This window comes from Lacerta agilis, chromosome 14 (genome assembly GCF_009819535.1).
Source record: "Lacerta agilis isolate rLacAgi1 chromosome 14, rLacAgi1.pri, whole genome shotgun sequence".
In the NCBI taxonomy this organism is placed as follows: Eukaryota; Metazoa; Chordata; class Lepidosauria; order Squamata; family Lacertidae; genus Lacerta; species Lacerta agilis.
The window spans coordinates 3,341,434-3,462,211 of record NC_046325.1 but is presented as its reverse complement, the minus strand read 5'-3'; the positions used below and the strand labels follow the sequence as shown (position 1 = coordinate 3,462,211).

Below are 120,778 nucleotides of genomic sequence, written 5' to 3'. Positions count from 1 at the left end.
TGAATGTTTCACCAAAATTACAACTGCAGCCATATGTATTTTCACTTAAAGTAAATATTGTTGAGTTCTGTGAGACTTGCTTACATGTTTAGGGCCAGGCTGTTGGGATATGTGTGTTTTCTACAAATAAAAACAATTGCTGTTGTTTAGTTGTTTAGTCTGGGACCCAGGTGGCGCTGTGGGTTAAACCACAGAGTCTAGGGCTTGCCGATCAGAAGGTCGGCGGTTCGAATCCCTGCCACGGGGTGAGCTCCCGTTGCTCGGTCCCAGCTCCTGCCCACCTAGCAGTTCGAAAGCACGTCAAAGTGCAAGTACCGGTAGATAAATAGGGACCGCTCCAGCGGGAAGGTAAACGGCGTTTCCGTGCGCTGCTCTGGTTCTCCAGAAGCGGCTTTGTCATGCTGGCCACATGACCCGGAAGTTGTCTGCGGACAAACGCCGGCCTCCCTATAGAGCGAGATGAGCGCCGCAACCCCAGAGTCGGACACGACTGGACCTGGTGCTCAGGGGTCCATTTACCTTTACCTTTACCTAGTTGTTTAGTCGTGTCCAACTCTTCATGACCCCATGGACCAGAGCACACCAGGCACTCCTGTCTTCCACTGCCTCCCGCAGTTTGGTCAGACTCATGTTGGTAGCTTCGAGAACACTGTCCCACCATCTCGTCCTCTGTCGTCCCCTTCTCCTTGTGCTCTCCATCTTTCCCAAGTTCACCAGGGTCTTTTCCAGGGAGTCTTCTCTTCTCATGAGGTGGCCAAAGTCTTGGAGCCTCAGCTTCAGGATCTGTCCTTCCAGTGAGTACTCAGGGCTGATATCCTTCAGAATGGATCGGTTTGGCCTTTTTGCAGTCCATGGGACTCTTGTCAAGAGTCTCCTCAGCACCTTAATTCAAAAGCATCAATTCTCTGGCAATCAGCCTTCTTTATGGTCCAGCTCTAACTTCCATACATCACTACTGGGAAAGCCATAGCTTTAACTATACAGACCTTTGTCGGCAAGGTGATGTCTCTGCTTTTTAAGATGCTGTCTAGGTTTGCCATTGCTTTTCTCCCAAGAAGCAGGCGTCTTTTAATTTCGTGACTGCTGTCACCATCTGCAGTGATCATGGAACCCAAGAAAGTAAAATCTCTCTGCTGCCTCCATTTCTTCCCCTTCTGTTTGCCAGGAGGTGATGGGACCAGTGGCCATACTTGTCATAAAAAATTTTTAATATGCATAAAATGTAGTGTTTGTATGCATTTGCATTTGAAACATTTTACAAACAGAAGTTTTCATTAGGCAGACAGAAGGTTTGACTGCAGCAAAGACACAGAATCCTAGAGTTGGAAGAGACCCCAAGGGCCATCCAGTCCAACCCCCTGCCAAGCAGGAAACACCATCAAAGCATTCCTGACAGACGGCTGTCAAGCCTCCGCTTCAAGACCTCCAAAGAAGGAGACTCCACCACACTCCTTGGCAGCAAATTCCACTGTCCAACAGCTCTTACTGTCAGGAAGTTCTTCCTAATGTTTAGGTGGAATCTTCTTTCTTGTAGTTTGAATCCATTGCTCTGTGTCCGCTTCTCTGGAGCACCAGAAAACAACCTTTCTCTCTCCTCTATATGAGATCCTTTGATATATTTGAACATGGCATCACCCCTTAACCTTCTCTTCTCTAGGCTAAACATACCCAGCTCCCTAAGCCGTTCCACCTTTGATCATTCTGGGCTCATCCCCAAAGCCCAAGCAGCCATCTCACCCAGTGGAGATGAAACCTGGCGACTCAGTTCAGTGTTGCTGAACAAGCAAGTTGTTTAGGTTCATTCTCTGGGACCAGACGCAAGGATAGTTCTTGGACATTATTAAGGGACTTACAAGAAGAATAGACCACATTTCCGGTTGGTTTAAGAGCAATGAGCTGCTTTGTATTTTGCAACATTTATTTTGTAACTTGTTTAAGACTGTTTGAATACGAGAATGGTTGTGCAATATCATGTCTCTTTGGCTATACCGAATACAAAAATTAGGAGGAATTCATGCTAAAAGGCCGGTGAATTTTCATGAGGACTGGCACCCAAAACACGAGTCAAACGGAGGCCCGCTTTTGTCCAAAACATTCTTGTTTATTATGTACAAAAAATATCAATTCCCAGCAACACAAAGACAATTAACAATAAAAAATATGCACACGCACGCACACAACCTTAAGGAGTCGTAGTGCTTTAAATAAGGCCACATTTTAAAATCTGGGAATACCTCCTTTCCTGAAGACCGGCAATATTTTCCCTCCCCTTTTCCCATGCAATTAAAAAGCAAGTATTTAAAATCTATTAAAGCGAGCAAATATCTCAAAGTATAGAAAAGTTTTCGACACACAATTTCGGGGGCGCTTACTGGGAAGTTTTTAGCGGTGGGGGTAAAGTGAAGGGTTGAAATTAACAGGCCCCAAATTAGAATGCCCATTAATATCGGCAATAGGAAATAGGCAAACAGGTTTTTTCCAAAGGGCTCTGAATTGAAGGAGAGTATCCTATCTTTGTAGGTTGGCGTCAAATGTTTTCACCAGAACCCTAGCAAATTTACGGGGTGGTTTGTGTTTGTGTGTGTGTATGTGTGATCGCGGTTATTTGCGCACAAAAAGACTCACCAGTGATTTTCGGAGCAAAGCGAACCTTCACACTTGCCTCCAATGCCGCAGGAAGCAATTAGGGTCTAATCCTGCCACCCTCAATCCCTCAACGCTTCTCACCATGCAGAACAGCCTTCCTAATATAAACCGTTTCTGCTCCCCCCAAAGTGAATGCTCTATATATTTACACACAGTTACAGATATCACTCAGGACTCTCCATTCATTCTCCCCCCCCCAAAAAAAAATATAAATGCTTGGACAACAGATAGATGTAAACACCCCAAGGAGAAACAAGCCATTTTAAAGCTCAATTTGCTGGTGTTAAACGACCCAATACAGAAGCACAGTTAAGTGCTGAATTCCCCAGTCTTCCCAGTTCAGGAGTTGCTTTCAAACAAACTTAAGGGAACCTGGTCCTGTGTTTTAGGTCTGTCGCAACTGTTTGTGTGTGTTGGTGTGTGTGTCCCTGAGTAATCTTTTTTAAAAATTGTATTAATTTGGGAGTCTGCAGGGGTGGTAAGGTGGAGAAGAGAGTTCAATTAACAAATTATCTGTGTGTCTCCCCCCCCCCCCACCGCCGATCCAATAAGTCGGCGTGGAAGTGTTGTTGGGTGTGTTTACATCAGGCATAGGCAAACTCCAGATGTTTTGGGACTACAACTCCCATCATCCCTAGCTAACAGGACCAGTGGTCATGGATGATGGGAGTTGTAGTCCCAAAAAACACCTGGAGGGCCAAGTTTGGGGGCTGCCTGGTTTACACCATCTTAAGTTAATCACTTATGATCATTCCTATCCGTTAGCAAAAGAATTAACACAGGGAAATCGCAAGCTAAAAAATATTTAGTATAAAAAAAGAAAGCTGGTGTGAAATCAGGAAACATTTAAAAACGCCTCTCTCGGATGGGGGGGGGGGGAAAGGAGTTGGTGAGGTCGTCCCGAAGAGTTCAGGGTGGTCCTTCCCTCCCACGCCTCTGGGTTAGGGGCATGGGGGGGGCAGTCCAGTGGTATTCTAGGCGTGGGGAAAGCGTGAAGGAACTGTCAATCAGGAGCGCTAGACATATTCTTTGGAGCTTGGAGGTTTGGAGATGGGTTTCCCCTGAGGGTACTGGCGCCCTCTGTAGGCGGCCCCCCGGGCAGGAGCAGGAGAGGAGACCGCCCCCCAGCAGCAGCAAGGCAGAGCCGGCCCAGCCAATGAAAATGGCGTATCCGAATTCGTACCTGCAAGGTGGAGAAAGGTGAATCATGAAGATGCTCCAGTTGATGCACGCATTTCTAAAGCTCTAGTTACAGGTAGGTAGCTGTGTTGGTCTGCCATAGTCGAAACAAAATAAAAAAAAAATCCTTCCAGTAGCACCTTAGAGACCAACTAAGTTTGTTCTTGGTATGAGCTTTCGTGTGCATGCACACTGAAAGAAAGTATCTGAGTAAGTGTGCATGCACACGAAAGCTCATACCAAGAACAAACTCAGTTGGTCGCTAAGGTGCTACTGGAAAGAATTTTCTATTTTGTTTCGCAAGACGAAGTTTCCTATGGCCGTGACTCGCAAAACGAAAACGTTTTGCGGTGTTTCTCCCCCCGTCAAACCGCGATTCCCCCAACCGTGCTTCGCAAGACGAAATTTCCGCTATACGACAACACTCGCGGAACGAATTAATTTCGTCTTGCGAGGCACCACTGTATAGTGGTTCCTTGGTTCACACAAACACCTTGGTACTCAAACAACTTGGAACCCAAACGCTGCAAACCCGGAAGTAAGTGTTCCGGTATGCGAACGTTTTCCGGAAGCCGAATGTGCTCCGTTTTGAGTGCTACCACACTGAGGTCTGTCTGTTTTGCTATTTATTTTTGCATTTTGTTTTTCGGCTTTTTTTTTTTGTTTTTTCTTGCGACTGTGCGCAACCCAGTTCGGCTACCGATTGATTGAGCAGCACATCTTGTTTGTTGCTTTCATTTTATGGATCAGTGTGGATCTCGTTAGATAGTAAAATCCATGTTAAACTGCGGTTTTAGGGGTCGTTATTAGAAGTCTGGAACGGATTGATCCATTTTGCATTACTTTCTATAGGAAAGCGTGCCTTGGTTTTGGAACGGACTTCCGGAACGGATTAAATTTGAGAACCAAGGTACCACTGTAGGACCAAAAGACAAGCCTTGCAGGGGTCACGCCAGTGGCTCCATCTAGACCCGCACCCTGTTCTCACGGAGGCCAAGCAGATGCCCAAAAGGGGAACCAGGATCTGAGCATAAGAGCCCTCTCTCCCCCTCCTGTGGCTCCCAGAAGCATTGACTGCCCCCAGAGCGCAGCTATCCCGGAAACCCAGCCAGATGGGCGGGGTAGAATAAATTATTATTATTATTATTATTATTATTAGCCACCGATAGAACCTCTCCTCCTCCACGAATTTGCCCAACCCTCATTTAAAACCATCCAAGTTGGTGGCCGCCGTCGCCGCCTACTGTGGCAGGGAGTTCCACAGCTTAACTCGGAGCGAAGGAGGGCTTTCTTTCATCGGCACCGAAGATTCCCACATTCAGCTTCATTCGTTACCCCTACAAGTTCCAGCGTTACGGGGGAGGGTTGGGGGAGCTTCTCCCTGCAACACTTTCTTCCAGCAACATCTGGATCTGGCCAACGTCCCATCAGCCTGGATAGCTTAGCTGGTTAGAGCACAGAGCTGACAATGCCAGTTCTACGATTCTACTAGAAACCACTGGGGGTGGGATTGCTTTTTGTGCCTGAATCCTGCTTGCCTGTTTTCCACTGGGGCATCTGGTTGGCCACAGTGAGAAAAGGATGCTGGACCAGGGTGGATAAAAATTAAAAAATTAAAAAAACAACCCGTTTTGTTTTTTTTAATTTAAATCGGATTTTTAAAATAAAATGCTTTTGGAGGGAAAAAACCTTTCTAAAGAGACTTTTCTATTTAAGTCACATTATAGTCCAAAGGCTATTCATCAGGGAATAAGGATTTGTTGGAAGTTTTTTCATGTGTGCTAAAACTCAGTCTAAGTTTCTTTTTGGGGGGTGGGGGGGGGTGGAATCGTTTAACCACATCGGTTAACAAACACGGATACATATGCGACAATGCTATTGTTTCAGTAAAATAAAAACTGATTAAATTGCCATTAAGGAAATGATCCGTTTCTCTCCTTCCGATAAAGTACAGCAGAAAAGTTGTCCAAATATAAACAATAACTTTCAAAATCATCTATGTATTTCTGATAGCATAACCAAATCGGTAATTACAGACATAACTGTAAAAGCTACTCGTGAGAATTCATTATTCCAAAAATGAAACCTCCACCTGGTTGTAAATACTAAGAGGATGCCAGCAAGGCTGAACCTTTGTGTAAAAATAAATGATTTAAATCAAGTCTTACTGACTAGTGATCTAAATTGTGATTTAAATAGATTTGATTTAATTCAAACCCACCCTGTGCTGGACTATTTAGCACAGGGATGGGGGGTGGGCTGGGTTTCAATGAGGCGAAGAAATCGGAGAAGCCCAGATCTTGTGGGGTTTGGGGGCCTACAAGCACCGGATGAGGCAGCCCTTGCGTTCATTCCTCTCTCTCTCTCCCCCACCCCACCCTGCTTCAACCAGAAAACTCACTTTGCATTTGTCGCCACCATAGTGCTGTAGAAATCCGTCACAGTCTGGTGGCCGATCCACGAGCAAGCAACGAGTGCACAGCCCTGGGGGAAAGAGGGAGAAGGAAGGGCGGGGGGGGGGGAAGAGAAAAAAAATAGTTTATATAACAGCTTCTTTCTCCTCCGTGGTGTTCAAGGAACAGCCTGGAAAACTCACAGTCCCATGCTCAACTTCGACATGCTACTTAATAAATAATAATAATATAATATAATAATAATATAATAATAATAATAATAATAATAATAATAATTTATTTATACCCCACGCATCTGGCTGGGTTTCCTCAGCCACTCTGGGCAGCTTCCAACAGAATGTTAAAATACAACAATCTATTAAACATTAAAAGCTTCCCTAAACAGGGCTGCCTTCAGGTGTCTTCTAAAAGTCAGGTAGTTGTTTTTCTCTTTGACATCTGGTGGGAGGGCGCTAAAAAGGAAGCCGTTTCAGTTCGAAACCCGTCATCTGTTATGGATGCTTTAAGTAGAGATTCCTGCATCGCGGGGGGGGGGGGGTTGGACTAGATGACCCTCGGGTCCCTTCCCACTCTACAATTCTACGATCCCTTTGCTAGTTCAATTCATAAAGAACATGAGAAGAGACTTGCTAGATCAGGCCACTTGCCCATCTAGTCCGCATCCTGTTCTCACAGTGGCCAACCAGATGACTATTATGGAAAACCCACAAGCAGGATTCGAACGCAAGAGCCCTCTCCCCTCCTGCGGTTTCCAGAAACCAGCATCACTTTCCTCTGACTGTGCAGGTAGGGCACATCCTGGCTAGTTGCCATCGATCACCCTTTCCTCCTCCATGAATTTGCCCAATCCTCTTTTAAATCCATCCAAGTTGGGGGCTGTCCCTGCCTCCTGTGGCAGGGAGTTCCACGGTTTAATTACGACTTTATAGACTCTTTGAGCCCTTTAGGCTCAAAGATCGTAATTGTTTGCGGGGGGGGGGGGCTCAGGTGTGTGTATGTCTTCTTATGCCCCATTCATATCACTCAGTTGTTGTGTTCAGTCATTTAGTTGTGTCCGACTCTTTGTGACCCCACGGATAAGAGCACACCAGGCACTCCTGTCTTCCACTGCCTCCCGCAGTTTGGCCAAACTCATGCCAGTCGCTTCGAGAACACTGTCCAACCACCTCATCCTCGTCGTCCCCTTCTCCTTGTGCCCTCCATCTTTCCCAACATCAGGGTCTTTTCTAGGGAGTCTTCTCTTCTCCGAGGTGGCCAAAGTCTTGGAGCCTCAGCTTCAGGATCTGTCCTTCCAGTGAGCACTCAGGGCTGATTTCTTTAAGAATGGATAAGTTTGATCTTTTTGCAGTCCATGGGACTCTCAAGAGTCTCCTCCAGCACCATAATTCAAAAGCATCATTCTTCGGCGATCAGCCTTCTTTATGGTCCAGCTCTCACTTCCATACATCACTACTGGGAAAACTATACGGACCTTTGTTGGCAAGGTGGTGTCTCTGCTTTTTAAGATGCTGTCTGGGTTTGTCACCACACAGTAGAAGCCAATAAGTGTGCATGCACACGAAAGCTCATACCAAGAACAAACTTAGTTGGTCTCTAAGGTGCTACTGGAAGGATTTTTTAATTTTTTATTTTGTTTCCACTTTAAACAGTCGTGGCTTCCCCCAAAAGAATCCAGGGATGTTAAGGGTGCTGAGATTTGCCTTGTAGAGCTACAGTTCCCAGAGTCTGGCCACTTTGGGAACTGTTCTAGTCTGCCTTGGCCAGACTCCATGTGGAGTCCTGTGTCCAGTTCTGGACTCCCCATTTTAAGGAGGAGGTTGACAAGCTGGAACATGTGCAGAGAGGGCAACCAACATGATCAAGGGTCTGGAAACCAAGCCTTATAAGGAACGGTGAAGGGAGTTGGGCAAGAGATAAGATAGCCATCTTCAAATATCTGAAGGTTGCTTCCTGTTGCTCCAGGGGGTAGGAACGGGCGGCGCCATGGTCTAAACCACAGAGCCTCTTGGGCTTGTCGATCGGAGGTCGGCGGTTCGAATCCCTGCGACGGGCGAGCTCCCGCTGCTCTGTCCCAGCTCCTGCCAACCTAGCAGCTCAAAAGCACGCCAGTGCGATAAATAGGAAGGTAAACGGTGTTTCCCAGCGCTCTGGTTTCCGTCACGGGGTCCCATTGCACCAGAAGCGGTTTAGTCATGTTGGCCGCATGACTCAGAAAGCTGTGCAGACAGACGCCAGCTCCCTCAGCCTGAAAGCAAGACGAGCGCCGCAACCCCATAGTCGCCTTTGACTGGACTTAACCATCCAGGAGTCCTTTGAGATTCCTTAGCTGTGATCCCTGCATTGCATGGACTTGGACTAAATAGTAATAATTGTTGCTGTTGTTGTTATTTATTTGTACCCCACCCATCCAGCTGGGTTTCCCCAGCTGCTCTGGGCAGCTCCCAACAATATTAAAAAAATGATAAAACATCAAGCTTCCCTAAACAGAGCTGCCTTCAGATTCTTCTAAAAGTGAAGATATTATTTATTTCCTTGACATCTGATGGGAGGGCGCCACCACCGAGAAGGCCCTCTGCCTAGTTGCCTGTCACCTCACGTCTCACAGGGAGGGAACCGCCAGAAGGCCCTCGGAGCTGGACCTCCGTGTCGGGCTGGATGATGGGGGTGGAGACGCTCCTTCAGGTATACTGGGCCTTTGAGGCCGTTTAGGGCTTTCAAGGTCAGCACCAACACTTTGAATTGTGCTCAGAAACGTACTGGGAGCCAATGTAGGTTTTTCAGGACCGGTGTTACGTGGTGTCGGAGGCCGCTCCCAGTCCCCAGTCTAGCTGCCGCATTCTGGATTAATTGCAGTTTCCAGGTCACTTTCAAAGGTAGCCCCACGTAGAGCGCAGGGCAGTAGCCCAAGCGGGAGATAACAGAGCATGCACCACTCTGGCCAGACAAGGCTTCTTCCCATTGCGCAATTCTACGAAAAAGATCACCAGCGACTAGGCCAGCTAAACCTAACACCCCTTTCAGCATTTTCCGTCAGCTGCCTAATCCTGAACAGCTCTTCCTAGAAAGGACCGTAGCCTCTTCTGAACAGGTTCATTCCTATCAGAAATTAGAAATCAGCCGGGCTCCAGGTGTGTTTTGCGACCGGCGTGGCTCCAATTGCAACCGCATGGAGATCTCTGGGCGCCAGGTTGGGACAGACATCTTGGCCTGGCTGGCCCCTCCAGCTTTCTTAAGCAGTTGAGCTGTTCTTTTATTTACTCATTTTGTTTATATCCCACCTTTTTCTCCAAGGAGCACATGGTTCACACACACACACACACTCAGTTAATCCCCACAACAACCCTGCGAGGTAGGTGAAGAGGCTGTACGACTCCAAGGTCACCCAGTGGAGATTTGGACCCTGATCTCTCACTACTACACCCCACTGCCTTCCTAGAGTCCTTCTGCTATGGGAAAGCTGTATCAATTAACTAGGTAAATAAACACATTTGCAGAAAGCAAAATACCGCTTAGAGAAAAATATGAAACATTTCCTCTGAAGCTTGCATCTGTTTTATTCCAGGTGGTTTTATTTGATGTTTTAATGTGTTGAAAACCACCTTGAGATGATTTCTTAAAATATAAAGCGGTGTAAGAATGAAATTAATAGTTATAATGATACATTTCATTTTAGAGAGGGGAAAGGTGTCTAGACATTCCACTGTGGTGCCCCTGGCGCAGGTTCAAGGTGCCATTGGGCGATTAGCTTATATATCTGAGTTTCTAACACTGATTCCTATCGCACCGCTTGCTGCAGACTCCTCTGGGATGGGCACGGTATTCTCCCCTGTATGACAACATCGCTACTTCTGCAAAGCCAAAACAAACAGCCTCTCCCCATTCCACAGATCCAATTTGCAGCCTCCCTTCAATAGATGCTTTCCCTGAGGGAACGGCAAGAGCGCTTGCAGAGCTCAACCCTCCTTTTCACCAGGCCAACTGATGCTTTCCCTGAAGCTACCTGAAGCTACCTTGGAAGGTGGGATGCGGGTGGCACTGTGGGTTAAACCACAGAGCCTAGGGCTTGCCGATCAGAAGGTCGGCGGTTCGAATCCCTGCGACGGGGTGAGCTCCCGTTGCTCGGTCCCAGCTCCTGCAAACCTAGCAGTTCAAAAGCACGTCAAAGTGCAAGTAGATAAATAGGTACCTCTCCGGCGGGAAGGTAAACGGCGTTTCCGTGCGCTGCTCTGGTTCGCCAGGAGCGGCTTAGTCATGCTGGCCACATGAGCCGGAAGCTGTACTCCGGCTCCCTCAGCCAGTAACGCAAGATGAGCGCCGCAACCCCAGAGTCGGACATGACTGGACCTAATGGTCAGGGGTCCCTTTACCTTTACCTATGTATTGACTGACAAGATTTATGTGCTGCTTGGTTGTCGTGAAACGGTCAGGGGTCCCTTTACCTTGGAAGTGACCTGAAAACTACCACTAATCCAGAATGCAGCGGCTAGATTGGAGACTGGGAGCGGCCGCCGAGACCACATAACACCGGTCTTGAAAGACCTACATTGGCTCCCAGTACGTTTCCGAGCACAATTCAAAGTGTTGGTGCTGACCTTGAAAGCCCTAAACGGCCTCAAAGGCCCAGTATACCTGAAGGAGCATCTCCACCCCCATCGCTCGGCCCGGACACTGAGGTCCAGCTCCGAGGGCCTTCTGGCGGTACCCTCACTGCGAGGAGCGAGTTGCAGAAAACCAGGCAGAGGGCCTTCTCGGTGGTGGCACCCGCCCTGTGGAACTCCCTCCCACCAGAAGTCAAGGAAATAAACAACTACCTGACTTTTAGAACACATCTGAAGGCAGCCCTGTTTAGGGAAGTTTTTAATGTTTTATCGTGTTTTTAATATTCTGTTGGAAGCCATCTAGAGTGGCTGGAGAAGCCTAGCCAGATGGGCGGAGTATTATTATTATTATTATTAATAATAATAATAATAATATAACAACAGCAGCAGCAGCAGCAGCAGCAGCTTTGGGGTCAATTCCCTGATGGTACCTCCAAGCAGGCAACGAGTATGAAACCCTGTAGAGCTGCCGCCACTCGGCATGGACATGACTGAGCAGGATGGGACAAGTGAAGAATATCTGATTATCAACCAGATTAAGTTGCTGAGGCAGTGCAGCATCGTGTTTAGACGCAGTCATGGCCAAATTCGGCCCTTCAGCTGTTTTGGGACTACAACTCCCATCATCCCTAGCTAGCAGGACCAGTGGTCAGGGATGATGGGAATTGTAGTCCCAAAACATCTGGAGGGCCAGGTTTGGGGGTAGCCTGCCCTAGAGACAGTATCTCGTATAGCCCCAGAACTCGTGGACATGGCATGAAGACGGACGCTGGAAAATTCAGGACAGATAAAAAAGTCCTTCACGCAGCGCAGGGTTAAACTATGGAACTCCCTGCCACAGGAGGCAGTGACAGCCACCAACCTGGATGGATTTAAAAGAGGACTGATAAAACTAATAAAAGAATTAATCAATTAAAACCACAAAGCTGGTGTGGAGCTCAGGTCATGGCTTCCTCTGCCGACGCCATCTTCCCAGCCAAACTGAAGGTAGTTAGATCTCTGGCCTGCTATTCGAGTGACCTGATAAACCCTACGCTAAGAAGGGCCCGATGATTTCATCCCATCCCCACAGCATTATTACAGGGTGTTATTTTCCATTATTCCTCTGGCTCTTCGACTCTGCCCACGCAACAAGGGAAAGATAGAGGGCCTTATTCATTTTTTTTCTTCTACTGCCCAATATATGTCTCAGGCTTTCCCTTTTAATCCCACCGATCGCCGCCCGGGACGATGACCGCATGAAATACTTACTGGTGGATGCCAAACCACTGAGATAACGTGGGGTGGCCATCTACATATTACAGGCCCTGAAACTCAGGGCCACCTTTTTTGGCTAACTTTTTTGGCTAACTTACCTCAGCCCTTTTTTGGCTAACTTACCTCAGCCCTAGTCCTACGTAACTTTTTTGGCTAACTTACCTCAGCCCTTTTTTGGCTAACTTACCTCAGCCCTTTTTTGGCTAACTTACCTCAGCCCTTTTTTGGCTAACTTACCTCAGCCCTAGTCCTACGTAACTTTTTGGCTAACTTACCTCAGCCCTTTTTTGGCTAACTTACCTCAGCCCTAGTCCTACGTAACTTTTTGGCTAACTTACCTCAGCCCTTTTTGGCTAACTTACCTCAGCCCTAGTCCTACGTAACTTTTTTGGCTAACTTACCTCAGCCCTAGTCCTACGTAACTTTTTTGGCTAACTTACCTCAGCCCTTTTTTGGCTAACTTACCTCAGCCCTAGTCCTACGTAACTTTTTGGCTAACTTACCTCAGCCCTAGTCCTACGTAACTCCCTGACGTAGACACAGTCGCATTGCCCTGTTACTGCTCTTTACCTCACCTGTACCACTCAGCATGATTTTACACTCAATGTTCTAGCTGCATTCGCAGGTATTCTATGTATAATCGCGACAGGTCGCTTGCCTGGTCTCTCGCAATGTGCTCTGGCCATATGGCTAATGCAGCGGTGGCGAACCTATGGCACGCAGAGCCCTCACTGCTGGCACGTGCGCCATTGGTTCACCTGTGCTGTTGTTTCCCCCTCCCCATTTGTTCTCCCACTCCCCCCCCCCACGCTACAGGTTGCGTCTGCTGTTGAAACCCAGAATCTTTTTTTTTTTCTTCTGCTGGCCGCCAGAGATTGTGTTATGCGATTGGTCTGTTTTTCAATTTTCTGCGTCAGTGGCTGTTTCTGATTGGGCATAGCAGCGTTCTTTTTTAACCTTTATTGTGCTGGGGGGGGGGGGTTGGGGCGCTTTGGCAGACGATATCAGTGCTGCGTGTTATTTCCAGTGAAGGTATTATTTGTCATTTATTTCTGTTCTCTCTCCCCCCCCCCCAAAAAAGCTCAGCAGCTTTGGGGCATCCCCCCCAAAAAGCAAAGCAACTTTTGTGTGACCCCCCCCCCAAAAAAAACCTCAACAACTTTGGGAAGCCTCCCCCCCCCAAAAAAAAAACCTCAATGAAAAGCTCAACAACTCTGGGCACTTCGCGATAAATAAGTGGGTTTCGGTTTGCAGTTTGGGCACTCGGTCTCTAAAAGGTTCGCCGCCACTGGGCTAACGCAATAAATAAACTGAATTGAATAAAAGAGGACTGGACAAATTATGAACGGAGGACAGGGCTATTGGTGGCTCGTAGTCACAGATGCTTCTGAATCCCAGTTCTAAACGGCAGGAAGGGAGAGGGGGCTCTTGCGCTCGGATACTGCTTGTGGGGTTTCCCCCCTTGGGGCTGGCTGAGAAGGGACCCCCCCCCCTTCGTACTGATCCAGCGGCCACTGTTGTTCTAGGCCCACAGAGCAGAAAAACGGGCTTTTCCTTGGATGACCCACCTGCAACCATGAAGATGATGCCTCCCGTCATGGCAATGCGAGCCTTCGTCACCTTGTCTTCGCTCCCGCAATTGGTGCATTTCATGCCCATGGTGCCAATGCCCATGCCAATCACCCCCAGTACAAGGGAGACCACCATCAGCGCCCGGGTGGCTTGGCGAGAGGCTGCAGAGATAAAACGGGGAGATTCAGAAAACGAAAAGGCAAGACTTCTCTGCAATAGAATCCTAGAGTTGGAAGAGACCCCAAGGGCCATCCAGTCCAACCCCCTGCCAAGCAGGAAACACCATCAAGCATTCCTGACAGACGGCTGTCAAGCCTCCGCTTAAAGACCTCCAAAGAAGGAGACTCCACCACACTCCTTGGCAGCAAATCCACTGTCCAACAGCTCTCACTGTCAGGAAGTTCTTCCTAATGTTTAGGTGGAATCTTCTTTCTTGTAGTTTGAATCCATTGCCCCGTGTCCGCTTCTCTGGAGCAGCAGAAAACAACCTTTCTCCCTCCTCTAGATGACATCCTTTGATATATTTGAACATGGCTATCATATCACCCCTTAACCTTCTCTTCTCCAGGCTAAACATACCCAGCTCCCTAAGCCGTTCCTCATAAGGCATCGTTTCCAGGCCTTGGACCATTTTGGTTGCCCTCCTCTGGACACGTTCCAGCTTGTCAGTCTCCTTCTTGAACTGTGGTGCCCAGAACTGGACACAGTATTCCAGGTGAGGTCTGACCAGAGCGGAATACAGTGGTACTATTACTTCCCTTGATCTAACTATACTCCTATTGATGCAGCCCAGAATTGCATTGGCTTTTTTAGCTGCTGCATCACACTGTTGACTCATGTCAGTTTATGGTCTACCAAGACTCCTAGATCCTTTTCACATGTACTGCTCTCAAGCCAATAAGGCTACAATTAACCGTTTCCCTGAAGTCTGGCAAAGGATTTCAAGTTCATTCCCCCCCCCCCCGCCCCCATCCAGGGTCCATTTGCTTGCTTTTTAAAGGTACCGATTTAATTTGCAGCAAACACTTTCATTTTTCTCTTTTAAGCACCGGCGCACAAATATTTCACTATTAAAAAGGAAAAAAAACTGGGTTGTATCGCAAACGTTTGCCGTTTTCAAAATAGAGACATTTAGGGATGTGCGACTCACTGGGCTCTGTCGATTTCTGGAGCGAAAAAACTTAGCTGGAGACAGTATTAGAACAAATAGGTTAAAAACCACAAATTCATTCTGGTTCTTAATACCGCAATCTTCACTGGCAGACTTACCAATTATTAAATGTGTTAACACGGATAGAACTTAAGGATATTGCAGCTGTTGTATAAGGAATCGTTATTACGATTGGAATGTAATGGGATTAAATAAGGGTTTGGGAGCTGAATTAAAGTAAATTATCAAACCTTCAATTCTAGCACGCGGGGGGGGCACTTAAATTATGCAACTGGGTATTTGACTGATTTATATTGAAATTGATAGTATAATATGGTATTGATACAATGAGGCGTATATTGGATTATTGTTACTGAAAACTAATAAAAACTATTTTTTAAAAACCTACAAATTTAAAAGGTGTGGCTCATTTGTTTCAGGGCTGGAATGGCACCAGTAGTGAGGGCAAGAGGAATCACCCCAAATATTCCCACTCGACTGCTTTAATCTGCGGAACCGGAACTGTCACTGGCGCAACACAATCCACACTTGCAAGTAATCAATCTTTAAGTGTGGCAGCACCTGCCCTCGAACTCGGGTCCTGCTTTCGGGCTTCCCACAGGCATCTGGTTGGCCGCTGTGGGAACTGGATGAGGCCCTTGGCAGAGTTCTTCGGATGTCCTTAAGCCCCACTGAACATCCATCGGAGAGGATAAATTGCAGCCCGGCCCTTTTCCTGCTACCGGTTTGAATATTTGAAACCGGAGAGTTTACTCACGGCCTGTACCTTCCCCAGGTGAATACCAGCCGTGCAAGTTTCAAGAAGTTAAACAAAGCAACGAAACGCCTTTGCGGCGATTTAAAGGCATGACTCCGGTCTGTGAGTCACCGTGGGTCACTTTCCTGCTTCCTGTCCCAGTGCCAGGAAGCTGTCTGAATACCTCCCAGGGTCAGTGGCGTCTAATCTTGCCCCTTTCTGAAATTTATTTCTCAGTGTGTGGTTTTCTTTTTTGCAAATCTGCCAAAGAATAAAATAAGACTGCGATGAAGGGGTTTTTCTCGGGACGGCGGAGGCCGTGTCCCGTTGGTGAAGTGGTGGCGGCACTCGGCCTTCTTCTGTCGGGAAATGTTGGGGGGGGCAGTGGCGTAGCATGGGCTGCCGGTGCCCGGGGCAAGCCACCGTGCAGGAAACAGACGGAGCACATATGCACATTCGGCGCAGGAGGTCGCAGCCGCAGAGATAAGAAAAGAAGAGACATTCCACCGTCTGGAGAGAGGTCACTTCCTGGTTCGTGCCATGGAGAAGCCATTTTCAACAGAGCCCAGCGACGGAAGCAAGCAAATGTATCGAGGTAGCACTGGGCGTCGAAATTTTGCTCTGCTGAGAATTTGCCCCCCCATGCTACGCCTGCTCAGGGAGACAAGAAATGGGGGTCAAGGAGGGTCAGTTGGGGGAGTGAGAAATGTCTGTGTTTTTCATCGGAGGAATGTTGGAAGCTCTGCAGACACAACCCTGGCCCGGGAAGGCGCTTCCAGCCTTCAATTTTGCCCTGAATCCCATGAAAGACGTTATTCTTTGCTAAACCCATTGACTGGCGCCTGACTGGGGGCGTAGAGGATTCTGAGGTTGACAGTGCAGGGTTCCTAGGGGTCACAAACCCTCTATTGCGGTTAAACTCTACAGTGCTGGAGGGAGGGGGGCAGAGTGACCAGGACCACCCTTCCACAAACCTGGTGCCCCCCAACCAGGGGCGTAGCAAGGTAAATTGGTACCCAGGGGCAAAAAAAAAATTGTCACCCACCCCCAGAGGCGTAGGAAGGTCAGGTGGTACCCAGTGCGGAAAATTTCTTGTCACCCCCCCCATTGATTTCCCCCCCCTTGCAAAAATGGTTTTACGTTATTTCATATTTTATCAAAGGAATAATAACAAGTAATAATAATAATAATAATAACTTTTATTTATATCCCGCCCTCCCCGGCCGAAGTCGGGCTCAGGGTGGCTAACGTCAGATACATAACATTGGTATAAAAAAAACAATAATTAAATTACCTCCTAAAAACACCTCAAAATCAAATTAAAGTCTAATTAGACGGCTTTCCACAGGGTTAGGGTTGGGAACAGTAAGTGCTCCACTGAAATGAAATTTCAGCCTTCACGGCATAGGAAAACAGCCAAGTGAACAGCTATTTTGGTGGAGGAGGGTCAAGATATTAACCGATATGCATGAAATTTCATATATAGCTATATCATCCCTAGTATGGTAAGATAAGACCTTTGGAGCAGGCATTTAAAAAAAAGTTTTTTATGAACTGCCCTAGTAGGGCAGTAATTGTTCCTTGATAATTTGTCACCCCTCCATTATGGAACATGGGGCGGACCGCCCCCTACGCCCTGCCGCTTCGGATTGCAGCCGCTGGGGGGCACCAGGATCTGGAGCCAGGCCCCGATTTTAGTTCCCGCCTTTGGCATCCTGCCAAGGAACAACCTGGCCAGATTTTAAAAAAAGAGAGAAATGGATTCAAAGTCTAAGAGAGCCATTTGCTAGCAGGATCTATAAAGCCACACCTTGTTTAACGCTTCACGGATTCAGCAAGCGAGCTTCCATGAAGTAGGAGTCGCAGCAGGACTCCTGGGTTCACGGAGAGAGCCCAGAGGAGGAATCGAGGGCCTCCGCCTGCCACCACACGACGCCCAGCCACCCGACCAAAAAACCCCTGCCCCGTTTTGTGGCTCAGTGGGGCGATGGCATCTAAAGGGAAGAAGGGGAGAGTCTCAACCGGCTCCTCTCCCCGCCCCGCCAAAAATATATATAAATCTATCAGGTGATTTGAGGCAGATCACACAATCACTGCAATGTCGCTACTGGCAGTGCTAAAGGTGCCTATCTGCACTTGTAAGGACCCAGTCTTTTAGTGTGGCGTGGCAGTAAACTTTGGAACTCCCTGCCTATTGATATCAGAAAGGTGCCTATGCTGTTCGCTTTTCGGCGCCTGCTAAAAACAGGCCTCAGGTGTTTAGAAAGTTGGTGTGAGTTTTAATCTGTTTTTAGCCTGTTGTTGTTTCGTAAGCCTTAAATTAGTGCTCTTAATTCTAATTACTGATATTTTAAATCTTTTTTGTAAACTGCGTTGTTGTTTTTACAGTCAATCAGTGTATAAATTTTGTGAAATGAGATAAAGCAAGCAAAAAACATGGTTATAATTCTTTCCATCCTGAAGTAAACCATAAGTCGGCATTAACTCAATTGAATCCCTTCTAATATTTGAAACTGTTTGTGTCTGAATAGGTTAGCAAGGCTTCCCCAACCTGGCGCTCTCCAGCTCTTTTGGACTACAACTCCCATCAGCCCCAGCCGGCTGGGGCTGATGGGAGTTGTAGTCCAAAAGGGCTGGAGTGTGACAGGCTGTGAATTACCGACAATGGAGGAATGGCAGACAAATTAATGGACTATGCAGAAATAGATGACAGAAAGAATTCAAAACCGGCGGGACCAGGAATTCCTGAAGGATTGGACTAAGTTTGAGAAATATTTGAAAGACAATTGTAAACAACAAATCACGCTAATAGGCTTGCAAGAAGTTTTGTAAGGTTAAATTTAGGAAATACTATGAAATATATTGGATGGTAATAATTGTTGTGATAAAATAATAGTGAAGTTGGAAATACAATAAGAAATGATAAAAATTGAAAATCCTGAGAAGCGGTTGAGGGAAGTCAAAAATATGTCTAAGAGATGAATAAGAATGGATGTTTAAAAGATGTATGTAAAATTCAATAAAAAAATATTTTAAGAAAAAAGGTTGTGGCAGGTGAGGGGATGCTGCTGCCACGAATTTGGAGACATTTGCATCTGCTTAAATTCCCTACAGAAATTGTATTTACCAATGATGAGCTGTCTGGGACTGAATCCTCAAGCTGTGCGAATAATAATCAGAGTTAACAATATTTATATACAGCCTGATTATTACTATTATTTTTTTAAAAAAAACCACAACCACCTCTAAGCGGTTTACAAAGATCATAAATGCAACATGAAAATTCTCGATGAGAAACAGGTTGTTTAAAAGCATTCCAAAGGTGGTTTAAACAAACACTAGCTCAAAAGAAAGCAAGAAAGAAATCTAACAGTTGCGACTTTGGCACGTTTGGACTGGCTTGCCTCAAGCAAAGCATATTTCAATGAGGCACTAAAAAGAGGAGAGCAAAGGTTGTCCGCCTGATGGCAACCTCTCCATGAAAATGCTGGGAGGGGTCACCCGGAGTTTTGCAGGATATTGTTAGAAATATTCTGCAGACACACAGCTCTGCTTCTCCTTTGCATCTGCAGGTGTGGGAGTGGATGTGCTGGACTGATGTCTTGCCTCAGTAATGGACTGGAGGAGAGCCAATAAACTGAAGCTCCATCCAGACTGAGGTACTATAAGGGGGCCGTTTAGTCTAACATCTGTTGTCTATACAAAATTAAAAAATCCTTCCAGTAGCACCTTAGAGACCAACTAAGTTTGTTCTTGGTATGAGCTTTCGCGTGCATGGAAGGAATTTTTTTATTTTATTTTGTTTTGACTATGGCAGACCAACACGGCTACCTACCTGTATTCTGTTGTCTATGCTCTGCTCACCTTTAGGTTAAAAGGTAAAGGTAAAGGGATCCCTGACCGTTAGGTCCAGTCGTGTCGGACTCTGGGGTTGTGGCACTCATCTTGCTTTACAGGCCGAGGGAGCTGGCGTCCAGCTTCCGGGTCATGTGGCCAGCATGACTAAGCCGCTTCTGGCGAACCAGAGCAGCACACAGAAACACCGTTTACCTTCCTGCCAGAGCGGTACCTATTTATCTAATTGCACTTTGATGTGCTTTCGAACTGCTAGGTGGGCAGGAGCAGGGACCGAGCAACGGGAGCTCACCCTGTTGTGGGGATTCGAACCGCCAACCTTCCTGATCGGCAAGCCCTAGCTGTGGTTTAGACCACAGCACCACCCACGTCCCACCTTTAGGTTACATGACTGTAATGGGTTACACATAGGGCTGCCTCTGTATTAGGTCTGGAAACATCAGCTGCTGCAGGATTCAGTACACGTCAAACAAAATATGTGGTTTACCTTACTCGATGTCCATGTAATTTATTATACATAGGTTCCACCTCATACCAAGAACAAACTTAGTTGGTCTCTAAGGTGCTACTGGAAGGAATTTTTTAATTTCATTTCTTTTGACTACGGCAGACCAACACGGCTACCTACCTGTAATTGGGGAACATCGTTCCCGCATACGAAATGCCATTATGGAGGCACCTTTGGTCAAACATTTTATTTTCCATAAACGTTTGGACACAGATTTATTATTTACGGCATTATGGGCAAATCCAAAGAAATTCGGGATTAGGCAAGATTTTGAACGGCGGCTACGTGAAAACCCGTTTCGTTTTTCCGTTCAAATCAATTCATCCGGGGGGACTAAATTCTGAAGTTGGCTTTGCCTATCTAGCAAGCACTGATCCTTAGCGTAAATCTTACTTACACATTCTGTTGAAAAATATCAGGTATGTGCCTTTTTATATATAAATATTGTTTTGTATACTCTGCTTTATTATACAATGTGTATGCAGGTAAGCGCAGTTTGCTTAAAATTCATCGGTTGTATGCCTTGTATCTTATTTCCAGCTGATGAAGACTATTACAAACTTAGTTTCATTCTGGAGACACTGTCCTTTTGAGGCTTATGAAACTTCTTCCATTGAAACTTTTGAAAGACTATTGAGAGACTTTACTTTTGAAACTTTTCAGACGTATTCTGTTGTAAACTTTTGAAAGCTATTGCGAGACTGTCCTTAAACACAGTATTTAAACACCCTGTGAAACTGGCCAAAATATACCATGGTCAAAGTAACAAATGCTGGAAATGTAAACAAGCGAAGGAACCTTCTTCCATATGTGGTGGACGTGCCCTAAGTGAAAGACTTCTGGAAAAGATATATACGAAATGAAAAAAGTGTTGAAAACCACATTTACGAAGAAACCAGAGGCCTTTTTCCGGGGCATCCTAGGCCAGGACATTGTTCAAAACGATAGAAATTTGTTTTGTGGTGCCACAACAGCAGCTAGAGTTTTGATAGCTAAGAACTGGAAGACAGAACAATTACTAATGATAGAAGAATGGCAGATGAAAATGATGGGATATAGAGCTTGCAGAAATGACCGGGAAAATCCGCGAACAGAGGGACGATGCAGTGGAAGAAAATGGGGAAAATTTAAACTGTATTTAAAATGAGCATTATATGATTGAAAATTAGATATATTCTGAGGATAAGATGGCTGTAGAATTGAAATTAGTTGATTTTGAGATAAGATTATAAGGTTAGGATAAGAGATAGATTGTAGTAATTTGAAAATGTTTATAAGTTAGAGATAGAAGATACTAATGGATAAGTTTTGTAAGAAATTACATAGACTTATAAGATTTCGGAGTTACGAAAAAGGTATTTACAAGGGACGCAGGAGGAAGACAAGTGAAGATTGAGGAATATCTAGTTTGTTAAAAGAATAGTAAGTAGTTGTTTTTTGTTGTTTTTGATGTTGTTATTGTTGTTATGTTCTTTTCGTTTTGGTTTGTGAAATTTTTTAATAAATATATATTTTAAAAAAATTTAAGACATCTGTTTTGAACACCACGAGCTTGCCGGTCCTCGCTACCACTCTGTTATATTGTACATTTGAACTTTATTGGCTTATTTCCTACAATTTGAATGGTATCATTGTTTTCTATTATCTATTCTCCACTAACTATTAGCCTACGTTTTGCGTTTGTATTGTGTGATTGGGGCAGGATTCAGAGCAAGATGGTTTTGAGACTGTAACGCCAATCCTGGCCCAACTGCACTGACTGCCTATTCGTTTCTGGGACCAACGCAAAGTGCTGTTTTGATGTATAAAGCCAACCAAACACAATAACAGCTGAGGACCACCTCTCCCCATATGAATCAACCCAGATTTCCCTCTGAAGCCCTCCCTCGTGTACCCACCCCCTCCATCATAATAATATTTTTTTAAAAAAACATATTATTTATACCCCACCCATCTGGCTGGGTTTCCCCAGAAACTCTGGGAGGCTCCCAACAGTATATTAAACATGATTAAACGTCAAACATTCAAAACTTCCCTAAACAGGGCTGGTTTCAGATGTCTTGAAAAGACAGATAGTTGTTTATTTCCTTGACATCTGGTGGAAGGGAGTTCCACAGGGAGGGTGCCACCACCGAGAAGGCCTGGTTCCCTGTAAACTCACTTCTCGCAGGGAGGGAGCTGCCAGAAGGCCCTCGGAGCTGGACCTCAGTGTCCGGGCTGAATGATGGGGTGGAAACGCCCCTTCATGGGAGATCTGGAGGTGGCAACACAAGAATGGGCCTTTTCGCTGGTGGCCCCCTGCTTAAGGAACTGCCTCCCTTTTTAAGCTTTACACTTAAAATATTCTAAGTCGCTCTGAGTTGCCGCGTCAAAAAAAGGAAAGTAAAGGAAAACGGCCCATCGGTTTAGTTTAGAAAAATAACAGGCAGGGAGTTCCAAAGTTTAGGGGCTGCTGCACGAAAAGGCCACCAGATTCCTTCTGACCGAGAGACGAGTGTTATGTGCCACCCGTCACAGCGATGGTTTTCAACTGCACTGCCATTTCAGTCCTTCTCTAGGGGAAATGGAGGCAGTGGAAGAGAGAGAGAGAGAACAGGAAGACTTGGAGAACTTGAGTGTTTTGGAAACCGACTTGCCCTTTCATGGCAAAGTTGATACAGGGATTGATCGGAATCCAGCTCTGCTTCGCCGCACCCTTTCCCTTTCATCTCTCCTGCCTCCCTCCCCGCCGGACGAGGGAGGTGACATCACCCCTCCCTCAGGACAGGTGCGCACGCAGACCTGTCCAGGTGCCACGGACGACGACGACACACACCAGCCAACCAGCAGGCAAAACAAAGGGTTTCATTGAAACCAGCGCAGGTGGACAGAGTTCAGGGAAAGGGGTGGGGTGGGTAGGCAGGAGCTAGCGGCTGAAGCAGGCTTTCTACGGGGAGGGGGGAAGGTTAGGCCTGGAACCAGGAACACTGGCTGTTGTTGCTTCGCTGGGGGAGCCCCTTCAGCCTCCCCCCAAAAAGCCGAGCAGAGTTTCTTGCTCTTGGTCCCCTTCTTCTGAATCCCATGCTGGGAACCACAGGAGGGGAGAACGCTTTTGAGCTCGGATCTTGCTTGTGGGATGCCCAATTGGGGTGGGCGTGCTTGGCCACTGGGAGAACAGGATGGGCCCCCTTTGGCCTGATCCAGCTATAGGGCACCCCTAAAGTAGATACCGCCCTGCAGCCTCTAAATCCCATTTCCTCAACTTTTTCTGCCTAACTGCACACCCAAGTTGTTAAGAGACCCCATAATCCTCTTCGCCTTTCCCCGCCGATCAACTGGGAAAGCTTTTTCTCCCAGATCTAGTTCTCAAGGCTTCCTTTCTGGAAAGTCTGGCGGTTCCAAGTCCTCTGCCTTACGCAAAGGGGTCTGTGAAATGGGCACAAAAAACCAGCGGCCTCCCCCGGGACGGAGACTCAGCCAGTTACAAAACAGATTTCCAGATCCCTGCCGCCACCACTTCTTCCCGTGACCCCTGCGGTTGCGTGAGCAAAGCAAGTTTGTTTTCTCAAACAATGAAGGACGATAAGATTATCAGGCACCCTTGGCGCTGAGGTCTGGGTTTTATAAACAGAGGCCGGCGCGACTCCGGTAGAAGCCAAAGCAGATCGCCCTGGTTGTGGAACCCACTGCACCCCAAATCCCAGAGATGATGTCATAAACCACACCCAAAACCTGCGCCTTCCAGGTGCTTGGGGCTACAACTCCCAAACACCACTTTTTCGGGAGTGGGGGTGGGGCACAGATGTGAACTGTAGTCCAAAACTTCCCGGGTCAAATGGGCTTCAAATCTAGAATCCTGGTTTCTAGAGCCTTCCTCTAAACTAACCAGGTCAGCTTTCCTTCTTATACATAAGAAGAGTCCAGTCTGGAAGGTGGCAACACGAGAACGGGGCCTTTTCTATGGTGGCTCCCCGTTTTATGGGATGCTCTCCCCAGGGAGGGCCACCTAGCGCATCCTTTAAGCACCAGGCGAAAACGTTCCCCTTCAACCAGGCCTTGGGCTGATTGGCATCCGATGCACTTTTAAATGTGTTTTTCATTGGGTTGTCTTCATTCTGGTTTCTATTATGTATTTTGCGTTTTCTTTATATTGCAATGTTATGTCACGAAGCGCCTTGAGATCTAAGACTATAAGGCGGCATACAAATTTAATAAATAATATTTAGAAGAAGAGGAAGAAGAGCTGTGCTGGATTTTTGGCCCATGATGACGGGAAACCCTCAGGAGCAAGAGCCCTCTCCTCATTGGCTATTGGGAGCTGGAATCCTGAAATATCTGGAAGGTCACAGGTCCCTCAGCCTTGCCCTAAAGATCCCAGGTGCCTCCAACGCCTGCTTTCCTCACCATCCTGGAAGGTATGTTAGGCCTGGCGTCGCTGGTCCTACGCGCGAAGACCCAAAACCACTGGCTTTCCTACTGCGGCGCACGTAATCGGCGTTCGAAATTAGCCAGGCGCATTTTGCACCAAGCTACGGGCCAAGTGAAGATGCCCCGGGCGCCATCCTGACGTCTCCACCATCCGGGGATCTGGACTGTTTCTACACACTAGCAACATATCCTCCTCTGTCATGTTTTATCTGCACAATCAGCCGCATTGATAAATACGACTTTCGAGCCTTCCGACCCCAAAGCGGCAACTGGGCGTTCTGTTTTGGCGACTGCAACCCTGGTTTAAGAAACCATTTGGGGCCTAGCTTGTGCGCTGTGGTCTAAACCGCTGAGCCTCTTGGGCTTGCCGATCGGAAGGTCGGCGGTTCGAATCCCCGCAATGACGGGGTGAGCTCCCGTCGCTCGGTCCCTGCTCCTGCCAACCTAGCAGTTCGAAAGCACGTCAAAGTGCAAGTAGATAAATAGGTACCGCTCCGGCGGGAAGGTAAATGGCGTTTCCGTGCTGCCCTGGTTCGCCAGAAGCGGCTTAGTCATGCTGGCCACATGACCCGGAAAAACTGTCTGCGGCTCCCTCGGGCTGTAAAGCGAGATGAGCGCCGCAACCCCAGAGTCGTCCGCGACTGGACTTAACGGTCAGGGGTCCCTTTACCTAAGTTTCTAACACTGCAGGTAATGAGATGTTTCAGGTGCCCGGCTTCAGATATCTGCCAAGGTACCCCCTGGCTCCCTCTTCAAAAGCGAAAAGGAGGCCGCACCCTGCTCCTCTCAGTCAACTGGTAGAGCAGGGGTCAGCAACCTTTTTCAGCCATGGGCCGGTCCCCGTCCCTCAGACCATGTGGTGGGCCAGACTATATTTTGGAAAAAAATAATGAACAAATTCCTATGCCCCACAAATACCCAGAGATGCATTTTAAATAAAGGACACATTCTACTCATGTAAAACACGCAGATTCCTGGACCGTCCGCGGGCTGCATTTAGAAGGCGATTGGGCCGGATCCAGCCCACGGGCCTCAGGTTGCCTACCCCTGTGGTAGAGCATGAGACTCTTAACCTTGGGGTCGTGGGTTCTAGCCCCACGTTGGGCGAAAGATTCTTGCGCGGCAGGGGGGTGGACTGGATGACCCTGGTGGTCCCTTCTGACTCTACAAGTCTATAATTCCATGCCAATCTTTGAACAATAACGGAAACAATGGTTTCACCCAAGAGGACCGGGTGCCGGTAACCATGAATTCTGAATGCGAGCACTCCTAAAAGCAGTGGCACCCTCCAGATGTTCTGGACCACGACTCCCATGAGCCTCAGCTAGCGCGTTCTGGGGCTGATGGGAGGGCGGACGTGCTGACAGGGGCTGATGGGAGTTGCGGTCTCCAGGGTAAACCGGTATGAAAGAGGCTCCCCCCAAGAACAGACAGGAACGAGATGGGGTGGGTGTGATGTGATGTGTGGGAGGGCCAGCTCCAGCAGGCAGGAGGGAACCGGGGCCAGAGTGCAATCTCGACTCCGATACGGAAGCCATTTTGAGCCGGGAAATGTTCAGCCCTGAATCACACGGAGCTGTTGACTTCCAGGGAGATTCAAAGCGCAAGGCGTCTCTCGCCAGAATCGTTTCCCAACCAGATCCCAAGGGAGAGGAGGAGGAAGAAGACCATGAAAGCCAGCAGGCGGGAGCCATTCCCCCTCCAAAATCTCTCTTTAAAAGGGAAAATAAAATCACCCTGTGTCCATACACTATAGCTTTAAAACACAACCTTTCCCTCAAAGAATTCTGGGAACTGTAGTTTTCCCCTCGCAGGGTTATAATTCTCAGCGGCCCCTGAAACCACAGGGCCCAGAATCGTTTGAGGGGCAGAAATGAGATTCAAATACGCTTTATTTAAAAGTATTGTGGTTCAAATTTGCCCCTTGTTTATAGAATATTTCATCGCCGCCGTCAGCATTTCCTCCTTCTAAACTCCCTGCTCTGCTTCTCGGCTATAGTCACAGTTTATGCCAGATTCAGAATCTCTGCGTATATTCATTATATCATAAAATTGTAGGGTTGGAAAGGACTCCCGGCGGTCATCTAGCCCAACCCCCTGCAATCTCAGCTAAAGCACCCGTGACAGATGGCCATTCATCCTCGTGAATGGAATATCTATTATATTCTACTACGTCCTCAGAAATCTGGACATAAAAACCCTCGCTCTGACTTCTATAGGGCGTTCGGCACAGAAGGAAAGCCTCTCCCTCCCAACCTGTTTTAAAATTGTAAGCGCCTCGAGGGCAGAGACCTCTCTGGTTTTCCCTATCAAACTCCGAAAGGCAGCCATAGATACTGACCATAAAATAAATTTCCCCTTTCCTGCTCCACCTCTCTTTTTTTTACTTGTGGCGGTTCGCTCCACCTGCACAGGTCCCCCAGACGTTTAACGGTCCGTTGATACCTGCACTCACCACTTTATTAACCGCTGCCACCAACCAGTTTGTCTGGTATTTACTTCACTCAGTTCAGTCAAGGAGAATATTGGAACAAAACTGTTTTATTTGAAGTTTAGTACATAAGCATGTGGTTTCTGAATAAACAGTACTTTCTTGGTTGTGTTCTTGTTAACAACAGTGCCCAACAAATTCTCCCACCCCTGCTCCTACTCCTTCCCTTGCCACCCTTCTACCAGGCTCTCAATACCCACAACAAGCCCCCTAGCTAAAGACCAACGACAAGCCTCAAGGCTAAAGAACCAAAGACCCAACGAACCCCAGACCAAAAGAACTAAGAACCAACCAACCTTCCCCGGGAGGGGTTTATATAGCCAACATAACTCCGCCCCCTCAAGGTTCTTACTGGTTATTTCCTTTTAACACCTTCTATGCCAATCCGAAGTGTGGGTGAACGCCACATACCTCCCCCCTTTAGAAAGTTTGATTCAGGAGGGTTCACTTTGCCAAGTGACCTCCTGATCAACTGTCAGTTGCTACACATAAACATACCTCATTATTCATGGATGTCCACCCCCCAAACAACTATATACAATTTTACTACGGTTATTTTCAGTAGTTCACTCTTCTTCTTCCATTTCCGGTCTCCTGGATAGGGCATCGGCAACGATGTTAAGGGAACTTTCACACTCCTTAGTGTCCTTAAACGCTGTAAGAAGAATCTTTCTCTGGCACCAGTCTTTTCTCTGCCGTATGACACAGTCCACCTCCGATCCCTGCACTCGATGCATCTGTTACGATTGTGGATTCCAAGCTGTGTAAAATCCTTGTTTCTCAGGGTCAAAAGCTCTCTTGGACCAACTTCTCCCTCCTTCAGGATCTCTGTTAAGGGTTCAAGCTCGAGGCCTTGTACACACATCTCCATGTCCTCAACAGCTGCATACGAACTGGTTGTCTGGCTTTTAAATGTACTGGGAACTGTTTTCATAAGTTTATGGATAGCTTCTTTTCTTTAGTCAGCTTGCTGAAGCTTTCTATACAAGCGTGATCACTCAATGAAAGTAGGCTAAAAAGCTCTGATTGCTTATTGCTCATAGCAATCTCCCTTGCTGTCAGTCCATCTTTGGTCTGTATTGATTTATCAGTTCCCACTTTGAGCAATTTGAAGACTACTTTTTATGCCTTTGCTGTGGTGGCCACATTAACGCTGTGTAACCACGTCTATCTTGGACATTTATTTGTGTTGCATAAGCAGCAGGGTTCTTATCTTCCCACCACACAATCTCTAGTGTAGGAAACACTTTCACTTTCATAGAAAGTTGATGGGACACCATGCCAGCTATAACTTCCAGGACGTTTTTCTTTCTATATTTCCAATTGCTGAATGGTTTATCATAAATATGACTAGTTGTTCTAACTGATCTCACAGATAGGTCACTGATCACATTGCAGGTATACCCTCCTTTACCAATTTCACGGGCTTTTTTAACAACATGACTACTATAGTCTAGATTGGGTTGAAGGTTTAGTGACTTGACTGACTTTGATGCATTCAGTTGGACACTACGGATTTCATCGTCCATCCTGAATGTCAGGTATTTTGTGCTATTAATCCCCATGGGTGCACTAAAACACTGCTGTGTGCGTTTTGCAGGATCTTGCCCCTATATTCAGTCGGAACCACCAATGTGGTTGTATCTCACCACCACCCCTTGCTGGAGTGATAAGGACTTCTTTATATAATGAGCCTTGGTCCAACCTAAATCGTTCTGGACTCTCAGGAGTTAAGGTTTTATTTACCTCTGCCGCCTCAAAATAGGGTTTTAATTCTAAATCCACCTTTTGTTTTTCCATAAAGCTTGAGGCTTGACTATTAGTCAGGGAAAATAAAGAAGTGTCTCTTGTTTCCATAAACACCCTTCCCCCCAGCTGCTCTCCTTCCTTAGTTGTTACAGCAACTGTATCATTTTGTTCAGGCCTGGGCAACAATAACTTCCCTTGTGCTCTGGTGACTATAAAAGCACTTCGCACATGTTCTACTAAATCCCAACCAATAAGAATTGCGGTGGAAATCTCTTCAGAGATCGCTACTTCCCACTGCCCTGACCAACTCAGATATCCAATATCAACTTTTGCCATCGGTAGTACCTCAGGAGGTTTGAAAATTCCCTTTATTCTTATAGTCTTCCCGGGAATGATGGCCTCCGATTTTACTATATCGGGGTGAAGGATTGTGATTTGTGAGCCCATATCCTTCAGCCCACGGTATTTTTTCCCCTCTACCCAAATGTTTTCCCCAGCACTTTGTAATAAGTGTCCATCATGTTGGATTGTATTACAATGTAGCACCTTGGCCTCAGCTACCTCCTTAGGCCCCTGCTCAACTGTATTCCAGTTGGTTGCCATGACAACCGAGTCAGTTGGGCCCTGCTCTACAGCCTGGACACAAAATGTCTTCTTTGTAGTTGTGGGACTTTTTATTTTCTCTTTTCCTTGCCAACATTCATCCCTCCGATGTCCCTTTTTCCCACATTTCCCACAAAAGATTTCAGGAGGATCTGTCTTGTTGGGTTCATTAACTTTTCCCTCAGCACTCCCTGATTGTAGGGATGTCTTTTCATTGGGCCCCTTCTCTGAGGAGTAATTTCCCTTAGTGGAGTCTGAGGTAAATTTTCCTCGATTTTGTTCAGTTTTATTTTTATTGTTCTCCCAATTCCTCCCCCCATATATGGGTCCATCATACACATAGTCTCGGATTTCATTAATTTCATCTCCTAACCGTGGAGCTACTGCAATGCTTGTGGGGTATCTATCTTTATATTCTGGGAAACGTGTTAACTCTATTTTCACAAGTGTTTGCCCATTGGTGTTGTTACTATTATTCCTATTTTCCAAACTCGCTAATTCCAACCATCTCATCTCTAACTGAAATTGCATTTCTTTTTCCCTCATTCGCTCCTCTTTTCTGCTTCTAATTTTTTCCTTTCCTGCTCAGCTTTTAATTTTTCTTTTTCCTGCTCAGCTTTTAATTTAATTTCCATCTCTCTCAATTTATATTCCTGCTCTAGTTTCCACTTTTCAAAACTCTCAGAGATTTTAGGACTCTCTCCCGCAGGTGTGGTTTCAATAGAGCCTGGTTCCCCTTGCAGGTCCCCATTTTCCTCTTCAGCACTTTCTATAGGTGATTCCCTCACCGGGTTCTTAGTCTTTTTGGGTGGCATTTTCTTAAAAATAGGAGTTCAAACAGTCTATTAAAGAAAAGAACGTTTTTCTCTGTCTGTTTTCTGGGCTAGGTTCTCCAAGACTATGGTCTCAAAGTCACGCCTAAGGTTCTTTCTCTAACCTATTCCAGCGTACTTTGCCCCGACCACAACTTAAACCTTTCTGCCAGAATAATTTTTGAGATCACCAGTTCTTAATTCTTTCTCAGCCTCACGGTGATCAAGAGTCTCCACAATTACACCCTAGGACGGGATAATATCCTTTCTAGATTTATCCTCTCCCCCTTCCAGGTGTATTGCTCCTCTCTTTCCAGTCACTGGACTTTTTGATCCCACCGCTGAGCCACCACTTGTGGCGGTTCGCTCCACCTGCACAGGTCCCCCAGACGTTTAACGGTCCGTTGATACCTGCACTCACCACTTTATTAATTAACCGCTGCCACCAACCAGTTTGTCTGGTATTTACTTCACTCAGTTCAGTCAAGGAGAATATTGGAACAAAACTGTTTTATTTGAAGTTTAGTACATAAGCATGTGGTTTCTGAATAAACAGTACTTTCTTGGTTGTGTTCTTGTTAACAACAGTGCCCAACAAATTCTCCCACCCCTGCTCCTACTCCTTCCCTTGCCACCCTTCTACCAGGCTCTCAATACCCACAACAAGCCCCCTAGCTAAAGACCAACGACAAGCCTCAAGGCTAAAGAACCAAAGACCCAACGAACCCCAGACCAAAAGAACTAAGAACCAACCAACCTTCCCCGGGAGGGGTTTATATAGCCAACATAACTCCGCCCCCTCAAGGTTCTTACTGGTTATTTCCTTTTAACACCTTCTATGCCAATCCGAAGTGTGGGTGAACGCCACAGATACTGACCATAAAATAAATTTCCCCTTTCCTGCTCCACCTCTCTTTTTTTATTTTTAAAAACAAGGTCAAAGAGATCTGGGAGGGCCCCCGAAGCGGCAGGTGGTGACAAGAGAACTGGCCTTTGTCATTCTTCACCCGAAGGTGTGGCGTGAGAGAGAGAAAAAAGCCCAGAAAAGTGACCCAACCAGTCCAGGTGGTTTCAGGAAGCGAATTTCGGCAGAAAAGGAGGAAATACGTGAAGGGGAGAGTTTTGCGGTGGGTGGGTTTTTGAAGAAGAAGAGGGAAAGCAACCGATTTGCAAAAAGAGGGCACACAGAAAAAGGAGAAAAGGAAGAAAACTATTTAGCGTTGGTGTTTTCTAACACACAATTTTTAAAAATAAATAAATCACAAGACGTGGAGATCTCCACCCTCTTTCTGTTTGGAGAAGGAGGGGTGGTGCGATCATTGTGGCCCAGTTGTCTAAACAAGAGATTCAACAACTTCTTCCCCCTCTCGCTAGCTTCCTTTTTTCCATGTCCGCCCATAAACTGCATTTAATCCCAGTTTAAGACGATTCATAGTCCCACGGGGCTTAGCGGGGCTGTAAGATCAGGTAAGGCTGAAAATCCATCCCTTCCCAGCTGGGAAAGACACACCAATTACTAATTTAGGGATTCCAAGATATAAACCGGAGGATTTGGCTGGAAGTGGTGGAAACGAAAACGTATGGGGGGGGGTCCAAAATTGGCCTTGTGGGTGTTCCTTGCTTTTTCTAATCTTTACTACACGTTGCACAAAAAAGGGGTGGTAAAGTTTTGGGGTCTTAAGGACCCTATTTAGTGGCCATATATAAAAGGCTTAATTTGAATCCAGAGCCTGGGCCCCAAGACCATTTTGAATGTGAAAGGAGAAATCAGTTCCTGCTTGTCAAACACAACTAATCGACAAGGATTATAGAAAGGGCTTTTCAGAGGATGAGGCGCCCACTGAGCAAATAATTTCCTAAAAGCCTGTAAAAGCCACACAAACATCCGAATTGAAGGGAGGAATTTAAAACAGTATGCTTTTCTCGCTGTCTTCTGTCTCCCTCCTTGGGGGTTGGGGGGCTGTTTCTTTTGCTCTCGCCAACCCCCTCACCCCAAATCTTCCTTTCGCAACAACAACTAAACGGAAAGACAAGCAGAAAGGTCTGCATTTCTGGCTGGCGTGGAGAAAATTTCTGGCTATGGAGGGGGGAAAGGGTCCGAAGGAACAGAGAACATTTGCAAATGTGGGCAGGGACCCCCAAAGGGGCAAAGGAGATGCTTGGGGGGGGGTTGTGGCTGGAGGGAGGGTCACAACCCACGCTCCAAATCTCTAAAGAAAAGGAGCGAGGGGAGTTTCCAGACAAGGCCAAAATTATTTCTCTGTGTGTGTTTCTCGAGGGGAGCGTTGGTTCCTGGCCTGTGTGTGCAGGTTGGGGCTCCCTGTTCCCTGAAGTGTGGGATGGAGAAGACGACAGTTTGAGTTAATCAGTAGCCAAGGGGGCAAAAGGGCAGTGAAGAATCCGGCAGGTAAAATGCACTTTTTTTTGCAGTTAGAAAATGGACGCCTCTTGCTCCCAATCTCTTCCCCCTCCAAGCACCGAATTAAAACTTCTCAAGCTGCAAACTGCCCTGAGATCTTGCGACGATATTAAAATAAAACACCCTTCAAGGTTTGGGGAGTGGCCACAAAATGTAATTTTGTGGAGAGCTATTCTATTGCCCCAAAGACTTTCTTCCTCCACCTGGGTCACCCCAACTTGACCCCCCCTTGCCCCACCCTCCTTCCTGCCCTTCAAAACCCCACTGCAAACTGCCCCCTCCTTTTCTGCCCAAGGCCAAACCGCCCCACGCCTGACCCACAACGGCGCCCTGCCCGCTAATCTCACAACCTTGCGCTTTCCTTGTTGTTAAGAAAACCCACATTCCCTAAAAACGTATCCCTTCCCATCAACTGCTCCTTGGCCCCCCCAGCTACCCCCTCCCAAAAAACCCCCATCTCCCCATAGCTGGATTTACAAACTCCGCTTTTCATTGGTGTGACACCCCCCAAAAACCCACTCCCTTCCTGACACTCCAGCCCAAGAAAAAACACCACCTGGGTCTCCTCTCTCCTCCCCAGTCTCAGCCCCCAATTTCCTTTTGCTAACCCGACTACTTGTAAGCAAGTCGTTTTTCATCGTGGTTTTTCGTTTTAACGCCGCAAGACCCTCTCCCCGGGACCTCAGGGATACAGAAATAACGAAACCAGCGTTGCGCAATGATTAGAGCGCCGGATCTGGGTTCGAATCCCGAGCACTAGCATGAAGCGGGGGCGAAGACCTGGTGGGTGGCGGGGCGGGGGGGGGGACGATGACCGGGGAGCGGGCACCTCCCTCTCTCAGCCTCATCTCCTTCACAGGGCGGCTGTTAGGGGGATTGCAATGGGGAGGAAGAACCGCGCGCACCGCCCGCCTGGCGCGCCTTGGAAAGAAAGGCGCATCAGGAAACAAGGGAGAATAATTATCTCCTCCTTTACTATTTAATAAATACATTTATCCCCCCCCCCTCCTGAACAAGGTCCTGATCTGAAGTGGAGGGCAGGACCCTCAGCTTCTCCCTTTCCAAAACCCCACCCCTCTCCCCAACAAAAAACAAAATGTAATCCGCCTGCTACTCACAGTCGAGGCTGAGGATGGAGTCGTAGTCTTGCATTGCATTTGGCCCGTGCTCTGGTAGACGCACTCCATCCAGAGGCCCCTGTAGAAGGGCTTGCGCGGTGATGATGTCATCCGGAGAACGAGGACATTTGCCACTGGGGCATGCAGGTGGCCGCCAGCGCGGCGATCCAGCCCAGCAGCGACAACGCGAAGCCCAGAAGCTGCAAGCCCGAGTTGGCCATGGCGCAGGTGGGAGAGAGACGGAGAGAGTAGGAAGCCCGAGGGAGGAATCCGGATCCGGCGGGAGGGAGAGCGAGCGAACAAACAAGCGGCCAGGAGCGTACCTGCGCGCCAGGTGAGCGCACCTGCATTTATGCCCTAGAGCCGCCACCTTCCCCTCCCCCTTCCTCCGGGTGGGGGAGGGGCGCGTGACATCAGGGGAGGGGAGGGGTGTCCGCAGAAACCGACACCCAAGGCCACCCTCGCCCTTTTCCTGGAGAGAGAGGGGGGGGGGGAACGACGACTTTTTCCTTCCTGTAAAAAAAATAGTTTTTGTTGTCTTGTTGTGCAAACAAACAAAAGTACATATGGCGTCACCACTTTCAATTCATAGTCATTTTCGCGATTCGTTTGCATTCAGTCTCTTTCTCTCTCACTTGGCTGAGTTTCGGCGCAGGCAGGAATCCGTCAGGTAAAGTCACCAATGCAGTTCCCCCCCCACACACACACCTCTAAATATACATTCGGATGTGCACCCTGCCCTGAGGAAGATCAGTTCTGAGAGCAACATGCAAAGTGCTCACTATTATGACTTTCTGAGTTGCAGCGCAGGTAGAAATCCAGCAGGTGAAGCCGCATCCTTGCCAGCAGCAGAATCACTCGCAGATACAGTTCTCATCCATCCATGCGATTTTATTTATTCTTAAATGCTTACAGAGGTTCATCGGTCAAAAAGGTCCGTCTTATGAGGATTCTGGCCGTAGTGAGAACTTCTTTGGCCCTGAAAAACAGAAGACACGACCTCTCGCTGTGGGGTAGAAGAAAGGCAGTGTGGGGTAGTGGTTAGTGGGTCAGACTTGGACCTGGGAGACTCCATGGAAGCTCCATGTAGACCCCTCCTCAGAACTGTTTTTCCGCAATGACAATTTTCAAGGTAACAGGAAGTTGACTGAAAAAAAATCATTTTCAGGGGGTTCGTGGACCCCCAGAAGCCCATCCCTTAGCTTAGACCCACTTAGGGGTCAACAGACCCAAACATCAAGGATGGGTGAACAGGAAATCAATAGAGGTAGGTAGCCGTGTTGGTCTGCCATAGTCAAAACAAAATAAAAAATTCCTTCCAGTAGCACCTTAGAGACCAGCTAAGTTTGTTCTTGGTATGAGCTTTGGTGTGCATGCACACTTCTTCAGGAAATCAATAGTATTGTAATAATAATAATAATAATAATAATAATAATAATAATAATAATAATAATTTATTTGTACCCCGCCCATCTGGCTGGGTCTCCCTATTGTAGAATAGGATGATAATTACAGAGTGTTAAAATGTGATTTTGAATCTTGAAACCAATAAAGCATTAATATATGTATAAGATACTGGTAAGCTTTGCCCTCAATCACCCTTGGACACCCGGTCTTAACAAGGGAACTTGCAACGCCCGGTAATAATAATAATAATTTATTATTTGTACCCTGCCCATCTGACTGGGTGTATAATGAGAACAGAGTGTGCATCTGAGCATGCACAGAGCGTGTTTCTCTGCAGGTGCTGCTGGCTTCTTTACACTGGTGGTTTTTTATTTTTTTAAAAAAAACAGTTGGTTGTGTTTGTGCTTTCACGAGAGCCGCGTAGGAAAGCACTTTGGACAAACTGGCGATGAGGCAGTGAGTCACGTTTATAGGGACACTCTTGTCAGCTCATGACGACGGAGACCGGATTTGAAACCAGCCTTTCAACTGGTCACACCGACTTACTTTAAAAGAAAAACCATGCATTGCGGGGCTGAGTCAGTTGTTGCGAAAGCAGGTTCTCTAAAGTTACTGGATATTTTGATGATACCCAGGAAGCTGAACTGTCAAAAGAACTGGTCTTGTATAGGATCCCGGCAGCTCAGATAATAATTGCAACTCAATGGGAAACAATCCAAAATAATACACTGGACGTTTGGTACCACTCGCTCCAGAAATGAGCTGTAAGGGAGAATATTAGGCATAATTTGAGATTTCAGCTAGAGCCTCCAGACGCTTTTTGCATGATTTGTCAATCTTTTATTACGGAACCGTCGTTTGCGAGACAAGCCTGGGGAAATCTGGAACGAGACCTGACAATCAGATAACGCTGACATTCTTTATTTGGACTTCAACTGTATTTTAGTTTTGCTTTCCACCTTTTAATTTTGTCTGTGGCCATGACAGTTCTCTCTTTTCACAGAATCATAGAATTGGGAGGGACCCCAGGAGGTCATCCAGCCCAACCCCCCTGCAATGCCGGAATCACGACAGATGGACAACATATATATATATATGTTATAAAATGAAATGAAAAATATTTATCCAAACAAACAAACCCAAAAGCAGGTTCTGTGTGTTAACTGGCGGCGACAGGCCCTCTTCGTATGCTCAGAGTTACTCTCACTTAGCGGTGCCTCACTGTAGCCGCCACAGGAACCCTCTCCAATAAAAAAAGTGTTTGAGTTTTCAGGCGCACAGGTCCGCCAGAATCACACCCAAGTTTCCATGCGCTTTCTGCCAGGTTATCCTGGTGCCGTTATTGTCGCCCATAAATCTTTGCCTCTCAGCGATGCACACAGAGAGCACCTGCTGGTCCCTTGCCCAGTCTTGCCCGTATATGGGCAAACGTTCCTGCCGCTCCCTGCGTTGCGGGCCAGGAGCAAAAGAGACTCTGGAAAGCGTCGTCGTCTCTGCTAAGAGGCACACCCTCTCTGACTCCCTCCTTGCTTCTAGATAGCCAAAGTCACTTTATGGCTGAATTTATGCCCAAGGCGAAACTGGTAGCAGGTCACGCCAAGCTGATGTTTCAACTGAGAAGCAGGCGGCGAAATGGTGTAAACCAGGAAACGCGACCCAGTCAGAGGGCTGGGGTACAACCACTGCCGGATTTACGTATAAGCTAAACAAGCTATAGCTGAGGGCCCCACTCTCTTGGGGGCCCCCAAAAAAAATTAAGGGGAAAAAACCTGGATGTACATTTCCAAAATATATTCCCAAAAGACTGGAGTAAATTTATATGATATTTGAAAGATCATTGTAAGCAATTAACATCACTAGCAGGGTTGGCTGTAAGACTTGCAATGAGAAATTTTCTACCTTTCTGAATTTACAGTCATACCTCTGGTTGTGTTTGCTGAGGGTTGCGTTCGCTACGGGTTGTGAACACACCGAACCCAGAAGTACCGGAACAGGTTACTTCTGGGTTTATGCACAGAAGCACTAAATTGCGCTTTGTGCATGCACAGAAGTGCCGAATCGCGCCGCGCACATGAGCAGATATAGCGCTTCAGGTTGCGCTCTTTTCATGTTGTGAACGGGCCTCCGGAACGGATCCCGTTTGCAACCAGAGGTAACACTGTATTTAAATTTTGAGTCATTTTGTAATGAGTGCAATTAGAATCGGAAAGGGAGGAGACTCTTGAGGGTCCCACGGACTGCAGGAAGATCAAACCTATCCATTCTGAAGGAAATCTGCCCTGAGTGCTCACTGGAAGGACAGACCCTGAAGCTGAGGCTCCAGTACTTTGGCCACCTCATGAGAAGAGAAGACCCCCTGGAAAAGACCCTGATGTTGGGAAAGATGGAGGGCACAAGGAGAAGGGGACGACAGAGGACGAGATGGTTGGACAGTGTTCTTGAAGCTAACATGAGTTTGGCCAAACTGCGAGAGGCAGTGAAGGATAGGCGTGCCTGGCGTGCTCTGGTCCATGGGGTCACGAAGAGTCGGACACGACTGAACGACTGAACAACAACAACAACACTTCCATACATTACTACTGGGAAAACCATAGCTTTAACTATTCGGACCTTTGTCAGGAAGGTGATGTCTCTGCTTTTTAAGATGCTGTCTAGGTTTGTCATTGCTTTCCTTCCAAGAAGCAGGCGTCTTTTACTTTCGTGACTGCTGTCGCCATCTGCAGTGATCATGGAACCCAAGAAAGTGAAAGATATAAAGGTTAATTTTGAAAGCCGTGAGGCCGGAGGGAAGGAAGTCGATAGGCTCTAGATCAGGCCTCCTCAACCTCGGCCCGCCATGTGTTTTGGGACTACAACTCCCATGATCCCTAGCTAGCAGGACCAGTGGTCAGGGATGCTGGGAATTGTAGTCTCAAAACATCGGGAGGGGCCGAGGTTGAGGAAGCCTGCTCTAGAGAGCCAGGGAGGTAAAGTGGATAATGATGATGTGAATGTATATAATTAAATGGAAAATAAATAAAAATTGTATATATATATATAAAAGAAAGAAAGAAAGAAAGAAAGAAAAGTTCTTCCTGATGTTGAGTTAGAATCTCCTTTCTTGCAAGTTCTTAGCAGCAAACTCCATTTCATTTCCTGTGATGCTGCTGTTGACTTGATGTAATTTAACATGCAAAACTGAACATGCTCAATGTATTGTTTTTCTTAATCTGGTTTGGCAAACGGCTTCCTATTGGACTTGCTCTCTCTAGCATAACAGGGATGTAGGGACGCTGCAATGCATGGAATAGTGACGTAGGGGCGAGGAGAGGGAAATGTTAAGTTTATTTACCTAAATGCACCTATTCCGCCGAAGGCTTGAATACTGCCTTTTCTTAGCACTCAAAACCACATTTTACACGTGCCATTACGCCGCCAGGTCGCTCAGGCAGCGATAAATGCACCCGCTGGTGTGAGTTTGGGGAAGGATTCCAACCCGGGATTTCCAGGCGACCCACTCACCTGCGCCCAAGGCGCCGCTTTCACAAGGGCGGGGCAGCATCGAAGAAAACCCGGCCTGGATCTCGGCCAGAATCCCGGCGACATATTCAGCCAGAAAAGGTGCGATTCTCCAACAAGGCCAGTAGATGGCGCCCTTGCCGCAGCCAAGCGCTGGGCAGGAGACGCCCCCTGTCGGAGGTTTCACAATATTTTTGGCAATATTTGCAACCAGAGGGGGCGCTGCTGTATTTGTGGATGGCGAACCTGATAGGATCGGGCGCACTTCAACAAGCTGAGAGTGAAAGCATTTTAATGACCCAGTGCCGGATTTACATATTAGCTAAACAAACTATAGCTTAGGGACCCACTCTCTTGGGGGCCCCAAAAAAATTAAAGGGAAAAAACAACTATGTACATTTCCAAAATATAAGATAAAAAACAAATAAAATAAAACCTACATTGTTTTGTGTTGTGTAGGCTCCTATGATGTAAGTCATGGCCCCCGCCTGCTAGCCAGCTCCCTAAAATATCACTGGCTTGCTCCTTTCTATATATAGGGTGCCTACATTCTGCTATTTGTAATTATTAGAAGTTTGCATCATATATTTACACCTATTATAATTTCATGTTATAGCAAGTTTCCCGAGACTAGATTATGAGTCCTTGTAAATTGTGTTTCTAAAGGAACTTTTGTTATCGCCAAATGCCAATGTGTTTGCATTATTAAGTTTGCTATGAATAAAAAATCATTTTAAGTTACAGCTTAATACTTGTTGCTGTTGTTCAGTCGTTCAGTCGTGTCTGACTCTTCGTGACCCCATGGACCAGAGCACGCCAGGCACGCCTATCCTTCACTGCCTCTCGCAGTTTGGTCAAAATACTTATTGGCTTAATACTTATTTCACTATTATACTTCTTCTTAATTGTAGTTACTATCAAACTTATCCATCCTTAAAGAAATCAGCCCTGAGTGCTCACTGGAAGGACAGATCCTGAAGTTGAGGCTCCAGTACTTTGGCCACCTCATGAGAAGGGAAGACTCCCTGGAAAAGACCCTGATGAACTTGGGAAAGATGGAGGGCACAAGGAGAAGGGGATGACAGAGGATGAGATGGTTGGACAGTGTTCTCGAAATGACTGGCATGAGTTTGGCCAAACTGTGGGAGGCAGTGGAGGATAGGGGTGCCTGGCGTGCTCTGGGCCATGGGGTCACGAAGAGTCGGACACGACTGAACGACTGAACAACAACAACAAATGAATATGCTTCTTAATTGTATTTCAGTTCAACAATTACTTTGATAAAATGCATATTTTGTTATGTGCAAATGGCTTTAGATACCTAAGAGGTCCATAAATTGCCATACAGCATATATTCAACACAAAAAAAACAGTGACAATTTGTTGTTGGCAAAGGACAGCTGGACATTGTGTTGTTCAGTCGTTCAGTCGTGTCCGACTCTTCGTGACCCCATAGACCAGAGCACGCCAGGCACGCCTATCCTTCACTGCCTCCCGCAGTTTGGCCAAACTCATGTTAGTAGCTACAAGAACACTGTCCAACCATCTCATCCTCCGCCGTCCCCTCCTCCTTGTGCCCTCCATCTTTCCCAACATCAGGGTCTTTTCCAGGGAGTCTTCTGTTCTCATGAGGTGGCCAAAGTCTTGGAGCCTCGGCTTCAGGATCTGTCCTTCCAGTGAGCACTCAGGGCTGATTTCTTTAAGGATGGATAAGTTTGATCTTTTTGCAGTCCATGGGACTCTCAAGAGTCTCCTCCAGCACCATAATTCAAAAGCATCAATTCTTTGGCCCCATTACCTTCAGCAGCTCAGGGCTTCATCAAACCCAAATCCGGCCCTATAATGACCCCATAAGTACCATCCTTATAGGGTTTTTTTGCCAGCCGTATTGAATGAGGCTTCCAGGATCTCAGCAGCAGAAGCCCGTAGGTGCCTACTGAAAAACATAGAATTGTAGAGTCTTGTAGAGTCCACTAGGACTTGGTGCACTTTGAAAGTGAGCAGAAATCGGATGCAGGCGTCCGGGGCGTGTGTATATTTTGAGACAAGGGATCTGGAGTTGAGGCACACGAGACAGAGACTCTCTTGCACATGGGACGCACATGTGTTGTTGTAGCCCAGCCCTTTGCGATGGTGCCACCCCCCTTCCTCTGAAGCTGGAGGATAGCAGAGGCACCTGTTCCAGCTACATCCAAGGATGGGAGCTGGTGGATTACGACTTCAGGGTCATTCAAGGATTCCCGAAGTAGCAAAACAGAGCAATTGGAAATAAAATTAAGAATGGGTTCAAAATGTTACGGCCGGGCATTTTTTTTTTCTTTTCTTTTGACAACATCCGGAGCCCGTAGCTCAGCTGCAGAGCGTCTGCTTGGCGTGCAGAAGGCGGCAAATTTGACCCCCCACGACGACTCCAAATAGGGCTGGGAGAGATTCCTGCTCCGAAATCCTGGGCTGCCCCTGCCAGTCAGTGTAGACAGAACTGAGCTGGAAGAAGAACCCCGATGCTCTGACTTTGCACAAGGCCTACAGGATTGTGATTATCGTTAAAAGGTAAATAAACTCAAATTAAAATGATATTTAAAAAGCCAAATCTGCTAAAATGCAGACGATAGAATTGAAACAGCGTATAATAAAACCTCTTCCTTTTCGCCTTCTGCGAACCTTACCCTAATCCACAAGAGCAGACCAACTGAATTACTGAAATTGATTGCGTCCTTCCAGTCCAGGGTTGTACTCTTTCCCAAAGGTTGCAGGATGAATCCTAGTTACAGGTAGGTAGCCGTATTGGTCTGCCATAGTCGAAACAAAATTTAAAAAAATTTCCTCCTGTTTAGGGAAGCTTTTAATGTTTAATTATTGTATTTTAACATTCTGTTGGAAGCCGCCCAGAGTGGCTGGGGAAACCCAGCCAGATGGGCAGGGTATAAATAATATATTTTATTATTATTATTATTATTATTATTATTATTATTACACCTTAGAGACCAAAAAAACCAAGCTATGGTTTTCCAGTAGTAATGTACGGAAGTGAGAGCTGGACCATCAAGAAGGCTGATCGCCGAAGAATTGATGCTTTTGAATTCTGGTGCTGGAGGAGACTCTTGAGAGTCCCATGGACTGCAAGAAGACCAAACCTATCCATTCTGAAGGAAATCAGCCCTGAGTGCTCACTGGAAGGACAGACCCGGACGCTGAGGCTCCAAGACTTTGGCCACCTCATGAGAAGAGAAGACTCCCTAGAAAAGACCCTGATGTTGGGAAAGATGGAGGGCACAAGGAGAAGGGGACGACAGAGGATGAGATGGTTGGACAGTGTTCTCGAAGCTACCAACATGAGTTTGGCCAAACTGCGAGAGGCAGTGAAGGATAGGCGTGCCTGGCGTGCTCTGGTCCATGGGGTCACGAAGAGTCGGACACAACTGAACGACTGAACAACAACAAAGAGACCAATTAAATTTGTTATTGGTACAGTATGAGCTTTCGTGTACATGCACACTTCTTCAGATAAAATAGAAAATTCTTTCCAGTAGCACCTTAGAGACCAACTGAGTTTGTTCTTGGTGTGAGCTTTCGTGTGCATGTATCTGAAGAAGTGTGCATGCACACGAAAGCTCATACCAAGAACAAACTCAGTTGGTCTCTAAGGTGCTACTGGAAAGAATTTTCTATTTTGTTTCGACTATGGCAGACCAATACGACTACCCACCTGTAACTGGAACTTCTTCAGATATCTGAAGAAGTGTGCATGCACACGAAAGCTCATACCAGTAACAAACTTAGTTGGTCTCTTTTTTTATTTTGTTTCGAGTTTGAAGCCTGCCGTCTTGGCGGCTCAGACCGCCCGCCCACCTGCCCATGCCGCCCTGCGGGAAAGACTTCCCAAAGGGGTTGTGCCAATCACGAGGGCCACCGTGTTCCCAGAGAAAGGTAAGCGGCCGGCTGACCCTTCAGACACAGAGGCCACGAGATCCCACATGCCTCCAGCCGAGTTCTTGACATTTGACGGCTCTGATGGATGATCGCGGTCTAAAAATACAGGCTCTGGGCACCGGTGCAACCTCGTGCGGCCAGTATCACTCCCCTCCCTCTGGCACAAGAGGCCCTTTTGCTGCCTGCTACTCCTCTGAACCAGCCTGCAGCCATTCATTCTGTCTCCCAAATCATAGAATGGTTGGGAGGGACACCTGAGGGTCATCTAGCCCAACCCCTGCAATGCAGGAATCTTTTGCCCAATATGGTGCTCAAACCCAGAACCCTGAGATTCCATGTTCTACCAACTGAGCTCTGTGATGAACATCTCATCGTTTTATTAAAGGGAAAAGGGACCCCTGACCATTAGGTCCAGTTGTGTCCGACTCTGGGGTTGCAGCGCTCATCTCGCTTTACTGGCCGAAGGAGCCGGCGTACAGCTTCTGGGTCATGTGGCCAGCATGACTAAGCCGCTTCTGGTGAACCAGAGCAGCGCATGGAAACGCCGTTTACCTTCCCGCTGGAGCGGTACCTATTTATCTACTTGCTTTCGAACTGCTAGGTTGGCAGGAGCAGGGACCGAGCAACAGGAGCTCACCCCGTTGCGGGGATTCGAACCGCCAACCTTCTGATCGGCAAGCCTAGGCTCTGTGGTTTAACCCGCAGCGCCACCCGCGTCCTGCGTTTTATCATCCGTCTATTAAATCTGTCCCTCGCTTTACCTCGCCCAAGGAAACCAAAGCGACTTACAGGTGAAAATTGAAAAATTAGAATATCGTGGAAAAGTCCATTTATGTATGGAATTTTTTTATTAGCTACTGGAGTTTAATATATGAGATAGACTCAAGACATGCAAAGCAAGATATGTCAAGCCTTCGCTTGTTATAATTGTGATGATTATGGCGTACAGCTGATGAAAACCCCAAAGTTGAAATTGTTAATTTGGGGTTCTCATCAGCGGTATGCCATAATCATCACAATTATAACAAATAAAGGCTTGATGTATCTCACTTTGCATGTGAGTCTATCTCATATATTAGTTTCACCTTTTAAGTTGAATTACTGAAAGAAATGAACTTTTCCACGATATTCTAATTTTTCGAGTTTAACCTGTACAGTGGTAGAATCAAACAATTGCTCTTTTTTTTTTGCTGCTGGTTTTCCTCCCCACCTTGCAAAAATAAACCTGTTTGAATAAAAACTTAAGAAGGTAGGAAGAGCTTGCTGGATCAAGTGAGCCCATCTGGTCCAGCATCCTTTCTCACACTGGCTAGCCCAGATGCCAAGGGAAACCTGCAAGCAGGATTCGAACACAAGACAAGAGCCCTCTCCCCATCCTCTGCCTCCAAGTGGGAAGGCAGAGCATAGTAGACATCCCACAGTCCTCTCCTTCCACGAATTTGCCCAACCCACTTTTTTTAAATAAGAATTTATTAAGTTTTGAAAATAAACACAAAATACAAATAAACACTACAAAATTACCAAAAAAACCCAAAATGCAAATACCAAAAATGCAAAAAGAAACAAAATTAGAATTTTCAACAAAAACACAAACACTTATTTAATTATCCTTATAATTACCTAACATTATTAGAGGACCTCCTCACACCCTCTCTTTCTACATTCATTGCTAATCCTCTTTAGTAATTTCATAACATCGTGTAATCATCATTCTCATCTGATCTTAATCCTTATAAACAAAATACGAATATCAATTCTTATCTCCTAACTTAAACTAACTAATTTCACAACTGTAACCTTGTATGTCCTGTGATTTCATCCTCAAATAATCTTTTCATGCTGTTTCAAATAGTCTTTAAATTTCTTCCAATCCTCCTGCACCGCTTCTTCCCTCTGGTCTCGGAGTTTCCCGGTCAGTTCTGCGAGTTCCACATATTCCATCATCTTCATCTGCCAATCTTCCACTGTTGGTAATTCTTCAGTTTTCCAGTTTTTAGCTAATAGAATCCTAGCAGCTGTTGTGGCATACATAAAAAATGTTCTGTCCTTGTTGGGGATTTCATAGTTGGTCATGCCCAGCAGAAAGGCCTCTGGTTTTTTTTTACTAAATGTGTTCTTCAACACCTTTTTAAGTTCATTATATATCTTCTCCAGAAGTCCTTTAACCTTTGTTGCCCAAACCACTTTTAAAGCTGTTGGGATTAGTGTCCCGTCCCCCCACTGGCTCCTGGGGAGGGAGTTCCACGGTTTAACTCGTGAAGAAAGTACCTGCCCTGATCTTCCAAGCACCAGGAAGATTCAAAACCAGGGCCTGGGGGGGAATGTCAAGGAGACTGTGCCTCTGAGCACATGCAGAGATCCAGCAGCTTCTGGATTCAAGGCCTGGGGCAGGGGCAGCCGTCACGGTGTCCTCCTGCAGCCGCTATCAGCCTCAGCCAGCCTAGCCTATAGTCAGGGATAATGGGAATTGTAGTTCTTGAGGCCTGGCGGGCACCTTGTTGGCTAAGCCTGACCAGGGGAGCCGAATTTTATGTTCTGGTTTTACCCATTTCTCGCCAGCAGAGGGAGCTCACATCCCAAGGGACCCGGTGACCTTGGGAGGCAGATCTTTTCAGAATCGTAAAATTGGAGGAGACCTAAAGGGTCATCCAGTCCAACCCCGTCTTACCGGCCACGGGAGAAAAGCTATCCCTGTCCGGAGGTTAGCTGGGTATTGTCCCCAGCTGGAATCACGGTTTGGCCTTGCATACCTCACACATTTGAACCCATCCCTTGACTAGAGAATCAGCTGGGCGCAATGGGAACTGTAGTCCAAGGCAGTTAGAGGGCACCCCGTTGGGGAAGGTTGGTGCGCAAGTTTTTAACTGGGGAAAGGTGTCCTTTCCCAGCTCTACCAGGAGATGCCGAGGGACTAGAACTCGGCTCTTCAGCACTCAAAGCAGGTGTCCTGTTGGTTTTTTGTATTTACTTCATTATATATATGCTCTCCCCAGGGAAGTTCGCCTGGCGCCTTCATTACACACCTTTAGGCGCCAGGGAAAAAACGTTCCTTTCTAACCAGGACTTTGGTTGATCTGATTTACACCCTATGCCCTTTAAAAATGTTTTTTTTTTTTTGCGGGGGGGGGAGCTATTGGGTTGTTGTTTTTATTTTTATTATGTATTTTGTGGTTTATATCTTGATTTTATTCTGTGAACCGCCCTGAGACCTCCCAGGTATAGGGCGGTTTACAAATTCTAATAATAATAATAATAATAATAATAATGTATGCTGCTTGGTTGCAGGAAACTTCGACGGAGTTTACAAAAAGACTAAAACCGTTCTAATTATTAATTTAAAAACCTGAGCGTTCAGGAAATTTAAACCCGCAATAAACTGAAAACACGTCAGCGTTCCACGTACCTAGGCAGGGTTGTCTCAACAAAAGTGTTTTTATTATTACGTATTTTATTCATTTCTTACATTTCTGTGACACCTTTATCTGTCATTTTGCCTTCACGACAACCCTGTGAGGCAGGTTAGGCTAAGAGATTTGACTCCGAGGCCACCCAGCGAGCTTCCTGGCTGAGCGGGGAAGATTCGAACCCTGCTCTTCCCAGGTCCCAGTTCGAAACTCTAACCATTGCTCCACACTGCCTCTTTCCATGTATGGGGTAAGGCAATCTCGCAGGTAAGACTTGTCCCAAGGTAATAAGTGCTTTGTATGCTAATAGTAACACCTCGAACCTGGACAGGTAACAAATCGGAACCCAGTGCTGATCTCTGAGCAAAGGTGCTCTATGCCGACAGGGTCAGCAATAATAATATGATCATAATTATTATTTATACCCTTCCCATCTGGGGGGTTCTACAGCACTCTGGGCGGCTTCCCAAAGAATATTAAAATGCAATGTCTATTAAACATTAAAAAGCTTCCCGAAACAGAGCTGCCTTCAGATGTCTTCTAAAAGTCTGGTAGTTGTTTTTCTCTGGACATCTGGTGGCAGGGAGTTCCACAGGGCGGGCGCCACCACGAGAAGGCCCTCTGCCTGGTTCCCTGTACTTGGCTTCTCGCAAGGAGGGAACACCAGAAGGCCCTCGGAGCTGGAACTCAGTGTCTGGGCACAACGATGGGGGGTGGAGACTCCTTCGGGTATCCTGGCCTTTGAGGCGTTTAGGGCTTTCAGGTCAGCACCAACCCTTTGAATTGTGCTCGCAATCGTGCTGCAGCTTCTGTGCTAACTTCCGGATCGGGTGCCAGAGAAGCCCCACACAAAGGCCGCACTGCAGTAGTCCAGTCTCGAGGGCCCATTGCATGGACTGGCAGCTGTGCCAGAGGCGAAGTTGCCCAAAAGTCCTAGAAGTGACCTAGGAAAATTTTCACAAACGCCACATTTAATTTCAGGACGTTGAGCAAAAGATTCCTCGTCACAAGGGGGGCTGGAACTGAACGCTGTCCCGTGGTCCCTCCCCGTTTCTACAATCCCGTAAGGAGATCCTTCGCTAAAAGGGTATCCATTTCAAATCCCTTTGGGAATCCCAGAGGTGGTGGATAGCTGCCCATATACACAGAGGTTCGGGTCCAAGAGAATGCCAGCGTGGCTGAACAGTAGAGTTAAGCCCATTTCCCTCCCCCTCCCTGGCAGAGAAACTCCCCTTTCCCCATCCTGGCTCCCAATCTCCCCCTCTTGAAACCCACGCACAATCCAGCGCCCACTTTCCCCTCCTATGCGCTGGGGAAGCTTGCCAGAACCCGGGAGCTGTAGGTTGGTGGACTATTTTCGGAGAAGTTGAGCCGGGTGCCCAGCAGTGTGTGACTGGAGGTCTGCTGGGGGGGGGGAGCGTCCCTGGGGAGGGGAGGGGTGTCTGAAGGGCACCTAGGCTACTCGAAAGGCCACACAAGGGAACAGCTGACACGAGACTTGGGGGGAGGCAGGGGAAAACCCTCCCCCCCCCCCCCCCGCAACTTTCTCTTCTGGCTTTGAATTCAAATATCAGGTGCTTCTCACCCAGGAGAGGAGAGAGAGAGAGGCCTGAGGATTGTTGTGATGTCAAAAAAACCCCAGGCAGTAATATCTTTACGAGCTCCGGCAAAATGTCCCAAAGGGGCAGAGAAGAAGGAGGTTTTGCGCATCTTAAGTGTGAGTTTAAGCTAAACAAGATATAGCTTAGGACTCTGGGGCCCCCAAAAAAATTAAAGGAAAAAAACAACCTGATGTACATTCAAAATTTAAGATAAAAAACAAATAAAATGAAAACTAGCATACAGCAACAGTGTTTGTGTTGTGTAGGCTCCTAGGATGTAAGTCATTGGGCCCCACCTGATAGCCTGCTCCCTAAAATATCACGGGTTTGATCCTTTCTATATATAGGGTGCCTACATTCTGCATGGACTGGTGCACGGCAACATGCGCAAATGGCTTTTAGGTACTATGAGGTCCATAAATTACCATACAGCGTATTCAACGCAAAAAAAAAAACAGCGACATTTGTTGTTGACAAAGGACAGCTGGACATCTAAAGGGCCCCATACTCAGAGCTCAGGGCCTCATCAGACTAAATCCGGCCCTGATTGGCAGGGGGCTGGGCTAGATGCCTTTGGGAGCCCTTCCGCCTCCGCAGTTCTGCGGCAAAGGCGGAGAGGAAGAGGTAGGAAGAGAAGGAAGGAAAAATGGGGGGGTCCTCAGGGGGTTTGATTTTCCGTGCCACCCCCCACCTCCCCAAAAAAGTCTGAAGTTTGTAGCACTTCAGGAGTTGCAAGCAAAACAGCTTGCGAGTCTTGTTATCAACAGAGATGGAGGTTAATTTTTGGTTAATTTTAGGTGGTGCATTAGGTCAGTTGAGGGAATGGGCTGTTGCCTAGTGGGTAAGGTAAAGGTAAAGGGACATGCCCATTAGGTCCAGTCGCGGACGACTCGGGTTGCGGCGCTCATCTCGCATTACTGCAGGGAGCCAGCGTACAGCTTCCGAGTGTTATAAAAATCTGAACTGGGTCCGTCTCCAGAAGGGAGTCCATAACCCCGGGAAGGTGCTATAATTTAAGAGCCCCTTCTCGACAACGCAGCACAAAGACAAATGCCGAGTCTCCCAAAGCAAGGCCATGTTTTTAGAAACTGCTGCAGCAGGGTGTTTTGCAAGCAAAAAGACCTTGAACAATGGAGCGCACGCTCCTTATAGACTTTTGAAATTGCCCCCCCCTCCAGCTCAGACCACCCCTTCCATACATCATACATACATCAGAATTACATCACAAATTGGGAGGGTCAGAGGAGGTAACTTTGGGAATTTCCCAAACCTGTGCCATCTCTCCTTGACCCTTCCCAGACAACCATTTCTGCAAAACAAAGTTTCCTCCCTGGCCGGTAGACTACTGGCTGTTCCTTTGTGATGGGAAATGGCCCACCCTCGGCAGAGACTTCTCACCCCCCTCCCTGCAGATGAAAACACTTGGCCAGCTAGGAGTCAAATGGAGTGAGGCCTGTCTTTCGTGCTGTTTTCAGACATGTGGCCTGATTTGTTTTTGGTACATTAATAACAATTATTATTATATAAATAAAATACCTTAAAATTATGAAAACAGGTCATGTGGCCAGCATGACTAAGCCGCTTCTGGCGAACCAGAGCAGCGCATGGAAACGCCGTTTACCTTCCCGCTGGAGTGGTACCTATTTATCTACTTGCACTTTGACGTGCTTTCGAACTGCTAGGTTGGCAGGAGCAGGGACCGAGCAACGGGAGCTCACCCCGTCATCGCGGGGATTTGAACTGCCGACCTTCTGATTGGCAAGCCCTAGGCTCTGTGGTTTAACCCACAGCGCCACCCCACGTCCCTTGCCTAGTGGGTAGGGGGCAACTAATACCTCCCCCGCCCTCCTTGGGCATGCCTTGGTCAACAAGCAGATGTCTGGGACTACAACTCCCATCAGCCATAGCCCACCTCCCCTTTCGCAGCCCAGCCAACCTCGCAGAGGGACCAGAGCTGAGCTTCACCTTTTTGTGTTGAATATAATATGCTATATGGTAATTTATGGACCTAATAGGCATCTAAAGCCATTTGCACATAACAAAGTATTGTCAAATTTTGTCAAAGTAATTGTTGAACTGATATACTGTACAATTAAGAAGAAGTATATTATTAGTCGAAACAAAATAGAAAATTCTTTCAGTAGCATGCACACGAAAGCTCATACCAAGAACAAACACAGTTGGTCTCTAAGGTGCTACTGAAAAGAATTTTCTATTTTGTTTCGACTATGGCAGACCAACACGGCTACCCACCTGTAACTTATATTATTAGTGAAAAAATTATTAAGCTCCAACTTAAAATGATTTTTTTAATTCAAAACAAACTTCATAATGCAAACACAGGTTTTATTTGTTTTTTATCTTATATTTTGGAAATGTACTTCCAGGTTTTTCCCCCCTTTAATTTTTTTGGGGGCCCCAGGAGAGCAGGGCCTCTAAGCTATAGCTTGTTTAGCTTATACGTAAATCCGGGCAGCACACACCACGCTGCCTCTAAAAATATTTTTAAAAAGGGATCGGAGACAGAAGACGCAAAGCGCTTTCCTGGGAGCGACTCTTCCACCGAGGAGCAGGCAAATAAATTGTTTCTCCCCGGAGAAAAGCACTTGCCCCTTAGAACCGGGGAGCCAAGAGGACATCTAGTCCAACCCCCTGCAAAGACGGTGGGCTTCCTTTGCGCCCATTTTACGGAGAGGGACCACCGAGGCGCGTCCCTCGACCTCCCCCCCTTTCGCGACCCCGTCCGGGGAGCCAGCCAGGGTTTGCCCGCCCTGCCGGGCCTGATGCCGGCCGAGCCCGCCAGCCAATGGGAGCGGGGGGGGGCGGGCGGGGCGGGGGGCGTGCTGTTTGCTTTGCCCCTGCCCAGCCCAGCCCAGCCCTGGCCAAACTGCGGACCTGCCAGCCGGCCGGGAGCTCTTTCCACGAGGGTCTCTCTCGCCCAGTCCTCCTTCCTCGCGGCTTTCTCCTTCCCCTCTTCTCTACATCTCTCTCCTCCTCACCCCGATTTCCTTGCTCTTTGAAGACCCTCAACTTTCTTTCTTTCTTTCTTTCTTTCTTTCTTTCTTTCTCTCTCTCTCTCCTCTCTCTCTCTCTCTCTCTGCCCGCCTCTCCTCTCCTTCCCTCTTTCCCTTCTTTGGAATTATTCCTCTAGCTCACAATTTCACCTTTCCTCTGCTTCCTTCACACTCCCTCTCTCCCCCCCCCCCTGTTCATTCTTTCTTTCCTTCCCTCCACCCGTCTGTCCTTCACTCCCTCTCCCCCCCTTGTTCATTCTTTCTTCTTCCCTCCACCCGTTTGTCCTTCACTCTCCTCTCTTTCCACCCGTTCTTCATTCTTTCTTCCTTCCCTTCATCTGTCTCTTATTCCATCAACCCCCCCCCTCTTTTTTAACCTGTTTCTCGCTGACTCTTGTCACCTGTTCCTCCCTCTCTCTCTCCACCTGTTTTTCCCCTTCTCTCTCTCTCTCTCCCTCCCTCCTTTCACCTGTTCCCCTCTTCCCTACTCCCCTCCCTTCAGGACATTTCTGGACTCCCCTTGGTTTTTGTTTTCAATTATTAGTATTATTATCATCATCATAATCATTCCCACACCTTCAATCCCCGCCTTGACCTTGACTTTGGATTTAAAATCATTTCCCCAAAAGAAGAAGGGCGAGCCTTTAGCGAAAGAGAAGACGGCTCTCTGCGTCATCTCAAGCAGGATTTTGAACTCGCCACAGCCCCAGGCGCCGGAGAGATGCCAGCTGGTTTCCAGCAGATGCGGAGAGAGGACGAGGACGAGGTAAATGTTGGGGTGGGGTGGGGTGGGGGGCTGGAGGAAGAGAAGACAGGTCTGTACAGGGGTGGGGAGGGGTGCTGCGCGGGTGCTGAGACCCAAAGCTCAAGGAGACCATAGATTTTGGAGCCCATTTTGGGTGTGTCCTTGCTTCTTCTGGGGTTCCTCAGAATATTCCGTTGCCAGCAAACATATCTTTAAATGCCCCCGAGTTGTGACTTGAAATTAAGACTTGGGTTTCATGTCAGATCATGCAGCAACTATTTATACCCCTTCAGTTCAGGGTGTCCCTGTGACTGTGAAACGAGGGTCATGTTTACTCAGAGGTTAAGCCGCGCTGCCTTCCAGCGGGGCGTCTCCCCAAGTCGCTTTTCACCCAATTGCGGCTCTCAGACGCTTCCAGAATAGGTGCTGACTGCATTCTGTTGCAGGGGGGTTTGGAATGGATGACCCTCAGGGTCCCTTTCCGACGCCACAGCTCTATAATTCTATAATTGTAGGGCGAGTGGTCCCTCACACAAGCAAGTTCTTTGCAGTGCCTGGGTTAATTTACCGATATGTCTGTTTAGCTTCCCCTGTTCTGCTTTTGCCCACCCAACGACCCCCCCCTGCAAGGCGGGCCTCTAAGCTGGGAAGAGAGACATTCTTAGTTTCCAACCAGAGAGGAGGCAGCAACGAAATTCGGCCCTCATTTCCCGTCTAGGGATTTTTGAGCTTCTATATCCTTCCCCTCTCCCTGCGCCTGAGAATATTGCCTCTGAGCATCTGCAAGTGCCTTTCGAGCCAAGCCTTGTTCTCCGCAGAATAACCACGCCCGGCAGAGGCAGAAGAATGACAGAGCTTGTGGGTTCCCGGGATGGGTGAGCCCCATGGGAGGGAGGGCGGAACATGGGCCTCTTCTTGCAAAGGATCCAATGCATTTTTCATGTTTTCAAAATGGAGGGTTTCTAGATCTCATGGAATTTCAGGAATCAAGCCACCGGGCCATGTTTACTAGCAAAGTTTTTAATGCTCAGTGAAGAAACTGGATTATCTTCTTTGAGGCGCACCCATTGTGACCCATTGTGGCCTGGAAGGAATTTTTAAAAAATATCTTAGAGTCGTAAGGGACCCAAGGGTCATCTAGTCCAACCCCCTGCAACGCAGGAATCCCGGGAATGCTTCCTTTTGTTTGGGGACAGTCTCTGTGCTCGGATGCCAGGTTGCAAGGAGCTGTGTCCGGCCCAGCTCCTTTGGAGATGATTCCCTGAGTGGATTTCATTTTGCATGCTCGGGGTCTGAGTGCGAATAGCGCCCGTTCGTCACTACAGGCCGGATCCCTTGATTGCGAGGAGGGAGCGCAGGAAGCTGCCTTAGACTGCTCCAGGCCATTGGTCTGCCTTCCCCCGGAGGATTTCCGCCTGTCAGAGTCCTGCCACCTAGGAGCATTTAAGCAGAGATGCCCAGGATCGAACCTGGGACTTTCAGAGCAGGACCTGCGAGCAGCACTCTGATTCCTTGCAAAAGGCGTTGAGAGGGATTATTTAGCTGCAATTCCCACATTGCAGGGGGCTAGACTGGATGTCCTTTGGGGAGCCCCTTCCAACTCCACACCTTCTGTGATTCTTCTGCTGTCTCTGAGGATACAGCCATCGTGGCTCCAAGGCATTCGTAACCTTACCTTCTTTTAATGCTATCCAAGTCGATGCCATCGCTACATCTCACGGGAGCGAATGCCACAGCTGAGCTATGCGCTGCATGTAGCTTGGCTCGCTTACTCGAGTAACGCAGGGAAACAAAAAAGCTGATGTGTACTGAGTTGGATCCCGGGTCCATCTATCTCAGTATTGCCTGCGCTGACTGGCAGCAATTCTCCAGGGTTTGGGGCAGGGGGATAATGGCGGGTGCTCTGTCACTGAGCTGTAGTCAGACCCGCTGAAAATAAAGCAAGATTCTAGTCCTCATATTTCTGAGTGAAAGGCTGAAGGTCGATAGGAACGCAGGAAAATGATATTCCATTCCCTTTTGCCCTTGAAAGCCCTGCGGCTCCCTCTCTGCCCTATGTTATCTCACCTATTCCCCCAGCTCTGCAGGAATCTTTTTGCCCAGCGTGGGATTCGAACCCACGACCCCGAGATTCAGAGTCTACCAACTGAGCTGTTTTCGTCTATCGTTCCTTAGACTTTTCAAAAGTTTTTGTCGTTCCACCCCCCCCCCCCGGGCTAAGTTTATCGTTTTGCCTTTTTCTCGTAAGCCATTCTGACCATCAAGGGTTGTATACATTTTAATAAATGCATGCATCCGTGTGGGCAAACGATGCATTATTTGCATAATTAAAACCGTTCCCAAACCGCTGGATTTCTGCAGCGTTCTCCCCCCCCCCCCGCTTGCCCAATTATGCCGCTCTGTTGAGAGAAACGCCATCAAGCAACCGTGGCAATTATAATCCCTAAACCAACCTGAGTAGCTAGTTAGGAATTTTAATGACTGTGGGTGTCCTTATGGGGAGGAAGCGTGACTGAACCCATCCCATACGTTACATTTTCTGCTGCAATTCTTAGATCAAGCCGCAACACAACCCTCAGCTCGCCTCCATTACTAACTTGCAAAAACTGACCTTCAAACGACCCTGTGGAGTAGGCTGCTCCTGCGCCCACTTTGCAGATAGAAGGACTGAGGCTCAGAGAGAGAGAGAGAGAGAGAGAGAAAGAGACTTGCCCTGAGTTGCACAGGCTCAACCCTCTTTTCCCCTTCTAGGCCAGGTGCCTTTGGTGTGCAGGGCTAGAGACCAAAACAGGCAGGAGAACGAATATTACCTTTATACAGTTTTCTGAATTCTATCCACCATCCAGGAACCATGATCAGACCTCAAGGGCACATCTCAGCTGCAAGTCGATTAATAATAATAATTTTTATTGTATCCCGCCCTCCCTGGCCAAAATCTGACCTTCAAACGACCCTTTGTAGGCCGCTCTTACGCCCACTTTGCAGATAGAAGGACTGAGGCTCAGAGACAGAGAGAGAGACAGAGAGAGAGAGACTTGCCCTAAGTTGCACAGGCTCAGAGCAGCTAACAACAGGTAGAAATCGCACAGTGTACATAAAATCGCACAGTCAATTAATTAAAATGCATTCTAATAATAATATCGGTAAATACTGGGGGGTGTCAACCAGAGAATATAAGCAGGGTCAGGGGTTCAGCTTGGAGAGCGGGGAGCTGGTTTTGGAAATGGTTAAAATTGGATTGATTTGGCTATGATTTGGAATAACTTGGAAAATCAATAGAAGTACTGTAATTGGCAAAAAAAAACTTAGCCGCCTTTTCTGCCTTGTTGCTAGATGACCTTGGGGGACCCCTTGCAAGCCTACAGTTCTATAATTCTGTGACCCCCAGCATGGAGAAAAAACATTAAAGGAAGTTAGGGCTTGGGAGAGATGTTTGCGGGAGAGTGCGTAGCCTTGGGACAGTCTTGAGGGCCGGTTAGAAAGTTTTGGAGGGCCGCCGTTGAGGTTTTCCGTCCCTGCTCTCGACGTTGATGCAGCAGCAAACAGTGCCCCATATCTACCTTTCTTTCTGTTCTGTTGCGTGTGCAAAGTGGAGCTACCTTCTGCGACATCACGGAAAGCACACGCATGTAGCAAGCGTGACTTGCAGCAAGCGCAAAACCCACAGGGGTGGTTGGAGATGCATTGCTAAATTCATGTTACGTGGCCGTGCGATGGGCGCATCGCATCCGGCGATTGGCACTCTGCTACCTAGCAGGGGGGGAAGGATCGCACCTGCGTCACCTCTGTCACCTCGCACCGATCTTTTACCGCGTGTGTGTCCCGCTGAGTTGATCAGAGCACAAAGAAATCCTGCAATATTTAGCCTTGCCGTATTGCATCCTGGAATATTTTAGTGTGCGGCTCAAGGTCCTGCTTATAAACATTATTTTTATTTATTAAATCGCAGAAAGGTTTGCAATATAAAAACACAAAAAACGCTTAACAAAGTAACAAACCGAAACAATACATCCACATCCACACCGGTTGGTTTAAATGTCCATAGATTGAATTAGCCAAAGGCCTAGGAGAAGAGGAACATTTTGGCCTGTATATTGAAGGCACCAGGCAAACTTCCCTGGGGAGAGCATCCCGCAGACCGGGGAGCCACTGCACACAAGGCCCTGTTCTTGCGCCGCCACCCTCTGGACTCTCATGGAGGAGGCACACGAAGGAGGTCCTCGGGAGACGATTGCAGGGTCCCGGTTGTTTCAAATGGGGGTGAGGCGGGTCCTGAGTCGTTTAAGGCTTGATAGGTCAAAAGCAGCCCTTTGAATTGGGCCCAGAAATTAATTGGAAGCCAGCGCAATCGGGCCAGGATTGGCGTTATAGGCTCAAGCCATCCTAGGCCAGTGAGAAACCTGGCTGCTGAATTCTGCACCAGGTGATGTTTTCCAAACCATCTTCAGAGGCAACCCTATGTATAACACATTGCAGTAATGAAATACACTCGGAGTCAAGTGTGGATTTCATGCCCTTTATTCAGCTCATAGTAGCGAGGAATGGAAGTTTCCCCCAAAAGTCTGCTTTATATACATTATTTACACAATGGGCCCCACGTGATTGGCTAATTCCGGGATACTCCTGTATGCCAATCAGGTTGCGGATTCACTTCCGCCTGGAGCTGGATTGGGTGGCTCCTGCGGACCAATCAGACTGCTGCATTCTGGATCCTATTGTTCTAGGACCAATCAGACTGCTGCATTCTGGATCCTATTGTTCTAGGACCAATCAGACTGCTGCGTTCTGGATCCTATTGTTCTAGGACCAATCAGACGGCTGCATTCTGGATCCTATTCTAGGGCCAATCAGACTGCTGCATTCTGGATCCTATTGTTCTAGGGCCAATCAGACTGCTGTATTCTGGATCCTATTGTTCTAGGACCAATCAGACTGCTGCATTCTGGATCCTATTGTTCTAGGACCAATCAGACTGCTGCATTCTGGATCCTATTGTTCTAGGGCCAATCAGACTGCTGCATTCTGGATCCTATTGTTCTAGGACCAATCAGACTGCTGCATTCTGGATCCTATTGTTCTAGGACCAATCAGACTGCTGCGTTCTGGATCCTATTGTTCTAGGACCAATCAGACTGCTGCATTCTGGATCCTATTGTTCTAGGACCAATCAGACTGCTGCGTTCTGGATCCTATTGTTCTAGGACCAATCAGACGGCTGCATTCTGGATCCTATTCTAGGGCCAATCAGACTGCTGCATTCTGGATCCTATTGTTCTAGGGCCAATCAGACTGCTGTATTCTGGATCCTATTGTTCTAGGACCAATCAGACTGCTGCATTCTGGATCCTATTGTTCTAGGACCAATCAGACTGCTGCATTCTGGATCCTATTGTTCTAGGGCCAATCAGACTGCTGCATTCTGGATCCTATTGTTCTAGGACCAATCAGACTGCTGCATTCTGGATCCTATTGTTCTAGGACCAATCAGACTGCTGCATTCTGGATCCTATTGTTCCAGGACCAATCAGACTCCTGCATTCTGGATCCTATTGTTCTAGGGCCAATCAGACTGCTGCATTCTGGATCCTATTGTTCTAGGGCCAATCAGACTGCTGCATTTTGGATCCTATTCAACTCAGTACATAACAAGTAATCTAACCTAAAGGATACCAGAGCGTAGACAACAGAAGTTAGACTAACCCAGTCCAGATAGGGGTGCAGCTGTGTGCTTGTGAAACATGGGCCACGTATAAACTCCTCAAAAGATTCCATCAGTGAACATTTTTACACATCACTTGGGGAAGACAGGCGAACTAATGCCAGGGTACTGGAAGAAGCAAAGATCCCCAGTGTCGAAGCAATGATTCTTCAACGTCAACTTCGTTGGACTGGTCATGTTGTGCGGATGCCTGATAATGATCGTCTTCCAAAGCGACTACTCTATTCCGAACTTCAAGATGGAAAGCATAATGCTGGTGGTCAACAAAAGAGGCTTAAAGATTGTCTCAAGGCAATAAATAAAAAAAAAAGTAGTATAATCACCGACAACTGGGAAACACTGGTCTGCGAGCTTTGAAGACACTCGAACTCAGGACGCAAGGGAGAAACGTGCTAAGAGGAAGGCACGCTTGGCAAACCCTCACCGTGATTTGACTCCCGCCCGGAAACCAATGTCCCCACTGTGGATGGACGTGTGGATCCAGAATTGGCCTCCACAGTCACCTACGGACTCATTGTTAAAACTGTGTTTATGGAAGACAATCTTACTCGGCTACAAGTGATCTCCGAAGGAGAAGGAGAAGGAGGAGCTGTCGTGGACACTACAGAAGTCCCCCAATTTGCGTACTTGCTCCTTCAGAAGGTGTATAACCCTCCTCAAGAGCAGGCCAACTCGCAGCAATACAGGCTTAGGCCCTTATGTTTACAGTCATACCTCTGGTTTAGTTCGTCACGGGTTACGAATGCGCCAAACCCGGAAGTACTAGAACGGGTTACTTCCAGATTTTGGCGCATGCACAGAAACACTAAATTGCACTTTGCGCATGTGCAGAAGGGCTGCATCGCACCGCGCACATGCGCAGATACAGCGCTTCAGGTTGCGCTCTTTTCATGTTGCGAACGGGCCTCCGGAATGGATCCCGTTCCCAACCAGAGGTGCCACTGCATTTTGGATTTTCCTTTCGGCTGGGAGAGCATCCATTTCTCAGATGAGACTCCACCAGGCTAAAGAGTCTCTCATCCGGAAGCTTTGGTCCCTAAACCTGCTCTTGTAGGGCGATGCTGAGCTTTACTTGCTGGTGAGAGACGTTCGTCCACTCTGCACATGCTCAGAGGAACCATCTCTTAAATAAATAAAAAGCTCATTTCTTGCATTTATACCCCGCCTTTTTTTCTCCAAGGAGCGCAAAGTGGTTTGCATGTTTCTCCTCCCGCTCCTCATTTAAACCCCACAACAACCCTGCGAGGTAGGATAGCCTGAGTAAAGGCAGTGACTGGCCCAAGGCCAGTGAATTTTAATAATAATAATAATAATAATAATAATAATAATAATAATAATAATAATAATAATAATAATAATAAATTTATTATTGGCTCAGGGGACTTGAACCCTGGTCTCTCCCAGGAGACTCAGGCCAAAAAGTAGACCTGAGTTAGGCATGTCCATTAATTTCAATTAATGGTTCCCTCGGTGCTCCATACAGCACAGAATTCACCATAATTAAACACAATTAAACATGACAAGAAAATATTGGGTTGTGACTGCTGGCAAATTGTAGACACAATCACTTCTCTTTCTTTCTTTCTTTCTCTCTCTCTTTTCTTAAAAAACCTTAATTTTATTTTACTTAATAATACAGTATGCACGAACATACAACACAAAGCATTAGGTTCAAAATCAAAACCGTATTATTGTTATTATTTCCCTTTAATTCTATACACAGAGATTCTATTAAATCCTCAATGAATCACTTTACATAGACAAGGATATAAATATTTTACAACCTTTCATAAGATCGGCATAAATATAATCAAACATTTGCCACGAAAAGGTGTAAAATAATTACAGATTAAGCTTTTAGCAAATAATTCCAGATTATCCTTGCTCTCATTTTTGGTGGTGGTGGTTGTTTTTTTTAAAATAAAATCATTTTATAACATATATAGAACATTATATACATATAACAAAAGACGGAAATTAAAAGCTGGAAAACCAAACTATTAAATAGGCAGAGTACAGTCGCACCTGGGTTAAGATAACAAAACCCAAGTGAAGAATATCCGATTATCAGTGAGATTAAGTTGCTGAGGCAGTGCAGCATAGTGGTTAGAAGCAGTGATGGTCGAACTCGGCCCTCCAGCTGTTTTGGGACTACAACTCCCATCATCCCTAGCTAACCGGACCAGTGGTCAGGGATGATGGGAATTGTGGTCCCAGAACATCTGGCGGGCCGAGTTTGGCCATCGCTGGTAGAGTGTCTACCTAGAACCTGGATGAGACCTGGGTTCAAATCACCCTGATCCAGCCATGAAGCTCACTGGGTGACCTTGGGCCCAGTCAGCCTGCCCTACCTCGCAGGGTTGTTGTGGGGGTTAAATGAAGAAGCGCCAGAAGAGAGCCCCATTCAAGACTCTGAGCTCCTTGGAGAAAAAGTCAAGATAGAAATGCAATCATTGATGATAGCAATATAATATAACTGACGGCCTCTTTTCGAAATCCCTGTGGCTTTTTTCTTCCTGTCTTAGTTTAGCTGGCAGTGCCATCCATCCCTAGCTTTGCCTACTCGGAAGCAAGCCCCTTTGAATTCCAAGGGGGCTTGCTCTCAGGGTAAGGGGGGGGGGCCTTACTCTGCAAGTCAATACTGCTGCAAGCTGAGCTTTAGCAGCAGCGATTGCCAACAGACTGGAGACCCTCCAAGTGCCCCTATTTTCCCGGGACAGTCCCGGATCGACAGAAGCAGGGCCGGATTCGGGTGTGATGCGGCCCTGAGCTACTGAAGGTAACGGGGCCCTTGATATGTCCAGCTGTGCTGTGTCGACAACAAATTGTCACTGTTTTTTGTGTTGAATATATGCTGTATGGTCATTTATGGACCTCATTTGCACATAACAAAATATGCATCTTATCAAAGTAATTGTTGAACTGAAATACAATTAGGAAGGAACATATTGATAGTAAAATACAATTAAGAAGGAGTATATTAATAGTGAAATAGTATTAAGCTGTAACTTTAAAAAATGTTGCCGCTGCCTTTTGCGTTGAATATATGCTATATGGCAGGGGTCAGCCAACATTTTCAGCAGGGGGCCGGACCACTGTCCCTCAGACCTTGTGGGGGGCCGGACTATATTTTGGGGTGGGGGGAGAACGAATCCCTATGCCCCACAAATAACCCAGAGATACATTTTAAATAAAAGGACACATTCTACTCATGTAAAAACGCAATCCGCGGGCCGGATTGAGAAGGCGATTGGGCCAGATCCGGCCCCAGGGCCTTAGTTTGCCTACCCATGCTATAGGATAATTTATAGACCTACTAGGTCCATACACAACACAAAACACTGTTGTTGCTGTATGTAGGTTTTATTTTATTTGGTTTTTTATCTTATATTTTGGAAATGTACATCCAGTTTTGTTTTTTTAATTTCCTTTAAATCTTTTTGGGGGGCCCCCAAGAGAGTGGGGCACTAAGCTAGAGCTTGTTTAGCTTACATGTAAATCCGGCACTGGAAAGAAACCACCCCGGTTTCTGATTTGATCCGGCAATGTCCTGCTTGCCCTTTCGGGTGTCCTACCGAGAAACGTTGTGGCTTGCTTTTTAATTAATTTATTTTTAAAAAAGAAAGCCGTTCTTCCAGGCCTGGAGGCAGGAACGAACCTCGGCTGCTGGAGAGAGGGGAGGAGGAAAAAAAAAACCATATTTGGCTTCTTCCATCCAGATCAGGCCTGTCTCCCATTACGCTGAGTAATGGAGGCAGGGCGCATGTCTCTGCGTCTTTTTAAAAAAAAATTAAATTACACTTCCCTCCCTCTGCAGCCGAACAGGTGCTGGGTGCCAGGCCAGCCGCTGATTGACAGGGCTCAGGGGTTGTCAAGACACCGGCAGAAGCCCACCCACCCACCCCCTTTCCATTTTGGGAAGGATGGAGGGGGCAGCGAGAAGCCATGGGTAGCTTTCAAAGCAGATCCGGTTTCCCAACCTGAACTTCAGAGCCAAAGATGCTGCTGTCATTTTGGGGGGGGGGTTGGGGGAAAGAAAATGGGGGGGGGCCACACACACACACACAAGGACGTTGGGGGGGGTCCCTGCGTCCGCGAGTAACTGGACTCTCTCCCACACGGTGGCATTTCGTCACCTGCCACTCAGATGCATCTCGTGCCCCCCAGCCCCCCCCCCCCAAAACAAGAGGATGAAATCCTATCCGGCTCTTGGAAGCTTTCCCATCTCGACAGCAGACGAAACCTTGCTTTCCCCAGAGACTTGGGAGAGGGATTGAATGTTGAGGACGGGTGGGGGACGGCGAGGCCAAATAAAGAGGAGGTATTAAAAGGGGGGAGGATTGAGGGCCGGGCTCCTTTCTGGGGGGGGGTGTCTCCAGAGAAAGGCGGGTAGACGGAAATTCTTACTGCGTATTTCTGTTCCCGGAGGGCAGTCCTGGGATGGCATGGATCCTTCTCTCACACAGGTAGGTAGGGTCCAATTCTAATAATAATAATAATAATAATAATAATAATAATAATAATAATAATAATAATAATAAATAGAGAGCCAGTGTGGTGTAGTGGTTAAGAGTGGTAGACTCGTAATCTGGGGAACCGGGTTCGTGTCTCCCCTCCTCCACATGCAGCTGCTGGGTGACCTTGGGCTAGTCACACTTCTCTGAAGTCTCTCAGCCCCACTCACCTCACAGAGTGTTTCTAGTGGGGGAGGAAGGGAAAGGAGAATGTTAGCCGCTTGGAGACTCCTTCGGGTAGTGATAAAGCGGGATATCAAATCCAAACTCTAATAATAATAATAATAATAATAATAATAATAATAATAATAATAATTTGAATCCTCCCACCCTTTGGAACTCCCTGCTGATTGACATCCATCAGTGCCTTCGCTTGATTCTTTTTGAAGCCCCCCCCCTGTAAACGTCCTTGTTTAGACAAGCCTACCCAGGCTAATAATAATAATAATAATAATAATAATAATAATAATAATAATAATAATTTTATTATTTGTACCCCGCCCATCTGCCTGGGCTTCCCCAGCCACCCTGGGCAGCTTCCAACAAATGTTAAAATACATTTAAAAGTATAGAAAGTTGGTTTTAATCTTCCTTCTTCTTCTTCTTCTTCTTCTTCTTCTTCTTCTTCTTCTTCTTCTTCTTCCGCCCTTCATCCGTAGATCCGTTCACAACTTTTCAGTACATTTCAAAGCATCGTAAACGCCCCCCCCCCCCCAATTTCCCCGTTTTATCTTTCCATATACCACTTGGAGGTTTTTTCCGTTTTAACGATTGGGCGGTGCCTAATTTTTAGGAAATAAACACGCACTCAGTTTCCCCCACCCACCCACCCCAAATATTCCACCGTGACCTTGAATGACCCCGGGTAACTTCATAAGGAGAGCCTGCCTGCCTGATCAGGCCAAAGGCCTTTTGCATTCCTAGAAGACTTGTAGAGACCTCAGGGACCCCCAGCGGTCATCTAGCCCAACCCCCACCCTCCGATGCAGGAATATGCAGGTGTCTCTTATGGGGATCGAACCGGCAACCTTGGGGTTATCTGCAACTGAGCTACACTGTCAGTGGCTTTCCTCAGCGAGAGCTAAATGGAGCCCCCATGTCCGGACGCAGTCTACCTTTGAACCCTGGCAACTGAGGAGGAGGGTAAATGGCAGGGGGTGTTTTTGGCCACACCTGGGCTGGCACAGCCGGACACCGGATGATGGAGCAGGTGGGCCTTTTGTCCAGAAACACCAGGGCTCTCTGTTTTTCTCTCTCCTCTTTAATGTTCATTTATTATCTTTGCGCCGGCCGGACCTAAACCGGCTCCTGAAATGGGGATTTGTGAGCAAACCGACCGTGTGCCGAGTTTCCTCCTCCTTTGAAGCTCTCGAAAAAAGTTTTGATCTCACAATGGACCTGGCGGCGCTTATTTATAGCATTCTCAGAAGCCAGGCGGGGTTAGATCCGTCCGCAGAGGAGGGGAAGTGGCACGCCACCCTTTAGACGCGGCCGCATGTTCATGCACGTACGCGTTGCAGCGTCCTTTGCCAAGCGGGCGCCCTCCCGGCGCCTTGAGCTACGACTCCCAAGACACCTGGAGGGCGCCGCGTTGGAGACGGCCTCCCCTCATGCCAAGACTTCTAGAGGCCGGCAGGAGAATTGTTGTTGTGAACTGGGGAAGGAAAAAGAAATTCATGGTGTCTCTTCTACATTTCCCCCAAAGCCAGAATAAAAGGGGGGGGGGGCAGCCATTGAATTAGATGTGCATAAGGCGTGGGGAATGATGGTTTTAAAATATGTTATATTCCACTTTCTTGCATTCAAACAAACATCCAAGATGACTAAGTAAAAAGGAATTATCGAAGATAATAAAGGCAGTTGGAGCCTCTGCCAGACATCTCCTTACCTTCTCAGTAATAGGTACAGGGGATCGAGCCCCTACGCTGCCCTGCTCTTCCTCGCTCCCTTGTGCCACTGCAACATCCTTTGTCGCAGCCGCTCAAACAAATGCAGGGAACTCTGCACGCGCTCAGAGGCCCCCCGCCACCCTTTGTTCGCAGGAGCCAATTGTCGTTCGGCAAAATTTAATATGCTGCTAGGTTGCCAAAAAATATAAATAAATAAAAAAGACCCTTTAAGGTTTGCTGGAAATGACTTGAGCATTGTTGCCAGTTAACCCTTGCCGTCCCTCCTCCTCCCTTTTCTTGGGGTCAAGAAGCCCTCTGAGTGTTTACATTTCTGAAGCTTCCTGGCTCCAGCGCCATCCCCTAATATGGTCCTCTCTTGTGCTGGTGTCTGTCAGGACGCCCTCCCCTGGGTGCCTTGGGTGGGAGGCCCGTCCCAGATTGCAGGGAAACAGATGCACTAATAAAAAAACACACACACACACACATACACACACGCCACTAACCTTAGTCACAGTGCTGTCTCTCTCCTCTCCAGCAGAGCACAAACCCTCAGGGCCTCGAGACAGCCATCCTTAAAGCCCGCCTTTCCTCCTCCAGCTCACCACCGGCTTCCAGAAAAAACGAAAACCCACAATTTCCCCCCTCAAAAGGAGCTCCCAGTAGCACCCCTCTCCACTCTGACCCACACAAACCGGCAGCGTTCGCCTTAAAACTCAAGCGGCAGGCAGAAATCCAACAGGTGAAGCGCCCCAACAAAGCTCCACGTGTTGGATTTCCCCCCTTCAAAAGGAGCTCCCAGCCCCTCTCCACTCTGACCCACAAGCCAGCAGCAATCGCCTTAAAACTCAAGGCGCAGGCAGAAATCCAACAGGTGAAGCGCCCCAGCAAAGCTCCACGTGTTGGATTCCCCCCTTCAAAAGGAGCTCCTAGCACCCCTCTCCACTCTGACCCACAAGCCGGCAGCATTCGCCTTAAAACTCAAGCGGCAGGCAGAAATCCAACAGGTGAAGCGCCCCAACAAAGCTCCACGTGTTGGATTTCCCCCCTTCAAAAGGAGCTCCCAGCCCCTCTCCACTCTGACCCACAAGCCAGCAGCAATCGCCTTAAAACTCAAGGCGCAGGCAGAAATCCAACAGGTGAAGCGCCCCAACAAAGCTCCACGTGTTGGATTTCCCCCCTTCAAAAGGAGCTCCCAGCCCCTCTCCACTCTGACCCACAAGCCAGCAGCGTTCGCCTTAAAACTCAAGCGGCAGGCAGAAATCCAACAGGTGAAGCGCCCCAACAAAGCTCCACGTGTTGGATTCCCCCCTCAAAAGGAGCTCCTAGCACCCCTCTCCACTCTGACCCACAAGTCGGCAGCGTTCGCCTTCAAACTCAAGCGGCAGGCAGAAATCCAACAGGTGAAGCGCCCCAACAAAGCTCCACGTGTTGGATTTCTGCCTGCCTGCTCGGGGGGGGGGGGGAGGAAACACGAGGAAGCGTGCCAGGAAATAATAACTTTGCAAGGGAGCTTTGCTTCGCCCGCTAGGCCGCACAGCCTGCTGCAGGCTGCAGGGTTCCCCCCCCCCACCTCACCTCCTTCCTGGCCGTCTGGCTGCCCCTCCCTGCCGCCCAGTGCTATGGAAACGGGCCTCGCCCCGAATACCAGACCCAGAGGAAGAGGGAGGGGACAGGCCTCCAGCAACTGCAGCAGCGAGGAGGAGGAGGCGTGAGTCACTTGGAGGACAGCCTCTGGTAGCCGGCTCAGGATGGTCCCCCGGAGGAAGGTATGTGTGGCATCCCCTTTGCAGCCCCCCTCCCAGCCCCAAATGCTCCTTCCAGACCCCAGTGAGGAGGCTGCTGCTAGCCACAAGGTTCGAGGTAGCCAGTGCCGCCCAAACCAGTCGCCGGAAGAAGCCACCAGAGGGGAGAGTGGCTCTCGAACTCGGATCCTGCTTGCGGGCTCCCCAATAGGCATCTATCCGGTTGGCCCCTGAGAGGGAGAGGATGCTGGGCTAGCAGAACCACCGGCCTGATTCTGATGGTCTTAAGGCAGCTGCCTCGTGCCGTCTGTTTTGTGCCGGAATGAGCAACCCCTGCCATCTCTAACCGAAAAGGCAGCCAGCTCTGGGGTGGAGGACAGCATTGATGATGCGGGCAGAGTCTGAAGAGGGGTGTGCGCCTGGTGATCGTATGGGGCTGTGGCGGCGGCAGCAGGGATCCTTGGTTTACGAGGGGCAAGGCAGGCAGGGGCATGTGGAAGGCATTCCGCCGGAGGCCGAAAACTCAGATGTTTCAGGAGGGCAGAACCGCATTTTCAGTGTGGCAGAGAAGGAGAGCGCAAGATAATCCTTTGCCAGGGAGCTGGTGGCAAAACTCGCGAGGAAATGGGCACAGAGGAGAAACCCACAAGGGGCACGAGAGCAGAGGCGAGCCCTCTAGCTTTGGACGGGCATCGCTGAGTCCTCGCACGCCTAAATAGCCTCGGCGTGAGTGTGGTGCAAAGGCGGCAGGCGGGCACCTTTCTGCGCCTCTCCCCGGCGGAGAAATAACTTTTGCCCTTGAGGCTGTGCGCCCTGGCGTGCCATCCCGGGGTTACGTGCGGTACATGGGGTTACAGGAAGCTCTCGTCCGCCGGCGCGTCACTGAAGAGCTCTGTGTTACAACACGCTTGCTGTCTGTCTGCCGGCAGGCGGGCCTTCGATGGTGCAATATGTGGGAGACGAAATGCCCCCCAGGTCCGGGGTCCTGTTCTCCCGGTGGCCGACCTGATGCCCGGGGGAAATGAGCGCAACGGTGGCTTTCTCCTCGCTTCTGAATCCCAGCAAGGGAGGAACATAGCCACTGTGGCTGTTCGCCATTGATCTTCCAGTTTGGAACCAGTATGAAATTGGGTGCCTTCCACGTTTCCGAGACCATTTCAGCGTGGCTGCACCTGAACTTTGGAACTCCCCGCCTATTGATGTCAGGAAGGCACCCTTCAACTTTACATTTTCCCTGCTTTTCCTTTTATTGTTAGTTTAACTTTTCGGAACGTCTTCAATGGCTGGTTGTTAATCCTGATAAATTTGCTGCGTTTTCCTTTCGGAAAGAACGTCAATAAATAAATTGGCCTGATCCCTCTTCTCCAAGACGAAATTAAAAATTGAAAAATTCCTTCCAGTAGCACCTTAGAGACCAACTAAAGTTTGTTCTTGGTTAGTTGGTGTCTAAGGTGCTACTGGAAGGGTTTTTTTAATTTTTAATTTTGTTTTGACTATGGCAGACCAACACGGCTCCCTACCTGTAACTGGAACTCTTTTCCGAGGCCATTGAAACGGGTGGCCATCGCCGTCTTGCACAAGGGCAAATCCTGTGCTTGAACTGTGCGGCGGCTGAAGGACAATTTCCTTTGCTGCGAGGTCCTGCGGCAAAAGTTTTTCCACAAGGCCAAAAACAGTCGAGTGTGTGTGTGTGTGTGTGTGTCCCTCTTTCCGGTACACCCCCCCCTCCACAGATGTGATCCTTGGGGGCTGTTCTCCGAGGTGATGGGTCACTTGGCTGAGCTTGTCGCTGTTGGTGAGGGGAGACGATGATCGTAGATAATATAATCACTGATGTCAAATATTGACATTTCTCCTGCCAACCCTCGCTGGGCAAGGCTGGCCTCGCCCTAGTTCCTGGGAACTGGGAAGAGATGGCAATTTGCAACATCCTTGGTTTCCAAAGCTCATTTCCTCTCTCCTTTTGGTGCCACACACTGGAGGGGCTGCAGCTGCCGTGTCACAGGAAATAAGGAATTATTTGTTCTCTCTTCAACAAGGCCAGTAATAAGTAGGTTAAAAATCCAGGATGCCTGGGAACGGAAAAATGAGTTGGTTTGGTGTCTCAGGTGGAAAATTCAAACATCTACCCCCAATGCACATTTGAATAGCATCATGATTGCTATTATTCCTTACATAATCATTATGTGTAAGGTAAAGGTAAAGGGACCCCTGACCGTTAGGTCCAGTCGCGGACAACTCTGGGGTTGCGGCGCTCATCTCGCCCTGTTTAGGGAAGTTTTTAATCTGTGATATTTTAAATACATTTAAATATTTTAAATGTATTTTAATATTTGATGGAAGCCACCCAGAGTGGCTGGGGAGACCCAGCCAGATGGGCGGGGTATAAATATTAAATTATTATTATTATTATTATTATTATTATTATTATTATTATTATTATTACTACTACTACTACTACTACTACTACAGGCCGAGGGAGCCGGCGTTTGTCCGCAGACAGTTTTTCCGGGTCATGAGGAAGGGCTTAGGGAGCTGGGTATGTTTAGCCTGGAGAAGAGAAGGTGAAGGGGTGATATGATAGCCATGTTCAAATATATCAAAGGATGTCATCTAGAGGAGGGAGAAAGGTTGTTTTCTGCTGCTCCAGAGAAGCGGACACGAGGCAATGGATTCAAACTACAAGAAAGAAGATTCCACCTAAACACTAGGAAGAACTTCCTGACAGTGAGAGCTGTTCGGCAGTGGGATTTGCTGCCAAGGAGTGTGGTGGAGTCTCCTTCTTTGGAGGTCTTTAAACGGAGGCTTGACAGCCATCTGTCAGGAATGCTTTGATGGTGTTTCCTGCTTGGCAGGGGGTTGGACTGGATGGCCCTTGGGGTCTCTTCCAACTCTAGGATTCTATGATTCTATGCGGGCAGCATGCCAAGCCGCTTCTGGCGAAACCAGAGCAGTGCACGGAAATGCCGTTTACCTTCCCGCCGGAGCAGTACCTATTTATCTACTTGCGCTTTGACATGCTTTCAAACTGCTAGGTGGGCAGGAGCAGGGACCGAGCAACGGGAGCTCACCCCATCGCGGGGAATCGAACCGCCGACCTTCTGATCAGCAAGCCCTAGGCTCTGTGGTTTAACTCACAGCGCCACCTGCGTCCCTCAATCATTATATGTACGTCCACTGAATTCAATATGTTTTGTTATGTCCTTTACGTTTTGTTGAAAGCTGCCCAGAGTGGCTGTGGGTAACCCAGTCAGATGGGCAGGGTACAATATTATTATTATTATTATTATTATTATTATTATTATTATTACTACTATTATTACCTCCAATACACATGTGTCTCAAGGCAATCTGCAAAATGCAATAAGAACAGTTCGAAAGCAGCACTGAACATGACATCAGATAAGTTTCGAGGCATGTGGACTAGGGTTTACTCCCTAGGCGTGGAGTTCCATAGATTAACTATGTGTTACATAAAAGAAGCGCTTTCTTTTCTCTGCCCTAAATCTGCCAACATTCAGCTTCACTGGTGTGCTAATATTATGAGAGAGGAAAACCTTTCTCTATCCATCCCGCCGTCCCCGGGCATTGCATAATTTTATAATTTTCTGTAGGGAAATATAATAATTTTATAATTTCCTATCACCTCTTCCTCACCTTTTCTCTTAAGCTAAAAAGTCCCTGGCGCTTGAAACCCTTTCTGCCGAGGGGGTACCGCTCCATCCCCTCGATCATTTTGGTACTCCTTTCCCCGAACCTTTTCCAGCTTGGCTTTACCGTTTCCGAGGTTGAGGGCAATCAGACAGAGGTTTCTCGTTCTGGTTTAACTAGTCCCGAGAGAAGAAGAGCTCCATTTTTCTCTCGGTTTGAAGGTGACCTCTCACCTTCAGGTCCAGAGAGCGAGAGAAAGGTGAGAAGTATCTGTCTCTAAACAACAAAGAGATGGAGGGAGAATTGAGAATTCATCATAAAGGTACAACGGTCCCTTGGTTCTCAAACTTAATCAGTTCCGGAAGTCCGTTCCAAAACCAAAGCGTTCCAAAACCAAGGCGCGCTTTCCGATAGAAAGTAACGCAAAACGGATCGGTTCCAGACTTTAAAAAACAACCCCTAAAACAGCCATCTAACATGAATTTTACTACAAAATAAAATAAAAAAATTCCTTCCAGTAGCACCTTAGAGACCAACTAAGTTTGTTCTTGGTATGAGCTTTCGTGTGCATGCACACTTCTTCATGCACACAAAAGCTCAAGAACAAACTTAGTTGGTCTCTAAGACGCTACTGGAAGGAATTTTTATTTTATTTTGTTTTGACTATGGCAGACCAACACGGCTACCTACCTGCAAATGAATTTTACTATCTAACGAGACCATGGATCCATAAAACGAAAGCAATAATCAATGTTCCATGCTATAAAATAAATGACAGTATCGTCAATGATAACAATTAAAATTACATTATTATTTTTTTACCTGCACTGATGATAGTCATTGTTTGGATGGGGGGGGGGGCTTTATCCATTTCCGCAGTCGTGCAATCGATCAATCCATCAGTATCTGTACTGGGTTCCACACGGTCACAAAAAAACTAATTAACAGAAAAAGCCTCGAAAACGCAAAATAAATAGCAAGAACAAAAGCGCCAAACTCAATCCGTTCCGGAAGTCCGCTTGACTTCCGAAATATTCGGAAACCAAGGCGCGGCTTCTGATTGGTGCAGGCGCCCCGGAAAAAATAGCCGACAGCCGCATCAGATGTTCGGCTTCCGAAAAAACGCTTGAAATCCGGAACACTTACAGTTGAAACTTGAAAAATTAGAATATCGTGGAAAAGTCCATTTACGCAAGCAATTGTTTTCATTAGCTACTGGAGTTTAATATATGAGATACGACTCATGGCATGCAAAGGGAGATATGTCAAGCCTTTGCTTGTTATAATTGTGATGATTATGGCGTCCAGCTGATGAAATTGTGAATTTGGGGTTCTCATCAGCTGTACACCATAATCATCCCAATTATAACAAATAAAGGCTTGACATATCTCGCTTTGCATGCCATGAGTCTATCTCATATATTAATTTCACCTTTTAAGTTGAATTACTGAAAGAAATGAACCTTTCCACGATATTCTAATTTTTTGAGTTTCACCTGTACATCCGGGTTTTCGGCGTTTGGGAACCAAGATACCAACGTATAGGGATAACCTGGGACTACGGAGTTCCTTAACTCCATCTCTGTGAACTGTCTTCTGCACACAAAGTTTCCAACACGGGTGGTGGGTGCTTTTTGAGTGCAGATTTGGGGTGCCACGGAGAGCGGGGCTAAGCAGCTCTGGGTGGCAGCCGGGATCCAGCTGCGATCTGAGAAAAGGGATCCATCGCCCATGCTATTTTTTCTCTCCCTGTGTTTTCCCAGGAAGGAGAGGAAGATGCTGGCAGTGGGATAACCTTCACCTTAATCTTGTCCGTCTTCACGGCCGTGTTGGGGTCCCTGCAGTTTGGATACAACATCGGAGTCATCAACGCACCGCAAGAGGTTTGTGGGGTTTGTGTGTGTGTTCCCCTGGAAAGAGAGAAGGTCAGACCCCAAGGCTGGCTGGGGAGAAAAGAGAGGGGTCGTCCCAAACATCTGAGGGGGGTGGGGGCACCAGGTTGGGGAAGACTGGAAGATAATTTTGTTTTTTTTAAGTACAGTATATTATTGGGTATGAAAGGACAGCAAATTACAGAGCGAATCAATACTGTGTTGCTATTATTATTAATTTCTAGGAACTGTACAAATATATTTTTTAAAAATCAAAGCTGCCCCATTTTGTGTGTCTCGGCATCCCAACAATTCGGAAGCCGAACGCCGAAATCCAGAAGTAACTGTTCCGGTTTTCGAATGATTTTCGGAAGCCGAACATGCTACACAGCTTCTGTTTTCAGTTTCCCTATTGTATTGAGGCTTCCGCTTTCGGTTTTCGGACGTTCGGAAGTCAAACGTTTGAAAACCGATAACGTTTGAAAACCGAGGCTTCCGAATGTTTTTAAATGCCTGTTTCGGCCTGCCTTTTTATCGACAATTTTAATTTGTAATTTTTGTAAGCAACTTAGGTTGTGGGTTTTTTTGTACAATCGAGCGGTATATGGATTATGAAAAAATGAACGATTTTTTTCTGAAATGAAATGAAAAAACACAATTCGGAACAGAAGGCAAGGCCCTCTACAGAGTCAGACCAGTAGTCCACCAAACCCAGTATTGTCCACACCAGCCTCTCTCAACCTTGGGGACCCCAGGTATTGATGGACTACAACTCCCATCATCCACTGACCCTGCTAGCTAAGGGATGATGGAGTTGTAGTTCAGCGACGCCTAGGGACCCGAGGCTGAGAAAGGCAGCTCCACACTGACTGGCCCGCGTCTCTCCAGTGTTTCAGAAAAGGGGGCGTTCCCAACTCTAAATCCCAAGGATCTAAACCCGAGATGTTCTGCATGCCAAGCAGCTGCTCTGTCCACGAACTATTATAGTAATCACTGCACATTATTGATATGGTTTGCTTTGCTCTGATAAACTTAATAAATGAAAAGCCAGGCCCTGCCTCATACTCGCAATTTAAGATACATCAGGGTATTTTAAACGCATCTTCCTTTTTTGAAAAACAAATTGTGGAACTGTTCTTATGATAATAATTTATATACTGGCAAAGTTAGCATGTTTGATTAGAGAAAACTCATCTCTGACATTTGTTGAGGATTGGAATTTTCTCTCTTTTTGCACGAGAGAGAAAATGAAACCTGTGATATCGGGGTTTGAAGATTGAAAAAATACTGGTTTATAGAAGATAGAATGGTTGAAGGAATGAAGTTGCAGGACAGAGAGCAGAAAGTATTTTACTCTGTCTTTCTGTAGTTTTTCCTTCCTTTCCCTTCTCTCTCCCCTTTCTCTTTAGGAATCTCCTTTTCTTGTTTTTTCCCCATCTTCCTTTAGACTAAGTGGCTATCTTACCTTAGTACAGGCACGTCCAACAGGTAGATTGTGATCTACCGGTAGATCACTGGACGTCTGTGGTAGATCACTGGTAGATCACTGGCTCCCCCCAAAGAAGCTCAAAGACTAAAAAAATGCTCACCCCCCCAGAAAACAGGGCTTTCCTCCCGCCTCAGAAAATCTCAACAACTTTGACCTGAACCCCTTAAATGGGGCTTTCTCCTCCCTAAAAAAAGCTTAACAACTTTGACCAGAAAGGGATAGTTCACTGCCCTTTTTAACTCTGTGAGTAGATCGCAGTCTCTTCCAGAGTTGGCCACACCTGCCTTAGTATACCGGTATTATACAAGGATACTTTTTGTAATGGGTGGATATTTTTGTCTATCTATGAATGATAAATAAATAAGTTGTTACTAATATCAACGGTAATTAAAAAGAAGGAAGATTCTCTTCCGCCCTCCGTCCGGAGACCGCAGATCGGTTTGCGATATAAGAGGGGCTTCTCCCTACTGACCCTGTTTCCTTCCCGCTTCGCTCAGATCATCGAACAAAACTACAATGCTACCTGGCTACATCGCAACGGGGAGCACATCGACCCCAACACCCTCAAAACGCTCTGGTCCCTGTCGGTCGCCATCTTTTCCATCGGCGGCATGATCTCTTCCTTCATGGTGGGCGTTGTCTCGGAATGGCTCGGCAGGTAAGCCCGCGCTGTGCAAAGTAGAGGGGTCCTATGAGCATGCGCAGAGAGCCTCATCCCCGGGCAAACTACAACCAGGGCGGATTTGATTTAAATCGCAATTTAAATCCCTAGTCAGTAAGACTCGATTTAAATCACTAATCGGTTAAGACTGGTTTAATCATTTTTTTTACAGAAAGTTTCAACCTTGCTGGCATCCTCTTAATATTTATGAACCAGATGCAGCTGCAGCCATGCCTGTGGGTATTGCGCTCGCTGCAGGTCACGCTCCCTAAATGCGTGTGCTTTCTGTGATGTCACGGAATGTAGTTATGCTTTGCACACGCAGCAGGACGACGGACAATTGCTCCAGGGCCCCGAGTGATGCTCTGCACAAGAGAACGTGCAGAGTTCTGCAGATGCAGAGTGGATCTGATTTAAATCAATCAATTTAAATCATGATTTTAAATCACAAGTCAGTGATTTACTTATTTTTTTAAACAGAAAGGCTCATTCTTGCGGGTATAATCTTAATATTTACCAACCAGATGAAGGTTTCGTTTTTGGAATAATAATCTTCAGAGTAGTTTTTACAGTTATATCAAAAATTACAGATGTAGTTATCCTATTAGAAATACATTGACAGATAATGATGAAATTATGGTGAGGTTTAATAAGTGAACTGTTTCTATTTGCAGTTACAGGTAGGTAGCCGTGTTGGTCTGCCATAGTCAAAACGAAATAAAAAAATAAAAATTCCTTCCAGTAGCACCTTAGAGACCAACTAAGTTTGTTCTTGGTATGAGCTTTGGTGTGAAGTGTGCATGCACACAAAAGCTCATACCAAGAACAAACTTAGTTCGTCTCTAAGGTGCTACTGGAAGGAATTTTTTATTTTTTATTTTGTTTTGTTTAGATTTGAACAACTTTTCTGCTGTACTTTACTGGAAGGAGAAAAATAATCATTTCCTTAATAACAATTTAAACAATTTATTTCACTGAAACAATAACATTATAGCATAGGTATCCATGTTTGTTAACTGATGTGGTTAAACAATTAAAAAAAAAACTTAGACTGAGTTTTAGCACACACGAAAACTTAAAACAAATCCTTATTTCCTGATGAATAGCCTTTGGACTCTAATGTAACTTAAATAGAAAACTATCTTGAGAAAGTTTTTTCCTCCGAAAGCTTTTTATTTTAAACAATCCAATTGTAAAATTTTAAAAATCTGATTTTTTTTTAAAAAAAACAACAACATTGATTTTTGTCTACCCTGACTACAACCAATCACTCCAAATTTATCAAGGATTGGGCAGATTGCTAATATTTCACCCCCATAGTGTTTGTGAGCGTGTAATAACCGTATGACTGGCAGTAATTCAACAGGTGGAGCTCCGGTTGTCAATGCTTGCCTAAGTTGGAAGAGACGGCACCTGTTGAGTTGCTGTCTGCTATAGAGCAACACAGGTGCCAGCCAGAAAATAAGAAGGAAGTAGTCCTAATAGTGATTGCAAGGTCACCTTACCATAAATGCACGCTTGTCCGCTTTGATACTGCAGAAATGGCACTCTTACAGGTGCCACATAATATTTGTTCTGTTCTTGCAAGAAATCAGGTATTTTAGTGTCGCAGCGCCCAGACTTTGGAACTCCCTGCCTCTTGATGCCAGTCAACACCTTTGCTGTACCCTTCGCTGGCACCTGCTTAAAACCTTTTCGCTTAGATAAACCTTTCCAGAAATGTACGCTGAAGTGTTTTGATCACTTTTTGTCTTACTGTTGTAAACTGTATTTCCCCCCCTTAATTGATCATTTTAATTTGTAAACCTGCTTTGATGTTTCAGGACAACCCAGCGGTATATAAAATTTGCCAGAAAATAACCAGCAAATAGCTAAGAAGTCTTCTCAGAAAAATGGGATTTATGTACTGCTGCATTATCCTAAAACCTCTAAGCGGTTGACAATAATACGAAAATTTTATTTAATTTTTTTTTCCGGTAGCCTTAATACTTCTTGTAACCTGCTTAGAGGTTTCACGACAACCAAGCAGCACGTAAATCTTGTCAGTCAATACATAGGTAAAGGTAAAGGGACCCCTGACTGTTAGGTCCAGTCACGGACGACTCTGGGGTTGCTACGCTCATCTCAGCTTTAGTGGCCGAGGGAGCCGGCGTACAGCTTCTGGGTCATATGGCCAGCATGACTAAGCCGCTTCTGGCGAACCAGAGTAGCGCACGGAAACGCCGTTTACCTTCCCGCCGGAGCGGGTACCTATTTATCTACTTGCACTTTTGACATGCTTTCGAACTGGTAGGTGGGCAGGAGCAGGGACCGAGCAACGGGAGCTCACCCCGTGGCAGGGATTCGAACCGCCGGCCTTCTGATCGGCAAGCCCTAGGCTCTGTGGTTTAACCCACAGCGCCACCCACGTCCCTCAGTCAATAGATAAATAGGAATTATTATCAGAAAACGCATTTGTATTCCGATTGGCCTCTATAAATATGAAAGCTATAAATAAAAACGGTGAAAACCGTTTAAATGATAAATTTAAACAACGGCAGGCTGAAGAGAGATTAAAACAGACCAACGTTGACGTGTCCAGATTGGCTTGCCTGAACAAAAAAAAGCTTTCAGCAAGCGGGTTAAGACCTGTATAAACTTAACTTGATTTTTACGCTCCTGCATGTTCTGCCCCTCAGAGACTATTTGCAAGCCGCAACTTGGACCCGGGATTTTAATCCCTCGTTTCTTGCAGCGAACGGGTAATCGTTTTCTCTACAGCAGAGGAGCCTCGCCTGCTGTGCGTGGGCCGGATCCAGCCTCGCCTGCTGTGGCGTAGGGCCGGATCCCAGCCCGGCACGCTGTTGGGAAAAAGACTTGCCAGCCTTCGCGCTTTATCTCAACGATCGGAATGTTGGGGAGGGATGTCTAAAGGGCAAGATTATCTCCCCGGCACTGATATACGGAGATAAAATATTGCTCGGTGGATCTTTAGAGATCCTCTCTAGGCAGCGGACTTGAGGATCGGGGGGGTGGGGGGCAGATAAAAGAAAGCCCTTCTTCACACAGCGCAGAATTAACCCGTGGAACTCCCAGCCCAGGAGGCAGCGATGGCCACCAATTTGGATGCCTTTAAAAGAGGACTGGGCAAATTCATGGAAGAGGGGGAGGGATCTCGATATCTACTAGGCAATATGGCTGAGCTCCAACTCAATGGTGTAACGTTGGAAAATGTCATCACTTCTCCTACCTGGGCAGTTTGTTAGGATATTGGTACAGACCGATCCGCAAAGGCAGCAGCGAGCCTGGTAGGCTTGTGTTTTTCCCATGAGAAAGACGGCTGTTTTGTCTGCTTTCTCAACCATGTGATGTTACTGTACATCTTTACTTCCACTTTCAGTTCTGGCTCAAGAGATGCTAGATGCGTTATGCACAGCTCTGACTTACTGAGTTAGCAAGCAGAGACATGCTCTGCGTCTACCTACAATAAAACAGTTTAGCCTTAATGGCTTTTGTGTGTTGTTCTTCACGCTAGGGAACAATCGCATATCCATTGATGCCCAATTCCAGCATCACCTGAGCTCTGCGAGTGAGGCTTTCTCCGATTGAAGGGCAGAGGTTGAGGACGGGACTTTCGGTGGGAAACCAAAATGCTTGTTTACAAACTATTGTACTACTAACCTTGCTGTCTACTTGTGAAACATGGACCACTTATAAACGCCATCTCCAATCTCCAAAGATTCCTTTTTTTAAAAAATACGAATTATTAATTTTTAAAAAATGAAAATTAAACATACAAAATAAACAAACACTACCACAAACTACAATACAACCAAAATACAACACAAAATACAAAAAACAAGACCTAACAAACAAACACTCATTCATCTATACTTATCTTATTTATATCCTTATTTTGGGACTTCCTCACGTCCTCTCTTCTGCGTTCATTTCAAATATACTATAGTAACTTTATAACATTTTTTTAAATTCTTCTTTCTCATCTATTCTCAATCCTTATCTATCATCATTTATCTATAATCTTATTCCTAACAAAAATAAACCTAACACAATTCTAACTTCTTATATCCTATTTTAGCCTAACTTTTTATTACTGTCGCCTATAATGTCCACTGATTTCAATTTCAGATATCTAACTTTTCACGTTGTTTCAAGTATTCTTAAATTTCTTCCACTCTTCTTGCACTTCTCCTCCCTCTGGTCTCGGAGTTTCGCGGTCAGCTCTGCGAGTTCCATATACTCAATCAACTTCATCTGCCATATACTCAATCAACTTCATCTTCGACTGTTGGTAGCTCTTCAGTTTTCCATCTTTTAGCAATTAAAATCCTAACGGCTGTTGTGGCATACATAAAAAATATTCTGTCTTGTTGGGAATTTCCTGGTTGATCATGCCTAGCAGAAAGGCCTCTGGTTTCTTAGTAAATGTGTTTTTCAACACTTTTTAAAGTTCATTATAAATTTTCTCCCAGAAGTCCTTTACTTTTGGGCAAATCCACCACATATGATAGAAGGTACCTTCTACTTGTTTACACTTCCAACATTCATTACTCATACCATGATACATCTTAGCTAACTTTACTGGGATTAATACCATCTATAAATCATTTTCATCATGTTTTCCTTCAACACATTGCATGCTGTAAACTTAGTACCTTCCCTCCAAAGTCTCTCCCAATCCTCCAACATTATGTTATGTCCCACATCTTTAGCCCAATCAATCATTACTGATTTAACCATTTCATCTTTTGTATGCCACTCTAGCAACAAATTGTACATTCTGGAAAGATTCTTAGCACTCGGTTCAATTAGCTCTGACTAAATTGGATTTCTCTGACTGAAAGCCTTGTTTCTTATCTAACAACTTCTCCAAAGATTCCATCAACGGAGTCTCCAAAAATTTTTACACATCATTTGGGAAGACAGGCGAACTAATGCCAGGGTACTGGAAGAAGCAAAGATCCCCAGTGTCGAAGCAATGTTTCTTCAACATCAACTTCGTTGGACTGGTCATGTTGTGCGGATGCCTGATGATCGTTCTTCCAAAGCAGCTACTCTATTCCAAACTTAAACATGGAAAGCGTAATATTGGTGGTCAACAAAAGAGGTTGAAAGATTCTCAAGGCAAATCTAAAAAAAAAAAAATGTGGTATAAACACCGACAACTGGGAAACACTGGCCTGCGAGCGCTGCAGTTGGAGAACAGCCTTGACCAAAGGTGTTGTGGGCTTTGAAGACACTCGAACTCAGGACAAAAGGGAGAAACGTGCTAAGAGGAAGGCAGAATGGCAAACCCTCACCGTTATCAACTCCCGCCCGGAAACCAATGTCCCCACTGTGGAAGGACGTGTGGATCCAGAATTGGCCTCCACAGTGACTTACGGACTCATTGTTAAAACCGTGTTTATGGAAGACAATCTTACTTGGCTACGAGGGATCGCCAGAGAAGAAAAAGCTCTGCCTCCACAAGATGCCTCTGACAGTGGTGACGGAACATAGCCGTTGTAGCCTCCGTGAATTTGCCCAATTCTCTTTTAAACCCACCCAGGTTGGCAGCCATTGCTGCCTCCTGTGGCAAGGAGTTCTGCAAGTTAACGCCACGCTCTGTGAAGAAGACTTTCTTTTATCTGAATCTTCCAACGTCCAGCTTTGTTGAATCCCAGATGGCTTCCTGGGTCTCCCTGATTTTCGTCATCTCCTCCTTCATGCCTTCATAGTTTTTCTTACAGTCCTTACAGTCCTCCACATGTTTTTTCAAAGTTTCTTCCTGCTTGTTTAATCTAGATGTCATAGTTTGGGATTCCTTCTCCATTTCCTTATTCTTCCCGGATAGTTCTGTAAATTGCTTGTTCAGGTCTACTATCGCTTTCGAATTCTGCTCTATCATTTTTAAATTCTGTTCAATCCTATTCCCCATTTTGTCCATTTTATCATTCAGAGAGTCCATTTTCTCATTTATCTCTGTTTTCATTCCTAAAATCAATTCTCTAATGTCCATAGACTCTATTTCCACATTTGAGGTTCGTCTATTAGAGCTTGTTGATGTTCCATTAGCTTGACCTTTGAATTTTCTATTTTCCATTGTGGCTATCTTCTTAACTAAAGCTATGTTCTTCCACACAAAAAATGAAAAAGAAAATTTTTAATTAATTTATTTTTGAGACAGATCTGTTACTTAAATAAGGGGGGGGAAGGATTGATCTTCACTTAGCCAGCCATTATGATTTTACTGTCTTCTCTTTACAATAGATTCACTCCTGGAAAGGTGCTTTATGTTTAAAGCAAAGTCTCAGCTCTTGCTTTTCACAAATGTTCCACTGGGTGTCGCTAGTTGCTTTATATTTAAGGCAGAGACTCAGTTCTTGCTTTTCACAAGTATTCCACTGGGTGTCGCCTTGGTGCTTTATGTTTAAGACCGAGTCTCAGCTCTTGCTTTTCACAAATGTTCCACTGGGTGTCGCCTTGGTGCTTTATGTTTAAGACCGAGTCTCAGTTCTTGCTTTTCACAAATATTCCACTAGGTACTTTATGTTTAAGGCAAAGTCTCAGTTCTTGCTTTTCACAAGTATTCCACTGGGTGTTGCCTAAGTGCTTTATATTTAAGGCAAAGTCTCAGTTCTTACTTTCACAAATATTCCACTGGGTATTGCCTAGGTGTTTTATATTAAGACAAAAACTCAGTTCTTACTTTTCACAAATATTCCACTGGATGTTGCCTAGATGTTTATGTTTAAGGCAAAGACTCAGTTCTTGCTTTTCACAAATATTCCACTGGGTGTTGCCTAGGTACTTTATGTTTAAGGCAAATCTCAGTTCTTGCTTTTCAGAAATATTCCACTGGTTCTTGCTTTTCAGAAATATTCCACTGGGTATTACCTAGGTGCTTTATGTTTAAGGCAAAGACTCAGTTCTTGCTTTTCACAAATATTCCACTAGGTCCTTTATGTTTAAGGCAAAATCTCAGTTCTTGCTTTTCACAAGTATTCCACTGGGTGTCGCTAGATGCTTTTAGTCCTTTTAGTCCTCCCCTCTTAATTCCCTTTTAATCTTTTCCTTGCCTTTCGTTTCCTGCTTCTTGTTCCTCTGCCCTTCCACTCTGCCGTGATTCAGCAACCCACCGACGCCATTGTCCTTCCTCCACCCTTCTGGCTCCTTTTTCTAACAGACCTTCACCACCTCCACGTATTTTCTCTGTTCTTATAGTAATTTCTTATGCTAAACTCTTCTTTTATTAAGTTGGGACCCCCCTTCCTTTTCCCCTTTACTCACTCAGTCCCCGGACGCTCCTTTCAAGACTCTCCAGCGCTCTTTGCCCTGTCCTTTCCCTGCAAATGCAGACGCAGGTACCTCCAGACCGGGCTTGGCTTCTTTATTTCCACTGAGTGAGTTCTTTATATCTGCTCCACACAGTATTTTGTAGCCTCACCGACTTTGAATCCACTCCGTCCTCTCTACTCTCGAAGCGTTTCTCACCTCGTCCTTTCCCCTTTTTGTGGGTACTTCCAGACCAGGTGCAATACAAGAGAAGGGGGGGGGGTCCGTTCTTTTCTTGAAGCTTTCCTTGGAGCCGTAAGTATTTTTATCAGTTTTCTGTATCGCTTTATAGCAGCCGCTAGTTCTCCGAGATTATCAGCAAGCTCCTTTTGTCCACCAAATGTTTCCGATACCTTCAACAATTTAAAATTAATAGCTAAAGCTCCGGTAAGAATAAATAAAACTATTCGAGTACGTAGTTAGCTCCGCTCTAGGTTATCTTGCTATGTAGAGTTATCGGTCGCTTTTCTGTGGCTTGTCTTGAGGCATCCCATAGTGGGGTCGTTTTTATAAAGCGCCTGGGCTCTTTTCCCAACACATTATGTCTTCTGAGGTATCTCACAGCCCTCTTTTTTGCGCCGCTATCTTCAGAGCTTAGAAAATTTCCTTCTTAAGCTTAGGGTTCTCGTTGCCTTCGATACCCTTTCCCCTTCCACTATGGCTAAACCGACTTGAGATCACCACTCTATCGGTTTACGACTCGGCACCAGTAGCGACCAATCCGGACGCCACGCGTAATTTTTAGAAACATCTAATCTCGTCGCCTCTGCCTCGCCTTTCCTCTGTAAACTAAAATAAATAAAATTCTTCAACGCTGCAACCTTTCTTCATTAGCAGAGTTGCCCCATCTCTAAGGGGTTTTGAGTCGTAAGTCAGCGTAGTGGTTAGTGTGTCAGGCTGGGCTCTGCGGGACCAGGGTTCGAATCCTCACTCAGCCACGAAAGTTCTCGGGTGACCTTGAGATTCAGTCGCTGCCTCCCGGCCTAATCTACCTCGCAAGGTTGTCGTGAGATGGAATCGAGAGGGTGGAGTAGAACTCCTCGGAGAGAAGGTGTGGGGGATATGATTGTAATAAATAAATACAGTGGTACCCCGCAAGACGAATGCCTCGCACAACGAAAAACTCACAAACGAAGGGTTTTACGAGTTTTTAGTTGACTCGCAAGACGAATTCGTCTATGGCTGTTTTTCGCAAGACGAATTCGTCTGGCGAGGTACCACTGTAAGCCGACACCGGACCGCGCCGCTCCGCGTTTTAAAGCTGCAGCGAGCGAACAGCAGTGCTGCTGTTCGCCCGCTGCAGCCTTAAAACACGGCGCGGCGCGGTCCGGTGCCGGTTGGAAGGGGTGTCGGCCCGATCGCGCCCGCCATCTTGGGTGGACATGCGCAGTTTTAAAACGCGGCGCGGCGCCATAGCTGTAAAGTCTTACCTTTTGGCTCCGGTCGGAAGGGGTGCCGTCCGATCGTGTCCGCCATCTTGGGTCGACTGCACATGTCCACCCAAGATGGCAGGTGCGATCGGCCGGCGCCCCTTCCGACCGGCGCCCCCGGACTTTTTCCCCCATTGTTGTTGTTCAGTCGTTCAGTCGTGTCCGCCTCTTCGTGACCCCATGGACCAGAGCACGCCAGGCACTCCTGTCTTCCACTGCCTCCCGCAGTTTGGTCAGACTCATGTTAGTCGCTTCGAGAACACTGTCCAACCATCTCGTCCTCTGTCGTCCCCTCCTCCTTGTGCCCTCCATCTTTCCCAGCATCAGGGTCTTTTCCAGGGAGTCTTCTCTTCTCATGAGGTGGCCAAAGTACTGGAGCCTCAACTTCAGGATCTGTCCTTCCAGTGAGCACTCAGGGCTGATTTCCTTGAGAATGGATAGGTTTGATCTTCTTGCAGTCCATGGGACTCTCAAGAGTCTCCTCCAGCACCAGAATTCAAAAGCATCAATTCTCCGGCGATCAGCCTTCTTTATGGTCCAGCTCTCACTTCCGTACATTACTACTGGGAAAGCCATAGCTTTAACTATACGGACCTTTGTCGGCAAGGTGATGTCTTTGCTTTTTAAGATGCTGTCTAGGTTTGTCATTGCTTTTCTCCCAAGAACGCATTAATTAAATTTTAATGTGTTCCTATGGGAAACGGTACCTCGCAAGACGAAGTTTCCGCAAGACAAAAAGTCTTGCGGAACGAATTAATTTCGTCTTGCGAGGCACCACTGTAAATGAAATGTCGTATTAAATTCTTCGAAACGAAACCAGCCGAACAACAACAGCAGACGCTTTCGTTTCTTCTGCGGTTTTAGGAAGAGGGCGATGATTGTGAACAATGGTTTGGCCTTCCTTGGCGGCGGTTTCATGGGCCTGGCCAAACTCGGCAAGTCCTACGAGATGATGATCATCGGACGATTCCTGATTGGGGCTTTCTCAGGTAAGGAAGCGGGTTGGGCTTGATGACCCTTAGGGGTCCCCTACAATTCTATGAAAAGACACACAGGTTTTTGAACCAGTGATGCTACTGGGAATAGAGAAGGAAACCTGGATATATTTTTGTCGGTGGGGCCTCAGTTAAGTGCCAGGCGAAAATCTTTCTCTGTAACCTGGCTGATTATTCTTTTAAATTTGTTTGTGGAAGGGGGGTCGGGTTATTGGTTTGTTTTTGATTTAAATCAGTAGTCAGTAAGACTTGATTTAAATCATATATTTTTTTACAGAAAGACTCATTCTTGCTGGTATAATCCCAATATTTACAACCAGATGAAGGTTTCATTCTTGGAATAATAAATTTCCAGAGTAGTTTTTACAGTTATATCAAAAATTACTGATTTGGTTATACTGTTAGAAATAGATAGGCAGATAATGATGAAAGTATGGTGAGGTTTAATAAGTGAACTGCTTATATTTGGACAACTTTTCTGCTGTACTTTATTGGAAGGAGAAAAAGAACAATTTCCTTAATAACAATTTAAACAATTTGTTTAACTAAAGCAATAGCATTATAGCATCTGTATCCATGTTTGCTGACTGATGTGGTTAAACATTTTAAAAAACAAAAAACTTAGACTGAGTTTTAGCACACATGAAAAACTTAAAACAGATCCTTATTTCCTGATGAATTTTGGACCAGGGCTCAGCAAACTTTTTCAGCAGGGGGCCGGTCCACTGTCCCTCAGACCTTGTGGGGGGCCGGACTATATTTTTGGGGAAAAAATGAACGAATTCCTATGCCCCACAAGTAAACCAGAGATGCATTTTAAATAAAAGGACACATTCTACTCATGTAAAAACACACTGATTCGCGGGCCGCATTTAGAAAGCGATTGGGCCGCATCCAGCCCCCGGGCCTTAGTTCGGGGACCCCTGCTTTGGACGATAATGTAATTAAATAGAAAACTATCTTTAGAAATATTTTTCCCCTGAAAGCATTTTATTTTAAAAATCCTATTGAAATAATAATAAAAAAATCTGATTTATATTTTAAAAAATCTAATTTAAATTTTTAAAAATCTGATTTTTTGATTTAAAAACAAACAAACATTGATTTTTGTCCACCCTGGACTGGAGCATCATTTGTTTCATGGTAGACCCACCCTGGGAGAGATTAGCCTACATGAAAGGCACAAATACAGGATGGGTGACACCTGACTTGAGAGCAGTACATGTGAAAAGGATCTAGGAGTCTTGGTAGACCATCAACTTGACATGAGTCAACAGTGTGATGCAGCGGCTAAAAAAGCCAATGCAATTCTGGGCTGCATCAATAGGAGTATAGCATCTAGATCAAGGGAAGTAATAGTACCACTGTATTCCGCTCTGGTCAGACCTCACCTGGAATACTGTGTCCAGTTCTGGGCACCCCAGTTCAAGAAGGATACTGACAAGCTGGAACGTGTCCAGAGGAGGGCAACCAAAATGGTCCAAGGCCTGGAAACGATGCCTTATGAGGAACGGCTTAGGGAGCTGGGTATGTTTAGCCTGGAGAAGAGAAGGTTAAGGGGTGATATGATAGCTATGTTCAAATATATCAAAGGATGTCATATAGAGGAGGGAGAAAGGTTGTTTTCTGCTGCTCCATAGAAGCGGACACGGGGCAATGGATTCAAACTACAAGAAAGAAGATTCCACCTAAACATTAGGAAGAACTTCCTGACAGTGAGACCTGTTGGACAGTGGAATTTGCTGCCAAGGAGTGTGGTGGAGTCTCCTTCTTTGGAGGTCTTTAAGCGGAGGCTTGACAGCCATCTGTCAGGAATGCTTTGATGGTGTTTCCTGCTTGGCAGGGGGTTGGACTGGATGGCCCTTGGGGGTCTCTTCCAACTCTAGGATTCTAGGATTCTATAAAAGTCTACAATTAAGTTTGCCCCGCCCCCTTTTGACTCTGGCTCCGCCCACCGTGGCTCCCTGGGGCGAGAAAAACCTTCGCCAAGGCTACTGCTGGTTTTTTCCCCTGTGTGTGACTCAGCCGGAGATCATCCTCTGTGGCGTGACAAACTCCCAGGCTCAGAGAGGGAACATTTGAGTAACGGCCGCAGCAGACGGAGATTCTTGGGTGAACCTTTGGACTGGAGAGTCATCGCTGCTATCCGTCAGCAAGGCTGGGTGCGTGCCCAGGGGCACGGTGCCAAGGCAGGACTGCGTCTTGTGAAGAATAAAAAGGGGGTGGGTCCTTTCCCACCCTGCTTTGGGGCTTCCTGGAGTCGTCTGCAGAAGGAAGCCGGTCTCATTTAGCAAGGGGGAGGAAAGGCAATTCCGTTTACTGTTTTCATGCCCTTTCTGCCTTTCCAGATGCCACCACTGAACAGCTCTAGTTGCGGCTCCTTTGTGGCAGAGGGTTGGGCTTTCCAGTAGAGCTGGGCAGGGGCCCCATGGGTCATCTAGCCCAACCCCCCTGCAACACAGAAATCTCAGATAAATGTCCATGATAGATGGCCACCCAACCTGGGTCAGGAAACTTTTTCAGCAGGGGGACGGTCCACTGTCCCTGAGACCTTGTGGGGGGCCGGACTGTATTTTGAAAAAAATATATGAACGAATTCCTATGCCCCACAAATAACCCAGAGATGCATTTTAAATAAAAGGACACATTCTACTCATGTAAAAACTCGCTGATTCCCGGACCGTCCGCGGGCCAGATTTAGAAGGCGATTGGGCCGCATCCGGCCCCCAGGCCTTAGTTTGGGGACCCCTGGCTTAAAGGAAGGAGAGTCCGCTCTTACCACTAGAAAGTTATTCCTAATAATAATAATTTATTCATACCCCGCCCATCCGGCCGGGTTTCCCCAGCCACTGTAGGCAGCTTCCAGCAAGATATTAAAATGCAATAATTCATCAAATATTAAAAGCTTCCCTAAACAGGGCTGCCTTCAGATGTCTTCTAAATAATTGATTATTTCCTTGACATCTGCTGGGAGGGCGTTCCACAGGGCGGGCGCCACCACCAAGAAGGCCCTCTGCCTGGTTCCCTGTAAGCTCACTTCTCTCAGGGAGAGAACCGCCAGAAGGCCCTCGGAGCTGGACCTCAGTGTCTGGGCTGAACAATAGGGGTGGAGACGCTCCTTCAGGTATACTGGGCCGGGGCTTTAAAGGTCAGCACCAACACTTTGAATTGTGCTCGGAAACGTACTGGGAGCCAATGTAGGTCTTTCAAGACCAGTATTATGTGGTCTCAGTGGCCGCTCCCCGTCCCCAGTCTAGCTGCCGCATTCTGGATTAGTTGTAGTTTCCGGGTCACCTTCAAAGGTAGCCCCACATAGAGCGCATTGCAATAGTCCAAGCGGGAGATAACTACAGCATGCACCACTCTGGCGAGACAGTCTAAGGGCAGGGAGGGTCTCATCCTGCGTACCAGATGGAGCTGGTAGACAGCTGCCATGGACACAGAATTGACCTGTGACTCCATGGACAGCGGTGAGTACAAAATGACTCCCAGGCTGCGCACCTGGTCCTTCAGGGGCACAGCTGCCCCATTCAGGACCAGGGAGTCCTCCACACCTGCCCGCCCCCTTCCCCCCCCAAATAGTATGGTACTTCTGTCTTGTCAGGATTCAACCTCAATCTGTTAGCCGCCATCCATCCTCCACACGCCTCCAGACATTCAGAATCTCCGAGTGATGCTTAGTCAGAATCTCCTTCCTTGTAACTTGAAGCCGCGGGTTCGAATCCTACCCTCCAGAGCGGAAGAAAACAAGCTTGCTCTCTCTTCCGTGGGACAGCCCTTCAGATATTTGAAGGTGGCTCTCATATCTCCTCTCAGTCTCCTCTTTTCCAGGCTAAACATGCCCAAATTCCTTCAACCGTTCCTCATCAGGCTTGGCTTCTAGGCCCTTGGTTATCCTCCGCACCTGTTCCGGCTTGTCAACCTCCTCCTTAAAATGGGGCGCCCAGAACTGGACGCAGTATTCCAGTTCTGTGATTCTTCCGACAGCAGCTCCTCTTTTGTCACGTTCATCTGGCTGTTTCCCAGACTGATCCTTTTTTTTCTTCCCATGCCAGGATTTGCTTCGGGTCTCGTTCCCATGTACGTGGGCGAAATCTCCCCCACCAACCTGCGCGGGGCGCTGGGCACACTGAATCAGCTGGCCATTGTCATCGGAATCCTCATTGCCCAGGTAAAGAACAATTCCCCCCTCTCTTCTCTCTCTCTCTCTCTCACACACACACACAGCGTAGAATCCTAGGACTGTCGAGCGGGAAGGGACCCCCAGGGGTCATCTAGCCCAACCCGCTACAATGAGGGAACCACCATTGGCCAGCTTCTAGGGAAATGAGAGGGCTCTGTTAATGGGATTAGCAGGTAAGTCCTGATTGCGGTATGAAGCGGTTTGGGCTGTGGTGCGAAGACAGTATATGGGTCTTTTCCAAAAGAAATTGCATGCGGTGTAACTGGAGCGGGAGGCTTGGAGAAGCTACTTCTGCCAACTTCCTCGGTAAATTAATGGAGATGAGGGCTATCGAGGGCTACCAGCCACAATGGCTGGAATACTGTGTCCAGTTCTGGGCACCACAGTTCAAGAAGGATACTGACAAGCTGGAACGTGTCCAGAGGAGGGCAACCAAAATGGTCAAAGGCCTGGAAACGATGCCTTATGAGGAACGGCTTAGGGAGCTGGGAATGTTTAGCCTGGAGAAGAGAAGGTTAAGGGGTGATATGATAGCCATGTTCAAATATATCAAAGGATGTCATATAGAGGAGGGAGAAAGGTTGTTTTCTGCTGCTCCAGAGAAGCTGACACGGGGCAATGGATTCAAACTACAAGAAAGAAGATTCCACCTAAACATTAGGAAGAACTTCCTGACAGTAAGAGCTGTTGGACAGTGGGATTTGCTGCAAAGGAGTATGGTGGAGTCTCCTTCTTTGGAGGTCTTTAAGCAGAGGCTTGACAGCCGTCTGTCAGGAATGCTTTGATACTTTGCAGGGTGTTGGACTGGATGGCCCTTGTGGTCTCTTCCAACTCTATGATTCTAAAATGAAAGCAAGAAACCATGTACTGAAGTCCACAATCAATCAGTCAGTAGCTGAACTGGGTTCCACACGGTCACAAAAACAGAGCTGCAAAAACGAAAACGCAAAATAAATAGCAAAAACAGTGTAACACTCAAAACGGAGCGCGTTCGGCTTCTGGAAAAAGTTCGCAAACCGGAACACTTACTTCCTGGTTTGCAGTGTTTGGGTTCCAAGCTGTTTGAGTACCAAGGCGTTTGAGAACCAAGGGACCACTGAAATCTCTTTGTTGAGTTTTCTGATGCAGCGACAGACCATACAGGGCTTTCTGATGTCCGGTGATGGGGCAGACCCCAATATGAGGGTCAAGGGACTGCATGACCGCTGTCCCGTTTTTCCCAACCTACGTTGGGTGACAGGCTGTCCCCCAGGCAATCGGAGCACAAGTCGTGCCGGACAGGGGGCCTGTGAAAACCTTTTAAGGAAGTTGCGGGGAGACGGCCGGACAGCTCCAGAGAGGGATTTGGGGAAGTGGCCAGCTCCCCGGTGGTTGTCACTGGGACTTCCCCGCAGTGGCTGCCAGACAACCTATTTCTGCCCTGTGTTTGGAGAACTTGGCAGAAGGCGCTGCCTGTCTCATTCGGGCCAAAGGAAGAGACCAGGCCTCTCTCCATGCCTGCCTGGCGTGGCATTCAAAACAGAAAGGGGCATCTCAGTTTTTGCAATCCGCCCCAAGTCATTGGAATAGGGTGGGTTAGAAAATGTATTATGTATCTGCTCATAGCTCAGAACTGAAAAAAGCCTGGGGCATTTAAGAATATGAGAAGATCCCTGCTGGATCAGTCCAATGGCCTTAATAATAATAATAATAATAATAAAAAATTCCACAGAGGCATAAGTATAGCCATCCTTGCGGGTAGCCACCGATAGCCTTCTCCTCCTCCATGAAGTTGTCCAGTCCTCTCTTAAAGCTGTCCATATTGGTGGACATCACTGCTTCCAGTGTGGTGTAGTGGTTAAGAGTGGTGGACTCGTTATCTGGTGAACCGGGTTCGATTCCCTGCTCCTCCACATGCAGCTGCTGGGTGACCTTGGGCTAGTCACACTTCTCTGAAGTCTCTCAGCTCCACTCACCTCACAAAGTGTTTGTTGTGGGGGAGGAAGGGAAAGGAGAATGTGAGCCGCTTTGAGACTCCTTCGGGTAGTGATAAAGCAGGATGTCCAATCCAAACTCCTCCTCCTCCTCCAACTCCTCCTCCTCTTCTTCTTCTTCTTCTTCCTGTGGGAGGGAGTTCCGCAGTTTATCTATACAGTCGTATCTCGGATCTCAAATGCCTTGGCTCCCGAACAAGTTGGCTCCCGAATGATCGAAACCAGGAAGTGAGTGTTCCCGTTCCCGAAGGAATTTCGGAAGCCGAATGTCCGGCGCGGCTTCCGATTGGCTTGCAGGAGCTTCTTGCAGCCAATCAGAAGCCGCGCTTTGGTTTCCGAACGTTTTGGAAGTCAAGCGGACTTCCGGAAGGGATTCCATTCGACTTCCGAGGTACGACTGTATATCTGTGTGGCCGCAAAAAGTATGGGGTATAGCATTATTGGGGGAAATTGTGCTAAGGAAATGAAGGCTCTAGCTCAGGGGTCAGCAGAGTTTTTCAGCAGGGGGCCGGTCCACTGTCCCTCAGACCTTGTGGGGGGCCGGACTGTATTTTGAAGGGAAAAAATGAACGAATTCCTATGCCCCACAAATAACCCAGAGATGCATTTTAAATAACAGGACACATTCTACTCATGTAAAAGCACACTGATTCCCGGACCATCCGCGGGCCGGATTTAGAAGGCGATTGGTCTGGATCTGGCCCCCGGGCCTTATTTTGTCTACCCATGCTCTAGCTGATGGCTTTGTGGAAATCTGGTACCCTGACGTTCTCTGTTGAAAATTCAAATGTTTGGCATCGTCTGGAATCATGTTTACAACTATGGCCGAAAGCGTCCTTCCTGTATTTTCTGTTCTATCCAGAACGGGGAGGGCATGTTCACTGGAATCTGCAAAATTTGTATTGAAAAAATTAAAAGAAACGAGAAATGTGTCAGGTGCCTAACTGGCTTTTTTCGTGCAACAGGTGTTTGGTCTGGACAGTCTTCTGGGCACAAGTGAGCTGTGGCCCCTCTTGCTGGGTATCTCGGTGGTCCCTTCCATCCTCCAGCTCCTGATGTTCCCCTTCTGTCCGGAGAGCCCCCGATACCTCTACATCATCCGCAACAAGGAGTCCAAGGCCAAAGAAAGTGAGATCTCCCCCTCTCCATTCATAGAATTGTAGAATCGGGTGGCGCTGTGGGTTAAACCACAGAGCCTAGGGGTTGCCGATCAGAAGGTCGGCGGTTCAAATCCCCGCGACGGGGTGAGCTCCTGTTGCTCAGTCCCAGCTCCTGCCAACCTAGCAGTTCGAAAGCACGTCAAAAGTGCAAGTAGATAAATAGGGACCGCTCCGGCGGGAAGGTAAACGGCGTTTCCATGTGCTGCTCTGGTTCGCCAGAAGTGGCTTTGTCATGCTGGCCACATGACCCGGAAGCTGTCTGCGGACAAACACCGGCTCCCTCGGCCTATAGAGCAAGATGAGCGCCACAACCCCAGAGTCGTTCGCGACTGGACCTGATGGTCAGGGGCCCCATTTACCATTTAAGGTGCTACTGGAAGGAATTTATTTTTTATTTTGTTTCGACTACGGCAGACCGACCCGGCTACCTACCTGTGGCTTGTAATCATATATCGAAATAAAGTTCCATAGTCTTTTTTTTCTCATTGTTTAGCCATCAGTCCCAGCAGCAAGAGTTCTGGTTTCAGCCGACCAACTCTACAATATCCTTTACGAGGAGAGGCGAACAGAACTGCACACACAGTGGTCCAAATACAGCCGCGCCGTACATTCGCGTCACGCCATTATTCGATATTGGCAGCTTTGCGTTCGATCCCTCGCACGGAATCTGCCTTTCTTCACGTCTGCCGAGCCTCCTATCTCTCCCGCTTCCTGTTCAACCTCCCCCCCCCCGAAACACACGGTAACGCTCCCTCTTGTTTCCCCCTCCAGGTCTCAAGCGGCTGACGGGCCAGGCGGACGTGACCGCGGCTCTGACGGAGATGAAGGAGGAGAAGCGGCGCATGGACTTGGAGCGCAAAGTCTCCATCGCGCAGCTCTTCCGCTGCCGCATCTACCGCCAGCCCCTGTTGATCGCCGTGGTCTTGCAGCTCTCGCAGCAGCTCTCCGGCGTCAACGCGGTGAGTTTGCTGCAGGGGGAGGGAGGGAGGAAGAGTAACAGAACTGTAGAGTTCGAAGGGACCCCGAGGTGTCATCTAGTCCAATGCTGGAATCTCAGCCAAAGAATCCCACACAACCTCTGCTTAAAATCCTCCAACCAAGGAGAGCCCAGCACCCTCCGAGGGAGTCCGTTCCACCACCAAACGGCTCTTACTGTGAGACGGACACGGGTGGCGCTGTGGTCTAAACCACTGAGCCTCTTGGGCTTGCCGATCGGAAGGTCGGCGGTTCGAATCCACGCGACGGGGTGAGCTCCTGTTGCTCGGTCCCTGCTCCTGCCAACCTAGCAGTTCAAAAGCACACCAGTGCAAGTAGATAAATAGGTGCCGCTGCGGCGGGAAGGTAAATGGCATTTCCATGTGCTCTGGTTTCCGTCACAGTGTCCTGTTGCGCCAGAAGTGGTTTAGTCATGCTGGTCACATGACCCGGAAAGCTGTCTGCGGACAAACGCCGGCTCCCTCGGCCTCAAAGCGAGATGAGCGCCACAACCCCGTAGTCGCCTTTGACTGGACTTAACCATCCAGGGGACCTCTACCTTTTTTACCATGAGAACGTTCTTCCTGAGGTTTAGTCAGGATCTCCTTTCTCACGATTTCAATCCGCTGGTTCAGATCCTACCTTCTGGAGCAGGAGAAAACAAGTTGGCTTCCTTCCTCAAAGAGGGGGACGTTTGCCCGCCTCCTGTCTGCAGGGACCTCCCCTGTTCTCCAAGAAATCTCAGGGATTATAGACAGAGGCTCTGAGATGACACCCGAAAGCTCCTCTGCCACCCTTGGGTGCAGCTCATCAGTCCCTGGAGATTTAAAGCAGCTATTCCTTTAGCATCTCTTTTCCTGTCTTGGGCCGTAGCTCCCTCCCTGCACCACTCTATTCCAGACTGCTTACATTTTTGGGTGGAAATATTAAGTAAAACAGAAACATCATCACCCCACCTCTTTCCCCCTTTTCTTCCTAATGTCTCAACAAACGAAACTGATCTGTAAAAAGGTTACATGGAAAAAATGCGAGAGAGACATTGCACATACCTTTGTAAATCAAGAAAATCTTTAATAATAATAATAAAAAGAGGGAAAGTAGGTGTTGAGAGGTTAAGAAGATGTTGAACCGGAGCAGGAGAGGGAGTGGGGTTTTTTGTGAAGGGGGCAGAGCCGGTCCACCCATGAGAAAAGATGTCTTGGGCCAGCCCTGCTGGGGGACACTATCCTTTGACCACTCTCTCTGTCCTCTTAGATATTCTATTACTCAACCGACATCTTCAAAAAGGCTGGCTTGGACAAACCCATTTTCGCCACCATCGGAGCTGGCGCGGTGAACACGGTGTTCACCGTCGTTTCGGTAAGAACCTCCCGCCGCTGTATCCGTGCCCGGCAAATCTTTATAGGCATTTAATTAAAAGTAATAATGGCAGGAAGAAAATGAACGAATTCCTATGCCCCACAAATAACCCAGAGATGCATTTTAAATAAAAGGACACACTCTACTCATGTAAAAACACACTGATTCCCGGACCATCCGTGGGGCCGGAATGAGAAGGCGATTGGGCTGATATCTGGCCCCTGGGCCTTAGTTTGCCTACCGATGGGTTAAATTCATCTATGGGGCTGTTAAAGTGGCTGAACAGGATTTCACAGAAATTGTTGTTGTTATCCTCATCTTATATCTTGCCCATCTGACTGGGCTGCCCCAGCCACTCTGGACACCTTCCAAAAGAATATAAACGAACCCAACAAAACACAGAATGTTAAAAACCTCCCGATACTATACAGGGCTGCCTTCAGATGTTTGCGAAAATTCATATAATTGTTTATTTCCTTGACATCTGACGGGAGGGCGTTCCACAGGGCGGGTGCCACCACCGAGAAGGCCCTCTGCCTGGTTCCCTGCAACCTCACTCCTCGCAGGGAGGGAACCGCCAGAAGGCCCTCGGAGCTGGACCTCAGTGTCTGGGCTGAGCGATGGGGGTGGAGACGCTCCTTCAGGTGTACTGGGCCGAGGCCGTTTAGTTGGAAAAGTCCCAGAGGGTCATTGGTTCGCAACCTATGGGGCTACCGTGATACCTCTCCTCCTCTCTGGACCAATGTGGTTGTCTCCCAGATGTTGCTTGCTGGACCACAACTCCCATCATTCCTGGCCATTGGGCCATGCTGCCTGCTGGGAGTTGGAGTCCATTGGTTGCCTCTTTGACTCCCTGAACCCCTCTCTCCTTCCTTTTTTTCTGTTGTCCCCTTGGTCTTCTTCTCTACCTCTTTCTCACAACCTTCTTCATCTTTTCTTCTATGCCGCAGGTGTTCCTGGTGGAGCGAGCCGGGAGGCGGACCTTGCATATGGTGGGATTGGCTGGGATGGCCGTGTGTGCCATCCTTATGACAGTTGCCCAGGGCTTGACGGTGAGTAACTGGGCAGAGGATGTCGCCCATCATCGGCCTAGGACAGCCTTCACCTGCCTGGCGACCTCCAGCTACTTTGGACTACAATTCCCATCAGCCATAGCCAGCATCGCGCTTCCTCTGGATGTTGGGATTTGTAGTCCAAATATCCTAGAGAGCACCGGGATGCCCTAGGCCTATCCAATGTTGATTTGACCAAACTTCTGTTGGGGCTATTTCATCTGTGGGTCATCGTTTCAGCTCTCGCATGCAGGGCCGGATTTAGGTTTGATGAAGGTAACGGGGCCCTTTCTATGTCTAGCTGTCCTTTGTCAACAACGAATTGTCGCTTTTTGTGTCGAATATATGCTGTATGCTCATTTATGGACCTCATAGGGATCTCAAGCCATTTGCGCATAACAAAATATGTATTTTATCAAAGTAATTGTTACAACCAGTCCATATAGAATGTGTTGTTGTTGTTCAGTCGTTCAGTCATGTCCGACTCTTCGTGACCCCATGGACCAGAGCACGCCAGGCACCCCAGAATGTAGGCACCCTATATATAGAAAGGAGCAAACCCGTGATATTTTAGGGAGCAGGCTAGCAGGCGGGGCCCATGACTTACATCCTAGGAGACTACACAACACAAAACACTGTTGCTGTATGTAAATTTTATTTTATTTGTTTTTTTATCTTACATTTTGGAAATATACATCCAGTTGTTTTCCCCCTTTACATTTTTTGGGGGCCCCCAAGAGAGTGGAGCCCTAAGCTACAGCTTGTTTAGCTTATACGTAAATCTGGCACTGCTCGCATATGCCTTGGACATAAAAGCAAGATACTAGGGCGAAGAGGGTATCCCTGGCTTTTGTCATTGATTTCATCTCCCTTATGTCAAAACAAAATAATAATACAGTATATTCTGGCGTATAAGACTACTTTTTAACCCAGGAAAATCTTCTCAAAAGTTGGGGGTCGTCTTATACACAGGGTGGAAAAATCTGTGGTCGAGTATATCTCAAACTCTATATTTTAACTGGAAAAGTTGGGGGTCGTCTTATACGCCCAGTCGTCTTATACGCCGGAATATACGGTAATAATAAATCCTTCCAGTAGCACCTTAGAGACCAACTAAGTTTGTTCTTGGTATGAGCTTTTGTGTGCATGCACACTTCTTCAGATACACTGGAACAGAAGTCACCAGACCCTTATATATAGTGAGGGAGTGGGGAGGGGTATTACTCAGAAGGGTGGCGGGAATGGGTGATCGGCTGATAGGTGTGGAAAACCTGTTGACTGTTAATGACTGCAATTGGTCTACAGGAAAAAGCAAGGGGTGAGATTGCTAAAGATAGCTTTGTCATGTATAATGAGATAAGAATCCAATGTCTTTGTTCAGACCAGGTTTCTTCATGGTTTTAAGTTTGGTGATTAGTTGCAATTCAGCCACTTCTCTTTCCAGTCTATTTCTGAAATTCCTTTGTAGTAAGACAGCTACTTTGAGATCTTGTAGTATAGAATGTCCTGGGAGACTGAAGTGTTCTCCTACTGGTTTCTCTGTCTTGTGATTCCTGGTTTCAGATTTATGTCCATTTATCCTTTGCCGTAGGGTTTGGCCTGTTTGTCCAATATAGAGAGCTGAAGGGCACTGTTGGCATGCACACAAAAGCTCATACCAAGAACAAACTTAGTTGGTCTCTAAGGTGCTACTGGAAGGAATTATTATTATTATTATTTGACTATGGCAGACCAACACGGCTACCTACCTGTAATCTCCATTGTGTGTTTCCTAGTTTTAAAGTAGAATATTTTACATATGTATATGGCACATTTGGTTGACGCAGCGCCTCTCGTTTCTTTCCACGCACCGCAGGAACGTGTGCCGGCAATGAGCTACCTCAGCATGGTGGCCACCTTTGGCTTCGTGGCGTTCTTTGAGATCGGTCCGGGTCCCATTCCCTGGTTCATTGTGGCGGAGCTCTTCAGCCAGGGTCCCCGGCCGGCCGCAATGGCTGTGGCCGGCTTCGCCAACTGGACTTGCAACTTCATCATTGGGATGAGCTTCCCCTCGATTGAGGTGAGTTTCAGCTGCTAGCTAGCCCGCCTCACAATCACAGAACCGTAGAGGGTTTTTTTGTAGGTACTTTTATACATAATATAGCAGGGTTAAATGTTTCCTTATTTGAATTTACACAGCAGCAAGTGGATTGCTGATTCGTTTGAGTCCTTATTTAATAATTCTATCTTCTACCTTCCTGCCTTCTTGGCTGTTAATCCCTTTTGTCCTTCTTAAAAGAAAAATACACATGAGTCTGAATGACAACAATATAAACTAGTTTACTGTCAGATTCATTGAGTACATACTTAGGTTGCAAAAGATATAAATTAAATATTAGATATTAGTGAGTCCTGCAAAGACTCCATCAGAGCATTTGCTACTTAACACTTCTATCAGCAGCAGCCTAACCGACCAACGGACCAAACTGACTGTCACATAGACGCAGTTAGTCATAGAATCATAGAGTTGGAAGAGACCCCAAGGGCCATCCAGTCCAACCCCCTGCCAAGCAGGAAACACCATCAAAGCATTCCTGACAGATGGCTGTCAAGCCTCTGCTTAAAGACCTCCAAAGAAGGAGACTCCACCACACTCCTTGGCAGCAAATTCCACTGTCCAACAGCTCTCACTGTCAGGAAGTTCTTCCTAATGTTTAGGTGGAATCTTCTTTCTTGTAGTTTGAATCCATTGCCCCGTGTCCGCTTCTCTGGAGCAGCAGAAAACAACCTTTCTCCCTCCTCTATATGACATCCTTTGATATATTTGAACATGGCTATCATATCACCCCTTAACCTTCTCTTCTCCAGGCTAAACATACCCAGCTCCCTAAGCCGTTCTTCATAAGGCATTGTTTCCAGGCCTTTGACCTCTCTTAGAATGTTGGATTTGACTGACATATCCCACATTTTTGGGGGGGACCCCAGGGGTCATCTAGTCCAACCCCCAGGTGTTCATGAGTGGGATGGCACATTGCCTGGTGCCTGAAAGCAGAGCTGGGCATCGAATGGAAAGGAATGTGGCACCCAGAAGTCAGAGGATCTTCATTCCATTGAGGACCACAAACTCAGGCACCCCCAAACTCGGCCCTCCAGGTGTTTCGGGACTACAATTCCCATCATCCCTGACCACTGGTCCTGTTAGCTAGGGATGATGGGAGTTGTAGTCCCAAAACATCCGGAGGGCCAAGTTTGGGGGTGCCTGACATAGCTCAATGGGGAAGTGCTTTCTTTCTGTGTTGACGGTCTAGGGGGATTCTCAACTCGGCGACTCGGAGACCTCCGTGTGTCCGAAACAACATTAAATTTGTACACCGCCCTTCACCCAGAGATTCACGGCATAAAAATACAAAGCTCAATTCAGATCACATGTAGCCTCTTGTTTTAAAACAGCTGCGCCGGTTGCCGGTTCAACTCCGGGCCCAATCCAAGGGGCTCTCGTTGGTGTTTATAACCCCCAAATATCTGAAAGACAGCCTCCTTCCCTGCAGGCCCTCTGGGGTGCCCAGATCGGCAGAGGGGACACTCTGGGTTTGTTATGAGAAAAAACTGCTCCCTTTCCCCCTTATGGGGTATTCCAGAGCCCGTATAGAGTCCTTAAGTGGGTTCCCTATTGGTAGGAGAAAATAACAGAGGCCAACCAGAGAATATTGAGAAGCAAGGCAGCTAGTAAGCCTGGTCTTTATTCAAGGAACTGTTGCAACAGGGTCCCCCACTCCCCACACGCAGGAGGGAGGAGAGAACCCAGAACAATGGTGCGCAAGCGGGGCGGGGGTGGAACAATGAGAGGAAAAGGAGGTGGAGGCAGGAAAATGGCAGCGGCGACCGTGTCGGTGGCGGCGTTAATGGCGCCAGGAGGAGGAGGCGGCGGCTGCAGTCCGAGGCTCTCGGCTTGTCCCAGGTTTCAGCTGTGGAAGTATACACACCAGCAGAACTCTCTGTGGAGAATGGGACAGAAACGAAGCTTCCATGCAGCTTTTCATCCTCAGAGGTGATCAGCAGTGCCGCTACTGTTACCTGGAGCTTTCAACCCGAGGGATCAACTACTACTGTGTCGTTCTTCTGTTATTTCCATGGCGAATCATATCTTGGGAAGGATACACAATTTAAGAACAGAAGCAGCTGGGCAGGTGACCTTAACAAGAAAGATGCATCTATCAGTATATCCAACATGCAGTTCCGGGACAGTGGTACTTTCATCTGTGATGTCAAGAACCCTCCCGATATAGTTGTCACAACTGGTGAAATCAAAGTCAGAGTTGTGGGAAAAGATAATTTACCGGTAGTCCTGAGGCTGGAGCATGCCGAGGGGCAGGTTGAGCAACTGGCACGGGGATTGCAGTCACTGGAGCTCTCAGCAGGTGCAGCACAGCGCATGATGGAGGAACAAGTGGACCAACCTCACCCACAGAATCGAAGCACTGGAGCAGGTCATGCAACATTGCCCCATGCAGCCGTGACACTGATTCTTTTGTTTTAAATAGAAATAGAAATACTTTATTGTCACTGTATCACATGTCTGGACCCAGGTGGCGCTGTGGGTTAAACCACAGAGTCTAGGGCTTGCCGATCAGAAGGTTGGCGGTTCGAATCCCCGTGACAGAGTGAGTTCCCATTGTTCGGTCCCTGCTCCTGCCCACCTAGCAGTTCGAAAGCACGTCAAAGTGCAAGTAGATAAATAGGTACCACTCCGGCGGGAAGGTAAACGGCGTTTCCGTGCACTGCTCTGGTTTGCCAGAAGCGGCTTTGTCATGCTGGCCACATGACCCGGAAGCTGTCTGCGGACAAACGCCGGCTCCCTCGGCCTATAGAGCGAGATGAGCGCCGCAACCCCAGAGTCGGACACGACTGGACCTGATGGTCAGGGGTCCCTTAACCTTTACCTTTATCACATGTTTACAGTGAGAATAAATGAGCCCCCCCTCCCCCGACAATCTCTCAGTCCTTGTCACACTCTGTGTGTACCACCAACCCCAAACATCAGCTGCAATGTTGCTGTCTTTCATTCAGCAGCCTCACGGCCCATGGGTACAAACTGTTCTTTAACCTGTTGGTGTGGCTTATCATGTTTCTATATCTCCTGCCCGAGGGCAGGAGATTAAAAAGGTGCTAGCCAGGTTTGAGCCTTCCTTGGTTTTTGTAATGTTCCTCTACCTTCCTGCCTTGCAATTTCACCTGTTGTTTATTATACTTTTGCGATTTTTTTTATACTCCTGCTTAGTGGTTTGCACAAATGGTGGCAGCAAGCCTAATTGCCCCCCCCCCAGTCCTTAATACATTCCACCATGTTTGCCTTTGTTTTTCACCTGACTTTTGAATTAATTTCCTTCTTTTTTAATATTGTACTTTAATGCTGTGTAAAGCCATACTGTGGTGCGAAGCTTGAATCCATGGGTTTCTCTGTCATGCTTTTATCTTTGCTGTGTATCCACTGTAAGCATTTTGTTTAGAGGGAGTATTATTTGAATGTCAATTAGTATAGCATCATATCACTATGTTAGTATTACTTTAAGAAAGTGCCTTTTTGTCAATGTACCAATGAAAAGACCAACTGTTGGCTTTTTGAGCATCTGCGAAAATAAACCTAAGAATTTCTTTAAAGCCAAAAAAAACACAAAAAAACAATGGTGCGCAAGCCCTTATATAGGCTCTTGAAATTGCCCACCCTGTAGCCCAAGACCACCCCCAAAACATCATACATAAATCACAGAAGGAGGCAGTCTTCAGCAGAAATCCTGTCTGCCAGGATAATAATAATAATATAATAATAAATTTTTATTTATACCCCGCCCTTCCCAGCCTGAAACCGGGCTCAGGGCAGCTAACACTAATTAAAATCACAGCAAAAACATGAAAACAATCAATTTAAAATACAGATTAAAATACAAATTCAAAATTCAAACTGCAGTCTCATTTTCAAATAGCCCACCAATAAAAGAATGAAGCATAAGTATCAAACAGAAACCCACCCAAAGGCCAGGTGGAACAGCTCCGTCTTGCAGGCCCTGCGGAAAGATGCCAAATCCCGCAGGGCCCTGGTCTCTTGTGATAGACTGTTCCACCAAGTCGGGGCCAGTACTGAGAAGGCCCTGGCCCTAGTTGAGGCCAACCTAGCATCTTTGTTGCTCAGGACCTCCAAAAGATTATTATTTGAGGACCTTAAGGTCCTACACGGGACATACCAGGAGACGCTGTCCCTTAGGTACGAGGGTCCTAAGCCTACCTGATAATGGTCACTGATTGCATTGCCTGGGCAGCCTGGCCATTCTTTTCTGATGGTTAATACTTTAGTTTCTGAGTCCAGGTCACAGGCTTACTGTGTTGTGGTTGTTCAGTCGTTCAGTCGTGTCCGACTCTTCGTGACCCCATGGACCAGAGCACGCCAGGCACGCCTATCCTTCACTGCCTCTCGCAGTTTGGCCAAACTCATGTTAGTAGCTTCGAGAACACTGTCCAACCATCTCATCCTCTGCCGTCCCCTTCTCCTTGTGCCCTCCATCTTTCCCAACATCAGGTTCTTTTCTAGGGTGTCTTCTCTTCTCATGAGGTGGCCAAAGTACTGGAGCCTCAACTTCAGGATCTGTCCTTCCAGTGAGCACTCAGGGCTGATTTCTGTAAGGATGGATAGGTTTGATCTTCTTGCAGTCCATGGGACTCTCAAGAGTCTCCTCCAGCACCATAATTAAAAAGCATCAATTCTTCAGCAATCAGCCTTCTTTATGGTCCAGCTCTCACTTCCGTATATTACTACAGGGAAAACCATAGCTTTAACTATACGGATCTTTGTCGGCAGGGTGATGTCTCTGCTTTTTAAGATGCTGTCTAGGTTTGTCATTGCTTTTCTCCCAAGAAGCAGGCGTCTTCTAATTTCGTGACTGCTGTCACCATCTGCAGTGATCGTGGAACCCAAGAAAGTGAAATCTCTCACTGCCTCCATTTCAGGCTTACTGTATTCATACCCAAATACGCCCTTCAGACAGGATTTGCAAGCAAAAAGGCAATGGGATGGCTTTCCCCATTTGCCTCCCTTACTGCAGAGGAATATCTGAGGTCAAAATGGCTTCAGGATTGCTCTCCTGTACTATTTCAGAGACGTGGTTTATATACTTATGCATGTGTTTGCCTTGTACATTTATGAACATTTATTTTATATTTGAGACCTTAGAATTCTTATAACAGGGTTGTTTCCCCGTCCTCGGAGGCTCAGGGGGTGACGGGTCCCAGAACAGGGCCTTCTCTGTGGCGGCCCCTGAGCTGCGGCACTTTTGAGGTCCTGCGAGATCTGGCAGGGCCACAGTCGCTCACGCTCTCCTTCTTCCTCCTCCTCGCAGGGAGCTCTCCACTCGTACGTCTTCCTCATCTTCGCAGCCCTCCTCTTCGTCTTCTTGATCTTCACCTACATCAAGGTGCCTGAGACGCGAGGGCGGACCTTTGACCAGATCGCCGCTACATTCCGACGGACGCCATCATTGCTAGAACGAGAGGTCAAGCCGTACACGGAACTGGACGAACTGAGCCCGGAAGCCCATGGGGGTGTGGGGGTGGGCTTTTGGGCAGGCGACGAACCCTAGCGCCCATAATACACCTCAAATGTGGACCGTGGTGTTCGGGGTGGCTGGCAAGAGGTACCAGGACCTGCCTAGCACTTTAATGGTGCCACAAGCCTTATTGGCGTGTGGTCAGCAGAGTTGAACCCAATTTATTTCTTCGTTTCTTTGTTTTTATTAGGTCAGTTTTTAGCCTGGATGCGTTTTTAATTTCTTTCCCTTTTTTTTTTAAAGAAAGAAAGGAAAAACATTAATAAAAAGCAGGGTGGGCATTGTGTGTGGGGGGGGGAGAGACACAAGGCCCCTCGCCCCGCTTTCTTTGTTCCGGAGGACAAGAAGTTTGTTGCGTCGAGCCAGGAGCCACGAGTTCCGATTCTGTAAATAAAGGATCGTGGGGGATTGGCACAGAGAGCGGATGCCCCCGGGGGCCGGCGTGCTATCGAGATCCAGGAAATGCGTTCTCCCCAAAAGCAAAGTTCAAAGGCAGAGTCTGAAAAGGGGACGGTGTGGTGGAAGTAATTCCGAGGACAGGCGACTCAATTAATCTTCTCTCCGATATTCGGGTTATTTATATGTCGACTGCCATTTTCCCATCGAGCCAGGGCTCAGCCCTGACTTACATAAGCAGTTGTTGTAGCCGAGAAGAGTGCCCCAGAGCATGTGCTGAGTTCTTTTCCGCTCACACCCTAAGGAGCCATGCTCGGGCCTGTCCCATCACCCACTTTTGGGGTGTGGGGAGGAGTCGGGGCTTTTAGGCCTGGGGGCTGACCCATCTCCTACTAGAAATTAAGAACTGGAGGGTGGGTATGAATAAAAACATCATTGGATGCTCATGGAGAGGTAATACGAGGGAGAGGTAATATGGTCAGTAGTGACGTTGCTGGGGTCTCAAGCCCCAAACCCCCTTTTTTGGCCTGCACAGTGGTTGCCTAGCAACAGCATCAATGGCCGCCCTGGCTGTGCTTAGCGACCACCGTGTGTGTTGCCTAAACACTCCTCCGTGGAGTTGTCTGTGGCGGGGTGAAGTAGGGCAGGGGGGTCAGAATACAGCTCAGAGAGGGAAGTAAGGGTGCAGACCGAAACCCCGTTCCCTCCATGCACTTTAATCAGCGTTGGTTATGGGAACTGTAGTTCGGTAATGGTGCTGAGTCCTTGGAAGACCTCCCCCCTGGCCAGGTCCATTCCCAGAGTGGTTTAACAATCAATTCCTCTTCATGGGGGACTCTGGGAATTGTAGTTCCAGGACAGGGACTAGGGTGTGTGTCTCCTAACGACACTCAGCATCTGTTACAAACTACAGTTCCCAGGATTCTTTTGGGACAGCCGTGACTGTTTAAATTGGTATCACTTGTGTTTTCAACAAGAGTGGGTGCAGAGAGGAGGATGTCACCCGTTCTCCAGCTTTGAATGTCAAGGCCATCTCGACGGATGCGCCCAGCAGCTTATTCTGTGGTTGTGGAACTCCCTCCCGCGAGGAATATTAAACCACCGGCAAGGCCACTTTGCGGAGGATGTCACAGCAATTGCTTCCCCCCAGGACACCCCGGGAATTAAGTTTTCTAGCGGTGTCGAGTTTTCTTTGGCAGAGCGGCCTGGTCTCATGGTTACTTTGGTTAGCGTGTCGGCGCAGAGGCGCAAAGAAATGCAACCGGGGGCACGCCATGAATAAACCAAGAGGTCTCACTATGGGCAGAATCTCAAGTTACATGGGTGGACTTCCTCTTGTGCAACGGGATTTCACCTCCCTCCATCTACTCCAGAGGGTCCTGCAAACCTTCCAGAGCAGATTATGAGGAAGCAGGGAGAAGATGGAAGCCTGTTGCTCTTGAGAGCGCATGGACAGCGCATAGAACCCTGTGGTTTATAGGTCTCTATGGATGGTCCATAGCAGTTCTAAAAGGCTTCTCGTGTGAAGGGAAGCTGTGGCAAGGATTTCCCCTTTATTTCAGTGTGGCTTGTTTTTAGGGTCACATATTTTTTTAAAAAATTCCTTCCAGTAGCACATTAGAGCATCGCTGTCAACTTTCCCTTTTTTTGCATGAAATTCCCTTAATCCAGCACCGTTTCCCACTGCAAAAAAAAGGGAAGGCTGACAGCTATGCCTTAGAGAACAAATAAGTTTGTTATTGGTATGGGCTTTTATTTTAAAAACAAACAAACAATCTTAGGTGATTGAGTCAGGGTGTGGTTCATCCTTTATTACCGTCACCTGATCAATGTTATCAGTTTGATTCCAAATGTATAGCTTGGTCTTCTGGGAGGTGAAAAGGTGATTTGCTTGCAAAACAAAAACGGAAGAGAGAAATCCAGGAAGGCCTCTTGGTCCATTGCAACCCGAGCTGGTGGGAAGTTGTAGTCCAAATTATCCGAAGGGCACCAGGTTGAGAAAGGCTGGCGCACGTGTCCATTCTCTTAAAATGGCAACAGCGCCCACGTGAGAGGTGCCGGAACTGAGTTTCAAAGCCCAACCCCACACCCTACCTTAAGGGCAATACTTGGGAAGGTGAAATGACAGGTTCTCTTCTAGACAGAACAGCTGCAAGGATATGTATTTATATCATTTGGCATTAATCCTAAATGGCAAGCATTAAACCACAGGCTAACCCAGTTGTTTTCAGGTATCGCCAACCTGGTTTGAAACCATTGGTGGTTTTCACCCTAAGCCTCGCAAGGACGTCTTTGAACAGATGCCGAGCATGGGAACACAGGGTTTCTTGGCTGGGAGCGATGGAAATTATGAAGGGATTTTAATTTTGTAGAACAGGCCCCCGTGAAGCTGTGCCATCGGAGTCCACGCCATCTTACAAATCCAGACTTGAACACGTGTAGTGAACTTTCTAGTGGTTTGAGCTTTGCGCCGATTCTTCAGCACTTTTTACCATGGCACTTACACCCCAAGAGGGCTAGGACTAAGGTGGGCTTTTAAAACAAGAGCAAATGGACTGCATCACTCCATAGGCTACGTTAGCCGCCCAGCACTCAAAATACTAAATGGAAGCAAGAAAGGGGAGGGCAAAAGGACACCCACTTTGTAAAAAAGGGTTTCCCTTGGGACTGTGCAAAGGATTCTGTTTTCTGCGTATTTAATCGGAGGAAGAGACTGTCGAGATTACAGGCATGTTTGTGTGTGCGTGCGCATGTTAATGTTTGTATTTCCAAGGAAAAGAAATATTTGTATATAAAGAATAGACTCTTACACGGCTGTTGCTTGCTTTACATTAGTTCTGTCCAGTTCTAAATATTTAATGCATAAGCAATCTGTTCAAAAAAGTAAAAGGAACAGGATTGTTCAAAATACCAGACAGATAATATGGGGAGTCGAGTCTGTGCTGATTGTGCAGCTACTTCTTAATATTTTCCTTCTCCAAAGTGAATCCGGTAGCTGGAAAGAAGGGCCTTCTACCTGCCGCTGCTTTTCTGGAAAGGATCCTAACAATGCCACAAGCTTCTTTGGCGATTGATCACTTGATCACTGTGACCTGTTCCTCAACTTTCAAGGAATATTTTACCCCATGTTGCACAACTCCCATTTTGCTCAAGCCCAGGGGTCAGTAAACTTTTTCAGCAGGGGGCCAGTCCACTGTCGCTCACACCTTGTGGGGGGCCGGACTATATTTGGGGAGGGGGGGTGAACAAACTCCTATGCCCCACAAATAAGGTAACCCAGTGATGCATTTTAAATAAAAGACATTCTACTCATGTAAAAACACATTGATTCCCGGACCATCCATGAGCCAGATTTAGAAGGTGATTGGGCCGGATCCAGCTGCCGGGCCTTAGTTTGCCTACCCATTGCTGGACGTCTTTTTGCATATGAGCAGATAAACTGGCTGTACTCTCTCCCACCCTCTAAAGAGTCAGTTTTTGCTAAGGAAAGAGCAACTGGGGCTGCTTAATTTTGCTGGGCCTTTACAATACATGTATTAGCTTGAGCCATGTCACCGGCCCATGTACTCTAGCGGTGCCTACTTGAATTAACGGCAGCTCCCATGTCTTTTAACTGGAGATTGAACCCGAGACTTCCTGCATCCAAACAGCACCCTCTACTCCTGAGCTAAGGGGCCCCTTCCCAGCGACTTAAAATTGAGATTATCCCAGCAAAAAAATGATGTTTCAGTTATATTGGACCCCACAATGTCTTTACAGGAAGGCAATATTTATTACTGGTAGATGCTGGAAGTGCAATGCTGCAAATGCCATGTTGAGGCATATGGTGTGGGCATGTCCAGTGAGATCTTCAAGGCGTGGACAATGACATAAGATCAGACCAAAGACCCATGAAATCTAATATTCCGTTCCCACGATGAGCAGAAGTCAGCTGCTTCTGGGAAGTATGCAAGCAGGACCCAAATGGAATAGCACTCCTGTCCTCAAAAATTGGTATTCAAGAGTACAGTGACTCTAATAAAATATACAGCCATCACAGCTAGTAGACACAGCTAGTAGATTTTGTCTTAATTCCCTTTTAAAGCCACCCAACTGTGCTCACACTATAGATTTGTGGTTTTAACTATGCACTGTTGGAAAACAGTACTGTAGTTCCTTTTGCCTGTCCCAACATTCAGGTTCCTTGGTTAACCTTCTTTGGGTTCTGGAAAAGGAGACAAACCTTTTCACATTCCCCAAGCCAAACATAATTTTTTTACATCTCTATCATGTCAACTCTTGCACACTTTTCCAAATTAAAAGCCCCAAATGTTCCAGCCTTTCCTGTTCCTTCCACAATGCCGTTTCCGAGATGCAGAGACTAGAACTGTACAGAGTGTTCCAAGCATTAACACACCGTAGATTTAAGGAATTACAATATTGGCTGTTTTATTTTTGATCTTTTGCCTAATGCTCCCTAACATATGTGTTTATCTGAAGCTGAATTCTTTTTTTGCCCCAATGTGCATTACTTTTATCATAATCAATTTATTAATTGCTTTCTAAACCACCGTCTCAAATTGATGCATACTAAATTAAAAAATAGTTCATAGAGATCCTTTTGAAGCACTTCACAATCCCTTCATTTTTTTAAACTTTGATTTATTTGCATTGGATTCTGCTGACCACTTAACTCCAGATCTATGAATGTTAAAAAGCACAAATCCAAATTCAGATCCTTGGGGCACCCCACTTCTTACAGCCCTCCATTGGCAGAACTGCCCATTTAATTCTACTCCTTCTGTAGCTTTAAGAGGACCTGTTATCCGATCCCATGGCTGTGAAATTTGGTGAGGAGTCTTTTGGACTTCCAAAAACTTTTGACAAGTGCACAACAGGTGGCATTCAGCCAAGTCCTCAGAGGAAAGCCACTGAAATTAATGAACCTAAGATAGTAATGTCCATTAATGACACCTTTGCAGAAGTGATGCCGATTCTTTTTCAGCAAGACTTCTGTTTCCTTGAAAATTTCGTCTTTAATCGAAACATACATTAAGTTTCCCAGAACACACATTAAGCAAAGTGGCCTGTAATATCCTGGGCTACCTTTTGTTAAAAAAAAAAAAACCCCACTTGTGTTACAGTGGTCACTTTCCTGTTTCCAGGTTCCAAGGCCAAACTTAAGAGACAAGTTACATATTTGGTGGCAGACCATAAATTTCACATTTGAGTTCTTCTAGAACTCTGGGGTAGGATATGATTTGGACCAAGTGGTTTTTTTTACCAACCATGGTAAAACACACTGGACTTGGGCTACGCTCCAGGAAAATGATTTTTGACACTACCAGTGGTTACTTAGGTCTGATGCTTTCCTGCTCACCACATTAGCAGGAAGAGCAACTTCCTTTTTGCAAAAACACTCCCTTGGGAAGCAGTAAGTTAAGCAAATGTAAAGTCCTTTTATAGGCTGAAGGAGAGTCCTGCTACTACAATAACCACTACATTATTGTCTGCACTTGAGGAAGTTAGGTGCCACCTTTCTAATAATTTAGCAGCCTAGTGCTCCCTATGGCATTCTCCCTACTCCTGGAGACTCTCTGACCTATCCATCCAAATGTCGGTTGCGGCCCCTCTGCATAGTACTCAGCAACACTTTGGTGCCAGGCCCTATTCTCCACTTCCTCTATGTTATTTTTTAAGGATTACGGGGTAGGTTTTAGGATTCCTTAAGATCAAGATGCTCCACAAATGCCCTCACCAAGAGCTGTGGGGTAAAGGACAAAGCAGCACCCTAAGGTAAAGTTTATTTCCTTGGAGTGAGGGAAAGAAAACACAAGGGACACGAAGTCTGTGCAAATTTTTTTTTTACTGACGCCCAAACTGCACACAATGGTTCACACAGGGTGTTCTTCAACAATGGGGGAGAAAAAAGTAACTGAAGATTCAACAGCCAGTTTATTTTTCTCAAACTGGCAAAGCTGTGGGAGAGGGAAGACAAACCCCTCAGAAGGTTTTTAAAGCAAAGCGAGTTATCTTTTTGGTCAAATTCCCCCCCTCGGGTTTACTATTTTTTTTTTTTCACATTCAGGGCTTCAACAGCAGCAAAGGGGGTATTGGTGAAGTTTGGGGTCTCTTCAAGTGCAGGATGAGGTAACTTGGGTTGTAGGCACATTGAGGACACCTGTGGAGGGGGAAAGATGTGGTCAGAGGGAGAAGGAGAAGCTGGAAGCAGCAGCCTTCAGGGAACAGAAGTTGTGGGGATCCATTTGCAGAATAGGACAGAGGGGTGCTATTCCCACAAGGTAAATAACAAGCTCTGGCAGAAGTACAGAAGTTATGGGGGCATAGTTCAGACTGCAGGAATGCAAGTTTTAAGCATCAATGTTTCCCATAAAAAAAACCTTCAAAATTGTAGTTTATGGTGAGAAACAAAAGCCAATCTGAATTTTCAGCAAGAAGAAGTGTTAATCCCTCTTCTCAGATATAACCCCTCAAGCCTCTCAAAGTGTCTTCTTGTGCCTTTGAGAGCTTAGAAGTAATTCAGGAGGTGTGACTTCTCGTTCCTTTGCCATGCAGTTCTTAAATGCCATACAGCTCCCTTTCAGAAGAGGCTGACAACCAGAGGCAGGGCCCAGCACATCATGCCATCTTTACTTATCCTTCACTTCTGAAATCATATGCCCAGTGAAGCGTTATGCCACAACAGTAGTGGAACCCAAAGGAAGGGGAAGAAAAACTAGCTTGCTTCGGGGATTTAGGAGTTTCCATTCAGACTGTTTCCTAGCAGATGTAAGGCGCACAAGTGCATCAAATCTGGAAACCTTGGCAGACTACTAACCTTTAAAGTCTCATCCAGCTATTAGCAGGCCTTGAGCCAATTCCTCTGGCTAACCCACTTCACAGGGTTGCTGTGAGGAGACCACTTATGCACTGCCTGGGTTCCTCGGATGGCACAATACAAATGTATGTATGAGATCAACAGCATCTCTTTCAATTTTAGCATTCCTGCCCAGCCGTCCTTACCAGATCACAGCTCTTGGCATCCCCTCACCGTGTGCAGGTTCATCACGCCAGTAGGGCTGGGGCCAGCTCTCCCCCAGGCTCAGGTGTTGAGATCTGCAAAGGGGGAAAAAAGCCCTGCTGACAAGCCTGTCCCTTTCTGTACTAATAACTTTACTTCTCTGAAGTTAACTCACGGAGGACACCATGTGGCAAAGGAAAACACGACAGATTGCCAGAAAGACATAATGGCTCTTAGCCATATGCAGCATAGCATTTCGGGTTCCATATTCAGTGGTACCTCGGGTTAAGAACTTAATTCGTTCCGGAGGTCCGTTCTTAACCTGAAACTGTTCTTAACCTGAGGTACCACTTTAGCTAATGGGGCCTCCCGCTGCGCCATTTCTGTTCTCATCCTGAAGCAAAGTTCTTAACCTGAGGTACTATTTCTGGGTTAGCGGAGTCTGTAACCTGAAGCGTCTGTAACCCAACCAGAATTCATGCACCTTGGTTTACAACAGCGAGAGGCAAAACCTGTGCGTCCCCGTCCCCCCCGCCATGCCGTAGGACTTCAACTCCCTGCAGCCCCCGTTCAGGAACATGTCTGGTTACAATAGGGCTTGCTTGCTTGTGTGAATCTGTCCTGGGAACGGAGTACTCTAAGGGAGCTAAGGGCCTTTCACTGCCAGCATCTACTTACATCCACAAGCTGTTGCTGGATCTCCGGCAGTGGCTGGGAGGGACTCTCCTGGGCTGGGGAAGCAGGCTTGCTGGCTTCCACCACTGCTTCTTGAGCCATCGCAGGTGTGCTAGTGGCAGGGGTGTCTCCACCAGCAGCAGCAGAGCTCGGAGCAGGCTGCTCTTTGGTAGCTGTGGTAGCCTTAGGCAGGGAAAAAAAGCGGGGTTAGGTTTCTGACTAGAGGTCGGCATTGACACGCAGGCCATTTTTATGTTCAGTAGTTGAATGCGCATGCAGAGTGCGTAGTTCCTCTGGGTCTACAGAAACCTAGCTCAGTTTATGGATGCCCCTCACCTTTGTCAAAGTAAGGCACAAGATCTTGCCCATCGCACAGCCCTTCTAAACAGTGAGTGGGAGATTTGGATACTGAGAAAGAACAAGGCAGCTTTGCCACATCAGCAGGCAGAGAGGTTTCTTTCTTTAACAGAACCCTGTTTGCATTGTTTACATTTCTTGCGAAGGTTGAGCATAGGAGCCATGGGTATAAATCTAGCAAATGACAGGGGCAGCTCCCCACCTCAGTAAAAAAGGAAAAAGAGAGGGAATTGGAAGTGAAGGAAATTAGTTTTGTCTCCCTGCTTTGTAATATCCCACAGTTGGGACAATCAAATTTGTAAGTAAGCACTGGCTATATTTTACCTCTTTTTCAATTTACAATATCGCGCTTCTGCGCAGACTGCTTCTGTGCATGCGCAGACCGCGCAAACATGCTCAGAAGCTTCCACGCTCTGTGTTGCACTTCCGGGTTAGCAGAGTACGCAACCCGAACGTATGCAACCCGGAGCGTGCGCAACCCGGGGTATGACTGTACTTCCATTTAGGAGAGCAGACTATAACTAGCCAGTTTCAAATCCCACTGCTTTAAGAAGTTTAACCCATGTTTACAGTCAAAACAAAATAAATAAAAAAAATCCTTCCAGCAGCACCTTAGACACCAACTAAGTTTGTTATTGGTATGAGCTTTCGTGTGCATGCACACTTCTTCATGTTTACAGTGTACAGAACACATTGCTTTGTACATCTTTTAAGCCAATGGTTGCAGAATTATCTGGAGAGCTTTGGTGAGCAAGGCTCCTCCTGTTCAGAGCATTTGATGAACACTTGGGGTTAAGAACAAAATAAAAAAATAAAAAAATTCCTTCCAGTAGCACCGTAGAGACCAACTAAGTTTGTTCTTGGTATGAGCTTTCGTGTGCATGCACAATTCTTCGGATACACTGAAACAGAAGTCACCAGACCCTTATATATAGTGAGAGAGTGGGGAGGGGTATGACTCAGAAGGGTGGTGGGAATAGGCGATTGGCTGATAGGTGTGGAAAACCTGCTTCAGTGTATCTGAAGAAGTATGCATGCACACGAAAGCTCATACCAAGAACTAACTTAGTTGGTCTCTAAGGTGCTGCTGGAAGGAATTTTTTTATTTTTTTATTTTGTTTTAAAAATAAATAGATAAGACTTCCCATTTATCTCAGCCATTGAACTTTTAACAAATGCACTGAACAAGGCCGTGTTCTAGAGCTTCCAAAATGACCGAGATGGAAGAACAGAGGCTGGTATTGGTGACCCATCCTATCCATCAGCAGGATCAATCAGTAGTCCCGGGATCTCACCTCAGTTGCAGTCTGGCGGGCGGCAGCTGTTTGCTGGCGCCTGCGCTGGAAGTAAGGTCGGTTGCGCTGGCGCTGGGGCTCAGGACGGATGCCGTCCGCCGGGGCTTGTGCCGCCTTTGTCTCGCCGTCTCCTCCCTCAGTGGTGGGCTGCTGCGGTGGGCGGGGGCGGAAAGGTCTGGAAAAGCAAAGGATAGTCACACTCTGCTTATGGAGCTGCCTCCTCCCAGATGAAATCAGGTCACCCGTCTGGCTATGTTCAGGCATAATTTGAAAACTCACCTGTGCGTTCAGGTCTTTGGAGTATGGTTGGTCCCAGGGCTGTATTACCTGCTGCTGCTTTTATTGACGAAGATCAGTTTGTGGTTTAAAAGTTATTTATGATTAACATATTGTTTTAAGTTGTTAGCCAACCCATTCTCCCTTCTGGGACAAAGGGCAGGATATAAAGAATATAATTAACACATTAAAGAAAGACTTAGAAGCAGGTGGTTATTTAGCAACATGGCTTAAGAACTTAAATAGCAAACTCCTTGTAAACAGTAGCTCCTCAAATGGGAGGTGGGGGAGAAAAGCAATCGGAGGAGGCTGCAGATTTCAGAGCTGAATATGCATCTCCTCTTTAAACTGTTTATGAAATATTAGCAGAGTAGACCCTTTCCCATCCCTTTCAAAAATGCACCTTGCAGAGAGCCGTCGTTTCCATACTGGAAAAGCAGAGGAGCTGCCATATACCTTGGTTTTCAAACAGCTTAGTTCTCAAACGTTTTGGCTCCTGAACGCCACAAACTGTTCTGGTTTGTGAACTATTTTTGGAAGCCAAACGTCCGACGGGGCTTCCGATTGGCTGCAGGAGCTTCCTGCAGCCAATCAGAAGCTGCGCTTTGGTTTCCATATCTTTTGGAACGGACTTCCAGAATGGATTCCGTTTCACTTCCAAGGTACGACTGTACTCCCCTTATTCCTTTAAACACTATGCTGTTCCTTAAAGAGTAGGGGAGGTTCTCCTGTACATCAAGCATGTGAACAGCATGCAAAGAGGACACCTGCCTAATTAACCCTACTCTTTGCTTTGATCATGTGGGTGTAGGTCCCCAGAAGGGATGTTGTGAAAGGAATGATGGTTTGTAACTGAAATACCACCCTTGGTGTTACTGGTTGAAGTCACAGGCGTGGCGGTGCTGCCTGCAGCTTTACCTGCGGTATCTGGGACGGAAGCGAGGGGCTGGGGCTCTCTCACCAGCCTGGATCTGCTGTTGCTGATCTCCCTCAGGCTGGGTGGCATCTTTGGGTTCTGTGCTTTCACTGCCCTGAGGGAGAAATATCACAATGCCTTCAGTTCCTCAGGGTATTATCCCAAACTGCTCTTACCCCGAGGCCAGAAGAGCCACTTAGAACCATTGGTACAATACACCTACAGCAAAGGATGGCAGGTGAACTAATGCCAGGGTACTGGAAGAGGCAAAGACCACCAGCGTTGAAGCAATGATTCTTCAACATCAACTTCACTGGACTGGTCATGTACAGATGTCTGATTATCGTCTTCCAAAGCAACTACTCTATTCTAAACTTAAATATGGATAGTGTAATGCTGGTGGTCAACAAAAGAGGTTCAAAGACTCTCTCAAGCCAAATCTATTTAAAAAAAAATAATTATAAACACTAGCCAATGAGTGCTCCAATTGGAGAACAGCCTTTACCAAAAGTGTCATGGGCTTTCAAGATGTTCAAACTCAGGATGAAAGGGAGAAATGTGCTAAGAGGAAGGCATGCTTGGTAAACCCTCACCGTGGTTGACTCCTGCCCGGAAACCTATGTCCCCACTGTGGAAGGACATGTGGATCCAGAATTGGCCTCCACGGTCTGTGTTAAGACTGTGTTCAAGGAAGACCATCTTACTCAGCTACAAGTGATCGCCAAATAAGCTCATGGCTCAATGATGAAGGCCATTTGCCACAACGACGTTCTATACAAATTCACTTATGTGTAGGGCTGTGTTTTGTGTGCGAGTGAGAGATCACAAAGTGTTACTCCCACAGTGGCTGAATAAAGACTAGATACTCTGCTTCTCCCACCTCTCAACAGGTTCTCTAGAGAATTCCAGCCCCACAGAGGACTCACTTCTGCTGGCTGGGCCTGCTGCTGCTGGGCTTGAGCCCTAGGCCCCCGCACAAATCTCCGGCGGAAGAAAAATGGTGGGGGGCGCCTCCTTCGGGGGCGCTGCTGTACAGCATCATCAGCCCTCTCCCCCTCGCTGACCGTCTCTGCGGCCCCTTCTGTCCGGGTGGCATCCTGTGGCTGTTGGGCCTGCCGGGGCCTGGGGATGAACCTGCGAAAGCGGCGGCGGTTGGGAGCATAGCGGCTGCCCTTCACAGGAACGCCGCCTGGGCCAGTCACATTGGCTGCCTCAGCCCCCTGCAAAAGAAAACAAGGAACACGGAGTGAGGAGAGGCTCTTCCATCACAGTCTTCAACAGCTGGAAGGCTAGCGCCACAGTCCTCTTACCTGCTCTCCTTCCACAACTTACCTTCTCTCCTTCCACAACATCAAACTCCACCGTTTCCCCGTCTCCAACACTTCGGAGGAATTTACGGGGGTTGTTCCTCTTAATTGCTGTCTAGTGAAGTGCAGAGAAGACAACATGAACTTTTCAGGAAGGCGATGTAACTCATGCTACATTATTCTCAAGTTTTTACCAATTCCTGAGTTAAATCGAGAGTGAGACCCTTTTGTAAGCACCAACAACAAAACATACTGGCTACACCCAGGGCCGGCACGTCCATTTAGGTGAACTAGGCAATCGCCTAGGGCGCCAAAATGGAGGGGGCGCTGGCCAGGCTTGGGCGGGGGTGTGGGACGGGCTACCAGCAGCTTCTCCACTGTAGCGGAGAGGTGCAGCTTGCCCCCTACACCACCCCCGGCTCCCGCTAAAGCAGGCTTTGGCGGGGGCGGGGCGGGCGAGCAGCGGCTTCTCTGCTACAACGGAGAAACCGCTGCTTGCCTGTCCACCCCCCCCCCCCCGCTCCCGCTAAAGCAGGCTTTGGCAGGGGGCAGGGGGGGCACCAGAAGATTGGTCCTGGCTAGCACGGGTCCTGGCTACACCTAGTTTCTGGATGCAGCATCGCTCTTCGCTGAGAAGTGGGGAACAAAGCAAATACCTTATTCCCATCAAAGTTACAGAGAAGGCACAAGAACTATATGCTAACTGAATTAACAAACTCTCAAACAATTGGAGATAGCTCTTTTCAATGTTCTTTTATAACGACCAGCGATTAGGAATGCAGGCTTATTTGGCTACTGACGCAAGTTTTAAGAATGGAACATTCTCCCTATACGTAGACAGTAGTCCAAGAAGAACCATGTTGCTTGGGGTTTACAGGAATAATAACTTGTAGCAACTGAAGTTCTTCTAAAGCTTTATCTGGATGGCAATGCTAACCTACCTTAAAAGAGGTAGCTCCTAATCTACAAAAGAGTTGCACATCTATTTAATAAGTTACCCATCCAGTTCAGTAATACAAGCTTCGCATCCTTAAAGCTTAGTGCCCATCTAATGGACATCTGATCACCTAAAGAGAAGGATTTGGGGGGTCTGTCTTTAATTCAAACAATGATTCCCACATCTAGGAAATTTCCTCAAGGAAATCCAGCAGATCGCCATAATTCAGATTTCTGTTTGCTAACTCTTATTACCACATGGAATGAGCTTGTGATTGAGACACAAGCCTACAGTGTAACAGAGAAGAGGGCAAAGAGAATGAACTTTAGGGCGTTTCTTACCTGGTGCACAAACACATCCTCCTTGGTATCATTCCTGTATTGAGGGAAGGAGAGGGAGACAAAACTCAGAATACTGGGAGGGCGAGAGTTCTGGATTTCATGTACGCCAAATGAGGGCTCAAATTAGGGAGTGGGGAGGTATGAGGTCTACAATCCTCTCCCAATTTTAGCCAGATCCCATCTCCCACAGCTTGGAGGCAGGGAATTAACAAAAGGTTTGTGGGGGGTAATACTCCACCTGACCCTGCTGCAATTTGAGTAACGTGCACAGCACCCACAACACAACTTTAACGTGTCTACTCCTATACCAGCCTACAGTCACGGTCACTACCACCGTTCCCACTTGGTACCTCTTCAACTGGGACAGGCACCTAGCTAACCTAGTCTGAGGAAGCCGAGAGAAATGAGACACAGGCATTGTTTTCCACAAGCATAGAAGGAGAACCTTAACTGACCAGGTGATGGTGCATGTGATTGCTGTCTAAGTTTCTGCTGTATGTTATAAGAAGTTTGACTTTAATAAAATACAGAAATTCCCAGTTACAGGTAGGTAGCCGTGTTGGTCTGCCATAGTCAAAACAAACAAACAAAAAAATCCTTCCAGTAGCACCTTAGAGACCAACTAAGTTTGTTCTTGGTATGAGCTTTCGTGTGCATGCACACTTCTTCAGTCAATGGTACTGGAAGGATTTTTTAATTTTTAATTTTGTTTTGACAGAAATTCCCAATTTGACAACAGATCTCGTTTAAGTTAAGCACTGCTGTTACACACACACACCATCTGAATGTTGCTAGCTCTCTGCTCTATCACCTTCACCAGAAATCCATGTCATTGGCACATACTAACAGTGGCTTTCTGCTAGCGTAGCCAGTTCCTTTTACATACAGCCACCCAAAGAGGGCATCATAGCACCAAAACACAGCATGGATAAGCAATCCCAAGTCCTTGGCTGGCTTGCTGGGAGTGTCACAGCTCCGCTTCTTGGCTTAATCAGCTGTTTGTATTAGCCACGCCACACACAGCCATCTGGCAGATTAGTCCAACCAAGCAGCCCAGATTTATAAAATCACACACGAACAAACACAGTGTTCCATTTTTAAGGGGATTCAGTCAAATGCACAAAGGTCCAAGGAAGCCTCTTCTGAGTATTCACATATAGACCTGTTAAGGAGTTCTTGTGTTTCAGTACAATCGTTATACAAGGATGTACTGCAAATCTTGCTCAGGTATGCTCAAGTCTTTCACTAGAGTTATCTTGGGTGGGGCACAGGAATTTTTCTGCGAAAGAGCAGACCAGCTGACAATTTCTGGGTTAGTCTTTGCTCCTGTGACTCAGAGGCTCTCTAGGAGAAATTAAGGAACTGAGAAGCAGCTCTGTTTTGTGGTGCTAGGCTTAATTTCAGGCTCAGTTCACTTAAGAGAAAGTTCATTTTGTTGACGTGCAGTTCTCTTCATTGCTAATTCACAGCTAACATTCAAAACGAACTGAAGACATAGCTACTAGTCAGGGCTGTCTTAAGCATATGCGGCGCCGGGGTGCAAAAATCTGCCCGGTGGGCCCCCCCCCCTTTGCCGCCTCAGCATCTCACTGGCTCAGTTGCCCCCGAACTTGCGGTGCAGATCCGCCCGCAACAGAAGACTCAACTCTCGGGCCCCGGACTCTCGGCCTGGCACCCCTGAGAGCCCAGCGCCCTGCACCCCTAGTGCCTATGGGTAAGACGGCCCTGCTACTAGTCAAGCCTGGCCTCCTTTACATCTCCCTTTTTTACCATCAGCCACCGAAGTGGGAATCTACTGAAGGGGACTTTCTTGTTAAGATTGAATGGTACTGTACTCAGGTCCTGCTTGCACCCTTCCGATAGGCATCTGGCTGGTCACTAGAAGAACGGGATGCTGGACCAGATGGGTCACTGGTCTGATCCAGCAGGGTTCTTTTCTTATGTAATCATTGTCAATTTATTATTTAAGTCAATAAATTTCAATAGATTAAACTACAGTTGAGTTCCTTAAAAGTTTGGTTGTAAAACTCAAGTTTTGCATTTTGTTGATCGGGAGTTAACAGAACTCCAGCTGGTTCTGACCTCCCTAGATGAAGAGTCCATTGCAACCAAGGCTGTTCCTCCTTAGGGAGGAAGGATGAAATGTAAATCATATTTATAAATTATTAAGCATGTAAAATAAAAGGCCCCAGAGTTTCGTGCATCTTCCAAGCCTTTGGGGAGGTAAACAAGGGAGGCTCACCTGTTTATAAATCCATAGCCATTGCGGACGTTGAACCATTTCACAGTGCCCTGCACCTGGGTGGCTGCAAGTCGTTGGCAAGAAAGAAAGAAAGAAAATTAACATGTTCAGAGGCAGATACACTTCTACCCACCTGGTGAAACATCTTTCCCTTCTAAGCACACCTCTGAGCCACTTCCATACCCCAATAATACTCTGCAAGTATTAAGTGTTTGGGTTCAGGTCAGGAGTTCCAAAACAAGCTAAGATTTGCCCCTAAGGCTACCTAATTTTTATTTCAACCCACTACAACTACGCAATTATATACTTCTTTGTTGTATGACCTTGGGGGGGGGGGTTGTGAGTGGTTTAAAGAGGGCAGCATAGAAATGTTTTAAAACAGAATCTAGCGGACACAGTCCTCCTTTCAGGGAATTCTTAAGGACACCCAGCTTGGCAATATACAGTGTCAGCTTCTCTAGGCTTTAAAAAAAGCAGTACACACTTTTAAGTCAGTGGTCAATTCCCTCAATAGACTTTCAGGAGGCAGAATTCTCATGGCTCCAACTTCAATTGCATCGGTTTCAACTGCCAGAGGTCTAAGCCAATGTGGCATAGTGGTTAGAGTGCCAGACCAGTACCTGGGAAACCAGGGTAAAAAAAATCCCCACTCAGCTATGAAACTCACTGGGTAACCTTGGTTCAGACACTGCCTCTCAACCTAACCTACCTCACAGGGTTGTTGTGAGGATTAAATGAGGAGGGGAATAAACATGTATGACACCCTGAGATTTAACAATAAAAGTAAACTAATGGGGGATTTTAGCTCTCTATAAGGCCAGGAAATTTAAGCAAAAACAACTTTTCTCTGAAGCAAGCAACCCCATACCTATTTCTCCCATGAAATGCTAGACACGCCCCCTCTCACCAGCCCCAAGTCAAGAACACTTATCCCGTAAAAGGCTAAAGCACACCATTCGGACATCTCTATGATGGGGGAATAAGAGAGGTGGCACAGTTTAAACTATTTCCAAGGCAAAGGGGTCATATTCCTCTGCCAGCAAGGGAGGAGCCATAGCTTCACCAATGGGCAACATGCATTGCACACCGGTCCCAGGTTCACACCCTAATATCTCCTAATTAAAATTAATTAACACTTGCATTTATATCCCACTTTCAATGAGCTCAAGGTGGCATGTGTGGTGAGGTCCTTCCCCTCTTAAAAGAACCAGGTACGTGCATGGGCATAGCGAGGGGGGGCACAGGGAGCTGTTGCCCCCCCATCAAGAAAAAAACGTTTAGCTGACCAATCACGTCACAGATAGTTCTGCCCCACCCCCACCAAAGCCTGGCTACACCCAAGGGTACATGGAAAGCTATTTCCCAGGACTAGAGAAATGTATCCCAAAGTGTAGCATGTATACCCCTGTGTATTCAAAAGGGTTTCAAAATGTAGAGGGCAAAAAAAACCCTGCAGAATGCAATTCAAACACAAAACAGTATTAGTTAAAACTTTCCCCAAATTATTTCTGCCCAAGAAGTAGTATGCTGGTAAGACTAAAACACTCAAAAGGGGTACACTATTATTGTAAGTTTGGGAACCTAGAACAACAAATTTAGCCAATTGAGGATCTAGGCAATTAAGCCCCAATCCCTTGGGGTAATGGCCCCCACCCCCTCTGGTGTCTAGCCCTTCTGCCCCGCCCGCAAGCCCTTAAGTTACCCCCTGCCCCACACCTCAGTCAAGAGTTTGTTTAAAAGGACTCCCAAAGTAAACTTAGCCAAGTTAGTGTTTTGTCAAATGAGCCACAACCCCTGGGGGGTGGGGGTGGCCGCCATTGCCTAGCCCCATCTCTTCACCCAAATGACTCTGCTCACAGACCCTTAAGACGCCCCTGTTCTCAGGACCTCAAAACCTGCTCTGCCATAATTTAGTCCTCACTTTAAAAAAAAGTGTTGCTATTTAGGGCAGTTAGTGTTTTTTGCCACAGCACTGCCCCTTACCTCAAAGCCTGACCTATATAGCACTTTTCATTTTAAAAAGTGCTCCTAATGCAAACTATCAAGTTGCCCCCCAAAAAACAAGCTGTAACGTTTTGGGGACGTGGCTCCCACCCTCCCAGGACCGCCTCTGCCCAAGTGACCCCACCCACAATCCTTCAAGCCACACCCTTGCCCCAAACCTCGGAGCTTGAGTTTCTCTTAAGCACTTTTTTCATTTAAAAAGGGTTCCTAAAAACTTTGCAAATTTAGTGGGTTCCCCCCCCAAAAAAAGCCCTTGGGAACCTGCCCCACTAGCCCCGCCCCCAACCCCTTAAGCCACACCCCTGCCCCACACATCAGAGCCTGACCCAATAAACACTTTATATTAAAAAAAAAAACTGCTCCTGCCACAAACTTGGCCAAGTTAAGCTTTTTTTCGCCCCAACATTTTTGGGGACCTGCCTTCAGCCTCCCTGACTCATAGCCCCGCCTCTGCCCAAGCGACCCCGCCCACAACCTCTTAAGCCACACCCCTGCCCCACACCTCAGAGCCTGAGTGTCTCTAAAACACTTTTCTCTAAAGCACTCCTACTGCAAACGTTGCCAAGTTAGTGGGGTTCCCCCCCCCAAAAAAACCCACAAACCCTGGGGCACCTGCCCCACTAGCCCCGCCCCCAAATGACCCCGCCCCTAACCTCTTAAGCCACACCCCTGTCCCACACACCAGAGCCTGACCCAATAAACACTTTATATTTTAAAAAAACTGCTCCTGCCACAAATTTGGCCAAGTTAAGCTTTTTTTCGCCTCAACATTTTTAGGGACCTGCCTTCAGCCTCCCTGACTCATAGCCCCGCCTCTGCCCAAGCGACCCCGCCCACAACCTCTTAAGCCACACCCCTGCCCCACTAGCCCCGCCCCTAACCTCTTAAGCCACACCCCTGTACCACACACCAGAGCCTGACCAAATAATCACTTTTTTTAAAAAAAAAACTGCTCCTGCCACAAACTTTGCCAAGTTAAGTGTTTTTTTTTCGCCTTAACGTTTTTGGGGACCTGCACCCCCCCCCCAGATTGCCTGACGCCTAGCCCCGCCCCTCCCCGGTGACCCCGCCCACCGCGCCCCTCCCTCCCCCCGCTCCAGAGCTCCGCGCTGGCCCCGCCCACCCCTCCAAGCCCCTCCCCTCGGGGGCTCGCGGGGCAAACGGTTCCCTCGCAGGGTCTCCTCCCTCCCTCCGCGCCCCCGCCCCCTCCCCCTCCCCTCCTCTCACCTAAGACGCGCTTGGCCGCCTGGCTCCGAGCCGCTCCGCCTGCCGCGGGTGCCGCGGGTAAGGTCGCCGCGGGCGGCGCGGGTTTGGCCACCCCGGCCGCGGGCTCCCCCGCGGGGCTCTCCCCGGGGCCGGTAACGGCTCCTCCGCCGCTCTCCGCTTCGCTCAGCATCCCCGCCGGCTGCGTCCGCCTCTCCGCCTTCTCCTCCTCCTCCTCCGCCTCCTCCTCCTCCTCCACCTGTTGGCTGCCTGCCTGCCTCCCTCCCGCCTGGCAGTCCCGTCCGTTGGTGCCGCCGCGGCCGCCGCCGAAGCGCCCCCTCCTCCTCCTCCTCTCCGCGCGCCCGCCCGCCTGCCTCTGCCTCTGCCTCTGCCCGCCTCGCGCCCACGGACACACCCTCGCCCCTCGCGGCGCCCAACGCCCAATCAGCAACGGCCGCCGTTCGCTCGCACGCCCGCGCGCCCTCCGGCCAATCAGCACCCCGCACCTGCCTACCGGCCGCGCTGACCCCCCCCCCTTTCCCCTTTTATATACAGATAAGGCGAGGGCGGTGCGTGCGGGGGGCACGCCCACGCTCCACGCCCACGCCCCGCGCTCCCATTGGGCGAGAGGGTCCCGCTCAGGTGCTCCGCGGCCACGTGGGGGGGCCGGAGTGGGATGAAGGTATGCGAAGCAACCCAACAGGAGGAGGAGGAGGAGAATAAAGCGCCCGCGCGGCTGAGATTGCGAGGAGATTAATTGCTTTGCGCGCGCGGGGGGTGTGTGTTAGTGTCTCCTGCCGCGCGTAATCAGCTGCGATCCGGCGCGCGCGCTCAGGTTCTCTGCAAAAGTTTTGCACTCTGCTTGGGGAGTTTTGCACTCCGTGCCGGGCTGGAGGAAAAGCCTCCTCCGCTGCAAATCAGTGGGATTTGCTTCCGCGTAGTCCGGGCTGCCTGCCTGCACAACTTTGGTTTCCAGTAATTGCGCAGCAAGAGGGGTGGGCCGCCGCAGTCAGCTCTTTCGCTTTCTGACGCCTCCGCAAACGCAGGACCTTCTTGTCATGTACTGTGTTGCAACTTGCGAAAGTGAAATGCAATCTCTGCATCACAGATGCATTGCCTTCGGGTCAGTTTTGCTCCTGGTCAA

General features: G+C 47.3%; 3 protein-coding genes across 4 annotated transcripts; 1 reads left to right on the top strand and 2 right to left on the bottom strand.

Annotated features, from left to right (window-relative positions):
* Positions 1-3,532: 3,532 nt before the first annotated feature.
* Positions 3,533-33,775, bottom strand: CLDN7 (claudin 7). The gene is given in 9 exon segments (XM_033169612.1): positions 3,533-3,726; positions 3,728-3,829; positions 6,227-6,309; positions 10,038-10,039; positions 13,663-13,827; positions 33,536-33,562; positions 33,565-33,619; positions 33,621-33,648; positions 33,650-33,775. Coding segments are annotated over 9 exon segments (633 nt in total). The 5' UTR covers positions 33,757-33,775; the 3' UTR covers positions 3,533-3,662.
* Positions 33,776-50,958: 17,183 nt separating this feature from the next.
* SLC2A4 (solute carrier family 2 member 4) lies at positions 50,959-101,182 on the top strand. Of its 2 annotated transcripts, none has more exons than XM_033170063.1 (11): positions 50,959-51,155; positions 70,413-70,532; positions 72,507-72,667; positions 82,279-82,403; positions 86,465-86,580; positions 89,531-89,693; positions 90,497-90,684; positions 91,955-92,059; positions 93,010-93,111; positions 94,967-95,170; positions 100,479-101,182. In XM_033170063.1, the coding sequence occupies exons 1-11, from the start codon at positions 51,111-51,113 to the stop codon at positions 100,716-100,718; spliced, it is 1,569 nt and encodes a 522-aa protein (XP_033025954.1). In that variant the 5' UTR covers positions 50,959-51,110; the 3' UTR covers positions 100,719-101,182. The 2 variants fall into 2 exon arrangements, with proteins under 2 accessions (XP_033025954.1, XP_033025955.1); XM_033170064.1 differs by lacking the exon at positions 50,959-51,155 and adding an exon at positions 64,986-65,022 and having other exon boundaries at positions 100,479-100,953.
* Positions 101,183-106,907: 5,725 nt separating this feature from the next.
* Positions 106,908-119,984, bottom strand: YBX2 (Y-box binding protein 2). The gene is made up of 10 exons (XM_033169764.1): positions 119,659-119,984; positions 116,428-116,491; positions 114,186-114,219; positions 112,933-113,022; positions 112,527-112,820; positions 111,603-111,715; positions 110,409-110,583; positions 108,760-108,939; positions 108,084-108,176; positions 106,908-107,241 (listed from the first exon to the last, which is right to left on the bottom strand). Exons 1-9 carry the CDS (start codon positions 119,825-119,827, stop codon positions 108,126-108,128), a joined length of 1,170 nt encoding a protein of 389 aa, XP_033025655.1. The 5' UTR covers positions 119,828-119,984; the 3' UTR covers positions 106,908-107,241; positions 108,084-108,125.
* Between the last annotated feature and the right edge of the window lie 794 nt (positions 119,985-120,778).

What these genes read in the sequence shown, in the direction of transcription:
- SLC2A4 (XM_033170063.1), top strand. Translation starts at nt 51,111, where the DNA reads ATGCCAGCTGGTTTCCAGCAGATGCGGAGAGAGGACGAGGACGAG. An exon ending in TCATCAACGCACCGCAAGAG is followed by an intron (nt 70,533 to 72,506) that starts GTTTGTGGGGTT and finishes CGCTTCGCTCAG; the next exon opens with ATCATCGAACAAAACTACAA. An exon ending in CCTGATTGGGGCTTTCTCAG is followed by an intron (nt 82,404 to 86,464) that starts GTAAGGAAGCGG and finishes TTCCCATGCCAG; the next exon opens with GATTTGCTTCGGGTCTCGTT.
- YBX2 (XM_033169764.1), bottom strand. Translation starts at nt 119,827, where the DNA reads ATGCTGAGCGAAGCGGAGAGCGGCGGAGGAGCCGTTACCGGCCCCGGG. An exon ending in AGGATGTGTTTGTGCACCAG is followed by an intron (nt 113,023 to 114,185) that starts GTAAGAAACGCC and finishes GCACTTCACTAG; the next exon opens with ACAGCAATTAAGAGGAACAA. An exon ending in ATGTTGTGGAAGGAGAGAAG is followed by an intron (nt 112,821 to 112,932) that starts GTAAGTTGTGGA and finishes TTTCTTTTGCAG; the next exon opens with GGGGCTGAGGCAGCCAATGT.